Source organism: Glycine soja, chromosome 7, assembly GCF_004193775.1.
Source record: "Glycine soja cultivar W05 chromosome 7, ASM419377v2, whole genome shotgun sequence".
NCBI classification, from domain to species: domain Eukaryota; kingdom Viridiplantae; phylum Streptophyta; class Magnoliopsida; order Fabales; family Fabaceae; genus Glycine; species Glycine soja.
Window position 1 is genome coordinate 11329771 of NC_041008.1, and position 142714 is coordinate 11472484.

At 34.1% G+C, this 142714-nt stretch overlaps 9 protein-coding genes, 2 long non-coding RNA genes and 1 pseudogene across 11 annotated transcripts; 5 read left to right on the top strand and 7 right to left on the bottom strand.

Annotated features, from left to right (window-relative positions):
- The first annotated feature begins 14288 nt into the window (after positions 1 to 14288).
- On the top strand, positions 14289 to 14750 carry LOC114420353. Its single transcript, XM_028386270.1, has one exon. The coding sequence runs from the start codon at positions 14289 to 14291 to the stop codon at positions 14748 to 14750; it is 462 nt and encodes a 153-aa protein (XP_028242071.1).
- Positions 14751 to 27180: 12430 nt separating this feature from the next.
- LOC114418742 (hydroquinone glucosyltransferase-like) lies at positions 27181 to 28974 on the bottom strand. Its single transcript, XM_028384231.1, has one exon. The coding sequence runs from the start codon at positions 28859 to 28861 to the stop codon at positions 27383 to 27385; it is 1479 nt and encodes a 492-aa protein (XP_028240032.1). The 5' UTR covers positions 28862 to 28974; the 3' UTR covers positions 27181 to 27382.
- Positions 28975 to 41762: 12788 nt separating this feature from the next.
- Positions 41763 to 42083, bottom strand: LOC114420354. Its single transcript, XM_028386271.1, has one exon. It carries the CDS (start codon positions 42081 to 42083, stop codon positions 41763 to 41765), a length of 321 nt encoding a protein of 106 aa, XP_028242072.1.
- A 22075-nt stretch (positions 42084 to 64158) lies between these two features.
- On the top strand, positions 64159 to 68783 carry LOC114417768. The gene is made up of 4 exons (XR_003667911.1): positions 64159 to 64370; positions 65409 to 65509; positions 68100 to 68227; positions 68500 to 68783. It is a non-coding gene; the product is annotated as an uncharacterized LOC114417768 (long non-coding RNA).
- Positions 68784 to 81553: 12770 nt separating this feature from the next.
- Positions 81554 to 82117, bottom strand: LOC114420356 (protein MAIN-LIKE 2-like). Its single transcript, XM_028386273.1, has 2 exons — positions 81869 to 82117; positions 81554 to 81784 (listed from the first exon to the last, which is right to left on the bottom strand). The coding sequence occupies exons 1-2, from the start codon at positions 82115 to 82117 to the stop codon at positions 81554 to 81556; spliced, it is 480 nt and encodes a 159-aa protein (XP_028242074.1).
- A 3425-nt stretch (positions 82118 to 85542) lies between these two features.
- Positions 85543 to 87293, bottom strand: LOC114420357 (hydroquinone glucosyltransferase-like). Its single transcript, XM_028386274.1, has 2 exons — positions 86702 to 87293; positions 85543 to 86378 (listed from the first exon to the last, which is right to left on the bottom strand). The coding sequence occupies exons 1-2, from the start codon at positions 87291 to 87293 to the stop codon at positions 85543 to 85545; spliced, it is 1428 nt and encodes a 475-aa protein (XP_028242075.1).
- Positions 87294 to 92553: 5260 nt separating this feature from the next.
- Positions 92554 to 96158, top strand: LOC114418743. The gene is made up of 4 exons (XM_028384232.1): positions 92554 to 92979; positions 94958 to 95116; positions 95233 to 95344; positions 95596 to 96158. Exons 1-4 carry the CDS (start codon positions 92632 to 92634, stop codon positions 95775 to 95777), a joined length of 801 nt encoding a protein of 266 aa, XP_028240033.1. The 5' UTR covers positions 92554 to 92631; the 3' UTR covers positions 95778 to 96158.
- Positions 96159 to 97367: 1209 nt separating this feature from the next.
- On the bottom strand, positions 97368 to 99521 carry LOC114417836 (transcription factor DUO1). Its single transcript, XM_028382870.1, has 3 exons — positions 99325 to 99521; positions 98461 to 98695; positions 97368 to 98008 (listed from the first exon to the last, which is right to left on the bottom strand). The coding sequence occupies exons 1-3, from the start codon at positions 99519 to 99521 to the stop codon at positions 97508 to 97510; spliced, it is 933 nt and encodes a 310-aa protein (XP_028238671.1). The 3' UTR covers positions 97368 to 97507.
- A 3087-nt stretch (positions 99522 to 102608) lies between these two features.
- Positions 102609 to 103637, top strand: LOC114420358 (annotated as a pseudogene).
- Positions 103638 to 110660: 7023 nt separating this feature from the next.
- On the bottom strand, positions 110661 to 111083 carry LOC114417803. The gene is made up of 3 exons (XR_003667929.1): positions 110993 to 111083; positions 110806 to 110898; positions 110661 to 110734 (listed from the first exon to the last, which is right to left on the bottom strand). It is a non-coding gene; the product is annotated as an uncharacterized LOC114417803 (long non-coding RNA).
- A 16868-nt stretch (positions 111084 to 127951) lies between these two features.
- LOC114418744 (obtusifoliol 14-alpha demethylase-like) lies at positions 127952 to 131130 on the top strand. The gene is made up of 2 exons (XM_028384233.1): positions 127952 to 128737; positions 129884 to 131130. The coding sequence occupies exons 1-2, from the start codon at positions 128276 to 128278 to the stop codon at positions 130883 to 130885; spliced, it is 1464 nt and encodes a 487-aa protein (XP_028240034.1). The 5' UTR covers positions 127952 to 128275; the 3' UTR covers positions 130886 to 131130.
- Positions 131131 to 131285: 155 nt separating this feature from the next.
- LOC114418745 (UPF0481 protein At3g47200-like) lies at positions 131286 to 134198 on the bottom strand. Its single transcript, XM_028384234.1, has 2 exons — positions 133905 to 134198; positions 131286 to 132980 (listed from the first exon to the last, which is right to left on the bottom strand). The coding sequence occupies exon 2, from the start codon at positions 132959 to 132961 to the stop codon at positions 131624 to 131626; it is 1338 nt and encodes a 445-aa protein (XP_028240035.1). The 5' UTR covers positions 132962 to 132980; positions 133905 to 134198; the 3' UTR covers positions 131286 to 131623.
- Positions 134199 to 142714: the final 8516 nt, after the last annotated feature.

Consider the following 142714-nt stretch of genomic DNA (forward strand, 5'->3'; position numbering starts at 1 on the left):
ATTTTATGAAAAACAGGATGTTACATAAGTCATGCTGCATCGATGCTGGCATATTATCAGCTTAGGAATCATGATTGATATCAATATATTTTGGCTCAATGTTTAGCTCTTGGTCAATGTTATCATTGTAGATGATTATAAACAATGAAATATCAAGGTAGATAATAATAAACAATGAAATAGGTTCTTGCATTTAACTTATTGCGAAAAACTAACAAATTAGTTTCCCTGCCCAAAATCCAAAGCCATGTTTGGCATCAAATTTCAAAAGTGAAATATGTATTTAACAAACACAACCTAATCTTCTACCATGGAAATTTTAGATACAAATTCAATCTTTAACAATCTTTATAAACCCAAATGTGTGAAATCTACCTCTATGTTGTCGTGGTCAACGTCCTGTTATGGAATTTTGATCTTGATCACAGATCGCACTCGAACTCGAATGGCACGAGAGCACAATGTTACAAATCACCATCGAAAAAATTATGGGTATTCCTATAAATTTAATATTATTATATTTGTGTTGTACATGTTTCATCAAACAACATAAAAGTTGTCTTGTGACTTGAGTAATTTTCCTATCCAATTCTTCTTATCTTGTGCTACAGCGGAAATCAAATGGAGCCATAGAAACATTCACGCATTCACAAAACACTCTCAATGTATCACTTCATTCACAAATCATAATTATATAAATGCATCACAGTATGATTATTGCAATATCAATATTGATACTTACTTTTCCTCTTACGTTACTATGACCTTAATACAGTATAATATCCATATCTACAGTTGTAGTAACCCTATTGAGTTGGTTCTTATCTAGTTTTTAATCTAAGAAAATTATCTAAAACTTCTATGTTAACCTCAAAATCTAGTTCAATCAATTACTAAGCCTAAAATTAGGAAACATATAAATAGATCTCATACTCCTGATAATTTAACCTTTACTCACTAAAATTAAAGTATCTTGAGTTATGGACATCATTTTTTAGTGAAATCAAAGCCGTTAGTTAGCTAATATTTAGGGATATAACTTTCATGACCACTTTTCCTAATTCCATATTTATTCTACTCATTTTGGCATCCAAAGTTGATGAACATTGTCAAGAAAATCAACACGATATTCGCATGTAAGCATCAATTAACACATCCAACAACAAATCACATAATTCATTTTTAAGGGTATCAAAGAGAGAAAAACACCAAACCCAAATAATCAATTCGTGGCAACAATTAAAGTATTTTGGGGTATTGACATCTTGTCCAACAACTTATAAACATAAACGTAAGATCATACAATCTACCCATGACACATTATCATTCATGCAAAGGAAGAAATATATAGAACCCACCCCCCTAACCTCAAAAGAAGTAATCCCTCAGCAAGGAAAAAGAAGACAATATCATGACCACCCCCAAGAACACATTGATCCAATGACGTCATCCACCATGATCTCCATGAAAACTTTTTCTATGGAAATAACTTGGGTGTGATTTAAAACTCAATCCCAAGTTGCCTAATGCCCCGAGATTGGAAACTCAAAGGAAAATATACAAATATTAACTACAAGGGTCTTCATGCCTAATGTTAAGCCCAATTATTTTTTTTTGTGCTCCTAAGACTTGGTGGTCTCCTCTATATATATATAGGAATAAAGGGATTCATAAAGTTATTTTGTCTAATGTGAGACTTAAACATATTTTTCTTAATCACGTGGCCTACTTTTTAATGTCAATTTTCACTAAGATAGGGATCAATTTTGGTTTCTAAGGTGTAAGGATTAATTGTAAATTTCATAACAAGTTTTCCAACAACATAAACGACACGTTGAATGGACAAGTACAACTCAAACTATGACAATCTTTTTAGGATTTTCATCATGAAACTCAATGTTGGAGTTAGACAATTAACACTCTAGCATCAAATGCAATTATAATGACAATAACACTATCAACAAGAAATATAATACTATAACAAATAATAATAATAATAATAATAATAATAATAATAATAATACAATTATTAATAAATACAATGCACAAGATGTACAAATATACACGAACATATGAACAAACAAAACACGTAACGGATAATCTAACATAATGAAAATAACAATAGTAATAATTAAATTAAAAACAATATACCAAGATCCTAATAAGGATTCTTTTTAAGGTTATACCTAGTACTCAAAACTTAGGGTGTTATAGCGACATATTTCGTCGTAAGGGTTTGGAAGTAGCCACAACAGAGAGAAAAATGTACTCCGACATTGGAAAGGATGGTAATGAAGGCATTTAGTTTTTTGTTTTTGGATAGGAAAATAAAGACTTTAATAAAATGGTACAAGAAGTACCTCATGATAACATAATTTATTTGATTCCGTGAATACAGGTTGGGCATTTAATAACATTTTCTTCCATTGATTCATAAATTTTCCAAAGATTCTTTGCATGATTTGTTGGAAATGCTTTTTCTTTTTATAGTTCCTTATCCAATGTCCTAAAGGCACTAGTTAATAAGATCATTTTTTTATCAATGAAAAACTTGTAATATTAACAAGAAACTCTCTTCGAACTCATATATAACCAAAAATAACTAACTTTACACTAATTAAGAAAATTAGTTGACATCATTTAATTTCCTTAATTTCAAGTAAAAAAATAAAGTTATTTCTAAAATGTTCTTCATTAGAATTTATTATCATGAATAAAAAAGAGTTATTAAAAATAAGATTAAAATTAAATAAAGAATTTTTTAGATGAGTTAGAATAAATTTCTTTTTTAGATAAGATACTTATTTTGAGAAGTGAGTAATTAATTTCTACACAAAATTGCCATCAACCAATAAATTCATTTACAAGCAAAGATCCACAAGGGATGTATCCTCCCTTGTTCTCTTTGAAACCCTAGTGGATGTACCCTCCACTAGAACTGATCCACAAGAGATGTACCCTCTCTTGTTCTCAGTCAAACCCAAGTAGATGTATCCTTTACTTGTACCCTCCAATGTGTTAAGACAAAGATCTCAGGCTGTTAAACCTTTGATACTTTGTGAATGGGGATACAAAAGAATTCTCAGGCGGTTAGTCCTTTGAACACTTTTGTATTAGGGAATGGGAAGAATCAAAAGAATTCTCAGACTGTGTTGTTTTGAATTCTATGACAAGGGAGAAGGGAGACACAAAAGAATTCAGGCGGTTAGTCCTTCGTTCTTTTGGAAAAGGGAGAAGAGAGACACAAAAAGAATTCAGGCGATTAGTCCTTGGCGAATTCTTTTTGGCAAAGGGAGAAGGGAATGAAAAAGATGAATAACACAAGTTTTTGAACAAAGAACTTTTCTTGGAAGAGAAAGTTTTGAACAAAAACTTTTAGAAAGATGAAAAGGAGATGAAACAGAACAACTGTTGAAAGAGATGAAAGAAAATATTGAAAGATGATTGAAAGAAATGATTGAGATGAATTGATAGAAAGATTGCTTAGAAAGATTGATTGAAAATACAAAACAAAGCCTTGCTTTTATAGACTCTTCATGTCTGGTCAAGAGAACCATTTTGAAGAGTGATAACTTTTAGAAAAACTTAAAACCAATTTGAAAAAGTCAAAAACCATTTGAAGAGTTACATCTTTTGATTTATTCAGAAACAACCACTGATAATCGATTACCAAATCAGTGTAATCGATTACACAAATCTTTTAGTGAAAGGATGTGACTCTTCACATTTGAATTTGAATTTTAACGTTCAAAGGCACTGGTAATCGATTACCAAAACATTGTAATCGATTACAGATTTTTTGAAATCAATTGGAACGTTGTAAATTCATTTGAAAACCTTTTCAAATCCATTTTGCTACTGGTAATTGATTACAACAATCTGGTAATCGATTACCAGAGAGTAAAAACTCTTTGGTAAACATGTTTTGAGAAAAATCCATGTGCTACTCAGTTTTTGAAAAAACCTTTTCATACTTATCTTGATTAAGTCTTCTCTTGATTCTTGAATCTTGAGTATTGAATCTTGTTCTTGATTATTCTTGATTCTTGATTCTTGAAAACTTGAAACTTGAAACTTCTCTTGAATCTTTCTCTTGATTCTTGAATTCTTTGGCTTCTCTTGAATCTTTCTCTTGATTCTTGAATTCTTTGGCATCATCAAAATAACCTTTGAAGGCATTGCTTCCACAGGGTTGCTGCTATAACTTTTGTTGTATGGGCTACTTGGGACTCGCAAAACAAACTCATTTTGGAGGGCCTTTCCATTTCGCGATATACTCACATTTGTTTTAGAGAAGCTACAAAAAACCATGATGCTTCAACCATGATCAAACACCCAAACCTTTGCTGCGAGATTCAACAACAACAATGTCCACTAAAGGCTTTTCGGGAGTGTGACCTTATTTGGAACAATGTCACAAAAACCAACTTCTTTTGGTTATTATGGAGTGTGATAGGAAGAAGGGCTTACAAAGAGGAAGAGGTAGGCCTATTAAGGCCCAAGAGGAAAATAGCTCCACCAAAACACTTAAAGGATTATGTGTAGCAAATAACAGAAAGTGTTAAGTTGGCTTAAAGGTAGTGGTTGTACCAGAATTACTGTTTGCAATCACTTTCAGTTATTCTCTCTGTTCCCTTTACCCTTACATTCTATTATTTGGGCCTGGTAGAATTTTTTTATCGGGAGAATTGAGTGTCATAGCACCTCAATTGTTGCCTATAAATAACTAATAGTCATTATAATAAGGCAGACAAGATTAATGAAATACTCTCTTCTTTCCTTCTTGCTTCTGAAGGTAGCCTAGACCTCGAATGCTAGTACTTTTTGTGCCTATTTCTGGTTTTTGCTCATAACAATATGGTGTTTTCATTGAGAGCATCAATGGTTGACTCTGGTATGGACCACATCGAAGCAGCCATCATGGAACTCACCTCTAGTCAACTAAAACTAGTCGTTGCCGTAGACATCATGACCACCAAATTGGATGACCTTCTTTAGCGACTAAACCTTCGCAATCCCACTCCACACTTTCCATTTTATGCCCTTGCACCGTCACCGACACCAGCCGCCCCCATACCGACTTCGCCTCCCATGCTGATTCCTACTCCATGCCTCGCACTCATGCATTAATATCCCGCATCCTTGCCAGCTCCGCTTACCATTTTTATCATCCATCTCCCCGCTAACAGCAAGCTCTGCGCATCCTTCCCTCGGACCTCCACTGATCCTCTTCTTCCATGTTCGCCGCCAAGGTAAGAGACAAGGAGCTCGACCACCCATTCCTCTTCACCTTCTACGCCACTATCGACACCGCCAAATGGCTCTGCTTCCACAACACTAACCTTCATTCACTCATTCCTTCACCCATTTTAATTTAGGATCCCTATTCAATTTTTGAAGCCCCAATACCTTGAGGACAAGGTGTTTCTAGATTGCGTGGGGAGTGATAGGAAGAAGGACTTACAGGAGGAATAGTTAGGCCTGTTAAGGCTCAAGAGGAAAACAACTCCACCAAAGCACTTCAAGGATTATGTGTAGCAGATAACAAAAAGTACTGAGTTGGCATGGGGTTAGTGGTTGTACCATAATGTTGTCTGCCATCACTTTCAATTACTCTCTTTACCCTTGCATTATGTTATTTGGGTAGAATCCAGTCAGAATTCTGTTATCGGGAGAATTGAGTGTCATAGCATCTCAGTTGCTGCTTATAAATAGCTAATAGTCATTGTAATAAGGTAGACAAGATTAATGAAATACTCTCTTCTTTCCTTCTTGCTTCTGGAGGTAGCCTAGACCTCGAATACTAGTGCTTTTTGTGCCTATTTTTGTGTTTTGCTTATAACAATTTTCTGCTTGCTTATTTTCTTCTCATTCATGAGTTATTTATACAAGCTAATAACTATTTGAAGCAATCATAAAGCACAATTATCCTAACAGAATTGTCCCTTACAACTTTCTAACAAAATCTGTTATGGCCTATATGCCATCATGTCCCCTAGTGTAGTGCTATTCTGTTATAACTTGTCCCCTAGTGCTGAGTAATCATTCAAGTAATTGGGTTTTGAGATGTTCCATTTGGGCCTTTGGTTTTTTTCTTCTCCTTTGTCTGGTTGCTGCTCTGTATCATTTTTCTTGTTAATTCCTGTCATAAAATCTTGTTTCCTAACATTCCTTGGCCCATCAAAAACACCTTGTCCTCAAGGTGTTGGGGCTGCAAACCTTGGCTTCCAAAACTAATGTTAGGGTCCCAAGGTCTGTCTCAGAGAAATGCACCTTGTTTAGCAACTGTCCATAGTGCAAAGTTAGCTGGTTGGCACTTGCATGAGACCATGGCAGTCCCATAGAACTCAGGTCCCATCACAAGCAACGCTATGTCTCTATTTTCCCAAGGCTTGGCATGAGGAGCTATTGCATGTCCATAACAAAGAACAATGCTGAAGAGGTTGTCAAAAATGGGAATAACGGTGTGAACTTGACCGGGATCAAGAAGATGAGGAGCGAGCATAGGAAGCGGAGCTGGCAAGGGTGCATGGCTTGGTTGCACGGGTATAGGGCATAGAGACGCAGGTGGCATGGGAAGCGGAGCCAGTAATGGTGCAAGTCTTGGTTGCTTGGGTGTAGAGCATGGAGGCAGAGTCGACATAGAAAGCGAAGGCAGTGGTGGTGACTGTTTGGGGGAAGAAGATGAGAAGTGTTGGCTGGTTATTGGGATATGCAGTTTTAGGAGAATAACATCGAGTTTAGAGACCATGGAGGCTAGCGTCACGACGAAATGAAGTTAAGTGATAACTGATGTGCATAAGTAGATTATGTAATTAAAATATATAAGAATTATCAATATTCTCCGATTTTATTGCTTCTTTTTGAGTGAATCATTGGAATTTCGAAATCTCTGAGTTTTTGTGCAGTAGGTGCCTTAAACTGCTAATTCATACTATTTTAGTGATTTTTATTTTGTAGAAATGCAGGCGAGGGATAGGAAGAGAAGTTGAAGCCTGAGGATTCACGCTTAGCGTGCCAGGTTCGCTTAGTGAGCTATTGTTGCTTAGCGAGAAGGTGTCATCTTAGCATGAATAAGCAACTTGGAAAATCTGAAGTCATGCGAAGGGGCACTTAGTGCACATTGCGCGCTTAACGCCCAACCACTTACTTGCACTTAGCGCAAAGGCATGCTCAGCGCAGAATCACGAAATCTCAACTCACGATGGTTTTTAAGTGAAATACATAGTGAAGAAAAAGGATGTTCGTGTTTAGACATGAAAGAGCCTTGAAGCTTGAGCTAGAAGAAGAAGACAACCATTGGGAGCCAATCCTCTTCCACTGATTCAGCTTTATTCATTTTCCCTTCATATTTTACACCCTTTTTGTATAGTTAAGCCCTTCATGACCATGAAGGGCTAAATAACCCATTGTTAGGAAGCTTTCTACCAAACTCTCTTGATGTAATGAGTCTCACTATCTATTTAATATCATTACTAGTTTCATTGTCTCTTTTTGTGTTTATTTCCATGTATTTGGTCTGATCATCCATTTATATGCTATGTTAGGGTTTAGGTATGGGAAAATGTGGTTAATTCTTAGAACTAGGAAGAACATCTAAATTGCTTCATCTCTAGGGATAGTGTGAGGTGGTTTAGCCAATTTATACATCTCTATTAGTCATGTAGTTCAACTACTTTAGTTCTTGAGGGATTAAGAAAGGAACTAAGGGAATTAGGTTCTCTCATGTGAGGAATCACAGTTAGAGTACTTTAATAGATGTAGGTAATAACTAGAGTACTATTAAATAGAGAAAAATTAATTATCTTACGTCAAGAGAAGTCTTGGTAGGAAGCCCCCAACATAATCAACTCCTGCATTCACATTTCTTTGCCATTCCTAGTGTTTGTTTTCTTTGCTCAGTCTTAGTCTAAAATCACATAAATATCTACTTTACAAACAAAATGACTCAAATCACATTTCTTAAATTCATTCATTAATTGTACACAAATTGGGTATACATTATCTTGAGTACAAACAAAATCCCTGCGGAAATGATACTCAATCTTACTCTTTTAAAATACTACTTGGATGAATTGGTGCACTTGCCAAGGAGTTAACAAGTTTTTGGCGCCGTTGCCAAGGATTTTGCATTTTTTTGTACTTAGTTGTTACATATTTCAATTTGGAAGCAATTATTCTTTATTCTTTGATTTTTTTAATTCCATTCTCATTGTTAATTTAATCCTTTGTCTTGGTGAACTACTCCATAGTTGCTTGCTTCTTGTATGCAAGGTAAAACTCCAGTGGAGGACTTAGCCCCACAAAACTTGGAGATTGAAGCGGCTTGTAGAAGGAACAACACGGCCAGAAGAAGAAGAGAGCTACAGGAGGGGCCAACTGACCAAGGTGATAAAGGAATTCCATCCTCTGAATCATCTTTCTTCATTCCCAGTCAACTTGGAGGAGCTAGTGTTGTCTACCTTTCAGGCAACTATCACGACAGAAGACAGACTGCCGAGGGTGACCCTTGAGGACTACTTAAGCTTCTCTACACCTCTGTTCTTTACTAGTATTGCATGACCGGATGTTCAAGCGGCCAATATCTCATATCCACACTTCCTGATTTAGCTTATTCAAGGCAACCTCTTCCATGCCCTACCGAGCGAAGACCCCTATGCTCACCTAGACACCTACATCAAAATATGTAATACAGTGAAAATAACAGGAGTCCCAGAAGACGCCATAAGACTCAACCTATTCTCCTTCTCGCTAGCCAATAAAGCCAAAAGATGGCTACATTCCTTCAAGGGGAATAGTTTGAGGACTTGGGAAGAGGTAGTCAAATTTTTTTTTAAAGAAATATTTCCCGAAGTCAAAGACAACTGAAGGGAAGGTAAAGATTTCCTCATTCCATCAGTTCCTTGATGAATATTTAAGTGAGACCTTGGACCGTTTCTATGGGCTACTCCGAAAGACCCTTACCCATGGGTTTAGTGAGCCTATTCAACTCAACATTTTCATTGATGGACTGCGCCTCCACTCTAAAAAGTTGCTTGATGCTTTAGTTGGGGGAAAAAATCAAGTTGAAAACCCCTGATGAGGCTATGGAATTAATTGAAAATATGGCAGCTAGTGACCATGCCATACTCCGTGATAGAGCCTACACACCTACAAAGAGAAGCCTCTTAGAGCTTACATCGCAAGATGCCTTATTGGCACAAAACAATCTATTGGCCAAACAAATTGAGACTCTTACAGAAACCTTGAATAAACTTCCACAACAACTACATGCAGTTCAACCTATTTCTTCGAAAGTCATGAAATTTGGGGAGGGGGGGGAGGGTGTAGTGTATGTGGTGGAACTCATGAGTCAGGTGCTTGTATGACTCATGATGATGCTTATGTGGTGGAACTCATGAGTCAGGTGCTTGTATGACTCATGATGATGCTTCCAAGGAAGTTAATTATATGGCCAACCCTAGCAGACAAGGGTTCCATCAAGGTGACTATTCAAGATACCAGCAAGGGGGCAACTTCTCTCATAACCAGGGACAAGGCTGTAGGTCCCATCCTGGGAATCAATTCAATAAGGATCAAGGAAGTCCATCCAATCGACTTCCTAATCAAGGGCCTAACTTGTATGAGAGGACCACTAAGTTGGAAGATATATTGACTTAATTTATGCAGATATCTATGTCTAACCATAAAAGCACGTGTGAATGTATGAATACATGGTTCTGATGATGCCAAAGAATAATCAATACAAGGTTGCTTCAACAAACAAGCATTGCTTCAAGATTAATTCAAGATCAAGCTTTTGCCACAAAACAAGTGTTTCCAAAAGATCAAGGCTTTGGTAATCGATTACTAGGCAGTGTAATCGATTACCAGAAGACAGTTTTGAAAAAAACTTTTAAAAATGGTTTTGAATTTGAATTTTGAATCATGTAATCGATTACCTGATGTTTGTAATCGATTACCAGAAACCTGTAATCGATTACCAATGAAGAATTTCAGAAGAACCTTTTTGAAAAGACACATCTCTTAAAACCATTTTGAAAAGGCACGAAGGGCCTATATATACGTGTCTTACTTCAAAAAGCAAGGGAGAGATATTCTAAGAGAACTTAATTGCCAAATGCTCTCTCAACAACTCTTGGGCAAACACTTGCAAATCTATTGAGAATTCATTTAGGAACTTCAAATTGTATTATCATCTCTAAAAGAGGGAAATTCCTCTAGGATCTTCAATTTGTATCATCCACTCTAAAGGAGAGAAATCTTTTTGTTCATCTCAGAAAGCCAGTTGTAATCAAGAGGCTGGTTGTCTATTGGATTGTGAGAATTGTAATCAAGAGACTGGTTGTCTCATGGAGAATCTTGAACACAAGGGTGAGGGATCCCAAGGTGTATTCAAAGTCTATAAAGGATTTACAGAGATAGTGCAAAATCTCAAGTGTGTTGCTTGAGGATTAGACGTAGGCATGGGAAGTGGCCAAACCAATATAAATCGAATTTGCAATTCTCTCTTCCCTTATCTTATTTATTTTATTGCAATCAATTTTGTCTTGCACGTTTAAAGAACATTATTAAATTGATTGTTGCTTTTTCTTCTTCTGCATTTTGAGCCTATCTTTTAAAAGGGGGTTAAAATTTTGTTAATGGGAAATTATGTGAGACTTAATCCACCCCCTCCCTCTTAAGTTATTGAAGCCACATGTCCTATAGCACAGAGTCAACAATTAAAAATCTAGAGGTTCAAGTGGGGCAACTGGCCAAACAACTAGCTGAAAAGTTCATAGGCAATTTTGTGGAAAATACTGAGAAAAACCCAAAGGAGGAGTGTAAAGCAGTTGTCACTAGGATTCAGGGGAGAGAGAGAGTGGAGAAGAAGGAAGAGAAAAATGAGGGAGAGGTAGAAAGCAAAGAAGAAAAGAGGGAGAAAATGAGTAGAGTAAGGGAGAAATGAATAAAAAGAAAAACATGATGAGTTAAGAGAAAAATGAAAAAAAGAAAAAAGAAATATAAGAGGTAAGAGAGTGAGGAAATGGTCTTTGAGTAGAAGACCAATAGTCAATTGGCGAGGGAGAATAGGAGAGAAACATCCACCATGCAGGTGAAGAAAGTCTCTTATCCTCTCATACCTTCAAGGAAAGAAAAAGAGCGATACTTTGCTCGATTCCTTGACATTTCCAAGAAGTTAGAAATCACATTTCCTTTTAGGGAAACCTTGCAATAGATGTCTTTGTACACCAAATTCCTGAAGGACCTCCTCACCAAGAAAGGGAAATACATCAATAATGAGAGCATAGTGGTAGAAGGGAACTACAGTGCCGTTATTCAGAGAATCCTGCCCAAAAAATTCAAGGATCCTTGAAGTGTGACCATTCCATTTTCTATAGGGGTTGTATTAGTGGGAATGACTCTCATTGATTTGTAAGCGAGCATTAATCTGATGCCACTCTCAATGTGTCGACGGATAAGAAACTTAAGGATTGCTCCCACTAGGATGACAATTCAACTAGAAAACCGCTCTATCACGAGGCCTTATGGTGTAGTTGAAGATGTTCTAGTCAAAATCCATCAATTCACATTCCTAGTGGATTTTGTGATTATGGATATTGAGGAGGATGCTAACATCTCGTTGATTCTGGGTCGCCCATTTATGTTGACAGCTAAGTGTGTAGTTGATATGGGCAATGGAAATCTGGAAATGAGTGTGGAGGACCAAAAGGTGATCTTCAACTTATTTGAAGCTATCAAGCATCCTAGCGACAACAAAACCTGCTTCAAGGTGGAAACAGTTGAGCAAGTGGCTAACCTGGTTGTGCAAAGCTTGACTATTCACTCTCCATTGGAAAGGGCATTAATGAACGCTATTGATTGTCTGACAAAGGAAGAGGAGAAAGATCTCAGGGCTTGCCTAGAGGACCTAGATAGACTGAAGGAGATCTCTTCAGGGGAATATGCTTTTGAAGAGCTGAAGAAGGATGACACAACAAAGAAGCCTAAAGTGTACTAGAAAGTCTTGCTAACCCACTTGAAGTATGTGTTCTTGTAAGAGAGTGATGCAAAACCTGTGGTCATTAGCAATGATTTATCTTCTAATGAAGAGTCCATGTTGCTCGAAGTGCTCAAAAAGCACAAGGCGGCCATTGGGTGGCATATTTTGGACCTCAAGGGAATTGGCCCTTCTTATTGCATGCATAAAGTTATGATGGAAGCTAATTAGAAGCCGGTGAGACAACCACAAAAAAGGCTTAATCCTTCAATGAAAGAAGAGGTGCGCAAGGAATTCCTTAAACTCTTGGAAGCAGGGCTCATCTATCCTATCTCAGACAATGCTTAGGTGAACCTAATGCAGGTGGTTCCCAAGAAGGGTGGGATGATTGTGGTGAGAAATGAAAAAAATGACCTCATTCCAACCCAAACTGCATTTACATGTGGATGGATATTCTGGATATAATCAGATTGTTGTAGATCCCAAGGACCAAGAGAAGACTGCATTTACATGCCCATTTGGTGTCTTTGCCTATAGAAGGATGCCATTTGGACTATGTGATGCTCAAGCTACCTTTCAGAGGTGTATGCTAGCCATATTCACTGACATGGTGGAGAAATACATTGAAGTGTTCATAGATGATTTTTCGGTGTTTGGTCCATCCTTTGTGATTGTTGTTTGACCAATTTAGAGCTAGTGTTGTAGTGTTGTGAGGAGACAAATTTAGTATTAAATTGGGAGAAATGTCATTTCATGGTCCAGGAAGGAATTGTGTTGGGCCATAAAATTTATGCTAGGGGTATTATGGTAGACAAGGCCAAAATTGATGTTATTGAAAAGATGCCTCCACCAGTCAATGTAAAAGGCATCAGGAGTTTTCTTGGACACGCTGATTTTTACAAGCATTTCATCAAGGAATTCTCCAAGATTTCAAAGCCATTGAGTAATTTACTCAATAAAGATGTTGTGTTCAAATTTGATGAAGAGTGTTTGGCGGCCTTTCAAACTTTGAAGGACATATTGGTGTCAGCTCCAGTGATTACAACTCCTGTTGGAGCATGGAATTTGAGCTCATGTGCAATGCAAGCGATTATGTCGTTGGTGCAGTTTTCAGGCAACAAAAGGAGAAAGTATTTCATTCCATATACTATGCCATCAAGGTCCTGAATGGTGCGCAGCTGAATTATGAAACTATAGAAAAAAAGTTGCTTGTTATTGAGTATGCACTGGAAAAATTCAAATCCTATCTGGTGGGATCTCGAGTGGTTGTGTTCACTGATCATGCAACCATAACATATCTGCTCACAAATGCAAACTCGAAACTAAGGCTCATTAGATGGGTCATCCTGCTCCAAGAGTTTGACCTTATGATTAAAGACAAGAAAGGGTTAGAGAACTTAGTGGCTGACCACTTATCAAGGCTAATTAATGAAGAAGTGACCCATGAGGAACTGGAAATTCATGATGAATTCCCTGATGAGTCACTACTAGTTGTGAACGAGAGACCATGGTTTGCAGATTTTGCCAATTACAAGGCAACATGGATCATTCCTAAGGATCTGAATTGGCATCAAAGAAAAAAATTCCTTCATGATGCACGCTTTTATGTTTGGGATGACCCTTATCTGTTTAAGATTGGAGCGGACAATCTGTTAAGGAGTTGTGTGACTATAGAAGAAGCTAGGAGTATATTGTGGCACTATCATAATTCTCCCCTATGGAGGTCATTACAGTGGGGACAAGATGACTACGAAGGTTCTGCAATTTGGGTTCTTCTGACCCTCAATTTTTAGAGATGTTGGATTGGAGTCATATCTCGCAGAAATGAGATGCCCCTTCAAAATATAATTGAAGTGGAGGTCTTTGACTATCGGGGGATTGACTTTGTGGGCCCTCTTCCATCATCTTATGGGAACGAGTGTATATTGGTGGTTGTGGATTATGTCTCTAAATGGGTGGAGGTTGTAGCTGCTTCTAAGAATGATGCCAAGATAGTCATCAAATTCTTGAAAAGGAATATATTTGCCCGATTTGGGGTTTCGAGAGTTCTGATAAGTGATGGGTTTCACACTTCTGTAATGCCAAACTGTAGAAGGTACTGGGGCATTACAATGTCACTCATAAGGTGGCTTCACCTTATCATCCCTAAACCAATGGACAGGTTGAGGTATGCAACAAGGAACCAAAGAAAATCTTAGAGAAAACTGTGGCATCCTCAAGGAAGGACCGGGCAGCCAAACTGGATGATGCCTTGTGGGCTTACAGGACCGCTTTCAAGAATCTCATAGGAATGCCACCTTTTTAGATGGTTTGTGGGAAGGCTTGTCATCTGTCGGTAGAGATAGAGCATAGGGCCTATTGGGCTTTGAAATTCCTAAATTTTGATGAATCTCTATCTGGTGAGAAGAGGAAATTACAGCTCCTAGAGCTAGAAGCGATGAGGCTTAATGCCTATGAATCATCTAAGTTATATAAACAAAAGATGAAGGCATATCATGACAAGAAGTTGTTGAAGAAGAGTTTCCAACCAGGACAACAAGTGTTACTCTTCAATTCCAGACTTAAGTTGTTCTCAGGGAAGCTCAAGTCTAAATGGTCTGGTCCCTTCACTATCAAAGACGTGAAGCCTTATGGAGTTGTGAAATTGATGAACCCTTCCTCAGATGATCCGGAGAGAAGCTGGGTGGTGAATGACCAAAGGTTGAAGTTGTATCATGGTGGGAACATTGAGAGGCTAACCACCATTCTCAATCTGCAAGACCCTTAGGGGTGTCCTATGTCAAGCTAGTGACGTTAAAAAAGCGCTTATTGGGAGGCAATCCAGCTTTCTAACCTTATTCTCATTCTCTGTGCATTTTATCTTTGATGTAGTGTTGTGTAGGATAATGCAGTAGCACTTAAATTAAAGAAGATTACTTTTAAGTAGAATAAATGGTGAAGTTTGTTGAATGTATCATTTTATGCTTAAATGTTAGGGCTAGGGTTGGTTGTATGGTGTCCAGAGAGACTTGGCAACTGGCCATGCTGAATGATGAGGACAACTTTATTTTGGTCATGTCGTGCTAAGCGCGAGTTGTCGCGCTAAGCGTTTTTGTTATATTCTGTCAGTGGCGCTAAGTGAGATTAGTCTTGCCAAGGGCCCAATCTTAGCCATTGAGCGTAACCTTAAAGCCCCAAAATGCATCTATCTAGCCATATTCTATATTGGGCTTAGCGCACCACTTTGCGCAAAGCTCCAATCCCTCTCGCTAAGTGCATATTTCGCGCTAAGCCCAGAAATGTCTCTGGAAGAAATCAATTGTTGATTGGGCTTAGCAAAACCAACAAGCTAAGTACGCAGAACCAGGCCGCTAAGTGTTATCCAGGCGTTGAGCCACACTACGCCCCTACAGCTTCCACCAGTTAATTCGCTAACCGTGGCCCCAATGGCTTAGCGCGTCACTTAGTCTCGCTAAGCGTGCAGGTGGTCACTAAGCGAAAGTTACAAACCAATCCCAGTTGCAGAACTTGCTAAGCCTACCAATCTAGCACTAAGCTCAAAACCCTCTCGGGTTAGGTATTTCACAAATTAGGCTTAGCGAGCATGCCGCACTAAGTGCTAGTTCAAAAACAAAAACAATATATATATATATATATATATATATATATATATATATATATATATATATATATATATATATATATATATTATTTCAAATGAATGTTGGGAGGGAAGACCAAAGGACTTTGTCCTCAGGTCGCTAAGTGAGTGGGACTTTAATGCAACTGTTGTTGTCAGACTACGCGCTAAGCGAAATGGCGCGCTAAGTGCGCAATTCATAACTACAGGAAGTTTAAAAAATTTCCCTAAACCCTTAACCCTCCCCCATTCCCCTTACTCTCTTCTGTCACCACCATTTCTTCCTTTCTTTCTCTCTCACCCACTCTGCCTCCTCTTTGTGCATCTCTTTCTCTCTTCTCCCCTTTTGTGCACTGTGTTCACGTAAGCATAGTTTTTTTTGCTTTTCCTTTTCTGTTGTGTTTGTGACTTTCTTGAGTTCTGCATATTTTTCATTTTTTTTTCCTTTCTGTGCTTCCCTTTCTCTTTTCTTCTTGTTCATCCTTAGTTATCCTAAGGTTTTGCCTAGGTTTTGTTGTTTTATGTTGTTTCCATAATGGGGTTTATGCTCTTTGGCTTGTGTTCAAACCGTTAAGCCTACCCTTATGGCTTAGTGAGCTTGTGCATTTCGAGCCTCACAAGAAATTTTTCTGGGTTTTTGATGAACTCGCTAAGCCTGACCTATGCGCTTAGCGAGTTCATGCTTTTCTTCATATTTTTTATGGGTTTTTAATGAACTCGTTAAGCCAAACCTTTTGCGCTTAGCAATTTCCTACTGTTCATCATATTTTTCTGGGTTTCTGATGAACTCACTAAGCTTGACCTTCATGCTTAGCGAGTTCATGTATTTCTTCATAATTTTTTCTAGGTTTCTGACTCACTCGCTAAGCCTGCTCTTTGTGCTTATCGAGTACCTTAAGTCAAGCATAAGTTTCTAGGTCTTTGATGAACTCGCTAAGCCAACCACTTTCTCACCCCAAGGCTTAGTGCGCCTTATGCGCTAAGCCCAATTCCTTCTTTGTTTACTACCTAGGCTTAGCACGCCCCTGCGCTATGCCCAATTGCTTCTCTGTTTAATATTTAGGCTCAGCGCATGACGTGCGCTAATCCCAAATACCTCTCTACCTTGATTTGGGCTTAGCACGCTAAGCCCACCCTTCTCCTGATTGCTATTTGCACTAAGTCCGACCCTCGCAGCTTAACACCCTTGTTATTTATGTACGCGTGCCCATGGTGGCTTAGCGTGCCTTTTGTGTTTTAGTTGTTTCATTCCACTTTCCTACTCTTCTTTTATGGTTTCTTCTAGAGTTGAGTTGTCGTGAGTTTGGCAATGGCGGCCTCGAGGCAGTCCAGGCGGTCTGAGGAAGGTTCGCCGTCCGCCATTAAAGCTCAATGAAAGCACCAATGTTATGAACGCAAGAACAAAGGAGAGAAAATAGCCTAGCTTTAAGGGCTAGGAACCTCCACAAGAGAAAAAGGTGAGAAAGAAAACTTGATATTATTTTCTGCTTGCTTATTTTCTTCTCATTCATGAGTTATTTATACAAGCTAACAACTGTTTGAAGGAATCATAAAGCAGAATTATCCTAACAGAATTCTCCCCTACAACTTTCTAACAAAATCTGTGATGGCCTATATGTCGTCCCCCCGGTGTAGTACTATTATGTTATAACTTGTCCCCTAGTATTGAGTGTCATAATCCTTCATCCTTCAAGTATTGGGTTTGGAGATGTTCCTTTTGGGCCTTTGGTTCTTTTCTTCTCGTTTGTCTGGTTGCTGCTCTGTATCATTTTGCTTGTCAATTCCTGTCATAACACCTTGCTTCCTAACAGACTGTCACTTTAACTGAAACAAAACCAGCAGAAAGGGGGCATTGTAGGGAATGAAAGGATGCTGTCATTTTACAAATAACAAAATTAGGTGGTAAAAAGTTAAAATTTTGTTTTGGGGCACTTAATATACCAAGTTAAAAACGACTTGTAGGCTGTCATAAAAGTCCCTCACTGGTGTGGCACTCAAGTGGAAACTTTTCCTCAGACTCGTTTACTTTTTTAAGGTAAGAAAAGGAACAACATGGTACCCGTGGTACTAGTACAAGCAAAAAGGCCGCCACTAGAGTTACATAGCAAAAAGGGAACAAGGTGCCTCCAAATCCATTCCCAACATAACTCACGGACAAGCCAAATCCGAAACAAGGCTCAAAACATATATGCCTTCCTATCAAAACAACCCCGGCTAGGAATCCCGATCCCTACACTTCATAGTTTAACCAGGCTCTTGAACCATAATGGTGTAATTGTTTTTTTTTTAAATATACTATACTGGATATATTTAAAAAAAAAATCAAAATAGGTAAATTGTGCTTTGAAGTATGATTTCATTATGAAGAGATCCTGCTTCAAAATGTGATTTTATTTTTCAAAAAATTATTACATTAAAATTGTATATGTATGTACAATTTTTGTTTTTTAATTTTTTTATTATTAAAAATTGAAAACATACAAGAAAAAAATTAAAATTGTATTTTAACATATGATTTCAATTCTTAAAGGAAAAAATATTTTAAATAATAAAAAGTGAAATGATGCTTTGATATATGATTTTTTCATTGTGAAATCGAATATCAAAATATGATTTATTTATTTACATAATATTTAAAAAATATCTATTATGATAATTTTTTAAAAATTCTACTCATTTTTGTAATTAACCCGTTGGACCACAAAAGATAACCTAGAACTATACTAAGTTATCCTTAAAACATGTGTATGAATCACACAACCATGCCTGCCATGAAGAAAAAAAGGCCCCATCTTGCAGCTCACTCGAATTGAACCCTTGATGATGTACTCCTTCTATATTGATTAATTTTTAAAATTATTTTCCACACATTTAAAAAAAATAGATCGATGACTTAATTAGTGGAATAATTTTATTAGAGCATCTACAATGGTTTTCATAAAAGCATCTCAATTTATACTACTTCTATTTTAAGCAACTCAATCATTTTTTTTCTCCAGCTAGAGTTTCTATTAATAAGTTGCTTAAGTCACAAATATCTTTTTCTTCTCTCCAAAATTTCATATTCTCTTTCCAATATTTAATACAAATATTAAGCAACTCATAAGGACTAATTGCTTATATAAGTACTTTTATCTAATTTTAAGTAATTTAAAATTACATGTGACACACTAAAGTAAGATTTTTTTTTATAAACAACCTATTAAGCCACCACTAAAAAAAGTAATTTAAAATTGCATGTGACCCATCCGTTTTGGGAAATTTTTAATTTTCCCCAACAACAAAACCAAAGTATAAGATTTCGAAGGAGTTGCTGGGGTTTACCCTCTTTTTTAATAGAGAACATATCAATGATAGTATTCTCTACGGAGGCCTTGCCGCTGCACCAACATTTTGTAGGGCGATTCCTTCGACTTGTGTGGCTCTGGTGATTGTTCCTCTTCCTCTACACCACTTATTGATCCCTCTTCAATCTCACCGTCTTCCATTGATTCCCTTCTATGTGACAAGCTTGACCTAAACTCCTTTTTTCTTCCGTTTCGAGGGAAAATGAAAAGTTGAAAATGAGTGTACGGAACCACAAAAATAAAGACTCACTCAAAGATGGTTCTTTGTAAAACTGATGTTGAGTATCTAATTTCAAGAATGATTTTGACAAAAATCGTCTTTGAAAATATGTTTTAAAGATTGTTTTGTAAGAATCGTCTTTGAAAAGTTACAAATATTTACAAAAATGTAACCACTACTGAAACGATGAAGATTTTTCGACAATCGTCTTTAAATACATGTCATAAAAAAATACGTTTTTTAGTAGTGAGCAATTCTCATTGTACTCTTACAATATCTTTGCTCACCTTTTCAATTTCGACAAATATATTATTAAGTACTCTAATGTTTAATTGGGAGATAAAATTGGAATAAAAACTTTAATATTTATTGAAAATTAAAAACCTCAATGAACTTGATTTTTTTTTTAGATTGCTAAAACGTCTATGAATATGAAATGGAGGGAGCAAAGTTTAAGTCATAGATGTGCAACAGAGCATGGCATAGAATATGGATGACTAAGATAGGGTTAACCATGAAAATTGTAACTAGTTTTTGAAAATTATATATCTATAAAATGATAATTTTTACAAGTGATCCTACTAACAAATAAATGTTTAAATGTGAGACTTAAAATCTATATCAATTGTAAGTTCTTTTTAATGAAACAAGTAATTATAATTTTTAACTTAAGATAATTCCCTAAGTATTAATAAAAATATTAATAACAATTCCGATTGTAATATCCATTATCATAGTTTATGTATAAATAGTTTCTAGTGATTTCAATAATAATAATTTTGATAGAAATGGTTTTTCGATAATAATAATAATGTTGATGATAAATTCAATCATGCATGTTATAATAGTTCTAGTAATAATTTCGATAATGATAAACAGTGGAGATTAATTGGATAAAGAAAAGTTTAGAGAATAAATATGGATTGGATAAAAGTAGAGTTTAGATAAGAAATAAGGATTGGGTAAAAGATAATTAAAGGTTAAGAGAAATACAGAAAAATACACCAAAACAAATTTTATTATAAGTGAGATAAATACATACACGGTGATCTTCAAACCGCTAGCCATTTTCATGTGAGCCACTTAAGTGGTGTTTGAAGATTTGAGTGATAATGATGTAATGTACCTAAATGGTTGTTGGAGGTCTTTATTTATATACTTTTACTAATAACGATTGAATTATAAAATTTTGACATGTGTACAATAAATTACTAACTTCTTACTTGTATTTTCCGCTTGTTTTGTTTGGTTCTTTGCGAAAAACTACTAAAGCTGCTCCTTTTGAATTCAGATTCAAATTTCTTTCTAATGGCTTCTGAATGCACATGCAGAATTAACCATCGAAACTAACTTTTGTCGAAAAAAAACTTTTGAAGATAACAATAAAATTTTCAACTCTATCATTTTCAAAAAAATCCAAGCCAAACTAGTTTTTGTCAAAATTAGTGATTTAAACAACTTTATTTTTCAATGAGATCTTTGCCTTGTAACCATTTTTTATCAAAAGATTCTTTCTGAAAGTAATTCTTAATAAAATTTTCTAGTATTTATTTTTGGCAAACTTCTATTAAAAACATGTTTCGATAAACCTCTATCGAAGATTAATTTCGACAAACTCCAATAAAAAAATGTATTCCGACAAACATTTATCGAAAATGTATTTCAATAAAATTCATATAATAAATGATTCTCATACTATTTTTGACGGAATTCTTCCTGGGAGCTAACATTTTGTATTGAAATTGACTTTATGGCAAAATAACACTTTTACCCTTAGAAAATTTTACTTAAAAGAAATAACACATAGTCATTAATCAATCCAATTACTAAAGCAAGCCACATTATGTAAAATAATAAAACAAAACAAAGAAACAATAAAAACATTTCCGGAGGATGCTGTACGTGTTCAATCTTCTACAGGTTTTTCCGGTCCCAAACTTTTCCACTATAATTAGTGCCAACTGAAGAGCGCGTCTTTGTGGAGATTCCAGAGTGGATAGACCCATGAATACAACTCATGCAGTAAAAATTATATTTTGTAGTTCTTTTGTTCCCCTGTGAATGTCTTCAACCTAATCCTCCATTAGATCTTTAAGATTTGCAATTTCCTCTTTCACGACTATGCCATTGCGATACTAAATTTTGGCTTGTCATTATTTGGAAACATGATTTTAAAATCTCACTGATTTTGGAGGGTACCCACTACCTAATTTCTTTGGGACAGTAGACTGATTTTCCTTGTAGTTAGTGTTGTAGTCAATTGCTTTTACAGTTTCTATTTTTATTTGATTTATTATTCTGCTATATAGGAACATGTAAATAGAAGTTAGTTTCTTTTTATCAATTAGTCACCCACGTTATAGGCCATGTAAAATGTGGAGCAGTTATTTGTTTTCTGTTTTATATATATTGTAAGGCTAACTGCATTAGTTTAATTTTAAGATTGAAGAAAGAGCATTCTCTTTGAAAACCTATATGTCATTGCTCTCTTTTAACAATTGATATCAGAGCTCCATTATAGGGCCTGATATTGAGTGCATGTGAGGAAAACAGTGACTATGTGAGGAAAACAGTGAGTGTGAGAGTTAAGAAAGAAATTGTAAATTTTTTCTCAAGTAGAAGGAGTTGAGAAGAATGGGAGAAGGTGGTAGTAGCAGTTTTGTGCAACCTGCAATTCCAAGGTTTGATGGTCATTATGATCATTGGACAATGTTGATGGAGAATTTTTTCCGCTCCAAAGAATATTGGGATCTCATTGAGAATGGAATATTGGTGGTGGCAGATGGAATAAAGCCTACGGAGGCACAACACAAATTGATCGAGGAGCAGAAGTTGAAGGACTTAAAGGTAAAGAATTATCTTTTTCAAGCAATAGATCGTGAAGTCCTTGAAATCAAAGATTTTGAGATTCTTCAAATGAAGGAAGGAGAGACAGTGAATGCATATTTTTCTCATACTCTAGCCATAGCCAACAAAATGAAGGCTCATGGTGAAAGTATATGAGTGAAACAGTCATTAATGCAAAGATTTTGAGATCAATGGTCTCAAAATATAATTATGTGGTATGCTCAATTGAAGAATCCAACAACTTAGACATGATTATGAGTTGCAAAGTAGTCTTCTTGTTCATGAGCAGAGGATGAGAAGTCGTGGAAAAGAAGATCGAGCAGGTTCTGAAGATCTCCCACGAAGACAAAGCAGGTAGAGGTAGAGGTAACGACTCATCCAGAGGAGGTCGAGGTAGAGGAAGGAGAAGACAATCCTTCAATAAAGCTGCTATTGAATGTTTCAAATGTCACAAGTTAGGACACTATCAATATGAGTGTCCTGATTGGGAGAAAAATGCCAATTATGCTGAATTAGAAAAGGAAAAAGATGAAGAATTGTTATTAATGTCTTATGTTGAACTGGAGCAAGCCAAGATGGAAGAAGTGTGGTTCCTTGACTCCTGTTGCAGCAATCATATGACTGGAAACAAGGAGTGGTTCTCTGAACTGGATGAAAGCTTTAGCCAAACTGTAAAACTTGGCAATAACACTAGAATGGATGTTGTGGGAAAAGTTATCATTTGTATGCAAGTGAATGGATTTACTCAGGCAATTTCTGGTGTCTATTATGTTCCTGAACTTAAGAATAATCTATTGAGCATAAGGCAACTTCAAGAAAAAGGCTTGACTATTTTGATTCAACATGGGAAGTGTAGGGTATATCACCCTGAGAAAGGATTAATTATGCAGACAGATATGAGTGGAAATAGAATGTTTTCCTTGTTGGTTACCATGATACCAAAAGCTTCTTCATGTTTCCAAATTGTATCAGAAAATGAATCTCATCTTTGGTATTGCCAGTTCGGTCACTTAGGCTACAACGGATTGAGGATACTTTTTTATAAGATGGTAAATGGGTTGCCTTCAATCAAGATTTCGAAGAAGATATGCATAAAATGTTTAACTGGCAAGCAACACAGAGACTTTATGCCTAAGAAAAGTTTATGGAGAGCATCAAACAAGCTACAACTTGTGCATGCAGACATATGCAGGCCTATTAAACCAGAATCAAACAGCAACAAGAGGTACATCCTAAGTTTTATTGATGATTTCATTCGTAAAACTTGAATTTATTTCTTACATGAAAAATCATAAGTTTTTTCCATGTTTAGAAATTTTAAAACTCGTGTTGAAAAGGAGATTGATGCATATATTGCTTCTTTGAGGACAGATAGAGGTGGTGAATTTACCTCAAATGAGTTTGTAGAATTTTTCAAAGATCAAGGCATTAGAAGACAATTGGCTACAGCCTATACTCCTCAACAAAACGGAGTTACAGAGAGGAAAAATAGAACGATAATGAACATGGTGCGTTCTATGTTAGCTGAGAAGCAGGTTCCTAAAAATGTTTTGGCCCGAAGCTGTAAAATGGAGTGTGCATATCCTCAATAGATGTCTTACTATGGTTGTGCAGAACAAAACCCCAAAAGAGGCATGGAGCAATATGAAGCCAATGGTTGATTACTTTCGAGTTTTTGGGTGTGTAGCTCATGCACATGTCCTAGACCAGAAGATAAGCAAATTAGATGACAAAAGCAAGAAGTGTGTTTTCTTGGGAGTAAGTGATGAATCAAAGGCATATAGATTATATGATCTAGTTTCCAAGAAAATCATCATTAGCAAGGATGTGATTTGTCAAGAAGATGAATGCTGGAATTGGGGAAAAAGCAATGAAGAATGCAGATAAAATGTTTTAAAGTGGAACAATGATGATGATGAGAATAACATGGAAGAGGGAATAGAAAACAATGAAGAAGAAGGCAACATTGAAGGAGAAGGCAGTGATGTTGATACAAGAAACTCAATTGAAACTGGTGCTTCTTCTAGTGAATCAACTAAAGATGATTCACTAATTCTGAATGAAGGGAGGGTAAGAGGACCACCGTCTTGGGCAATAGACTATGTAACAGGTGAAGGTTTGTCAGATGAAGATGGTCTGAATGCTATGATAATGCTCGCTGAAGGTGATCCACTTACATTTGAACAAGCTGTCAAGAGTAAGAAGTGAAGGGATGCAATGATGGCAGAGATTAAGTCAATAGAAAAGAACAAGACTTGGGAGTTAACTATTTTACCAAAAGGGGTGAAGTCAATTAGAGTTAAGTGGGTTTCAAGACCAAACTTAATGAGAATGGAGAGGTAGACAAGTACAAAGCAAGGCTAGTGGCGAAGGGGTATGCATAGCAGTATGGAGTTGATTATATTGAAGTTTTTGCTCCAATTGCCAGACTTGACACCATTCGATTAATACTTGCTTTGGCAGCACAAAACAATTGGGATGTTTTTCAGCTAGATGTAAAGAGTGCATTTCTTCACGGTGAACTCAATGAAGAAATCTTTGTGTAACAACCATTGGGATATGAGAAGAAAGGTGAAGAAGGAAAAGTTTACAAGCTAAGAAAGGCATTGTATGGCTTGAAGCAAGCACCAAGGGCGTGATATAGCAAGATAAAGACTTACTTTATTCGAGAAGGATTTGAAAGGTGTTTATGTGAACACACACTATTCACAAAGTCGAAGGAAGTAGGTAAAATTTTAATAGTAAGTCTTTATGTTGATGATTTAATATATACTGGAAATGATAAAAATATGTATGATGATTTTAAGAATTCCATGATGTTGGAATTTGACATGACTGATTTGGGGAGGATGAGATGCTTTCTCGAGATTGAAGTAGTACAAAGTTTAGATGGGATTTTTGTGTGTCAGAGAAAGTATGCTCATGAAATGTTGGGAAGGTTTGGAATGGATAAAAGCAATTCAGTGAAGAATCATATTGTTCCAGGCACGAAATTGTCAAAGGATGAAGGTGGAACCAAAGTTGATGAAACTTTGTTCAAACAGGTAGTTGGCAGTCTGATGTACTTGACTGCAACTTGACCTGATTTGATGTATGGAGTGAGTCTTATTAGTAGATTCATGTCTTGCCCAACTGAATCTTATTGGCTTGCAGCAAAAAGAATATTAAGGTATTTGAAAGGTACAACTGAGCTTGGAATTTTCTACAAAAAGGGTGGTTGCACAAATCTGGTGGCTTACACTGGTAGTGATTTTGCTGTTGATTTGGATGATCGCAGGAGCACTTCCGACTTTGCATTCTTACTTGATTCTGGAGCAGTTTCATGATCTTCTAAAGAACAGCCTGTAGTGACATTGTCTACTACTGAGGCTGAGTACATAGCTGTTGCATTTTGTGTCTGTCAGTGTGTTTGACTGAGAAGGGTTTTAGAGAAACTTGGTCATCAGGAGGAAAAGAGTACTTTGATTCAGTGTGACAACAATTCTACTATACAGCTATCAAAGAATTCTATTTTTCACGGCAGAAGCAAACATATTGATATAAGATTTCATTTTCTTAGAAATTTGATCAAAGACAAAGTTGTGGAGTTGAGCTACTGTAATTCTCAAGAATAGGTTGCAGACATAATGGCAAAGCCTCTCAAGTTAAAACAATTCTTAAAATTACGGAATATGCTAGAAATGATTGATGCGTCAGTGATAAACTAAATGTTTGTTTTTTTATTGCATATAGTTTAAGAAAAGAGTCAATTGCTTTTACTGTTTCTGGTTTTATTTGATTTATTATTCTGCTACATAAGAACGTGTAAATAAGAACGTGTAAATAGAAGTTAGTTTCTTTTTATCAATTAGTCACTCACATTATAGGCCATGTAAAACGTGGAGCAGTCATTTATTTTCTGTTTTATATATATTGTAAGGCTAATTGCATTAGCTTAATTTTAAGATTGAAAAAAGAACATTCTCTCTAACAGTTAATACTTAGTACACTCAACATATTTTTTTATTGAAAAATTACACATATTTTTCTTCATATCTTATTCAAATATATTAACCCCGGCCCTATTATTTTAAAAAAAAATTACGCATAGCTCATTTGCGTTTACGCATGAACCATGTGCATACAATACAACAATGGTGGAAAGGATGTAAGGATGTAATGTCAGTACGTAATTTTTGTAATCGCAACTTACAAGTCAACAGCTATTAAAAGTCATGTTGAGAAAATGTACGAATAAGAAAAGAAAAAGCTTTCAAATGGGAATGTGGTCCACCAAATTAATGTGTCTTTAATATATAGGAACACGCGAAGCATTCAATGGTGGAAAGGTAATGCAGTTCAATACAAATTTATGAGATGCTTAACGGCTAGATGATGCCTTAAAGAAAAGCAACTCCAGAAGAATTTAATGGAAAGCAGTTAACAAGTTTTGTCCAATTCAATTTTGTTTTTGGTGCAGTACATGAAAGCAAAGTTCAATTTGATATATATAGCTTTGTTTGAATATTCAAAGTCAGCAAGTAGGACGCAAAGAGTAAGATGAACATAGATAAAAAATTATTTAAATATTCATCATGAGTAGAAAGCTTTTATTTTATTATTTAAAGACTTACGTTATATTTTTTATATAATAGGATTATGTGAAAAAATAGTTTTATTTATTAAATTCATTAAATAGATTTATTATATTAAACTTAGCAAAAAAATTATTAAAGTATGTAAAAACAAATACAAATTTATGTAAAATAACATTATACTTCTTTCGTCTCTAATTATAAGATTCTTTAAATTAATTTACGTTTTTTTTAATAAAAATAGTTAATTTAATTAATCAAATCAAATTTGTTAATTATTTATATTATAATTTTAAAATCATTATTTTATATCTTTTTATAGACTTAATTGTTTCTTATTAATATTTTTGAGAGAAAATAGTTAAATAAAGATAGGTAAGAAAAAAATAATTAATACATTTAAAAAATAAAAGACAATCTTAAAAAAGGAATAAATAATTTTTTTAAAAAGAATCTTATGAATGAATAAAGTATATAAAAATTAAATATAAAAAAATCTATTAGATGATGACAAAACTAATACATAATAGTTGACTTTATCTCATACAAATTTAAGATTAAGAAGATAATTAGACATATAAACTAGAATTAGATAAAATGAACTTAATTATCATATGTTATTTCAATCAATATAAAACACCATATACCTACCTAAGAAATTGCAAAACGAAATATTTAATACATTAATGCATTCCAAACAAACAACCACGTTAATTAATATGAAATAATAAAACAAAACACAATAGTTGAAACTTAATTATAAGGGGATTACCACATTCAATCTTCTAGTAGTTAAGGTCTTCCCAAACTTTTCCACTTGTGTGCCAACTTGCATATTGTCCTTGTTGACGACCCATCTTTCATCACAGCACATTCAGCAAACTTTTGCAGTTCCTTCATTCTCCTACGAATTTCTTCACCCACCAACCCCTCCATGAGGCTCTTTATGAGCTTAACAATTTCCTCCTTCACCACCACACTATTGCCACTAGTGTCAACGTTTGGTCTCACAGCAACTTTCAATCCATCGGTTACCAAAGCCGCATTGGTTCTTTGTTCAGCAAACAAAGGCCAAGCCATCATTGGCACTCCATGCACCACACTCTCCAAAACCGAATTCCAACCACAATGAGTCAAAAATGCACCAATTGACTTGTGACCTAGGACCTCAACTTGTGGGGCCCAGCCACACATAACCAAACCCTGCCCTTTGGTTCTCTCTATGAACCCTAATGGTAGAAAATGCAAAGGATCATCCACCAAACCGCCATCACTAAAATAAGTGGCACTTGCTCTATCATTTGGTGCCCTCAAATTAACCCACAAAAACTTGTGCCTACTCAATTCCAACCCTAAAGCAAGTTCATTGATCTGCTCTTGGCAGAGTGTGCCACCACTTCCAAATGACACATAAAGAACTGAATTAGGTGGTTGTTTATCCAACCACAATAAACATTCACACCCACTTTTTGGATCACTAGGCCCAGTTTGTGTAATAGGCCCAATTGGATACACAGGAGGGTAGCTACAATTCCCATTCCCTTTAGCATGTTGGGTTATTGCTTTTGTTGCTTCTTCTTCCAATTCCATGAAGCTATTGACCAATATACCATCATGAGCACTACGGTATCTTTGGCAACGTTGAAGGAACAACTTGTACTCCAAACTAGACCTATTTTGGACACTATTTGGAAGATCCCTGCCATAAATAGAGATGCAACCTGGAATCTCTATTAGGTTTGGGTGATCTCTATACTCACAAGAAACTTGTTCATCCAAATTTGAAGAATGAAGGCATAGGGATAGCAACATTGTGGAACAAGGGAAGTAGATGTAGGATAAGATGCCGAGTTCCTTACCAAAATCGAGCGCCTCCGGGACCATGGCATCGGCAACGATGGCGACGACGTTGTTGGTGGCATCAAAGAGTGATCTTAGGGTTTCCCTAACGGAGGGCATGGCGCGAGAAACCGAGAGCTGGATTTGGATCTCCACAGAGACTCCATTGTTGTTTAGGTCCTCGAAGTACACTGAGGGGAGGAAAATGCAGTGAATGTTCGGAGGGAGGGAATCAAAGAAGGGTTTGGTGGCAATGTTATTGTAAGAGGAGTTAAGTGTTGGAATGATGCATGTGATGTTGAAGGTGTTGTTGTGGAGATTAAGGAGACGTTTTGCGAACTCGAGGATTGAGACTTGGTGGCTGAAAGCTGGGATAGAAACAAGGGCTATATGAGTTGTTGTTGTTGTTGTTGTTCTTGCCGCTGATTCCATGGTTAAAACCTGCTGCAGAGACCGATTTTTTGCAATGGTGGTAAGAAACAAAGTAATATAATATAAAAAAAGTGCAACTGTATAACTTAGAACTTCGTCAAAGGTACTGCTGCATGTGTTCGCTTTCAAGAGCGGTAGATGGTTGTACATATTCATTTATTATTAATGTATGTATGACTGTAACAACAAAAAATTACTAACTGGTCCACTAATAAATGAGTTTGTTTAAATTTTTTTAAAATTAACTTTAATATAAATATTTTTATAAAATTATTTTTTAACAAGAAATAATTTAGATAAACACATTAAAAAAATTGTTTACCTTATTAAAATAAGCAGTATTTTAACAAATAAATTTAAATAAACTGACCCAATTTCTATATATGTGAAAGTTTTGTCTGTTCCATTTGATCCGTGTTCTAGTAGTTCGTATAGCTTTTTAGGGGAAAAAAAACACTATACTAGAATGTATCTCAAATATTGATATTTAGATCCTGGTGGTGCTGCAGATCTTAGTGTTAGCAGCTATGTTGCTAGTTCTAAATTTTGCAATGGCAAAAGGGTGGGCTCTTTAGCAGATATGGTTTTAAGACTAGTGGTGTTTTGGTTTGTAATTTGCCTACCTGATGTAAGTGGTGTTAGTGAGGAAATTTCTTATGACCTCACTGCCCAGTTTTTGCTATCAATATAGTGTACTTCTTATTTGCTTATTAAAAAACAGAAAATGATTAATGTTTTTAGTTAGTTTTCAATAAAATATAAAAACGTTTACTTTGATTTTACTCTTTAATAAACTATTTAATAACCTGCTTAATTTTAGAAATTAAGTAAAAAAAATAAGAAAACTTTAATAAAATTAGATCCTAATAAATAGTTACGGTTTTAAAATAACTATTTTTAATAAAAAAAAAATCATATCCTAATAGGAAACATGAATATACCCATTAAACAATAACTTAAAATTTAATGATATTTACGTTACTTTTCACGGCAATACACCAAAAGATGAGGCGTACATTTAGATTTTTCCTTAATAAAATTACGGGGCTTTGGTTTTTTTAGGGTAAATGTTATTTTGGTCTTTTATATTGTAGTATTTTATTTATTTATTTTGGTATATGAAGTTTTAAAAGTTTTATTTTGATTTTTTATAATTTCAAAAGATTTTGTTTTGGTCCTCTTTGTGGCTAAAATGTTAAATGTGTTAATTAACAGGAAAGTGTGACGTGCTCTTTAGCGTTTATTGTGATAATGACGTATATTTTACATAATTTCATTTTGATCCTTATATTAAAAGAATATTACATTTTATAATATTGATAATTTAAGTTTATTGATAATTTAAGTTTATTAAATGGATTCATTTTATTCCATCAAGTGTGCAAAATATTACATGTTGATCCTAACAAATTATATATGATAACATAGTCTAGTAAATTGAATTGGAGACATTATTCCAAAATTATTTTTAGTTGAATATTGTAATGTATTTTCTGTTTACAATTTTTTTAACATTACTAATTGACTTGTGCCGGTGTGCATGTGAAAATTATTTTATAAATACATTATTTATGTGCATACTTATACATATGTGTCAATTAGTGATGCTAGAAGAATACAAAAATATTAAATATATTACAACACCCAACATAGAAAAAACCTAGTACAGTAAATCAATATTGGGTCGCAATAGATTCAATCTTCAATCTCGTGTTTATCCCAGGTGACACGTTACCTTCCCAAGTAGATAGATGGCTTTGACATCCCTCCACAATATTTTCTTAGGGAAATACTTATTGAAGTTATTGTAGAGGTATCTAAGACAAAACATTGTGATAGTTTTACTAGAATACCATCAATTACATTTACTAGATGTTGATATCATATATAATTTTTAAGATCAAAATGTATCATTTCACAAATCTGATGGATTAAAATAAAACCTTTTAAAAAAATATAAAATACTAAAATAAAACCATTTAAAAAACATAGAAAATCAAATGAAATCAATTAAAATGATGTGATTTCAATTAATATATCACATCATTGTGTTAATCAATGTTAATAAATATATCACACTTTTCTATTAACATAATTAATGTTTTAGTCAAAATAAAATTCTTAAAAAATATAAAAAAAATAAAATGAAACTTTTAGAACTTAATACAATAAAATAAAAAAATATTAAAACATAAAAGAACAAAAATAATATTTCATATAATCACTTTCATCTTCCTTCACGTTTAAGTACTCTCTTCCCAACTATTAAAAACAACCTTATATATTGAGGGCATCTGTTGTGTAAATGATATCCAAATCATCTTTGGTTGATCTGTTACGTAAGTTGGGTATGTTTTGTGGTTCAATCGCAAGACTCCTTTAGGAAGGGATTTTCTCCACTGAAATTCTAACATGAGAGCATAAAGTGAATTTATCCCATTTTTCTATAATTTTTATACACAAGTTTACAATATTTCTTTATCAAGTAATTAAATAATTTTAATTAATAATCAAGATCACATGTCATCATTAAAATGTTACCGGAGAAGATTTGAGCCTGATTCTCTCAGTCTCTCTTTAATGTTTTTTGGCTTTAATTTGTCGTTTTTGACAAGTGAAAATGAGCTGTAATTCGCATCATGATGTACATTCACTTTGTATGGAAAGTGAACATTCTAAAATGCGAAATACTTATAAAACCATTTGATTTATTAATTAACAGACAGTCAATTCCTACCTAATATTTTAAAATAAAATAATAAATAATTTTTAAAATAAAATTATGTAATACATTAAAAATACAGATTTTAAATATTTATATTTTAAAAATAATTAGGATATTTTTATGCAAAAACATAATTAGAATATTTGATCAAATAATTATGATGCTTTCCATACTTTTACGTTATTACTATATATGTATATATGTAAGGACAGAGTCAGAGACAACTCAAGATTAGGTTAACTAGGACCCTTAATATTATTGTTATTATTATTGATTACTCGTGTTCTTTTGCCAACCACTTTTTGTTTCGTCTACTGCGCACGTTTTTCATATGTATTTAGGAGATATTATTATTATTGAAAGGCATTTAGGGGATATTATTTCGCTACGGAAAAGCAAGAGGAATGCACCTTAAAAAGATAATTTCATATTTTATATATATATATATATATATATATATAATATGAAATTTGATGATTTTTTTATAAATCAATATTTTTTTATAGGAAATAATTATGTTTGAATCAAGTAGAATCATTAGGAATGATGAAACTTTTTTTTAGTTATTTAACATAATTACATACCTATATTTAAATTTGAAATTACAAGTTAAGTTAAAATAATTTTTTGTCAGTTGATTTATATATTTAATGGTAAATTTTATGACTATTAACATGATTTAGCTCACAAAAAGAAGAAGAGAGAATTAGTATAATGGAGTAGAAATCTAATAGGAGGAAAAAGGGCAACATTGTGTGTAACATTTTATTTTTTTAAACTAATTTAAAAAGGATTGTTAATTGTAAATAAATAGAGTTTTAAAAAAATGATGAGGTTTTTATAATTAAATAAACAAATAGAAATAGTTGTATTAAAATAATGGTTTGAAGAAAAAAAATTGATTCATTTATTTGATAAAAAATAAAATAAAGTTCCTTTTTATAAGATAATAAAAATAAATAAATAGAGTAAATAATAGGCTATGAGTATCCTATCTATAAATAGAGACGTGTTAAGGTGAATTTTCATACCAACAATATCTCTCTTTCTCTCAATTTCGTTTTCCCCTCTTCTCTTCCCAAAACTCTCTCTTTTCCCGTATACCACTAAACTTGTCTTAGAAAAATGATGATCTCGCGACTCGTTCACCGTTGGAACGTTGTGATATTTTAGCACCAGGTTCTCAACTCAATTCCGAACACTCTCACCGTTGGTAATTATCAAAAGATATCGGAGCTGAGAGAAAAATCCTTTTTATCGCAACTTTTTCTTTTTCCACAGAAATCGAAAACTGTCTCAGTAAAACTATGATCCCAAACTTTTCAACTGTTGGATTGTTGTGAAATTTTGATATGTGGTTCAAGATTCATTTCCTCACTTCTTCACCGTTGGGATTTGCAAAATATCATTTGTAGAGGGAGAAATACTCATTGCAAGAAATTGTGGAGGGAGAAATACTCATTGCAAAATATTGACAGTGGGATGAAGGCTTCAATCCTTTCTTCTTCTCTCTAACGTTTGAGAACTCTATCAGAGCAATCAGAGGAAAAACTTGAGGAATCTAAAGAAATTTCTAGAGATGCCGCTATCGCTGCGGGAACACACGTGAGCCCGCTTAGAGGTAAGGGATGAGTTTATCGCAATTGAGGGTGCGAATGAACATGTGTAGAGATCCTTAGAGGATTAAATTGAGGTTTATTTTGAGATGTTTATTGAATTATAATTTTTTCTTTATGATTATAAATACAATATTGTTATGTGTTACGTACCAGTTGATGTTATGATGATAATTAATTGATAAACTTGAGTGCTCTTGATATTTTTATGTTTTGACCTATGATTTTGATATAATTGTGTGAAATTATTTGAGGGATTTTACTCCCCATGTTGTGATAAACCTTTTGTATGCATTTTTATATTGAGATTATGAAATTGTGATTCAAATAGTGAGTATGTGATAAATTGAACCTGTGATGAAATGTAAAATACATGTGTATTAAGATGTGTGTATTGAGTTATGAGTTATGAATTGTGCAATCAGACAATTGTAAGACCCTTTAAGGGTGACGAGTATTGTGATGTGATCCATTGTGGGAATTCGACGAGTTTAATCTCAAACGCGACAAGTTAAAATGATTTTGAAAACAATTGAGTAATTATGTGTATTGCAAAGTTCATAGGTAAAGTGTATATGATTCATGAAGTGTGATAACATACTACTTTGAGATTATACCATTGTGATTGAGACCGAATATATGTGATAAACTGACTATATATTGACTTGTAATATATATATGTGTGCATTGAGATGTTGTGTGCATTGAGTTATGAGCTATGAATTATATAACCACACGACTATAAGACCCTTTAAGGGCGGTGAGTTAATGATAAGACCCTTTAAGGGTGACGAGTTAATGCTAAGACTCTTAAGAGCGACGAGTTAACGCGCGACGAGTATTGTGATAGGAACCACTGTGGGGACCCGACGAGTTTAATCACAAGCGCAACGAGATAAAATTATTTTGAGAAAAATTGAGAAGTCATGTGTTTTGTATAGTTCATAGATAGAGTCTATATGCTAAAATGTTTTATGGGTTAGACTTGAATCAGGAGGGAGAGACCTTGACAGACTCTTTGGAGTGTAGGCCTTGGGGGTAAATACACTCAGTTTGAGTACTCCTTTAAGCCTATGTTGATCCCTTATGGTTGGAGCATTCTCGCAAAACAACGTGACCCTGACTGGTAAAAAAGTAAATGCAAGTGAGTAAAAGTTGACAGCAATAGTTAAAAAGCATTGGGTCTTTCTAGCAAACATGTTGATGCATGTGAGGATATTTCTCTAACCAATCATGCTTTTGTGTTCTATGTTGTAGCCTAAAATACTAAACCTCGATCCCTCGTAAGTTTTGACTTAAATAGCATAATCAGAAAACCAAAACCCCAACAATCCATCCCTGGTAATGTGGTTATTCAGTCCTACTTCTATCAAGTTCTAAAGCAACAGTACATTTCCCAATGCTAAAGTCACCTAACTGTACATACAAATGGGTGATCAGACCAAGAGCATGCAGAAATTAAGCATTGAAAGAATCACTGAACACATAAAACACAATTAATTAGATATTAAAGTAATTACATCAGTTGTTCCTTAGAATTCCCCAAAAAGGGTGTTTAGCCAGCCATTACAGAAAAACCCTAACACAAATGAGATTGAGAGTACAGAATAATTGTTCCTCACACAAGAAGGGGGATCCCTCCTCCTCTACTCAGCACCTCACAATCACTCTACAACTCACTAATCTCTCTCTAATTGAAGAACCCTAGGCTTCTCCGCAAAGTTGCTCCTCTTGCTGCCTCTAGAGCTTCTATCTTGAAATTAGCACTATGGTGTACTTGCTCTGGAATTCTGTATTGCTTGCTAAAATCCTCTACCCTAATTCTGCACAAGACAAGCTTTAAATAGGCTCTGAATCTACGACGTTGTGCTTAGCGCCACCCTCGCGCTTAGCGCGAGTAAGTGGATTTGGGGTTGGCAGCAGCTGTGCGCTAAGCCTAGCATGGGACAAACGTCTCGCTTAGCAAGCTGATCTCGCGCTTAGCGCGCAACCTTGATCCTTGTGCTCTTCCAGATTCCTTTGTCACGCTAAGCGCGCTGAAGCTGCACTTAGCGGTGGATGCACGCTGAGACCACAGGGTCTGCTTAGCGCGACTGCTCCTTTTAGCACTTCAAGATTTTAGCCTCTTTTGACCTGAAATTGAACAGATTTAATCATTAAATCAAATGGAAAATATTCTAGAGACAATTATAACAATAAAACAAGATTTATCTACAAATCCCTACGAAATAATTATAAATTAAGGAAACTATACAAGTTTTGGAAAATGTTTTCTATACAAAAGTTAGTCGTATAAGACGACTAACAAACTCCCCCAAATTTACAGTTTTGCTTGTCCTCAAGCAAAGAAAGAACAGTTCCCTTGTCCTCAAGTGATAAAATACAATGGTCAATTCAAATGGTGTTTGCTTCATAGAGAAATTCAATCATATGAAATGAATATCATGGAATGCTTCAATCAATTGCTTTTTACAAACATGTAGCTTTTCAAAGATAGGAACATATGCATTAGAGTCACAACTGAAATAAGCTAGTGAGAATGGCAAATATTAAGGAAAGAATCATCAACCAAAGCCTCACAGTCATTGTTTTACTCAAGCTCAAGTGTTTAGGCTCATTCCATTATAAACAACTAACACAAGTCCCAAGTTTTGCATATCATCTCATACCATACAGAAATAAACACACAAAATGAATCCGAAGGAATTTCTAAGCTTGTAATGAGGTTAGGATGCCAACAAATCATGGTTTTTCTAGGATTCAAAAGCTTAGATTCTAGGAGAGCATTCATCCATCGATAAACCTTTACTTTTTTTTCTCATTCCTACCCCATACTTGCCTTTAAGCACTTAGCTTTATTTCATTACTTTGCAGCATACACACTTATTAAATTCATTTGTACTTACAGTTTTTTTTTGAACATATATACAAAAACAATATGTGTATATATAGAAATAGTGTGTGTATTCTATTTACTTTGACCATTTCAATTCTTACCCAGTATTTCCCCAAATTTGGAACAAATTTACCTTGGCAATTACTCCCCCAAATTTGGGACAAATTTACTTTGAACCAAGCTTTTTGTGGATGATGCTCTCCTACAACCTAAGACAAGGTAGCAGTAGATAACACTGTATAGGCTCAAGGTTCAATCAATCAATAATTCATTCAGCTCAAACTGGGTGCAAGGGATAAATCATTCAAGCACAAGGTCAGCTTTTTGGCTAAATAGCTATCACAATCAAAACATGGCCTTTATCATCCTCAATTCATGCATTCAGTCCACACTTTAGAGATTCATGCAAAAATCAGTACTAAATGATAGTCGTTTCTCTCAAAATTTAAGGATGACACTCTCACCGGGATATGGTCAATGCATTCCTTCACAATCAATCTGACAAACTGACTAACATTTTTAGTCATACTTCTAATCACATGTTCTTTTTCTTCTAATGGCTGCAAGCTTGATCAAAACAAACATCTAATCATTCCAGTCCACTCAATTCATACATTTGCTCATTCAAGTCGTTCACAAACACTCATTTCATATCAAACAAACCACTAAAACATGATTCAATCATTTCACTGTTTAAACATGATTTTTGTACAAGCAATCAACACTAAAATAACTGGAATTTAAATGATTGAAACATAAAGCAACTAAATAACTAACAACTAAATTGTTCACGATTTGCAGAAATTAAAAAAAAAACAAAATTTAAACATCTTGCTCATCCTATGGCTGATCTTCATTTAAATCCAGCACTAGAGCAGCTGCTACATCCTGAAGAATGGGCTGCTCTGGCTCCATGGCTGGTGCTGATGGCTTGGTGTCCTCAGATATGGGTGCTGGAGATATAGGAACTGAAGAAGTAGGCTCCTGAACTGCTGCTTCCTCCTGAGCAACTGGATCAGTCTCAAAAATAAATGGCCCAGGAGGAACAAGCTCATCCTCTACATCTGGTACAAGGCTCCTCTGCTGGCACAGGCTCTTGGGCTGCGGAGGCCTCACCCCCTCCAAAAGGAGAAGGCTGGACTCCTGGCCAAGCCACCTGTGCAAGAAACTCATCCATACTCATAGCTGGCTGCTGGCCAGAGCTCTGTAATCTATGTATGATGATGATCTGGCCTCTGTGCAGGCTTTGCAGCATGGCAAATAATGTCTCAGATGTGAAAGAAGATGGTTTTGTAGGAGGAGCTGGAGCAGGAATTGGAGCTGGTAAGGGAGTGTTAGTTGAAGCTAGTAACTATGGAAGATGTGGAGTCGAAGTGGATGGTGCTGAAGGATCTGGTAAAGTAGATGAAGAAGGAGCAGAAGAATCTGGTGCTGCTAAAGTAGGGGGAGCCTCAGATCTCTTACCCCTAGCCTTCCTTGGCCCTTTGAATGTCACTGTTGGATCATCTAGATTGCAACAATTCTTCTTTATATATGCCAAGTTAATGGCAGGGCTAAGGCTCTACAAAGATCTGGAATCTGATGTGACTCCTCTAGCTTTACACAAAGCTGTGATTAAGGCTAGAAATCCAAGCCTAGAGGAGTCATGCTAGGCAATGATAGAAATCTGGTGGGATATGAGGTAGCCCAGATTCATGTCCATCTTCATGATAATGCCATAAATCAACTTGGCCCGATCCAGTGTGATGTCAGAAGTGTGGGAGGTAGGGACCAAGTTGGAGTAAGAAAGAACACTCTAAGTCTGAACGAGTGTGGTCATATTCTTCCTAAGGATCTTCAGTGGCAAGCCGTCAGCATTAAGCTCAAATCCCCTCCCTAGGATGCAAAGCTTAGCAGCCAACTCTTAAGGATCAGGCCTCAAGAGTGCAAATCTAGAGTAGGCAGGTAGTTCTTCCCCTTCCTCAATTATCACAGGGGTTTTTAAGAAAGTGTTTAGAGTGTTTGCATCAAACTTCACCAAATGGCCTCTCACCCTCACTTGCTTAGGTGATTTATCCTTGGGATCATAAAGGTTAGCATAAAACTCTTTGACAATGGCAACATCAATGCTGCCTTCATCAAAACTGGTCAATTCCTCATTCCATTTTCTTCTATATAGTTCTTTCTTGAACTCATCAAACTCAGTGTGGTAGATTACCACATTTCACTTAGGGAGTATCTTTCTGGGACCACAATATCAATGTACCTTTCCCAAGCCTCAAGAGAAGTGAACTTGGATCGGTCATATCAGACCTGGGAAGGTGTGGTAGGTGCCTTTCTCTTCTTTGATGCCATCTGAAAATATAAGATCAAACATGATTAATCAGGGTTATTTTCAACAGAACAGAAAAATAAAACTAAAAATTTGACTGGGCACTTAGCTCAGAAGGCTGGGCTTAGTGCGCCTTTATAAAATTTTACTCATGGGCTAAGCGCAGCAGACTCGCGCTTAGCCTAAAGACACATAAAATATTTTTTTGTAGATTAGGCTTAGCGTAGCATGCTGGGCTTAGCCTAAATTTACAATTTTTAAAACAGAAGAGGATCTGAGCTTAGCGCAACATGGCGTGCTTAGCTCAGCCTCACCAGAATGACTCTTAGGCTTAGCACACAGGGCGCGCTTAGTGATGTGTCATTATTTTCTCCTATTTCTTAACCCTTTTTGTCACCATTTTAATTACTGATTAGCCTTAATTGTCAAATTAATTATGCAGTTTTATCATTTGGGCCTACTCGACTAATTTTGTGTTTTTAATTTAATTTCAGGAGAATTATAAGCAATTGGGCTTGAATCTGGAATTTGGCTTGGACTTGAAGAGAGCAGACAATTTTATTTTATCAAATCTTATCTTATCCAGATTTTATTTCATCTAGATTTTATTTCGTCCAGATTTTATTTCATCCAATCTTATCTTATCTTGTCCAGATTTTATTTTATTCCATTTATGGGCTTGGACTTAAAACAAATTTGTAAGCTTTGGGGCTGAGGATCTATATAACAGTATCGAGGTTTTAGTATAGGAGAAGTTTTGGAGAGGAGAATAATTTTAGGGTTTTGCAATTCCAGTTTTTTACTGTTTATGCGCATTGTTCACGTAGCAATAAAATTCATTTTCTGCTTCAATCTACAATTTCGTTTTCTACTTCCAATTGCAATTTCATTTTCTGCTGATTAATGGAAGGCTAAGTATCCAGGGTTGTTTTCTCTCGAGGATCAAGCATAGCTCTCTTTGAGGTTTTGCTATTACTATTGAATTCTGATAAGTTTTTCCTCTTCACCAATTGCTCTGTATTTGTTGCTATTAATCCATGCATGCTTAGTGCTTGATTAATTGTCTCTGTGCTTAATTTACGTTCATGCTTAATGATTAGTTTCATTCATGATCAATTGGTGTATGTGTTGCTTAATCACATAATGACAACCTTATGTTAATTTTCGCTTAGTAATTTAATTTAGGGTTGAATTAAGTGGTTGAACAGATTACGAATAAATTCTCATAACCTAGGATAAGAGACTTGCTTGTGAATCAAGGGGAAACAACATGTTTTAATTATGTTATTTTCTAATTAAAATTTGCTTGTTGTTTAAATTACAAAAACAAACAAGCCCCCCCCCCCCCAATTCGTTACTGTTTTATTACTATCTGTTATGAACGTTTGGTTGACCATTGCTCGTTGGGAAACGACCTATGATCACTTCCTAGATACTGCATTTTTAATGTTTATTTGATTCGGGTACGGCCTCGATCACTTAGCCTAACCACAAAAACTCAAAAGCAGAGAGAGAGTTGAGCTTAGCACAGCAGGGCACGCTTTGCCCTACCTCCTTGACACACAACAAGGGCTTAGCGCAGCAGTTGCGCTTAGCCTTATTCAAAGGACTGAAAAACAGAAGCATATTGTCACTTAGCCTGACAGGTTAGGCTTACGCTAAGACAAAATTTTTAAAAATCAGAAGTGTCTAAACACTGGTGATGCTTAGCGCCCAGGCGTGCTTAGCGTCTTCCTCGTTCGTGTTCATCAGAAGTGATGAACGCGCTTAGCACGACATGGTTGGCTTAGTGCAATCAACTGAAAATCCAAAAATTTTCTCAGATGCGATAAACAGGCTAAGTGCAGCAGGCGCGCTTAGCGCGTTCATCGCGATTCTCAACAGAACGAAGGGGTCTTGGCCCTTTTTAGCCACATTGCCCCTAATGGGCTTCTAAGTTACCTAAAATCCTAAAATGACTAACCCTCAAACTAAAAACCCTAACATAACACACTACTAACTAAGAAAGTATGAAATCATCTACCCTATGGTTTGAAAGATGAAAATGAAATTGAAAATGTACTCACTTACTTGGATTATGATTGCAATGTAGAATGAAGCAAGAACAATGCAGACAAGTAGGTTTCAACACACAATAGAAAGCGCAAGAGCTCAGGGTTAGCAAAGGCAAAAGCTTTGGTGTAAAGGTAATTGCCATTGGCAGTTCTATATAATTTTAACATTTTCGTTTGGCACACTTAGCACAGAGCTGCGCTTAGTGTGCCAACATGACGTTTGAGTTTAAAACCCATGCGCTTAGCCTAACCTCTCGTTAAGCCCAACTTGAAGTTTCAAATTCCAGTGAGTATCTGGGGCTTAGCGCAGCAGGTGGCGCTTAGCGCTTTCTGCAACACAAAAATTTCTGCAATATGCGCTTAGCCTGAGATGTAAGGCTTAGCGCGCAATCAAGCTTCAACTTATAGAGAGTAGATCAGGCTTAGTGCAACAGGCGCACTAAGTGCACTTCCAAGAATTCAAAAACAGTAAGGGATTGGCGCTTAGCGCATCTTGCGGCTAAGCCCAACTATGAAAACTTAATTCCAAAATGGATTTGGGGCTTTGCTCAGGACAACGCGCTTAGCGCTGCTACAATAAATTTTTTCAGAGAAGAAGTGGTGCTTAGCGCATCATCTTCGCTAAGCCCACTGCTCTAAGTTTACTTCCAGTGAAGATGTTGGGCTTAGCGCAGTGATGTGCGCTTAGCTGAAATATTCAGCCAACTAGCCAAGGGTCTAAGCACTTAGCGTGAGCAAGCTCAGGCTTAGCGCGTGAAGACATGGCGCTTAGCGCAAGGGTTGCGCTTAGCGGATGGATAACTGAAATTTTTTTTCTAAGTCTTTTCTATCCATCTCTTCACCTAGGCTTAAAAACCCCCTTGTTCGCTACTAAACAAGCTGAAAATTAATCGCAATCACAAGCAACTATCCTAACTACATGCAAGAGACACAAAATGAAAAAGAGAAAAGGGAAAGAAAAGTTGGGTTGCCCCCCAGTAAGCACTCTTTTAACATCACTAGCTTGACGCATCATCCTGTCATCCTGGGTCCAACAAGGTTCCAACTTCTAGAACCTTCTTCTCTAGTCTCTTTTCCTCCATCACATTCACCTTCAAACAAACATTTTGGTCAGGCAAGGCTTTCTCTTCATGAAACATATCAAAACTGATTTGCTGGTCTTCTATGGCCATTTGTAGTTTCCTCTTCCCTATGTCTACCACACAGCTTGCGGTAGACATAAAAGGTCTTCCAAGAATTAAAGGAATGTCAGCATCTTCTTCAATGTCTATCACTACAAAATCAGCTGGAAAGATCAAATTAATGTTTGACCTTAACCAAAACGTCTTCGATCACTCCATATGGTCTTGTGATGGAGCGATCAGCCAACTGAAGGGTCATGCATGTGGGCATTATCTCTATCTCTCTAAGTCGTTGGCACATGGAGAGAGGCCTTAAATTGATACTAGCTCCCAAGTCTATGAGAGCTTTACCCACAACAACCTCACCAATGGAACACGGTATAGTGACACTTCTGGGATCCTTATGCTTCGGGGGAAGGATGCGTTGAATGAAAGCACTACAATTTCCTTCCATAACTATTGTGTCACTGTGTATGTACCGGTTCTTCTTTGTCAGCATGTCTTTTAAAAATTTGGCATAGAGTGGCATCTGTTGGAGAGCTTCTCCAAAAGGCAAAGTGATCTCTAGCTTCTTGAAGATGTCAAGAAATCTGGCTAAGTGTCGCTCTTTATCCTTCTTGGAAGGTACCAATGGATATGGTACTTCCTTGCCTTCAGCTGAAGTAATCTCTCTCTTTTTCTCTCTTTAAACCTCACTCTTGCTCTTCTTTTTCTCCTCATCAACCTTTTCTTTTTCTTTTTCATTTTTCTGATTTTTTTCTTTTTCTATTTCTTCTTTTTCCTTTTCTTTTTCTCGTTCTTCCTTCATCTTTATTCCTATTTCACTCTCTTTTATTGGTGTCTCTCTCTCCTGTTGGTCATCTTCGTCTTCCAGAACTTCCTCAAGTTCAATAAGATCAGAAACTGGTTCCAGTGCCGGCTCAGCTGCCGACTATTGTTTATATCCCTCCACCTTCTCTTCAGCTCTACCTTCATCAGCCTGAATTGCCATTTTGCTCCTTGTCATTACAGCTTTGCATTCTTCCTTCGGATTCTTCTCAGTGTTAGCACTAAAGCTGCTTGATGGCCTATCCGACAACTGTTTTGCCAGCTGTCCCACTTAGACTTCCAAATTCTATATAGCTGACTTTGTGCTCTTATGGTTAGACATTGAAACCTACATAAACTGAGCTAGAGTCTCTTCGAGCTTCATTGTTCAATCATAGAGACTAGGCCCTTGTTGTTTTGGTATTGTAGATGGACCACCCTGGTCTATGCTGAATTGGTTACCAAGGTGATTCCTCCACTGTCCCTGCTGTGAATTATATGGTTGGCCATGTTGAAACCTGAAATATCGACCTGCATTGAAATTTTGCCTTGGCTGGTTCCCCATATAATTGACTTCATGAGCTGTTTCTTCATTGGAGATACAACAGCCAGAATTGTGAGCTCCACCACATATGGCACACCCTACAACCTGCAAAATAGTAGATGGTAAAGATTGCACAGAATGTATTTGAGTTGGCAACTTACTTAGTGTTTCGGTCAATGCTTCCAATTGCTTGGACAACAACTTGTTCTGTGCCAACAATGCATCTTGTGATGTAAGTTCCAGAAGACTTTTCTTTGTTGGTACGTGGGCTCTATCTTTGAGAATAGCAATGTCACTTGCAGCCATATTTTCAATAAGATCCATGGCTTCTTCGGGAGTCTTCAACTTTATTTTTCCCCCAGCAGAAGCGTCTAATAGCTGCTTGGACTGTGGCCTTAACCCATCAATAAAAATGTTGAGCTGAGTTGGTTCTGAGAATCCGTGAGTGGGTGTCTTTCTCAATAGACCACGAAATCTTTTTAAGGCCTCACTCAGGGATTCATCTGAAAATTGGTGAAAAAAAGAGATGATTGCTTTTCCTTCTACATTCTTAGACTCCGGGAAATACTTCTTTAGAAATTTCTCAACCACTTCATCCCAAGTCTTAAGACTATTGCCTTTGAACGAGTGAAGCCACCTTTTAGGTTCTCCAGACAATGAGAATGAAAACAAACTCAATCGAATTGCATCTTCAGGCACACCAGCCAATCGAATAGTATTGCATATTTCAATGTAAGTGGCTAGGTGTGCGTTTGGGTCTTCATTTGGTAGACCATGAAATAGATTATTTTGAATCAGTTGTATCAAAGAAGGAGGATATGTGATTGTTTGTGCCTGAACCTCTGGTTTGTGCCTGAACCTCTAGTTGTGCAATGCCTTACTTCATAAATACTTTGTTTCTTTTTCCCATACGGAGTGATCTGAGTATTAAATTCAGGGAACTTGCTTATTAGACAGAGTTTTATTCAGAAGTAAGGCATTGTTGGAACAACATTGATAATCGATGGTTAAAAATAGAAATAAACTACTTCTATGGTAAAAATAGTAAATGCAAGTGAGTAAAAGTTGACAGCAATAGGTAAAAAGCATTGGGTCTTTCTAACAAACAAGTTGATGCATGTGAGGATATTTCTCTAACCAATCATGCTTTTGTGTTCTATGTTGTAGCCTAAAATACTAAACCTTGATCCCTCATAAGTTTAGACTTAAACAACATTATCGTAACAACATAATCTGAAAACCAAAACCCCAACAATCCATCCCTGGTAATGTGGTTATTCAGTCCTGCTTCTATCAAGTTCTAAGGCAACAATACATTTCTCAATACTAAAGTCACCTAACTGTACACACAAATGGGTGATCAAACTAAGAGCATGACGAAATTAAGCATTGAAAGAAGCACTAAACACATCAAACACAATTAATTAGATATTAAAATAATTACATCAGTTGTTCCTTAGAAATCCCCAACAAGGGTGTTTAGCCAGCCATTACAGAAAAACCCTAACACAAATGAGATTAACAGTACAAAATAATTGTTCCTTACACAAGAAGGGGGATCCCTCCTCTTCTCAGCACCTCACAATCACTCTATAGCTCACTAATCTCTCTCTAATTGAAGAACCCTAGGCTTCTCCGCAAAATTGCTCCTCTTGCTGCCTCCAGAGCTTTTATCTCAAAATTAGCACTATGGTATACTTGCTCTGGAATTCTGTATTGCTTGCTAAAATCCTCTACCCTAATTCTGCACAAGACAAGCTTTAAATAGGCTCTGAATCCGTGATGTTGTGCCTAGTGCCACCCTCGCGCTTAGCGCGAGTAAGTGGATTTAGGTTAGGCGCCAGTTGTGCGCTGAGCCTGGCAAGAGACAAACGTCTCGCTTAGCAAGCTAATCTCGTGCTTAGCGTGCAACCTTGATCCTTGTGCTCTTCCAGATTCCCTTGTCACGCTAAGCGCGCTGAACCCACAGGGTCCGCTTAGCGCGACTGCTTCTTTTAGCACTTCAAGATTTTAGCCTCTTTTGACCTGAAATTGAACAAATTTCATCATTAAATCAAATGGAAAATATTCTAGAGACAGTTATAACAATAAAACAAGAATTATTTACAAATCCCTACAAAATAACTATAAATTGGGGGAACTATACAAGTTTTGGAAAATGTTTTCTATACAAAAGTTAGTCGTATAAGACGACTAACAAACTCTTCCAAATTTACAGTTTTGCTTGTCCTTAAGCAAAGAAAGAACAGTTCCCTTGTCCTCAAGTGACAAAATATAGTGGTCAATCCAAATGGTGTTTGCTTCACAAAGAAATTCAATCATATGAAATGAATATCATGGAATGCTTCAATCAATTGCTTTTTACAAACATGCAGCTTTTCAAAGATAGGAACATATGCATTAGAGTCACAACTGAAATAAGCTAGTGAGAATGACAGATATCAAGGAAAGAATCATCAGCCAAAGCCTCATAGTCATTGTTTCACTCAAGCTCAAGTGTTTAGGCTCATTCCATTATAAACAACTAACACAAGTCCCAACTTTTGCATATCATCTCATACCATACAGAAATAAACACACAAAATGAATCCGAAGGACTTTCTAAGCTTGTAATGAGGTTAGGCTGCCAAAAAATCAAGGTTTTTCTAGGATTCAAAAGCTTAGATTCTAGGAGAGCATTCATCCATCGATAAACCTTTACTTTTTTTTTCTCATTCCTACCCCATACTTGCCTTTTATTTAAGCATTTAGTTTCATTTCATTACTTTGCAGCATACACACTTATTAAATTCATTTGTACTTACAGTTTTTTTTTTGAACATATATACATAAACAATATGTGTATATACAGAAATAGTGTGTGTATGCTATTTACTTTGACCATTTCAATTCTTACCCAGTATTTTCCCCAAATTTGGAACAAATCTCAAGTGGGTTGCTTGGGGATTGGACGTAGGCGTAGGGCATGGACGAACCAGTATAAAAACTGAGTTTGCATTCTCTCTTCCCTTAAACTTCTTTTATTTATTATTATTTATATTTTTCTTTAAAGAAGTTTGTTTTTGAATTGTTCTTAGAGTAATTCATAATAAGGATTGAATTGTTATTCATTAAGAGAGTTAAATTTTAATTGGGGGATTGTTTTGTGGAAGCAATGACTTCCAAGATTAATTTAATGATGCCAAAGAATTAAGAGTTAAACAAGTTCCAAAGAATCAGGCTTCAAGAATCAAGTCTCAAAGAATCAAGATTTAAGAACAATTAAGTTTCAAGATTCAAGATTCAAGAATAATCAAGATCAAGATTCAAGACTCAAGATTCAAGATTCAAGAGAAGAAATCGAGAAGCAACAATCAAGACTTCACAAGGGAAGTATTTTTCAAAAATCCAAACATAGCACAATTTTGTTTTACAAAAGAGTTTTTAAAAAAATTTCGATGTTACCAGAGTATTTACTCTCTGGTAATCAATTACATGAAGATATAATCGATTACCAGTTTCTTGTAATCGATTACCAGTGACCAAATTTGATTTCAAAATGTTTTTAATTGATTTGCAACGTTCCAAAATATTTTTTAAATGCTGTAATCGATTACACTATATTGGTAATCGATTACCAGTGTATCTGAACGTTGGAATTCAAATCCAATTGTGAAGAGTCACAACTTTTCATAAAATGCATTGTGTAATTGATTACCAGTGATAACTTTTGAATAAAAGGTCAAAAGTTGTAACTCTTGACATGATTTTCTCAAGGTTATAACTCTTCCAATGGTTTTCTTGACCAAACATGAAGAGTTTATAAAAGTAAGACCTTGACTTGCATTCAAAAGAACTTTTACAACTCTTTAACAATTTTTTGAGAACTTCTAAGAATTCCTTTCTACCCATCTCTCTTCTTGTTCTTCCTTTGCCAAAAAGCTTTCTAAGTTTTGTTTTTCCAAACCTTGTTTTTCTGCAAGTGAAAATTCTGTAGAAAACAAAAGTGTGTTATCTTTTCTCCTCTTCTCCCTTTGCCAAAAGAATAGAAGGACTAACCGTCTGAATTCTTTTGTGTCTCCCTTCTCTCTTTCCAAGAGAATTCAAAGGACTAATCGCCTGAGAATTCTTTTGATTCTTCCCTTCCCCTTAAACAAAAGATTTCAAAGGACTAACCGCCTGAGATATCTTTTGTTTCCCCTTACAAAGATTCAAAGGACTAACCGCCTGAGAATCCTTTATCCTAACACATTTGATGATGCATCCTTTGTGGCACAAGTAGAGGGTACATCTACTTGGGTTGTTGTGCTGGGAATAAGAGAGGGTACATCTTTTGTGGATCAGTTCAAGTAAAGGGTACATCCACTTGGTTGTTCAAAGAGAACAAGGGAGGGTACATCCCTTGTGAATCTTTGGCTTGTAAAGGATTTTATAAGGTTGAAAGAAATCTCAAGAACCGTTGGTTGCTTGGGGACTGGATGTAGGCACGGGTTGTTGCCGAACAAGTATAAATCTTGTGTTTGTCTTCTTCTTCCCTATACTTTTTAATTTCTGCTGTGTACTTTTAACTGTCACTTTTACTTTTGGTTAAGTTTTTGTTTCTGTTCTTTACTTTCTTAACTTAGTAGTAAAAGCCTAGTTGAATCTAGTAATATTAAGAAGGATAAATTTTTAATTAGTCAAGACACATTAATAATTAATTCAACCCCCCCTTCTTAATTATTCCGAGGCCACTTGATCTAACAAGTTTAAGTATCTTAATTCAATCCCCCTTCTTAAGATATCTGAGACCACTTGTCTAACACATTGATGCTATCTCCTCTTGAGATTCTTGTAGATCTTCTTGACTGTTTTTTCCCTAGAGTCCAAGAATTGTAATAGTAAGGTACCAATTATATATAATTGTTAACATTAGTACACTTCACTTTCTAAAGTATTAGTATAAATACCCCTTTGGAGGAGTTACGCCCTAATTTAAATAAGATATCATAATTCACCATTCAATTTTACCAATAGTAAAAACTTGGGCACTTTACTCACTAAAGTGCGAGCTGTATATATTAGAGAAAACTACATATTTGATGCAGTTAATTACCTTTCAAATGGCAATTTTTTGGTCTTATTGAGCTTCAACAAGTGTTTTCTTAAACTTCTTTGAAGATATTTAAACTTGTCTCTCTCTAACAAAAACTATCCACAAAATCATAGAAAACATAAATGCTGTTGAGATAAACACCAAGCCAATGAAGATTTGATTGCTATATCACCTGAACGTTGGACAATCATCCTTACTGATTTGATCAAAGGTGTCTGCAACAAAGGAACAATCTACTAAAAGAGCCAATAGTGGACCATGTCGGCGCAGTGTGTCACTCATGTTTTTAAAGATTTGTATAGGAAATGAAACAATAAAAAAAATAATTTTTTTCTCCTTTTCTTGTATAAATCTTCAAAAACAAGAATAGATCCAAAACATGACGATTTTGTAAGTTAAAAGTCAAAACAGAAGTAAACAAGCCCTACAAGGCCCATTTACTTGTGTTTTTATTTTTTTTATACTTTTTAATTACAAAATTATCACATTATTTTTAATATATTTCTCATTTTTTAAAACTTTTTTTGTCTTTTATTTTTGAAGAAAGTCTTCTTTTTTCTTGTACAAAATTTTCAAAAACAAAATAAATTAAAAATAAGATCATAATTTTATAATTAAAAAATAAAAAAATTGAAAAACGGGCCTAGATTCCCATGTAGACATATTGTAACCAAAAGCCTACAAATTAAAATAAAGCATGGTTGATTTGTGAATTAAATTAATTGATGAAACTTACTTGTGAACAACTAAAGATATGCTGCTTAATATAAAAGTGCATGTGAGAAGGATCCACCCAAAGAAAAGTAAGCTGCAATAATTTATTTGGAAAAGAATTAAAATAAGTCACAAAAGAAAAAGAAAAAATTTGGAAGAAATTCAAAACTTGGAAAATCAGACAATTAATTTAAAAACAAAATTAAGAAACAAAGGAACTGAGTCACCTACATATAAACAATCATTTTCACCTCAAAATTGAGGTTATTGCAACAAATTTTAAGACAATATTGTGAGCCAAATCCATTATTTGTTAAGAGGAAATAATCATGTATGTAAGAGGAAACAATCATTTTGAAGAAAGTCTTCTTTTTTCTTGTACAAATTTTTCAAAAACAAAATAAATTAAAAATAAGATCATAATTTTATAATTAAAAAATAAAAAAATTGAAAAACGGGCCTAAGATTCCCATGTAGACATACTGTAACCAAAAGCCTACAAATTAAAATAAAGCATGGTTGATTTGTGAATTAAATTAATTGATGAAACTTACTTGTGAACAACTAAAGATATGCTGCTTAATATAAAAGTGCATGTGAGAAGGATCCACCCAAAGAAAAGTAAGCTGCAATAATTTATTTGGAAAAGAATTAAAATAAGTCACAAAAGAAAAAGAAAAAATTTGGAAGAAATTCAAAACTTGGAAAATCAGACAATTAATTTTAAAAAAAAATTAAAAAACAAAGGAACTGAGTCACCTACATATAAACAATCATTTTCACCTCAAAATTGAGGTTATTGCAACAAATTTTAAGACAATATTGTGAGCCAAATCCATTATTTGTTAAGAGGAAATAATCATGTACGTAGGACCTTATATACTTACCGAAGCCAACCACAACCAAGATAAGCATCATAGTGCCCACAATGATAGGACTTTAACTTTTGGAATTGACAAACATTAATTTAGTAAGATTAATCCAATTCCTTAACCCATGCTTCACAAGAAATAGATAAGAGAAGTACTAATGATGCACTTTCTAACATATGATTTTTTAAATTTCGATCAAATAACAGAAAGTGTGTTACTAATATTTTTCAAAAAATAAAGTAGGATACACTCATATAGCCCCCAGGAAATCCATTGAGATTCTTGTTGTTTCCTTTGGTTGGTTCTTAATATAATAAGTTTGAGTGGAAAATTTTGTAACAGATTATAAGTTAAGTCAAATATTTTCATTGACATTAATATATTGGTAACCAACAAACATTTTGAAATCATCACTTGCATCCTCTCAGGTATGTCCGTATCATTTACACAACTATCCTCTCTAGCTATGTGCATGTCAGTAGGGATGAATGATTTATATTTGTTAGGATCATCAGACTTAGTAGCCTGAATTTGAACTTTCCCAATGTGGTTTTCCAGCTGACCTTCCTTGCCAAAACTATGTTTGCCTTTTGAAAATGCAGGCAAATATTTCACGGCTTTAAGCTTTTTTTGTCTATAGGCAAAGTTGACAACAAAATCACATATTAAAGAGGTAATAACTTATTTTTCATAGGTTATGACATAAGAATAGTGAGCCACTAAAAAAATTGAGTATATGGAAATACATGAGAGAACCCACCTTCCCGTAGATGATATCTTCATCGTCCACTATAAAATCTTCCATGCCATCCTCCACATCATCGTTAGTCTCATCTTCAGCAATATCACCAAAAGTGATACTAGAAATCTAGAATTTTTTAATCAATTTACAAACAATATCATGCCAAGAAACCAAATTGAAAACACATGAATCAAGCATTATTGTTCCTAACACAATGTGGATTAGGCATTATTGTTCCAAACTATAAGATGATTATCAGATCACACTGCAAGCTATCATAGGAAATTTTAAGAAGCAACAGAAAGAAAATGAAGATGATAAAACCATAAGCAGATACAAATCACCTCTATCGTCAGGTGAGTATTCCATCAGCTCGTAGTCTACACCAACTTTTCTAAGCCTCTTGAATTTTCCTTTAATCTAGAAAAAATAAATGAAGATGAAAGAAAGAAGCATGATAAATGAAGTCATTTTTCACCAGCCATGTGGAAATTTGTCAAATGTTTTATTTCCTTGGTGCCTGTGTAATTATACTATGTCACTTCAATATGTTATATTACCACGCTTAGTTTAGTTTAGTTAATATCATGATTCTTATTGTAGTCTATGGACATTGTAGGCATCAATGATATTGAGATTCATAATTATCAGATAAACCTGGAAGGAAGTGGTTCCTCTAGAATAACTCGACTATCTCCAAACACAAAAAAAAATTATCGTTATAAAAAAATTGAAGCATGAACCAAGATCGAAACTATTAGGTGATATTTTTCAGTTGGAACTTGAAAGTAAACTGAGCAAGTTAAATGTTACTAAATAAAGCAATTTAAATCTATTGCTTTAAAATAATATTGGTCTGTGGTATAACAAATGTTTCAATTATTAGAAAGCACTGACAGTTCTCCACTGGGGTGGTGTCTAAAGCAATTTGGTTTATCAAAATTACTAAGGCTATATACATTCGAAATTTGTGTGATTTTGCAGTTCTCCACTGGGGTGGTGTCTAAAGCAATTTGGTTTATCAAAATTTTCTATATTAAGAAATCAATAGTGTAAGTGCTCCTAGTTTCTAGATCACCACATCAAGAACAGGAAAAATCTACGCTTGACACAAAAAATAAAAGAACGAAAAAAGAGAAAACATTAACAAGCAGAAATATGAAGGTAGCTTTAATGTGCTTCTTGAATGTGCTAAGTTTGCTGCAATTTTGTTCTTTAATGCACATCAAAATTCAGGCCATATTATTTGAATGATTTTGTTGAAGTTGTAATATATCACTCTGTTTATCTACAAAACAATCTTTTGTTTATACTCATGTATCAAATTTTTTATTCTTTCAATTTAAAACCTTTTGATATAAAATATTATTTGAATAATACCCAAAAGCAAACATTAGTCATTTTATTGCATCAAGTTAGAATACTAAGAGCTAAAAATCTATTTATCTAGAAAGCATATGCTTATATGGGATGTAATTGCACTTAATTGCAGTTTTATAAGAAAAAATAATGTTAAGAGTTAAAAGCTTACCTAGGATCAATAACTCAACAACCATGACCCCAATTAAATCAAACAAGAGTGGGACATAGTATATAATCATGTTTCTACCCTCCACAAGGACACTGCAAAGCTAGTGAAATGTCACAAAATCAGAGAACAAATTTTCAACCATATTGGAAAGGGACATGAAAGGGTATCTATCTACACCAAAATTCTTAATAGATGAGGTCTTAAGTGTAAACACAAAGTATCAAGTTTGGATGAAATATATGGCAATGAGTAAACACTAAAAAATATACCAATATGAATAAGCAACACATAATAATGTCATTTATCAGGAGCTAGGAGCAACTGTTGAACACAAAAAAATACAACAAACAATTACTTTCCACGACACATGATCACTTTCAGGTTAGTATTTGACCTCACCAAAGCATCATATCATATGAATTACAAGAATTGATCCCATATGCAATGTATGGTATTGAGAGTATAAGAAATAATGGATTGCAATCAAAATCAGCAACAATTCATATGTAGCATATAGTAAATTAACAAACTAGGGACTCTTTGCCTTCTCCCTCCACAGGCTCTGCTAGAAGAGACACAATGTTAGCCACGTGCTTTTGCAGATACGACAATTGATGCACCTCTTCATCAGCCTGGGATGACATAAACCACTGATTGTTGTTGTATGCGAGTTGCAAAGCATTCAGTATCAAAATCAACATTTCTAGTTTAGTATCAAATCAACAATAAAATCACTCAAAATGAAATTGCAGCAATTTAATACAGAAATCAAATACTAATAGCATCATCACGAACAAAAAAGCACCAAACACCAACTAAAAAATAAAGAATACCAAATCCAAGGGTTCAAGTGTGAAAGTAAACACAAGAAATAAATCCAAGATTTAGCAATTAAGTAATGCATTAGTCCAAAACAACACCTCAATGCTTAATAGTGCATAATAACGCATCAAATTCCATCATGAAAAAAGCTAGGATGGAAGGAAAATGAAGAATTCACATGAAACGGTGAGAGAGAGAATAAGTAGCCATCAAAGGCGGAGGTGGAAGGCTAGACATCAACTATGGTTGGGGAGTCCTTGTGCTTGCGTAGGAGAAACCTCTAGTAGGATTGAATGTAGAGGAACCAAACCAGATCATGGATGTCGACACTGATGGAATTAATTTCCCCAAGCTTCAAGACGACAAGAGGTTCAGAGTTAGACTGCAAAATCAAGGCAATGGTATTGAGGATAAGCCTGGCATGCTCAATGGAGATCTATAGTTACTCGAAGATTTTCACAAGTTGACTCGCTGGTTGGAGGATAACTCGAGAAGCTTGTGCTTCAACAAAATTAGGGTTTGTGTCAGGTTGGAGAAGATGAGGCATAAGATTGGCAAGAAGTTGTGCTCGAAGGCCTCGTGCCTTGGGTGAATCATGGTGGTTGGGTTCCTCGCCAATGAAGATGACATGGATGTCTCTGTTGGTTCTTTCATGGCAACGCCGAGTGAAAAATCATGACAAAATGAGAGAGAGGGAGAGAGAGGGGAAAAAAAAAGAAAGAAAGAGTTGTAGATCTTTGATTCAGGAACAAGTAGAGGAAGAAGAGAGAGATACAAGTGCGTTCTCGTGGAGTTTACTGAGAGAACAATGACCAAGGCACGACAACGAGGAAAGGAAGGAGATAAGAAGCTTATGTGTGAGTGAGAGGAGAAGGTTCGTGTGAGAGAAAACTGCGTGAGACACAAGTTTTCAAAGTCACGGGTCTACTACAACGGTTTTCAAAAACCCATCGTTGTAGTCACTCTTCAATGATGGTTTTTTGAATAACCTTCCTTAAAATAGAAATTCCATGATGGTTATTTGAAAATCATCTTCATTGTCAATCCATCTAATTACTAGATTGCCACAACATTGTATTTAATGATGGTTTCTGAAAATTGTCATTGATGGTGCATTGTAAAAAAACATTTTTTGGAGTAGTGCTTAGAACTTCTATTATTAGAGAACCAAGTACAAATACTATGCACATGCAACTCCTTCAAGTTCTTCCTCTCCCTTGAACCCTACAAGAGAAAGAACCAGAGTTGAAACCCCATTAACTCAGAAAAGCCTTGGTAACCATAACCAAGATTTAGAAAGTAGAAAAAAAATAGAATTGGACTGAATGCACCTTGATGTGTAGATCATAACATTGGTAATTGCCAAATTTCAATTATTTTTGGGATTAAATTGTTAGCACTTATCTTTTAACTATAATAGTTTTCTTATAAACTACCCTTAAATCTAGTTGTTCTATATATTGTACATTTACTAATGTTGTTTAAATATGAAAGATTCATCTATGATTTTGTAAGTTTTGATGGTTGTTTGTTAGATTCAGACACAAAGCCAAAAGGAAGGGATAAAAGGTCTTTTCACAAAGATGTATGACTCCAAATTTTCCTAGGCTAGCAACCAGTTTGCCTGTGCTAAAGATCTTACTTCAACCCTAAGCAAGCAACTTGCCTGGGCGAGCCACAACTCGCTTGCGCAAGTGGATGCCTTCAACAGTAAGCCACAAATTCGCCTGGGCGAGCTACAACTTGCCTGGGAAAATTTGTCTGCTCTCCTAGACTGTTTTCTATAAATAGCCATGCATGTTGAGGAAGAAAGGATCCTAGTAGCCTTCAGTAGATAAAAAAATGCAGAGAGAGCCAGGAAGAAGAAAGAAAAAAAAGGATAAGTGGAGCCGAGGTGCTGTAGAGTTATGACCGTGGATCACATCCTTTGTCATTTCTCTTATTAGTCTTGTGCTTTGTGCAATGATCGGTTAGTTTTTTTAAAGGATTGGATGTAATCTTTGTACCCATATGTATCTCTTTTGATATTTATCAAATTTTGATTAATGAGTTGAGAAAGTCAATCCCTTCCCCATTGACTCTAGTAGTCTAGGGTTGACTTTGTAGCCTTTGTTGACTTTTATCATTTTTAGTAGAAAATGAGTATTTTCCTCATTTATCCCATTTTCTCCACTTAATTTTACTCTGTTATTATTCTAATAATTTATTTAATTATTTTTCTATACTATTATTGTTGTTATTTCTAATATTAATACAATTTAATATTTATAGTCTAATTTTTGGGATGCTACAATTTGTTGGGTAGAATGCGTGACTAGATTAATGGTTTTTCTCCTAAGGTGGCACAAAGGGATCGGTGGTTGTAGATATTCAATTTTGTCCAACCAGACTAAAAAATGCTTATTTTTTTTTAAAAATGATTAAATAAAAATTTAAGAAAATGCATGAAAATATTTTAAAAAAGAAAATAAATGAAAAGCAAAATTATAAAATATATAAAAAGACAAAAAATACAAAATAACATTTTAGATAAAAAAAAAATAAAGGAAAGAAAGCAAAATACATGCACTTATTCAAAATGCAAGGGCTATTTTCAGAATGCTTCTAAGCTTCCTTTTTCTTGTCTCGCACCATAACAACAAAACAAAATGCATCAAAAAAAGGGAAAAAGAATTTTGGAAAAAGAAGAAAGAAAGTTGTAAGTATAAAAAGAGGGGAAAGATCACCAACGTGAACAACAATAATGTGGTTCATAGGAAGCAACCAATTTTCTTTCTTGGTTTTCTTTTATATAATTTCCTTTTGCTTGCAAATCATAAAACTGCTTGTGCATGCATTATGCTTTATACAATGTGTTATTTTGACTGGTTTTGTTTGGTCTCTTTCACCCATAAAAAACACTCAACGTCACACAATTTGGGGGGCTCATGACACTTTCTATTCCTCACCCGTCACAAGTTTCACATTGTATCATTGCGATCGAATCACACAAAAATTAGAGAGATCGAGAGGCTGTGCAAGTATGGAACTATACAATTGATGATGACATAAAGAAATTAATTGGTACTACCTATACCAACAAGATGCATCTACTTTTCGGTAGCCCATCACTTAAGAACTTCATAGTTAAGAGTGTTTAGCTTGGAGTAGTTATGAGATGGGTCACCTTCTAGAAGTTTTTGTTAAGTCTGGTTGCATCCAAGTCACATTGGATTGTTCCAAATAATTAAATCCCTAAGGTTTTCATGTTAACAAAGTATAAATTTTATGTGTAAACCTTTCATACTTAAGTTATAGGTTTATCTATCTCTGTGAGATACAAGTAGAAAGCATGAGTATAAAAGGCTCTAGACGATAGCTAAAGTATTAGTCATTGGATGATATTGTCTCAACGTCTAGTCCTGAGAAGACAAGTGCCTTAGCACTTGGCTCATAGCACAAAGGCAATGGAACAATTACTCAATCCTTAAGTACTACAAAGTTATCATCAGAAAGTAACTTCCATAGGTTTAGTAAACACTCGTTCCATAGCGCACAAAAGGGAAGATTTAAATTATCTTGTCTTGACATTTTTAATTCCTTTTGTCTTGTGTTTTTGAAGTTATATTTGATTTGTACACTGAAATTTAGCTCTAAGCACTAGGAAACACTAGCAAATTGTATTCCTCTAAAGATATGTTGCAGAAAGTGTTTGTGTTCCCTACTTTCTGTGAACAATAACAACCTCATGTAAAGTGCCAAAGCTATTAGACAATGGCTAACTGGGATCTCTAAAGTCTATATAAAGCCTAAAAATCTTCATGTTAAGGTTGTTGAAACACAAGAGAATAATCTAAACAAAATGAACAAAGTGTTGTAACAAATCCATTGATATTTGTTTGAGAAAAGCTTTCAAAGTTTTCAAATTTTTTTTATCCATTACACTATTCAACCCCCCCCCCCTTCCTCTTTCTAGTGTGTTTCATGTACTTCAGCTAGTATTAGAGCTTGGCCTCTGGTTTGAGCTTTTGATAGAGTAGAGGAAAGTAAATTCCTGAAATAATGGAAGAAGGATTTTCTCTGAACAATCCCCCCATGTTCAATAGAGCCAACTATGACTATTGGAAGGAAAGAATGATTGCCTTCTTTTAATCCATTCACATTGATATGTGGGATGCTATAGAAAAGGGCAATCATATTCCCTTAGATGCTTAGAAGGATAAGATCCCCAAGAACAAATGGATGGATGAACATAAGTCTAGATTTCTTCTCAACTCAAGTGCAAGAAATGCTTTGTTGTGTGCTCTGTCACAAGAAGAATATTCCAAGGTTCACAGCTTTAGAAGTGCCAAACAAATGTTGGACACCTTAGCCATTACCTACGAGGGGTCCTCTGAGGTAAAACATAACAAGTTTAGTCTTTTGACACATAAGTATGAACTCTTTCGTATGGAAAAGGGAGAAGATATCCAAACCATTATGAATGAGCTTCGCTATCTAGGTAGACATTATGATAATTATGATCATGTTGATAAAATCTTACAAAGTTTATCTAGAAAGTTGAGATCACATGTTATATCATTAAGAGCCACCAAGAATCTTGATTCAATGACTCTTGAAGAGCTTATTGGGATTCTTAAAGTCTATGAGCAAGAGCTTGCTCAAGATGAAGGAACAAAGAAAAGGAAGTCGCTAGCCCTTACGGTTCAAAGACCAAAACGTAACTCAACGTCCAAAGAGTCATCATCCAAGGTCTATGTTGTTAATGATGCTTCAAAGGAAGAATCTAATGATGATGACTCAAATGAAGAAGATGACGAGTTGAGTATGATCACCAGAAGGATCATAAAGATGTGGAAAAACAATAACTCCTCCAGGTTCAACAATTTATCTAAAAGATCCTTCCACAAGAAGGAGAAAATTCCAGTCATCTACTATGAGTGCAAGAAGCCAAGACACTTCAAGTCAAAATGTCTTGATCTTGAAAAGTCAAAAGATAAGAAGAAGAATTTCTTCAAGTAAAAAAAGAAAAGCCCCATGAGCATATGGGAGGACCTGGATGATTCATCGTCTAATGAGGATAGTGAAGAAGAAGCCAACTTGTGTCTAATGACACTGCCAACTTTGATGATGAAGAGGTAATATTCGAATCTAAAGAATATTTAATTAAAGGATACAATCAACTTTTATCTACTTCAGCTTGCGTCTCTAAAGCTTATAGGAAACTAAACAAACATTTTCAAAATATTCAAAGAAAGAATGAGGATCTCAAGAAAACTCATCAAGCTTATTTAGTTGATTTTGTCATAGAAACCACTTCACCTAGTGATGTACAAGATACATCTGTTTGTGAGGAGGTCAAAGGATTACTAGATGAAAAGGTATTTAGTTGATGAAAGATTATTCTTAAAGGATTTTCAAGACTTGGAAGAAAGGGTGAAGTCCCTAACGACAACTCTTGAAGATTCAGAAGAAGAGCATAAGTAAATGCTTAAATAAAAGCTCTTACTTCAAAAATAATGCACTCTTGCTAATAATGAGCTTGACAAGTTGAAAAAGAAGAACTCAGATCTTTGAAAAAAATGTCAACATCATAAAAAGATATCTTCTGATTTAAACTATAAGCTTAAAGGATGTGAGGTCTTGAAGGAACTACCTCTTAAGATTGAAAAACTCTATAAGGAGATAGAAACCTTAAGAGATAACCTAGGAAAATTTATTGGTGGTCATGAAACTCTTAATAAAATTATTAAGGTACAAAACCCCAAAGATAAATCTGGCCATGGTTTGAAAGGCAAAAAGGTTGTGGAAAAAAGGGTCATGAAACTCATAAGTGCAAGGACCTCCCTAAAAAGGGCAACCCATCAAAGGATCCATCTAGTGCTTACCAGCACCCACATGCTAATAAGAAAAAATGACCCAAAAAGATTTGGGTACCTAAGAATAAAATAATTCTTGTTGTAGACCTCCTTGATAGTAGGAAAGAAACACCAGGCATGGTACCTAGATAGTGGTTGCTCACGACACATGACAGGTGAAAAGTCTATGTTCCAATCCCTATGCCCTATGCCAGATAGGGTGGTCACTTTCTAAGGGAATAAGAAAGGTCTAATAACCAGTGTAGGTAAGGTTTGTATTCCTCCCTATCTTCCTATTGATAATGTTTTACATGTTAAAGGGTCAAAGCATAATCTGTTGAGCATAAGTCAATTATGTGACATTGGATACAATGTCACCTTTAACAAGGATGTGTGTATCGTCCAGAACAAGGACAAGTCTTTACTCTTCTCCACTAAGACACTAGGAAATCTCTATAAGATTAAACTTATTGATCTATCCAGTTGAAAGGTTTCATGCTTACTCTTAGTCAAAGAGCATCATTGGGTATGGCATAAGAAGCTTGGTCATGCTACCTTGAGGTTAATATCAAAGCTTCAAAAGTATAGCCTCATAAGAGGATTTCCAAAGTTGTCATATCAAAATGATTCCCTTTGTGAAGCTTGCCATAAAAAGGAAACAAGTAAAATGTTCGTTTAAATCCAAACATATTGTTTCCACTTTTAGGCCTTTAGAGCTCCTACACATTGACCTATTTAGACCAATCAGGACTGCATCCCTCTTTGGATGCATATATGGTCTGGTCATAGTGAAAGATTACCCCAGATAGGCATGGGTCAGGTTTCTAACCCACAAGGATGAGTCTATTGATACCTTTTATAAATTCAGAAAAAAGAATCAGAATGAAAAAGGTATTTATATCTCTTCAATCAGAAGTGATCACGGGGGAGAGTTTGAAAAAAATTATGAAGAGAATGATATTCACCCCTATTTTTCCACTCCAAGAACACCACAACAGAATATAGTTGTTGGGAGGAAAAATAGATCTCTTCAAGAAATGTCTAGGACCATGTGATGCAATCTTGCCCCCAAGGGAATTGGATAGAAGACTCCAAGACGATTGGGCCAGAGAGGCAAGAGAAGCCCCTAGGGTTCTCATGAGCCTTATGGTAGATTTTGGGCCCATGGGCTAAGTATGAGCTCACTTATATTTGTACATATTAGATTAGGATTTCATTATTTTTGGGCCTTGTATTTTGGGCTCCATAATGTAGGTAGGGTACCCTAAAAATGTAGGATTTTCATCCCTTGTATTTTAGGGCACCTAAACTAGTTTTTGTATTATGGGTAGTTTTGTAATTTCACATGCATTAAGTGAATATTTGATGTGTGTGTTGGAAAATAAATTTAATTGAATTGGGAGAATCCCAATCCAATTAAATTTTAGAGGGGAAGGTGAGAATTTGCTTGCTACACCCATTGTCACATCATATAATCACACTTTGTGCATGTCCTTCATGCTTTACATGCCTCATGACACCTAAGCACACTTAATGGAGAATCTTGGAATTGATCTTAGATTAGTTGACTGAACCATAGCTAAAATTCACTAATCATAATTAGTGAAATTTTGGCTCAAAAGTTTGGCTTCACAAATTCAATTCAAATTCAAGTGAAATTTGAATAGAAATTCAAATTTCCCTTCAATTTTATGTGACACTTAGGCTATAAATAGAGGTCTTGTGTGTGCATTTTTTTCAACTTTGATCATTTGAGAATTACACTTAAAATTTCATACCTCATTTGAGGCACATAATTTCGTGCTCCTTCTCTCCCTCTTCCTCCACTCATCTTCTCTTACCTTCAAGCTCTTATCCATGGCTTCCTATGGTGGTGAGCTTCTTCTTGACTCATCTTCTCCTTGAAGTGGCATCTCCAATCATCTTTCTTCTTTCTCCATTTTGCTTCCATTGATATTCAAGAATCAAATGACTCCATTGATGAAGAAGATCCAAGGCCTACAAGCTCCACCTGGAGCTACATCATGTGGTATTAGAGCATCTTCATCTAGGTGATGCTCTTTTTCTTCCTCTATCTTTTTGTTCGGTCAATTCACTTTAATTCCTTGTTCTTCATCTTATTCTCCATGTATATACTCCATTTTATCGGGGTTTGGTGTAGTTTAGAGTGGATTCAAAAAAATAAATCGATTAAATCTTAGATCTACACTTGTTCTTGCATTTCAATGGTTCAAATTTTATAGATCTACTCTTGAATCATGTTTTTGTGTTGAGTTTAGGTTGTATCTTTTTTTAGTCATAATCTTCTTGTGCTGAACCTTTGGATTTAAATTTTCTTCCAAAATATTGATTAGAAAAAGAAAACACAAAAAATCTAAGTGTAAATCACTTAATCCATGTTGTCTTAGAGTCATGTTTAGTCATAATAATTGTCACATTGTTCTAAGTTTGTGGTGAATTTTGATTTGGTTGATTGAATTCTAGATACATTTTTTCATGTATTCTTGTCATTCTTAGCCTATCTTTTTAATTTTGAGTCTAATTCATGCATGTTATTTAGTTCATAACATGTTCTAAATCAATTCCTAGAAGTAGTCTTGTTGTTGAATTTTTGTTTTTGTTTTCTAAGTTTCCTACATGATGTCTATGAAGAAATTGAGTTGTGGTTAGATTTGTGAATCAGAATAAGTCTTAAGTTCTCTTTAATTGTGTTATTCAAGACAATTGAGCATAAGCAAACACAAATTGTAATTATCTAAGCCTTAAGCAACATAAACACTACTCTTGATTTCTAGGTTGAAATCGCTGGTGCTGGCAGCTTGAACATACAAACTTGTAAAAATTATTGGGAATTGGTCACTGTGAATTTTGAGCTGAAATTTTTACTGCAATTTCTAGACATCTGAACAAAAATTATAAAAATAAGAACCAAGCGATTTGGATAAAATTAAAAAATATGAAAAATCACACAAATTGGTAGGAAAATCGATGTCCGAGAAAAAAAAGTGAATGAAAAGTGTGCTTGTTGTTTTGGCTCGAAATTTGTTCTATAATTTGTGCCTATTTTATACCAATCATAGTTCTAAAATTTCAATTAAAAATTACTGTGAAAATAAGGGCCAAAACTATAGGTTTCTTGAGTCTTATTTTTTTTTGTTTTTTTACTCTACTCTAAAGCAATTCTAGGTTTCTCTTTGAGTCTTAGCTTGTTTTTATGTATTTTTCATTGCTTTAATTGTTGAATAATCCTTGAAAACATATTGTTAAAACTCCATTGGTTTAGCTTTCATTTCATTTTTTTTTTGTCTTTGGTTATTGCTTGTCACTTTGTTTCCTTGTTTGTGAGTGGCCATATAGGGAATTGGAAAGGAGGATTGGTGTCATCCCTTGAAGAATTTGAGTCAAGAAGCAATGGGCCAACCACCTTAAGAGCTACTGGACTAAGAAGCACTCCAAATTTAGTGAATCACAAAAGAAAGAACAACCACCAAAATTGAGGACCGTTATTGTAATTTTGTAATTGGGAATTTACTTACCTTCATTGCTTTCAAGTTTTGTAATAAAAAGGCATTTCATTGGAAGTGTGTTGGGAGCCTCCAATAGGTTACCAAACTTCCATTTATGTGTAATAATTTTAGGCAATTTTCCCTTAGGATAGTGAGTGTTTTGTTGGGAACCTTAAATGTGGTCATGCAAACACTTTTAGGATTCGCCTAGTTTACATTTCTTGCATTTTATTTCTTGCTTACTTTCATAGCCTATTTTCTTTACCTTGAATTGTCAAACATCCTAGATAACTTGCCTATTACCAATTAGTTTTTACCTTATCTTTCACAACAAGAAAGAACCACAACTTAGGAACCAACATGAGTCTTCATTCTTCATCTAGTGTTAATGGTGAGGGTTCTACTCCTAAGGACCCCTTGTATAAGATATTAGATGAGTTGAGATCCCTTAAGTTGTGGAAAGAAAAACAAGAGAGAAAAGAAAAAGGTAAAAAAAAAGTGGAAGAAATAAGTCAAGATGAAATAGAGAAAATAAGAGATGAAGAAAGAAGAAAAATAATGAAAGAAATGAAAACAGAAAAACGTCTCCTATATTAGTCATGACTCTTGCAATAGTTTAAGTGAAAAACTTAGCAAGTATTATAGAAGGTGTCATAGTTCACATACTAATCATCATTCCCAAAGAAAAGAAAAAGATAGAAGACCTCAAGAGGTTAACATTAGCCTCCTATATTTTCATGGAAAAGATAATGTTGAGGCCTATTTAGATTGGGAAATGAGGGTTGAACAACTTTTTGCTTGCCATCATATTAGCGAAGAGAGAAAAGTTCCATTGGCTACCCTTAGCTTTCAAAGGTGTGCCCTCTATTGTTGGACTTCCCTTGCTAGGGAATGAAGGATTCATGGGGATCCTCCAGTGGAGTATTGGAATGATCTTAAGAGTGCCCTTAATAAGAGGCACATTCCCTCCTACTATGAAAGAGAGCTTATGGACAAGCTCCAAAGGCTTAGACAAAGGATTATGAGTGTTGAAGAATATAGACAATAAATGGAACTAATTCTTTTAAGAGTTGGACTTAGGGAGGAGGAAAGAACAAGCATAGCTAGGTTCCTTAGTGGGCTTAATATGGAAGTGAGGGACAAGGTTGAACTCCTTCCATATAGGGACCTAGATGAGCTAGTCCAACTTTGTATAAGAGTGGAGCAACAACTTAAAAGAAAGTCTTCTTCAAAATCTTATGGCTTTCACTCTTATCCAACGAAGGACCAAGCCCAAGGAATTTTGGGGGCTACACCTTCAAAACCCAAGGATGATAAGGGTAAGATCATAGAGAAATCCACCCCTAAGACTAGTTCCCAAGAAAGGACTAGCAACATTAAATGCTTCAAATGTCTTAGGAGAGATCACATTGTCTCTCAATGCCCCACAAAGAAAACCATGATTATGAGGGGTCAAAACATTTATAGTAGTCATGAGGAGACTACTTCTTTCCCTTCCTCTAGTGGAATTGAAGATGAAGTAAGGGGTGAAGAGTCTAGTGAGGAAGACTACCCCACTACTAAAAAAACCTTTTTTTACGTTGCACATTCTAAGGTGGTTCCTTGGAACCGATGTAGAATGTACATCGGTGACATTTTTGTAATTAATGGAAATATAACTACGATGGTCTTCCACACTCATCTTTGTACGTAGCGTGCGATGGCATTTTTGTAATTTGAAAATTTTATTCAACGACGGGTGCCATCAATTAACCGTCTTTGTTATTTAAAAAAAATATAAAAAAAAGGTTTTCTAATTGGTTTTTTACAAAAAAAAATATGTTGTAACGTGTTCTGCAATCACCTAGCGAAGCACTTGAACCTCGAAGTTGACCGAGAAGGTGACATCTGCCGTGCCCTAGCCTGCCCCGCCGTGGTTGTGTGTGTCGTGGTTGCATGTGCCATGGATGCCTTTGTTTTGTGGTGTGCGCTCCCCGTCGTGCCCTAGCCTGCCCCGCTGTCAAAGGTATGTGTGCTGTTTTAAATTTTTTGCTCAACCCTACTCTTTGTCATGGTTGTTGGAAGAAGAAAAATATATATTTTCCAATTTCCACCCCTCAAATGAATTTTTCAACTTGTCCTTCCCTTTTACTTTTCTAGCAAGTCGCATTAAGCAATTTGTTTGACCATGTTATGAGGAACCGTTCCTTCATTGCCACATCTAACTGTTCTACTTTGTTTCACGTTGTACAGATTTAACTTTCCAGAGTTTAGATTCATTAGTTGTTTTGTGAGTTTTGCAGAGAATATAACTCTTCCTTCGATTCAACGCTTTCTTCCTCTTTTGTCACCTTACATGTACCTTTCTTCTTGAACTTAATTCCTCATACCTTCAAAGTTTCATGTTTTTGTTCGTTTTTTTTTTACTCTTTTCCTTGAGATGAATTAGTTGGTATTATCAGAACTATATTTTTTTTTCTAGTTTGTGAATTTTAATTAATTAAAGTGTATAATGCTCTGTTCACTGGGTCATCGTCGCATATATAAATCTGAGTTTTTTTTCTTTGTTCTTATGGATTCACATGAAATTTGATGTGGATTTGAGAATCTAGCACAATTGTTCTGTTCTTATCCTCGCTGATTTTGTTTTTATCATTGACTATAAGGTTCTGATTTTTATTGAGAAGGGTCAGGCTTCATATCAGAAAGGTTTCCGTTGATAATGGTAAAGATGAAATTGAAGAATCTAATGGAAGTAAAGTAAATGAGTTCGCTTCCATAGATATTTCAACTTCTCGAAGAACAATGGTGGGCAATGAAAATCCTCAAATTTAAAAGTCATAATAATAAAAATTTAATTTAATCAGCTGATATAAGTTGAATTGAATCAGTTTAGGTGAAAAATATAAAAGTCATATCATATGGGAATGGATCCTCTTGTGTGAAATTTTCACATAATCTAGTAACATGAACTGCATTTCTGTGTTCTCGATTTTGGTCGATTAAATTGATGTTTTTATCTCTCTTTCGAAGATATTTATGCTCCCAGTAGTTGTGCATTTTCTATTTCTATTTAATAGTATATCTTCTCAAGGGATATTGTAAAACTTTTGAATGAAAGCCTAGAATAAGTTTATTGCACATTCATATTCCTTGTTACAAAACATGGATGATAGCTTTTAAGGTTTAACAACGACAAAAGTGTGAGAATCATATATAAGGCTAAGAGGTGGATTTGGATGTCCATTATAATGACTCTAATGAGAATCAAATGGACAAAAGACCAATTAGTATTCCTTCCTGCCATTTACAATTTATGCAGAACCTGGATTGCCACTTATAAATCGTAATCTATTTCTTGTTTTGACTAGTCTAATTCATACTTAATTTTGATAGGGAAGCAAAATCATAAGGAGCTGATTTGGTGGGTGGAGAGGATCTGATAGAACAGATAAAAGCAGGGTTCGTGGAGTTTGATTAACTAATTGCTTCTCCAGGTATGATGCCTAAGGTGTTGCTCTGATTTTCTGTATTTTAATTTGTGATCAGATTTTGTCAAATTTAGTGTTTTAATCTGTGTTTTAATTTCTTCTCATTCTACTGATTGATTTTTTTTCTTTTTTTTTTCATTTTCTCATCACATCTAAATAAAATGTTTATTATATATTCATATAATAAAAAATTATATTTAATGATGTAAGATTGATTAGGATTTACATTAGTGGTAAAGTACATAAGATTTTTACAACTAAGAGATCTGGTTGGTTAAGACTTCTACGTTATTTAACAAATCAAATTAATAATTAAATCATCACTACATATCATCTTAATTATTTTTATATATTTAATTTATTTTAAAATAATAAATTAAATTTATCAATTTTTTTCAAGAGTTTTTAAAAAAGGAAACTATTATCACTTGACTTAAGCAACAATAATCAACGAATTATCAATATTTATCATTATTAAAAAGTAGTACTATAATAATATAGTATTGATTTCTAGAACAAGGTATGTGGTCTCAGATTCTGATTTCTCAGCGGTCAAGTTACCGTTTGGAGTGGTGCCTAGTTCTTTAGTTTAGTCAAAAGAACAAAACCCCGCATTTACCTCCAAATTACAGCTAAGCTAAGCATACCATTTTAATCCCCTCTCATAAATCATAATCGCGTGCCCTGGCCACATCACTTTTCTCGAGTCAACCCTCCATCTTCCTCTTCTCTCTTCTTCACCCCAAACTTTTTTTAAAAAAATTATTCATGTTTAATTCTGTTAATACTTTTTGATAAAATTATTATGATATATACTTAAAGCAAAATACATCAATAAAAAATATACACTAATACTAATTTAAACTAAAAAGTTCGTATATTTTATGCATTTTTTTTATAATTCATCGCATTAAAATACTTGGTCTGACTCTTCCTTATGAAAACTGCATAGTATTTTTTCCCTACAAATTAAATAAATTTCTTTACGTTGTTAAAAATATTAGCTATGATTTTAATTCCATTAAATTCAAAGGGAATTCATGATTGAAATAAATAAGTATAAATTATTTATTTATTTAAAAAAGTCTATCATCTCTCTCTCATTATTTTTTTATAGTAAAAACAATAATTATTTTCCACAAAAAGAAAATCTAGTTCAAACTAAATAGTTGTTAAAATAATAAAACATACAACATCAGTACAAAATAACATTTTTGTCTCTAGGTATGAATTTTTTTCAATCATTAGTACGAATTATACAAGAAACACAGTGACTAATCTTTCAAAATAATTTATTTTATATCTAAAATCAAGATTTAAATTTTGAATCATTTAATTAAAACACAGGTGTTCAGGTGTTGTACCCCTCCTGCTTCCATGATAGGCTATCCATAGGTTAGTTGCCCTTGTAAAGATGCTGTGCCATTGTGCCAAGAGGCAACAAGTCATAAACCAGGCACATGTCATCATTTTCCACACATTTGTTAATGCAATGTTTGACCCAAAAAATTAAAACAAGAATTACATTATAAAAGAACACAACAGTCCCACTTGTAACCAAAAAATAAGAAATGAAGCTTTTGAATTAGATTATTCAATTTATATCCATTTAATTTAAAAAAAAATAAATGAAGTTAGCAAGAAGAAACTAAAAGATATATCATTGCGAAGTGACTTCAGAGGATCTGTTGTAGGATCAATAGAAACTAAAGTAGTCTTTTTTAGGGTACAACATTGCCTTATAGCCAAATTCTTTTTAGGGTACAACATTGTCTTGTTGTTGATGTTGATGATGAGGAATTCAAGAAACTGTAAAAATTGTTGTTGTTGTCTAGCTGTTGTTGCATTGCCATCAAATCTTGTTGGGGATGATGAGGGTAGAAACCAGATAATTGCCAATGATGATTGTAAGATTCATTGGTCCTTTCCCTGCTTCTCATCTGGCTCATAGACTCCAACACCATGTAATGGCTTCCACTACCTTTGAAACCCAACCCAATGGAAAAAATGTTAGTTAACACTTAACAACATTGGAGCTAGTAATTAATTACTACAACAACATGCTCATATCATTTGTGTCTGTTAAGAAAATTTAAGGCAACACAAAGATATATATGACTTGCATCAAAGGTTTATGAAAAGAATACATGAAACTTGATTGGAATTAAAAGAAAGAAAACAACAATTAATGCTTGAGAATTAAGAAAGTGAGAGACCTATATGGTAGCAGCTTGAAGGAACAAAAGGGTTTCTGATTAGAAAGTACAATGATTCCTTGTACTTCCTGGCCATTTTAACATGGCAGTGATTCTTCACTGCATTATTTGTTGTTCAAATTGCTCTTGTGCCTCCAGATTGCATTCAAATTCTGTGTTAAGAAGAGAACTAGGTTTTCAATGTTCAACAATGTTTTAATGTTTGTATTGTTTGTGTGCAATTTATGCTAGTTGTATGCTTCTTATAAATGTTGAGAGTTCATCTCCACATGGTCAATATCACCAATGAAAAGTTTGAAATGTTAGGTATAAATAGTTTGTGTTGATGATACTACCTAAATCTTACAGTGACTAATGTGCATTTCTACTCATGTTGTCAGGAGAAAAAACTCATGGTTCTTGGCACAACAAGTGAAGTAGATTTCTTGTAAATGAATTTCTTCACGAGCATCACTATAGTGTTACTCATCAATTTGATGTCTCTCATGACATTCAAAACAGTGTTGAGGTTAGTACCTATCGTATAAATGTTAGCATTGACTTAATGGCTAATCTTGGATACACCTTTGGTTTCATGTTGTTTCTCTGGCCTTTGATGTTGATCTACTCATGTATATTATCCCACCAAGTATGAAATGTATGCCTAATCTAGAATCTTTTCCAGTTATTTCCAATATTAAGTATTACTATAGAAAGCAGTAACATGCATTAAATTTACTGACAGCTGATGACATGCTAATTTTAGTTCTGACTTCTGATTCCCATGTTTTTATGTTGCAGGGGAAAATAAAGAAGACAATGGACAAGGCCTTTTGGGATGGTATCATGGAAAATGAAGCAGGTGAAAAAAGGCCTGCATCATATTCTTCCAAAGACATGGGTGGTCAATTATGAAATTTATCCCTTATGGTACGATATATGCAGGAATATGTGTTGTATAACTTGATTTGTAATATTGGAGTAGGGAATTAAGTATATATAGATGCGGACAAAGGTAATAAAATCATTGAATGTAACTATTAAATCATAACTACATATATGTATATATACCTTGTATGTGTGAAATGACAAATTGTTATTTAATTATAATTTTTTTTGTATTGTACTGCTAGCTACTAAAACATATATATATATATATATATATATAAGCAAGGTAGCTTCTTGTACTTATTCATTAACTATTTTGATAACTGAAATTTGACCTTGGTTTATAAATTAAGTCTCATATGAGACATTAGCTAGGTACATCATATTTGCATTCTGTTACTGGCTAAATTTTGCAAAAAAAAAAAAAAAAAAAGCACCATTCTACATCGGTTGACCGAAAACTGATGTAGAATTCCACAAAAACTACGACGGTCATCAAGGAGAACCGATGTAGAAGTCATTCTTTTAATAAAAAAAGGCACCAATCTACATCGATTGACTGAAAATTAATGTAGAACCCCACAAATACTATGATGGTCCTTCGAAAGAACCAATGTAGAATGGCCACCATTCTACATCGGTTGTACCTTCAGAACCGATGTAGAACCCTCCTGATTCTAAGACGGGTCTGACACCATGCCCGTCTTTGTACTCATGCCCTTCTAAGACGGTCATTCAACCGATGTTGTAGGATCTCGGGTTTTCAACGATTATGGCTACAATCACGCGTCGTAACCGATGTAGAAAGGCCTTCAAAATCGATGTAGAAGGCCTATTTTCTAGTAGTGCCCCTATGAAGAAGGTGACCTCCAAATGGTTAGAAGACTCCATGGAGGTCAATCTTGTGATCTATCTCAATCCTAAAGAGAGAACATCTTTCATACCATATCATCCCCATAAACCTTGTAAAGGTAGAAGTCATCCTAGAAATATTGCTTGGTCTCCGCCATCAGTCTCTTCCTTTCCTAGAACTTGAATTCCAAAGGGAACACCTTATATGCTAAATAATTTACAATGTTTGCATACAAAGGTGCTATTGGAAAAGCAGCCACAACCAGCAAGTGCTCATCAAGGAATGTCTCATGTATTGCTGCATCATCAACAGGCTACATAACAAAGAGGTAAAGGCAAGACAAGTGTTATGCCACTAAATTATTTGATCCCTTCTTATCATTTATCTCCATGTCAAATTCTTAAAGTAGCGGTATCTACTTGATAAGCTTAGGCTTGGGATCCTGTTAACTATGTAAAAACTTAATAGCATAATGGTCAATGTAAACAATGACTTTAGACAAAACCATGTAATGTCTAAACTTATCGAACACAAAAACAACTACTAAAAGCTTTGTTTTAGTATTGTTGTAATTTTTCTAGGCCTTATCTAGTTTCCTACTGGCATAGTAGATGGCATGAAACACCTTCTCCTTTCTTTGGCCCAAAATTGCCCCCACGGCTATGTTACTAGCATCACACATCAATTCAAACGGTAATGGCCATCGGGGGCAACTACCATAGGAGCACTAGTCAAGTGCTCTTTCAACAAATTAAAAGCACTCAAACACACATCCGAGAAAACAAAAGTGGCCTCTTTGGCAAGGTGGCCGTTCATTGGTTTAACAATTTTAGAAATATCCCTCACAAACCTCCTGTAGAATCTAGCATGGCCTAGAAAACTCCTTACCGCCTTAACACAATTGGGAGAAGGCAATTTTGCAATCACCGCCACCTTGGTGGCGTCAACGACAATGGCAGTAGATGACACTTTACATCCAAGCACAATGCACTCTTGCACCATGAACTAGAAAATTTTCCAATTCAAAACTAGTGTCTTTTTGCATATTTTCAAAACAACATTTAAAATTTTCACATAGGCATCAAAAGATTGACCAAAAACAAAAAAGTCATCCATAAAAATTTCAATGTTGTTTTCAATCAAGTTAGAGAAAATTGCTATCATGAATCTTTGAAAAGTTGCAGGAGCATTACACAAACCAAAGGGCATCCATATATATGCAAATGTCTTGTAAGGACATGTAAAAATGGTTTTGTGCTAATCCTTGTCAGCCAAAGGCACTTGTAGATAGCTAAAATACCCATCAAGACAACAATAGAATGCACGACCAAACAAATTTTTCAAGTACTTAATCAATAAATGGAAGAAGGAAATTGTCCTTCTGGGTGGCTTTATTTAGTTTCCTATAGTCATACACACTCGTCACCCGGTAGTCTTTCTTACTGCTATGAGCTCTTTTTACTCATTCTCCATGACAATAGTGCCCCTTTCTTAGGGACACATTGGACTGGACTTACCCATTCACTGTCAGAGATGGGGTTGATGATGTCTGCATCTAACAACTTTAGTACCTTTCCCTTCACAACCTCTATCATGTTGGGGTTGAGCCTCCTTTAAGGCAACCGTTTGGGTTCCTGGCCCTCCTCCATGTGAATCCTATGAGGGGCACACTATAGGGTCAATACATTTGATGTCATGGATGGTCCACCCAAAGGCCTTCTTGTTGTCTCGTAAGACTCTAAAAAGTTTCTCCTATTTTGTTTCTTGCAAACCTGTAGCAATAACAACTGAAAAAAAGGGTCAATAAAAACATATTGAGTAAAAAAGAAAGGGACTTCAACTCCAACACAAGAGGTTACTCTATTTAGGATTTAGGCTTTGACCCACTATTCCTTTACAACTCTTCAAGCCTTTGATTTCTTGTTGTTTTGGCATTACCTTGAGCTTAGAGGAACATTAGCATTTCCTCATCATCATTGCTCAAATCCCTATCCAAGTCCTCATCAGTAAGAACTCTTTCCAGGGGTCCTCCATCCCTATACTTGGGAATGAGGCTTCCACCAAAGCATCAGTGGGTCTCTTGCCTGAATGAAATTACAAGTCGAAGAAAAGGCATGCTTTTTTACAATATCAGACAATTTAAAAACAACTTGCTCCTTACCCATCCTTAGAGTGAGATTTCCTTGCCTAACCTCTATAACCATGTCACGAGTATTCATGAATAGATGTCCCAATATGATTAGGATATCCTCATCTTCCTCCATGTCTAGCACCAAAAAACCAGCTAGAAAAACAATAAACCCTTGGGATAAACAAAAGACCTATTAGTAAGCTATAGGGTGATGTTTGTGGGTTGTGTTTCTCTTATGCCTATTTCCATAAAAATTGAGTAAGACATTAAATTGATGCTTGCCCCCAAATCACATAGGTATTTCTCAAAGTGAGAACTTCCTATAGTACAAGGGAGGGTAAAACTCTAAGGGCCCTTAAGCTTAGGGGATAACTTTCTTAGCACAATAGCATAACAGTCCTCAGTAAGGCCTATTGTCTCAAATTTTGTCAATTTTGTAGAAGCAAAGCTTCATGGTGAGTCAAAGGTGATTCAAAGGTGTGTTGATGATAACAATGATGATAACAAAAGATGATGACAAAGGTGATGACAAAAAGCTCAAAGACCAATCAAAGAACAACTCAAGTGAACCAAAGATCAATCAAAGAACAACTCAAGTAAATCAAGAAGAATTCAAGACTCAAGAAGAAAGTTTAGAGTCAAGATTCAAGGTTCAAGATCTCAAGAATCAAGATTCAAGGTTCAAGATCTCAAGAATCAAGATCAAGATTCAAGACTCAAGATTCAAGAATCAAGAGAAGGTTCAATCAAGATAAGTATGAAAAGTTTTTCTCAAAAATTGAATAACACATATTTTTCTCAAAACATGTTTACCAAAGAGTTTTTACTCTCTGGTAATCGATTACCAGATTGTTGTAATCGATTACCAGTAGCAAAATTGTTTTGAAAAAGTTTTCAAATTGAATTTACAACGTTCCAATTAATTTCAAAAAGCTGTAATCGATTACAATGTTTTGGTAATCGATTACCAGTCCCTTTGAACGTTGAAATTCAAATTCAAATGTGAAGAGTCACATCCTTTCACATAAAAGCTTTGTGTAATCGATTACACTGATTTTGTAATCGATTACCAGTGTTTGTTTCTGAATAAATCAAAAGATGTAACTCTTCAAAAGGTTTTTGACTTTTTCAAATTGGTTTTAAGTTTTTCTAAAAGTTATAACTCTTCTAAATGGTTGTCTTGACCAGACATGAAGAGTCTATAAAAGCAAGGCTTTGATTTTCTTTTCAATACACTTATTCATTCATTCATTCAATCTTGAACACTTATCCAATCAATCTTTTACAAGCCCTAAATCTCTTTGAACTTCTTCTTCTTCTTTGTACCAAAAGCTTTCTAAAGTTTCCTGGTTTTCTAAACCTTGAAAACTTGTGCTATTCATCTTTTCATTCTCTTCTCCCTTTGCCAAAAATAATTTGCCAAGGACTAACCGCCTGAATTCTTTTTGTGTCTCTCTTCTCCCTTTACCAAAAGAACAAAGGACTAACCGCCTGAATTCTTTTGTGTCTCCCTTCTCCCTTGTCAAAGAATTCAAAACGACACAGTCTGAGAATTCTTTTGATTCTTCCCTTCCCCTAATACAAAAGTGTTCAAAGGACTAACCGCCTGAGAATTCTTTTGTATCCCTATTCACAAAGTATCAAAGGTTTAACAGCCTGAGATCTTTGTCTTAACACATTGGAGGGTACATCCTTTGTGGTACAAGTAGAGGGTACATCTACTTGGGTTTGACTGGGAACAAGAGAGGGTACATCTCTTGTGGATCAGTTTCAGTAGAGGGTACATCCACTAGGTTCAAAGAGAACAAGGGAAGGTACATCCCTTGTGGACCTTTGCTTGTAAAAGGATTTTTACAAGGTTGAAAGAAATCTCAAGGACCGCAAGTCGCTTGGGGACTGGATGTAGGCACGGGTTGTTGCCGAACCAGTATAAAAACTCTTGTGTATTTGTTTCTTTCTTCCCTACTCTTTTACTTTCCGCTGTGCATTTAATTTTCGCTTTTACTTTCTGTTAAGTTTCTCTTCTACTTCTCATTCTCTTAACAATTTAGTAAAAGCCTTAAAAGAGTAATTTTTTTTAATTAGTAAAGGTTTAGGAATAATTAATTCAACCCCCCCTTCTTAATTATTCTGAGGCCACTTGATCCAACAAATTTCTTTTTGTTGGAAATAATTTCCTTAAAATATTTGCATATTTGGACATTTGAGAAATAGCCTCAGTAAAGGAAATGTTGTTATGAAATTTTTAAAACATTCTTAAAAATGTAGAAAATTACTTATCATGTTGTTCATTTGTCACTCTCTTGGGTAAATGAATATTTACCTAATTAAGGGGGTGTTTGTACCTCTTTTTCTTTCCTTGTCTCTGAACTTCTCTCGGTATCCTTTTTTTTTTTTTTTGCTGGACTTTCTTCACTGAGAGCCTCATTTAGGGATTCTAGTCTTTAATGTACATTCTGCATTTCCCATGGTTTCTAACTTTCCATGCATGTTGTTCTTGGCTAGCAAACATGGACTCATTTTGGAGCATCTCAGTTCGTGGTTTTTTGAGATTGAAGATAAAAATGTTTCCTTTTTTACTTTTATATGATCTAGGTTTATGCTATTTTCTCTGTTGTAACATTGAGTATTCTTCTTGTTCTCAAAATGTTAACCCGTCAGAACCCACCCACCGTAACCGTAACCCGTTTAACCTCAAACCTGACTAAGAATGTTGTTGGAAATGGGTTAAAATATAAAGGGCTCAGTTTGTTGCAGATTGGGCTTTCTTGGCCCGAATATGATCGAACCCAACCCATGCTAAGGCCTACCATCTAAAACCCCATTAGTCTCTTGGGAAATGCTAGGTGCACCCAGCAATTAGGTGAATGGGCAAAATTGCCCTTGTGCCAGAGTTTGTAAATAAACGTGAGAACCTTCTCCCGGAAGAAGTTCTTCCGTATGAACTTTCGGAAGAAGTTCTTCCATAAAAGTATTTCTGAAAAAATTAATGGCCCAAGCAAGACTCAAACCTATGACTTTCAGGTTATTATCACAACGCTCTAACCAACTTAGTTAATGAGTCAATTACATTTAAAAATAAATAATATTACTATACATAAATTATTACAATACATAATTATCACTAACATTTCTAATGCATATCTAATGCGCATGTAAATTTAAATAATAAATTTTGTGGCAATTAATTTTAATTTAAATGATACAAATTATTTAATTCGTATATTTTTTTAAAAATAAAAAATATTTATTATGACAACATTTTATTTGTACTACAAAATATAATATATATTGAATAAATATTTTTTATTTTATAAAATTAATGTGAATTAGATATGCATTAAATTTTGTAATAGTAACCTGAATTAAATAAAAAAATATTTAATGCATATTTAATGACTATTTTGCCCCTATCTTGTTTTTCTTTAAATTTACTGTGCCTGCCTAATGTTTTTCGGTTTTACGCTTCCTTTCTTTCAATTTCGTCCCATTTGTGCTGGGTGGTTTTTGCAAGTTTGTTAGAAGTAGTCATTCGGTGAAAGTTAAATATTGGTGGATTTTGTCGTCGTTGTTGTTATTCTTATTTCGTCGGAGGTACGCATTTTATCCCTTTTTTGGTTTTTTTGGTGTAGATTTGTTATAGAAGAAGTTGTTATTCAGTAAAATTTTGACGGAAGAAATTCTTCTGGAAGAAGTTCTTCTGGAAACTACTTCCGAAAGTGCAGACTGCTTCTTCTGGAAACATCTTCTGGAAGAACTTCTTCCGTAAGAAGCAGTATGCACTTCCGAAAGTAGTTTTCGGAAGAACTTCTTCCGGTAGTGCACACTGCTTCTTCCAGAAGAAGTTCTTTCGTAATCTGTATTGTTTATATTTTTTTAGAATTTTATTTTTAAATTTGTGAAAAAAATTAATATATATGAATTTATAATTTATAATATTTGTATTTCATATTTTTGAAATTGTGGATAATAGGTTTAATTAGGTATAATATTAAATGATTTAGGTACATTAATTGTATTTTGTTGTAGTAGTAAAATGTTTAATTAGTTTTTAGTTATAGTGTTAAATTTAGTTTGTGTAAATAATTTAGTTTTACATTTTGAATGTAGTTGTATTAGTTGTTAATATGTATGTTAGTTATTATTTAGTCAATTTTTAGTTGTGGTAATATGGTAATTTGTATGTACTTGTGTATGATGCATAATTTATTAATATGTTGTTAAGATAGACGAAGATCAATGGACGTATGACTATATGATGTCACAAGAAGTTCATATGGATTATGATAATGAAGAAGAATGTGGTGTGAATCAACCACATGTTGATTGTTCGAATGCTTTTAATACCTGTCAGGTAATCATGTTCATTAGTTTGAGTCATTTGGTTGAACATATGTTTCGTATGAAAATTAATATGTTGGGGTTGCATTGTAGGTCTTTGGTACTTGAGATGATGTTTTGCAATGGGCTCAAACAGTTGCCCCTGAAAACAGATTTGTTGCAGTGATTATGAGTTCTGACACAGATACTGGTAGCAGAGGAAGAAGTTCATTTGTGTTAATTGGGTGTGAAAGGAGTGATATGTACAAGTGTAGGAATAAAGAATTTGGTAGAAGAGACACTGAGAGTAGGAAATGTGGTTGTCCCTTCAGGCTTCGTGGGAAACCAGTGCATGGAGGGGAAGGTTGGATGGTGAAGTTGATCTGTGAGATTCACTATAATGAATTGGCCAAGTCCTTAGTTGGACATCCATACGTTGGGCGATTGACTAAGGATGAAAACAAAATTATTTCTGATATGACAAAGTCAATGGTGAAACCAAAAAACATCTTGCTAACGTTAAAGGAGCACAATGCCAACAATTGCACGACAATCAAACAAATTTACAATGCAAAAAGTGCATATCGTTCTTCCATTAGAGGAGCTAATACTGAAATGCAACATCTAATGAAGCTTCTTGAACGTGATCAATACATTCATTGGCATAGATTGAAGGATGAAGTTATGGTGCGTGATCTGTTTTGGTGTCACCCAGATGCAGTAAAGTTATGCAATGCATGACATCTGGTGTTTTTTTTATAGATAATGCCTACAAAACAAACAGGTACAGACTCCCACTACTTGACTTTGTTGGGGTGACACCAACGACGATGACATTCTTTGTTGTGTTTGCATATCTGGAGGGTGAGTGTGTTAATAATATTATATGGGCTTTGGAACGGGTTCGAGGTCTATTTTTAAGAAACGATCGCCTCCCTGTTGTTATTTTCACTGACAGAGACCTAGCACCAATGAATGCAGTGAAAACTGTGTTCCCAGAGTGTACAAACTTGTTGTGCAAGTTTCACATCGATAAGAATGTGAAGACCAAGTGCAAATCTTTAATCGGTCAAAAAAAATATCTGAGACTATGTGCTGGATAACTGGGATAGTTTGGTTGATTGTCCGTCCGAACAACAATTCACTGAGTCCCTTCACAAGTTTCAAATTGCTTGTTCACCTTGGCCAATGTTTGTTGACTATGTTAACGAGACATGGATTATCCCACACGAGGAAAAATTTATTATAACCTGAACGAATAAGGTCATGCACCTAGGGACCACAACAACAAACAGGTATTAAAATCTTATTTTTTTTCTAGTAATAATTATTAATAAATGGTATTTAATTGTTGTATATTTTTCATGTTTGTTGTGTATTTAAATGTAGGGTTGAATTTACTCATTAGGCTCTAAAAAGAGTATTACAAAATAGCCTTGGAGACCTGTGTAGTGTTTGGGATGCCATAATCACACTACAGCACGTTGAAATTAAAGCATCCTTCGAAACCAGTACGCATGTGGTTAGATATGTATTTAAAAAAACCTTATACAAGAGGCTCCTTGGAATGGTTTCAAGGAACACTTTAAATGAGATTGCTACTGAGGTTGAGCGTCTACATTATCTCGGCAACAATCCCTCTTCTTGTGGTTGTGTGATGAGAAGCACGCACAATCTTCCTTGTGCATGTGAGCTTTCTAGGTATGTGAGGCCGAAGTGAGCATCAAGGAAGATATTGAGACCATATCTAAAAGATTTGAGGAACTTGATGTGTGTGGCAAAGTAACTCTCAAGAGTAAACTTCGAGATATTGCATACCCTGATCAAAACTCTATGTGCCCTCCTTCATCAAAGGTCAACACTAAAGGTGCATCAAAGAAATTGATGAAAAGAAGCCAAAGATCCACAAAGCATGATCCGTCTTACTAGGAGTATGTTTATGTTTTTCATTCTGTTCAAAGCAGCAACTCTTCAGTGAAACGTAGTGCATCATCTTCTTAACCGCCGAAGCAAACAAGGATCATCCCGATGTCGGATCAATTTGCGCCATTTATATAGGGTTTCATTCACAACGTTGTGGATGTGAAAGTGGACGGTAACTGTAGATATCGGTCCATTGCCGCTTTATTAGGTATGGGGGAAGATTCTTGGCCGTTGGTGCGCAACAAATTGATTAAAGAACTTGGCAGATGGTCGCGTGACTACACCAACCTCTTCGGTGGCACAGAGAGATTTGAACAATTAAGGTTGTCCTTACTTGTTGATGGGTTTTCCAAGGCATGTTTTTAGGTTATTTTTTTTAAGAACAAACTTTAAATAACTTAGATGTGTATGTTTGCTTGATAAAGGTTAGTGTGGACAAGTGGATGGATATAACGGAGATGGGATATGTCATTGCATCACAGTATAACGTAATCTTTGTATCGTTGTCCCGACAACAAAGCATGACATTTTTTCCTCTTAGAAGTCAACCACCACCCAATTCTTTTGTGCACCGCATGATATGTGTCGGTCACGTGTTTGAAAATCATTTTGTTCAGGTACATTGAAGGTAGTTAGTCTAAGAATTATGCAATCACTTTCCTAGTTCATTTGAGTTAATAATGTTTGTTCACGCACAACAGGTTTATTTGAAAGACCGTTGTCCTTTACCGCCTCTAGCGTTGTTGTGGTCAACCAATTGTTATTCTCAAGCAAAGCAGTGGCCAACTCCATATATTAGTAGAATGCAACAGTACACAAGCTTGATGTCATTCAAAAGAGACTATGTCAACCTAAATGAAGACTGAACATGCATTGTTTATCTAATTGTATTCATTATGCGATATAATTTGTTGTAAGCCATTAAAGGATAATTATTAAGTACTCGTTGCGTTAAGAAAAAAATTAGTTGGTGCAACCAAAATCAATTACGCATGTACGATACATCATTGTCATAATTGACAACATATAATGATATGCATGCATATTAAATTTTGAGCGTGACACGACATTGACTGACTTGACAACACATTCTGATGCACGACATTGGTTGAGTAGGAAACATAAACATGAAACATGTTCACGCGTGTTCTTTTGTAAAAAAAAAGTGAAGCAATCTGTCGGTGAGAACCATGTATATATATGAGACACGGAAAACGCTAATAAATCACACACTATCTTGCTTTCACATACTCTCCCAATTGATACACAAAGTATGGCAATTTTAGGATAAACTAGCAGTCAGACGATTGTCAACTCAAGGTTGGGTTTCATTTTCAAATGGATCGATTATTCACAATGATGGTGAGGTTTACTTCCAAACTTCTACTCCGGTGCCCATTCAAGTACCAAACAGTTGTGATTTTGCAAGCCTAAAAACCAGAATACACAATACCCTTCAACTAACCGACAAACAATTTTTGGATGAAATTCACTACCGCCAGCCATTCACCCATACAGGTAACCAAATTCGCTTTCAATGTATGCAATTGATAAATGATGACGATGTCAACACAATGTTAATGTGTAATGATCAATTTTCGTGTGTTGGTCCGATTGAGTTATTATGCACCGTTGGAAGAACACCAGATGAAGTAATAAACTTACTTGAACGCACTATGACCCCTACTCATGACGCGCTCTTGTATTACAATGGGAGATGGAAAATGCCACCCCAAAACAAATTTGTAGGATGCACATTCACAAGAAAAAATCCAAAGAAATTTGAAATTCCTTCAGGATGTACCATTGATGAACTGAAAGATTTGATAAAGCAAGTTGCACCTAAAGGGATTCCCCCTCACGGAATTCAAGAATCAAAAACGGTAAGACGATTGTTTTTTCGGCAACCAGAATGTTTTGAGTATTCAGATAAAGTTATAAAATATGAAATTAATGAGTTGAAAATCAACGATGAAGTGTTGAAGGTGCTAGTACAGTCTAACTACTGGAAAAAATATGGGCCAATAGAAACTTTAGCTGTTTTTACTAAACATGGTATGGAAATCGAAGACGATGTGGCTGCTACGTCGCTAAACGACTGAATGCAACGTTTCTTTTTTTGTTTTTCATGTAACTTTTATCTGTTTACAGCGTGTTTGAATACCATAATAAAATTGAATGTGTTGTTTGAATGGTCCAAATATAATTTATTTTAGTTGTTTCACCTTTAGACCTTAGGCCTACTTTGAAGGGTCCAAATCTTTTTTTTTTTTTTAAATTTTGTGCTTGTTTTTTTAGGTGTTATTCGATGGAACCGGCTCACGATATTTTTTTTTTTTGAGTTCTTTGACTTCCAAACATGAGAAATAGTGCCCCTTGAATGTCTTAGGTGACTTGTGCATAATTTTAAAAAACCCCTGAACATGGGTACTTGAACATGTTTGAAGGGTCCAAATCCTATTTTTTTTTTAAATTTTGTGCTTGTTTTTTTAGGTGTTATTTGGTGGAACCGGCTCATGATATTATTTTTTTAGTTCTTTGAAGTCCAAACATGAGAAATAGTGCCCCTTGAATGTCTTAGGCGACTTACGCATAATTTTTAAAAAAACATCGAACATGGGTACTTGAACATGTTTGAAGGGTCCAAATCCTATTTTTTAAAATTTTGTGCTTGTTTTTTGAGGTGTTATTTGGTGGAACCGGCTCATGATATTATTTGTTTTTTATTTCTTTGACGTCCAAACATGAGAAATAGCTCCCCTCGAATGTCTTAGGCGACTCGCGCATAATTTAAAAAAAAAACGCCGAACATGGGTACTTGAATATGTTTGAAGGGTCCAAATCTTTTTTTTTTTAATTTTGATCTTTTTACTTTAAAACATAAACTTTTAGTTATCTTATTTTTAAAAATTTATAATTTTAATCTTATTCTTATGAAGGAAAGTCATGATTTTTGGAATCAGAATCGTCACGTCAGTTAATCGGAATCGAGATCAGAATCGGGATCAGAATCATAATCGGTGTGTCATATAGAATGCATAATAAGTAAACTATATTAAAGAAAAAAGTGTAACAAATACAAAAAATGATGTCAACTACAAAACATAAAAAACATCATCAATGCTCTGTGTGACGTCTTTGTCGAGCCCTAACACTTCCATCTGCGCTGGCACCCCCCTGGCGATCCTGAGGCAATCTTGCATGATATCATGTAACTTTGTGCCTGCAGTGACCATCCTAAGGTTGAGCACACGCTCCAACCTTTCTACGATCGTCTCATAGCCTTCATAATCATCCTGTGACAGTCATAAAAAAACATTTATTACAAAATTTAAAATAAATAACAATTCAAAAAACATTAAACGCGCAACTTATCTTACCACTGCATGTCGAGGGGGGTCAAATGCCACTGGAACCTCTGGGATGTCCGACTGGATGCAGTCCTCATGGTCTGTGGCAGGTGGATGTCTTGGATGATCACCTTCCTGGGTCGATATCATGAATGGGTGAGATATCTGGAAAAACCACTCCATGTAATCCACAGATACCTGCCCAGGCACTACACAAATGTCACCCACAGCTGCTACGTGGTCTGAGAAATGCATCCACCTGTCATCTATATCATCATATGACAACAAAGTGTTAATAGGCGGTGGAGGGATGCTTTGAATGTACCCAAACTGGCGTAGCACCCTCTCCGGTCGAACTGTGACCACCATAGGACCCTATCTCAGCTGACCCTAGAACAATGAAATCAGCTCAAACCCCCTAACCCCTCGATGGTCACTGTAAGGCAACCAGCACACGTTTGTGACCATCAAAGCATCACAACATGCCTGGTACGGCGCTCCTGTAATTCCCTTCATACGCACCTTCATCATTAGCCACCGGGAGGCACGTGGGGACGTCTCCTCGTACGCATCATCAGTGATGCACTGATGCACACTCAGAAAGTGCTCATAGATCCAGCACTACAAAAGAAAATTAGGTTAACATAACATAAAAACATGTTTACATCATAATCTAATGTAACATATTACGAACACAAAATTTACCTGTAATAAAGTAAGGTACCCCCCAATCTGTCGTGTCGTGGTCCTAGAAGCTTCATCTAACTGGTCATACATATGAACCAGGGCGGCAGCTCCCCAGGCATAGCCCCCACTCTGACCTAGGTCGTGAAAAGCCGCTAGATGCACCACATGAACATTTGCTGCACTCTTGTTAGAAAAAAGAGTGCAACCGACCAGGTGCAAGAGATAAGCACGAACTGCTACAATCCATCGTCGTGCCTGGCATCTCATCTCATAGATCTCCCGAACCCAAGAGAGGCGTACATATGGCCCGCCTGCTCATATTGTCTCGGCTCTAGCCTCCTCACCGGACACCTCAAGCAATTCCATCAACAAAAATACCGCCTCGTCCATAGAAAGAGCCTCGAAGCTGTGGAAGGCGCCACTAATAGGCAAATGGAGGAGTGACGACACATCATCTAGTGTGATCATCAACTCTCCTACTAGAAGGTGGAAGGTGCTGGTCTCCCTGTGCCTCCTCTCCACAAATGCGAATATAAGTCCAGGATCGCCGGTTACAACTTAACACCCGATCAATGGACTTAATCTTGTGGCGGCAACCAACTTCAATCTTAGGCACTGGCCTCCCAATTAATGCCACCTTCCTCCCGTGCGACACCAACTTCAGCTCAGGACGCTCCTGAATTGAAGTACAAATCATTCCAAATATACAAATTTCAAACAAATCAAGAAGAAGAAAAAATTAATAAATTATAATACCTGCCCAGTCCAAATGGCATCTGCAACATGCTCCGCAAATGAAGTCAGCACTGATGGGTCACGTGGACCACCAGGGAATCCCTCATCAGCATGTGACCCCTTAGCACCATCACGACCTAAGTCCTCTGCAACAGTCGCATCTACATCCGCGGTCATCTGAGGCGCATCTTCACTCATCTGAGGAACATCGTCAGCCATATGAGGGACATCCTCAGTCATCTGAGGAACATCCTTCGCCATATGAGGTACTTCCTCAGTCACCTGAGAAACACCTTCATCAACTGCAATATGTACCCGTTGCCTACGGACTGATGCAGTAGGCCTACGCCTCCAGGGAACATCAACTACATCATGCTCATCCTGTCTACCTCTGCCTATAACCCTAGCTAAAGCACAACCTAAACCTCGTGTTCTAACCATGATCTACAAATCATGAAGAACACATATTTTTTTGGGTCAAATAAACTATTCATATAATTAAAAACCTACATATATTTACATAAATCTTCAGCCTTACGTTATAAACCCTAATCACACTACCCTAAGCATTGTTGACTACCCTAAACTAAACCCTACACACTCAACCACTAAACATATATCTTACACTCAACTAGGTCCTAACCCTAATACCAAATTTTTTATGCAAATATAAAAAAACAAAAATTTAACCTAATATATAATATTTAATTAATTTTTTTTACTTACCACCATGAAAGCATAAATATTTCAATTATTACAAAACAAAACGTACACAAATTAATTTATAAAAAAAATAACTTCATTTATAAAAAAAAAAACAAAACTAATTTTAAAAAAAAAAATAATTCCCTCTTCCGGAGAAGCTACCGGAAGAACTTCTTCTGGGGCGCACAAAACGTTTCAGGTTCGCTTTTTTCAGACGATTTCGAAGTCTTCTATCCTAAAGCCAGCTTCTCCTAAACTAAATAAATAGTGAACCTACGAGGGGAGGGGAGATAGGGGATACTAACCTTGACGGCAGAAACACAGCAATGGCACCACAAAAGCTTCACAAACAAACGGAAATGGCAGCTTGGACGCGCGGAGGAAGAAGGAAGGAAGAAAAGAAAGAAAGTAGAAAGATGGGGGGAGCCTGTGGGTGCGCGTTTACTTTAAAATTTTAAGCTAAGGACAATTTTGCCCATTCACATAATTGTTGGGTGCACCTAGCATGTCCCTAGTCTCTTTTTTCCTTCTGTTTAATCGGGTGCGAGTTGGATAATGGTTTTGTGTGCTCAGCCCTATGTTTCACTGTGATCCATGTTAAAACAAATCTTGATACAGCTTGTCTGAAAAATTGAAACTCTACTTTTACACCCTTATGCAAAAGTTATATCAACTAACATTGGAAAAAAAAACACACACACACACACCTACTGCTTAGGAATCAAAGAATTAGGGACACAAGCTTTCACAAAAAGATTTATCAGTCTCAACATTATTCACTTTCAAGTTCTTCACGTGTTCTTGTTATTTAGGACTTGAATATTTCATGAAGTTTGAAAGTTATCAATGTCTGTGGTTAACTAATTTAATTAAGTCATGTTTTGATGTTCTTAAGTATTTTTTTTTTATTGTCAAACGTAATGTATAAAAGAAGTTTTTCAAAACTTAAAATAGGTCAGATATTTGCAACCACTTCTCTAAATTTTATGTTTCATAACTCTTAAATAATATGTGATGAAAATAAATTGAAATAACAATTTCAGAAATTAAAATATAACAATATTTTCATGCATTGCACATGTCACCATTATAATTTAAATTATGGGAAGGACTGATAATACTACATCCATTTTAGTAGCTATAATATTTAAAAAACAAAATGTTAATTATTTTTTTTTAGCAAAAGACAGATTGACAAATTAAAGACATAAGTACTGTAAGCAAAATATATATGTGATGTGACATGATAAAAAATAATTTACAAGTGCCAATAAAATATATAATATGTAGATATAGTTTAGAATGGATAGAGATATAAAAGCTGACATTTTGGGTCCACATATGGGTGCAAATTCTTGTATTATTTATCTTTATTTATTATTTCATTTTTATTATAGGCTCAATTAAGTTAAATGGGTTGAACTATTCTTTATTCATAACAATTTTTTTAGTCATTTAAAAAAAAGAATAAAAGGATGAGTTTTGACATTTAATAAATATGTAACAAAATGAAATTTGTTAACGGACTCTTTGTAAAACATGTAGAAAATATTTTAGGACAAAAGCATAACCTCCAAAAACTTATGTATTTGTTTAATTTATATATCTATTGTTTCACTCTATGATATTTAATGGTCCCTATTTTTTAAAATAGTTTTATCTTTTAATTTTAATTCTTAGTATTTATTTCAATTCTAAACCTCACACATAATTGATAAAAAAAGAAAAGCAAATCCAAATTAATTATATAAGAAACAATTTCAATTCCTTAAAATAAAAAATACCAACAGACAAATTATGCAAGTGCCTGTCTTTCGGCCAGTAGAATATAAGTGAATTTGTTTAACTTACCCTATTTTTTAAAATAGTTTTATCTTTTAATTTTTATTCTTACTATTTATTTCAATTCTTAACCTCACACATAATTGATTAAAAAAAAAAGCAAATCCAAATTAATTATATAAGAAACAATTTCAATTCCTTAAAATAAAAAAAGAGTAACAACAGACATATTATGCAAGTGCCTGTCTTTTGGCCAGTAGTATATAAGTGAATTTGTTTAACTTACCCAAGAAAAAAAAGAGTTCAACTCTATAAAATATTATTGGTGCAATTAGTTATGTTCTTCAACATTATTATGCAATTTTCTTAATTGCATCAATAATTTTCTCTGATTTTGTTTAATTCCATTTTTTGTTGAAATATATTTTTCAATCACAATATAAGTTGTATTAATTGTGCAAAAGTTTAAGTTACATTATGCAACCCCCCAAGCTTAAGTTTTTCCACTTTAATGCCAACTGTGTTAGGGTCATTGTTGAGGAGGATCCATCATCCTTCAATGCATCAGCAGCAGCACCTTTCAACTTTTTCATTCTCTGGCGAATTCCCTCACCTTCTTGCCCCACCAGTAGATTCTTTATGACCCTACCTATCTCTTCCCTTTCCACAATCCCCTTCTCATTTACCTTAGCCCTAAGAGCCACTTTCAAACCATCAGTTAACAAAACAGCATTCATCTTTTGCTCGGCAAAGAGTGGCCATGCTATTAGTGGAATCCCATACACAACACTTTCAAGTGTGGAGTTCCAACCACAGTGGCATAGGAACCCACCAATTGCACCATGAGCAAGGATTTGAACCTGAGATGCCCAATAAGGTACCACCAAACCACGCCCTTGTGTTCTCTTCAAAAACCCATTTGGTAAAAATTCTGAAGGGTCCTCATTTTTAGCACCAATGTCCGCAATAATGCCAAACTTGTTTGGTGGTCTTAACACCCACAAGAATCTTTGACCACTCAATTCCAAACCCCAAGCAAGCTCGTTTATTTGATCTTGAGAAAGTGTGCCACCACTTCCAAAGGAAACATATAAGACAGAATTGTGTTGTTGCTTGTCCAACCATCTCAAACATTCTGTGTCACTTCCTTGATCATTGCATGACTCCTTTTGCACAAGGGGTCCTATTGCATATACAGAAGGGATTCCTCTTCCCTCTTCTTGTTGCAAGGCCCTTATGGTCTCTTCTTCCATCTCAAAAAAGTTGTTAACCAATATACCATCAGCTAAATAGAATCTTTCATTACCTTCAAAAAAATTATTATGTATCATTAACTAAATATATTTTAAATTATTCTCGTAGTGGACCCAAAGATTGAAACTTTTGAAAATATCTAAAAAGTCTCACCACGAAAAAATTATTGCATGGTTGGAACTAACATAACCCAATTAATCTCTACATGATACATAATATAGTGAAATCAGTTATTTTTTTGTAAATTGAAAGGCTTAACTAACCATAGACATGTAGTTTTAGGAAATAATCTAATAATTTGTTTTATATTAGAGAGTGAGAAACCCTAATTAAACTAGTTATCAAAGAGAAAATAAATATAGAACCTATCATTACCTTCAAGAAATTGCTTGTATGCTACACCTGATCGATCTTGAAGAGGGTCAGGTAGATCAGTCCCACGAATTGGTATGCAACCAGGAATCTCTATAGGTTCTGATAGGTCTCTGTACTCACCAGTAATTGTCTTGTCTAGCATGGAAGAATACAAGCACAGTGATAGTAACATAGCCGTGGATGGGAAATATGTGTAGGACAAGATATTGAGTTCCTTGCCAAAGGGTAACACTTGTGTTACCAAACCGTCAGAAATGATTGCAACGAGGTTTGAGCTAGAATGTAGTGTCTTCAATGCATCATGGATTAGTGGTAGAGAACGAGAGATGGTGACTTGAACTAGGATTGCGGGGTGAGTATCATGTGGAAGGTCCTCCATGTTAATTGGTGGTAGGAACGTGTAGCTTATGTTTGAGGGAAGAGAATGAAAAAGGGCTTTGGTGTTGTTGCAAGGTGAACCAAATGTAGGGTTGATGCATGTGACATGAATGTCACGGTGGAGATGAACTAGTCGCTTAGAGAACTCAAGAATTGAGCGTAGATGGCTGTATACTGGGACTGAAACAATGGCTATGTGAGTTGTGACCTCCATTAGTTCAAATGTAATTTGATCACATAATGTGGACATGGTTTATAGAAACATTGATGAATTTATAGAAAGAGTTATTCACTCCCTTTCTCTCTTGGTTTGAATGAAATATATACTATACGCAAATACAAACTGAAGGATTTGAGGATTGTACCGTAAAGCCACCATAAATTGTTGCAAATTAAAGTGAACTGGAGTTATCGGTCTGTGGAAATTCATTGAACTGATTCTACAGATTATGTTACATTTTCATTTGAGTTCATGTTTCATGAAGACATAACATAATTAATAATTGCACGCATATCTTTGTTTTGAGTTTTGAAAATGTGAGAGTTACGTGAAAAATCTTTGATAAACTAGTGACTTCGATAAAAAAAAAATACTGAAACTGACAAGCTTTTAGAAATTAGAAGGGTCTCTTTATAAAAAAAAAGAAGAACATATTAGTTGAAAAAATAACGCTAACTAATATTTTTAGAACATTAATTAAAAAATATAATAAATATAATTTATCTTAGGTGAAATTGATTACATGAATTACCTAAATAAAATTTTGACAAAATAGTATTTAATATTATCTGGAAAGTTAAAACTGTGAAGGCTGAAGAAGGTTGATAGTAATGGCTGGAGGTAGGTACCCCTGAAAATTATTTTTCTTTGCTTCTGCTGATTGATCTGAATGTGTTGTTTATGGTTGTTAATGTGTTTAGACTAGTACGTTGATGTTTTTTATTTTTTGATATCAGAGCCTTATTTGTCTTTGTCTTGCTTCTTTTGACACTCATATGTTGTTTTTTTAGATATGGGCACTCTATTTTTGAACATTTTAATCCATATTAAGACTGAAATCATATTGGAATCGATTTCCTTTTTTATCTGTGATTTAAAATGATAATTTTGGCTTTGTATATGGCTGAAACCATTAGGTTTCCATTCAGGTCCATGGGTCACAATCGGTCAAAAGCGACCTAGCTCAAGGTTGAAGACAATGATACACTATTATTGTACGCTATTATTGCATTGACATTTGTAAACACCAGTTGATTTCAATGCGGGCCATGGTTGGCTAATATTTTGGAATTTTCCGTGAAGGCCCATTGAGTTTTGGCTGGCCCACAGTTTTTCAAAATTCACTATTTGTTTGTAAAAAAAAAAAAAAAAAAAGGAACTTCTACGTTGCCAGCCATATACATGCATTACAATTAAAGGTTTTTGTGAAATACCTTAACATCTTTAATTAATAATTAATAATATCATGTTGCTCATAATTTATTTATTTATGTACTAAATTGATTTAGTTATGAATTATATGTTTAAACTATTTATTTATTTAGTTTAATTGTATGTTTAATTTTTTATATTTATTTAAGCATGCAATATTGAGTTATAAAAAAAATTATGCACGTTAAAATTAATGATTAAAGAGCTTGCGTGGTTTCTTTTATTGAATATGATATGCATATATTATTTATTTATTTCTTGAATTTTGTATGTATGATTTTATGATTATTGTACATGCAAAATTATGTTAAATAATATTTATGTAATGTTATTCAATTATTTGCATTATTAAAAATGTTATGCAAATATTTAACTCTTTATTAAGAATTAATTAATGTTAATTGATTAAAGAATAGTCACAACATCTTTAATTGATTAGGTTTATATATATTAAGTGTTAAAATCACATATAAAATAATAGTTATGATGAATCATATGTAATATAATATAATCTGCCCACATGAATTTTATTATATTTGTATGACTAATTAAGATAAAATATCAGGTTATATTTTTTAATTTACCCACAAAAATTAGGAAAAAAAAGGAACTTTATTTGATAGTTTCATCATAAATTTGAATCTAATTGAGTAGGACTTTAGCCCACAAGCAAGTTTTATGTCACTAGGTTCATAAACTAATGCATATTTTACATGGTAAAACATAATATTTTATTTAGTCTTAAATTATGAATAATGAGAATGTATGTTTGAACTCTACAGTTCATCAATCTGCGAGCATTCCTAGTATTAAGTGTGATATTCCTGAATTGAAAGGGGACAATTATAAGGTTTGGAGGGAAAAAATTCTCCTTCATCTAGGCTGGATGGATATTGACTATGCCATTAGAAAAAATGAACCATCAGGTATATATTACTGAAACTAGCACTCTTGATGTTATTGATCTTTATGAAAAATGAGACAGATCTAATTGCTTCTCTGTGATGTTCATAAAAACCAATATATCTGCTAGTATTCGTAGTTTTGTCGATCAACATGAAAAGGTCAAGGATCTTTTGAAGGCCATTGATGATCAATTTGTTACATTTGATAAGGCCCTTGCTAGCACCCTTATAATGAAATTCTAATCCTTAAAGCTCCATGGGATAAGAGGAACGCATGATCACATTATGCACATGAAGGATATAGTGGCTCAATTGAAAACCTTGAAAGTTACCATGTTAGATTCTTTCCTAGTACACTACATTTTATGTACTCTACCTGTGCAATATGCCCCTTTCAAAATCTCTTATAACACACATAAGGATAAGTGGTCAATTAATGAGCTATTAACTATGTGTGTTTAAGAAGAGGAAAGGTTAATAATGAAATATGGTGAAAGTGCATATTTGACTGCTCAGGAAAAGAAGAAAAGGGATCAAGCCAAGAATAAAGGCAAGATTCATGCTCAGCTAGTCATAAAGAAAGAGTCAAAGTATTTCTTTTGCAAGAAAAAAGGGCACGTGAAGAAAGAATGCTCAAAATTTAAGACCTGACTCGACAAGAAAGGCACTCCATTTACTTTTATTTGTTATGAATCTAATATGATTAGTGTTAATCATAACACATGATGGATTGATTCTGGTTCTACAATCCATGTTTCTAATACCTTGTAAGGTATGGAAAACCTAAGGAGGTCAATGGTAAGCGAGCAGTACATCTATTTAGGAGGCAAGATAAGCTTACATGTGGAAGCCATTGGGACATGTAGTTTAGTTTTAAGCAGCGGTTTTATTTTGTATTGAGAAAAGACATTTTATGTTCCAAGTTTTTCTAAGAATTTTATTTTTGTATCAAAACTTGCACCATTGGGTTTTTCCTTTAATTTTTCGGATTCTGGTTTTTCTTTAATTAATAAATTTGGAATTATTGGTTCTGGTGCTCTCAGTTTTGATCACGAAGCCTACTCCTCTCTTTAGATAAAACACACCATCCAGTTTGAGTGAGTGAGGGTCTAGAAAGCTAAAATTGTGAAGGCTGAAGGTCGATAACAATGGCTAGAGATAGGTACCTCTGAAATTATTTTTTTTTCTGCATCCGCTGTTTGATCTGAATGTGTTGTTTATGGTTGTTAACGTGTTTAGACCAATACATTTATGTTTTTTATATTTGATTATCTACCATACTACTACGAGAAACAACAACAACAACAACAAGAACACATGTTCTCTTCATTGCAAGAGCGCTTACTACACCAACACTAGCATCCAATTTCCTAGATAAGTTTGTTGTGCCTTATCATAATTACTTCTCCTTCCAAGTAGAGGAACTCCAACAACAACTCTATGAGGTTCCACAATGTGGTAGTACTTGTGTGGATCTTCAATGTGAGAAGAAAGGTTGCGAGAGAATCGTATCTCCCCAGATCATAGCAATGAGAGAAAGGACAAGAAATATCACTGAGAAGACTCAACAACTTGGGAAGTTAATTCCTGGTGGACCAAAGATGAACATGGCTGAGATGCTTAATGCATCTACGAAGTATGTTAAGTTCCTTCAAGCCCAAGTTGGAATGCTTGAACTCGTGAACACAGTCGAGGTATGTAATGTTAACTTCTTGCCATAAGTTTTAATAAGTTTTAATCATGTGGGTCATAAAATGATGTTATGTCATGGAACTTCTTAATTTTACTTAATTTTAATTGCTTTTTAATATTGTCAATCTTTTCTTTCTTTTAATGATTTTAATTTTCTTTTGCAGACAAATGCTTAATAGAGTCTCTTGGTTTTGTGTGTGAATTAGTTCTTGTGTGTTGCTACATCAATATTTACTTTAAGAATCCAAATGCATGTGTTTGCTCATTGCCTATTTGGTCATTCAGTGAGTGTGGACACTTTGCTTAGAATGAGAGTATGTTACATTGTTCACACAGCTTGATATCTAAAAGGTCGGTTTCGCTTAATCATCCACACTATTTCCGCATCTGATTAAGAGTATGTATAATGAGGTTTGTCTAATGTGTTGTTTAATTAAAAAATATTATTTTAATGTGCTACATGTAATTTTTATAATCAGAGAGAATCGATTATATTAACAATTATATATTGTTCATGAATTATTTAACTTTAGGAGAGAAAAATATAATATTTATAAATTAAACAACTTGTTAATAAAAAATACCTATTAAAAAAATTAATTCAATCGTTTAAAATTAAAGTAATAAAAATTGTGTTGGTTATATCAACACAACTAGAGATGATGCTCTAAAATTACGCAATGATCGGAATATACTCCGCAGATATTCTCGGCATAAGCCTCTCGAAAAGCTAATCTCCAAGATTTATCAATTATATATTCAAGTAATTTATTTTTTAAATAAATATGTTTTTGTTTCTCATAGATTAATGAATATTTTTTAGCACTATTAATTTTTTTTTTCTGTTGCTAATAAAACAAAAAAAAATATTTTTTATCTTTATAATTTTATTTTAGCCATTATAATAGATATTTTTATTTTTAATCCTAAAGTATGTATCGGTCTCTATCAAATATTTTTTTAAAATAAATTAATACAAAATAAACAAAATATGATAAGGATTAAAATGAAATGATTAAAACAAAATAATAAAAATAAAAAATAATTTATTATAAACTCAATTTAAAAAATATAAAACTATTAAAAACTCATCACAAAATTCATTAAAACCATGTTTGGATTTTGCACTGTAAAAGTATTTTTAATTTTATCAAATAGGACCCTTGCTTTTCCTTTTATTAGTTGGATTTACATTAGAACGTGTGCCACATAATTTCTAAGTACAAATCAATCATACATTATTTCATCATCAATAAAGTGTGTTAGGATAAATATTAAAAAAATTATTTTTGAAAGGAATTAATTTTGGTTAAAATTAATTTTAAAATGATATAATTTATGTTTAAATATTTTATTATAAAATCAATTTAAAAATAAAAATTTTAAATTATTCTACAATATAATATCAAACATATGAACCAAACCAAATAAATACCCCCAAAAACACAAGTAACCATGAACCATTCTTCCTCGCAACTTGTTCCATTTTTCTTCCTTCCTCATTCCTCACTTCCGTCCCGAAAATGGCTTCAAGTGGCGTTGCGGGAACTTCCACACCCGAATTCTACCAGAACGTCGTCGTAATGCGTCACGGCGATCGCATCGACAACTTCGAACCCATGTGGGTGTCCACCGCTACCCGACCCTGGGACCCACCCCTTATCCAACAGGGTCGGGTCCGAGCCTTCGCCACGGGTCGCAAGTTCCGCAACAACCTCCCTTTCACTCTCCACCGCGTCTTCGTCTCTCCCTTCCTCCGATGCATCCAAACCGCCGCCGAAGTCGTCGTTGCACTCTCTGCCATCGCCGCCGGCGACGACCCCAACGTCATCGTCGGCGATGACGTCCCAATCGATCCCTCCAAACTCAAGGTCAAAATCGTGTTTTCCTTCCTCCTTTTGTTTTTTTTTTTTTGCAGAATATATGGATGTCAGAGTTTAATTGGGATTATAGATTTGATTTTCTAAACTCTGTTTTGATGCGGGGTTTATTTTACTCACTAACTAATGCGGTACTAGATTTTTAAACTTTTAGTGATGGCAATTTTTTTTTTTTGAGTTGTTTCTGTTTTGTAAAATAAAATAAGTCGAATTTTAAAAGAATCAATTTCACAATCATTAGATCATGTCTTTCACGAAACAAGTCAATAATCAACCGACGAATCTGAATTCAATAGAGATCACTTTAACTATGAATTTTAAAATGATTATTATTAGAGTAAATAGTGTATGCACTGTACTCTAGTGTTATCTAATGAATAAACCATCAATTCGGCCCCTCAAGTATTACCCTATCTCCTAAGTAGTCCTTAAATTCAATGAAAACAGATAAAAAAATTTATCCGGACTACAGACCAAAAATTTTGCTGGAACGAAATTCGAACATTTCGATATCTATTGAGATGAAAAACATATGTGAACATTTCGATATTTATTGGAAACATTTCAATATTTACAGAGATGAAAAATATATTTTAGCTTGCTAGTTGCTTAACAAATTGCTTATTTTTAAACAACATTGCTTAATCTTTTTTTACCACCGGAGATGATTTACATATCATATTAAGTTGCTTAAAATTAATCTATGGCTGTTTTTACAAGCACTTGTTGCTTATGAGTAAAAAAATAATATATTTTGTCATTTAAGGATTATTTAAGGGGATAATTTAAGAGTTACTTAAAATTATACCAAGAGTAAAATATATGAGTTGGTTAATTATGATGTGACATTGTAGGAACTAATTAACATAAGGTAAAGAACTCAAAATAATTTGCTTAAATTACACCTATTGGAGATGCTATAAGTAGTCCCTAAGTATCGAATATCCGTCAAATTAGTTCTTATATTGGTATATTTTATCAACGTTGAGAGACTGATTTGGAGGATTCTTTTCAATACTTAAGGGACTATGTAGCACGGTTTAAGAACTTATAAAATTTCATTTTTTAAAGACTATTTAAAAGAGAAGGTAATACTTTAAGGGCAAAATTAATAGTTTATTCGTTATCTAATCATATGAACAGTTATGAAAAATTATTTGACTTTTACAATAACTATTTTACTCTAAGCTAATGATGATCTCTGATTGGTTCTCAAAGTAAAATATTTTACTTTTACACTGACTATACATAAAAATTAAACTCATACATTCTAATGAAATTTATGGAATGTTTACCTTAAAAAAAAGAAGAGGAAAAGCAGTTAGGCATTTTTATGTTGTGTATAATATAGTACTATCTGGATATGATTTGGATCATGCTCTTGAATAATGTGGTCTTGTTGGAAAGGGATCCCGGAAAAATTCACTATGATTAGTTAATGGATTCAAAAAAAGAAAAATGAGTCTTTCTCTTTTTGACTATATCGTAACTTGTTATTCAAAAGAAATCAACAATAGGACGTTCTTATTTTCTCACATGTTTAACAGAATAACATTAAGTCCTGAACAACCTTTGATTTTCGGAGGTGGTTCTTGCAGTGTACCAACTACCAAGGTCAAGCATTAATTTGTCTTACATTAAAATAAAATTATGTATAAATAGATTTTCCAGTAACATTGCTGCACGATTATGTTTGATTTGTCCATTTGAGATGCTTACCTTTGAGGGATACATGTCGAAATTTAAACCTTGGCCTAGTGGTGAAGACTGCATGCATACACACTGCACACATTGTATCATAGAGATTCATTTTCATCTGCAGAAGTAGAATTGTATAGTTTTGTGAGAGAAAGAATGACATGGTGTTTCATATTTCTCTTTAATAAAATATTACATTACTTACAAATCCTGAGTAGATACATCAGCTATTGAGTTTATAAAATTCTATCCCTCACTTCCACAACTGCAGGTCTCTGTTGAATATGGGTTATGTGAAATGATGAGCAGGGACGCTATCAGACTTGAGGTGGCTCCTAAAGATGGAAATTGGGGCTTTGATGTATCAGAGCGTGAGGCCATGCTTCCGGCTGGGACAGTGGATAAGAATGTGGAACGGGTCTATAAAGAGGTATAGAGGACTTTATCTTCATTTTCAACTGTGAATTTTTGGCACACTTGACAATTGTATATAAGTATGCAAACATTGTTGGTGCTGATGAAACTTTTTTGCTTGAGAAACTTTAGTTGCCCAAGTGGGAAGAAGATCCCAATTTGCACACAAGGCCTAGATATAAGCAAATAGTTAAAGACCTTGCAGACAAATATCATACTGAGAACTTGCTGCTTGTCACACACGGTATAATATTCAATTTCTTGTCCATCATTCTATCTAGAAAGGCACCTTTTTATTTGTGAATGCAATCTTTCTGTAGTTACTCCCCATGTTATATTAATGAGCAAGAATGGAATTTACTACTATAAAGCAAGAAAGTGCTTGAACCTAAACCTGTTGATCAATGAATGAAGAAGGTGCTCAATGCTCCTCTATTTTGAAGTGTGCAAGTGATTTTTACAAACTGAATTCTAATTGCATTGCACCTTTTGTAGGGGAAGGTGTTGGGGTGGCTCTTTCTTCATTCAAAAAGGATGTTACAGTGTACGAAGTTGATTACTGTGGATACGTCCAACTTAGACGCCCAATTTTCAAGAAAGACCAGTCATTTACTGCAGGAGAATTTGAAGTTCTTAATCACAATGGTCAAACTGGCGTAAATTTCATCCCAAATTAATGGCCATCTTCATGTCTTAGGCCTGATTCTCACTACTACTCTACTCTGGCTACTTCATATTTGAGTCCTCCAAAGTCCAAATGACTCCTCTATTGTGAATGCTTGATTGAGTAGGAAAATTTAAACACCATTATTCTTCAATCATAGGATATTTGATTTTCCTTGATTAAATAGTAAACATAGGAGGAAAATAAATAGTACTATAGCTTTATTCTTCTGCTTAATTCAGAATAAGTTAAAAGATACATTACTCTATGCATTTACTGAAATTTTGGTATATGATAGAACTCAATGGTGAAGAATGATCTGTGTAGGCAATTCTACTTATGAGAAAAGGCTTGGTTTGTTATTGTTATAATGTTATATTTAGTATGTTAATCATACACTTTGTTTATTGCTGTGTTGCAAATGTAAAACTAGTCTGTTGGAAAGAAAGGAAGAAAATGCTTGTAAAGATATTAGTTGTGTGTTTGTGCGTGCATTTGAAAGGAATAACCCTTTCTGTTAAAAGCTGTTTGTCGACCTAATTCCAACTTTCTTCCATCTCTATCAAGTCTTAAAATTATGTTATGTTCAATTTGCTATGGAAAGAATTAGCCTCCTTATTTATTTATTTTTATTGAATGGTAAGAATTAGTCTCCGCAAAACTGCACAATCATGGTAATCTTTATGAAAAGCACACCAATATTGGGGCGGCTTATTTGTTTAATTTTGAATGATTTCAAATGATTGAAGTTTTTTTTTTTTTTTTCAATTGAACTGATTAAGTTTTTATTTGATTGGTTACATATGAACCTTTTAGTGTTGGGATCGGTTACAACCCTAAGTCGTAATGTGCTGCTGAATAGCAGTTTCTTTGCTATAGGGAAAATGGCATTATTTTCTATACGCAAATGTTGGAAGCTTAAAGATTTTAAACCGAGAAATCTCAGTATGGGAGTTCAAAAGCGATCTCATTTAGTAATATGAAAATGTGGTTCTATACCAGCTTTACAAAACAGAAATTAAAACTCAAAAGATAACAACAACGTTTACATCTAAAGACGTGGTAAATCTGATAAGATATAACTGAATATATAAAAGCTAAACTAACCTCTAATAATGAGGACTTTATTAACAGAACAGCAACTAACATGATCTAAATGTGACAAGTCTTGTTGACTTACATGTCCATAAATGTTGGCACGTCTTCAGTGAATTTCTCCAAATTATTTACCAAAATTTTATATATAAAAAAATATAAGACAATTTACTTTGGTTTAATACTATATATAAGACATAATCGTGTGATATTTGGCTGCAATATAAATGCTAGTTGAATGAACGAAAGATGTTGAAAATAATTATTTGGACTGCTTTAACATCTAGTAAAATATTATCTGCATACTCTTCTACTAATATATATGTAACTCGTTAAGTGAATATATCATTGCAGAATGCGTTGATACCTTGAATAATCGATGATAAATTAATTAAGATGCAACATATTTTTGAAAGATCATATGACTAGTAGCTATTACTTGAAACAACTCAAAAGTCCAACGATAGGACAATTTAGCCATCAGAAAGATCAGCAATATGGACAAATGCAAATGTCTGTTTTTGGTTATCCTACAAATGACATCAGTATCAATGAATGGCAAAATTCTAAGTATGACAATTTTTGGTCTACAATTACAAGACTGCAACACACAACAACACAAGGAGTAAACGACAATGATAACAAAAGTCAGAGGTTTGAAGGGCTTGCAGGTGGGTCCATGTGATCAAACATGTCCACAGGGAAATCATCGAAGAAGCTGTCACTGATTTTGGAGTTATCAATTGCATCCCCTGTTCCTAATCTGCAACTTCCTGGTGGCTGAAAGAAAGGGAACCCAATGGGGTGTTGTGGACCTATTCCAAACTCAGATGCATCAAGAGGACACAATTCTTCAATGAAACATGGCTCATCAATTGTGGGCAAGAGATCTTGGTTTTCCATTGAGAATGTGAGGCCATTTTGGAGTTCTGGAATCTGAGGAAATGCAATCTGTTCAGTGCTTTTGTAGTTCTCAAAAAGGGTAAACTCTTGTTCAACATGGATTGTGTCAGAACTAGGCAACTCAGACTTTATGAGATCTGGCAAAGACACCATTTTGATAACCTCAGAATTATCAATGTAGGGCAGTGAGCATGACTGAGGCTTTGATGATGGTTCTCCCTCTGATGGTGAACTGAACTTAGGAGGCTATACAAGTCAACAAAATTAATGTTATGCCTATGCAAAATAAGTTGCAGTTGTGAAAAGAACATTGCCACATAAACCATGTTACTCATTTTCAAGTCTACTACTACATTCTCTGGGAATGGAATTCTTAAGAATAAATAGCAACATAGAGGAACAGTACAAATACAAAAAGAGGAGCGTCCATAGAGGAACATTAATAAATAGAAACTGTTTACAACTAGTTCTTAAAACTTGCTTTAATCTTGTCAAATTTTCAGCTATGTCTTGTTTAAGGAAATTTGTATTTTAGTGAAGGCATAAAAATCTTATTCTGTTCAGCAAAACTGGTTTAGTGCCTCAAATTTTCAATTTCGTTTTACTTTTCTATTGAACAATACCGAATTCAGAAGAAAGAAACAAAATGGTATAACTATAAAAAGTCCGGAATAAAGGAACCTTTCAAATCCAATTACCTGCAAAATTGGAACATCATGAAGGGAAGGAACTCTAGTTTTATTTTTCTGCGATTTAGGAGTTGCTGATGTTTGCAGAATCCTAGCCAACCTCTTTTGCCTACTGCTCCAGAAATTTTTGACATCATTGTCTGTTCTCCCTGGCAAATAGGATGCAATCTTAGCCCACCTGTTCCCTAATTGTGCCTGCAACTCTATTACAACCCTCTCTTCCTCAAGTGAAAACTTGCAACCACTTTGACAAGGCCAGGGAGAGACACCAAAAGACAACAATCAGATAAAAAGAAGCATCAAATTATTTCCTTCATAGACTTAAAATAATAGCTTTTCGACCATGTATTCTTGAAACCCTAAAACTTAATTATTAGACCCTAAAACCATAAATTTTCGTCCCTTGCAGTGTTAGCTTTAAGAGCTAAAGTTTTGATAAAATACATCAACAAAATTGTGGTTTTAAAAGTCATTGACTAAAGCAAAAAATGGCTTTTCAGGAACGAAAAGCACCATTAACCAAAAAATAGAATCATTCAAGCCACCCCATCATTGTAAAATCGTCAAACACAAATGCAAGTAACAACCATAAACCATTCATGGATAATTGGACACACTAACATGGACCAACTTCTAGTAAAAACTTGAACTTGAGACAAATTAAACCCCAAAAGGCTAAGACAAACTATACAAACCCCATCAAAAAAAGTGATATATAATCCAAGACCAGGATCAATGTGAAGCAACCTCCTCAATTTTGTAACTTTTCAACAAACAAACACCAGTGCAAGTAAGTAATAACAAGCATACATGCATGGTTATATGTATGCACATTCACAATTAGAGGAGAAAATGAAGAAAACATTGACTCACTTCTTGAGGTTTGGTCGAAGCTTATTGACCCAACGAAGACGACACGACTTGCCAGTCCTTTGAAGAAGACCTTTGGATCGAATGGAGCTCCAATCTCTGGGACCATACTTCTTCACATGGTTCAGTAGCATCTCATCTTCTTCTGCTTTCCATGGTCCTTTCCTTATGTATTCTTCTTGCTCCTTTTTCCCGTGCATTTTTCCACTCATGCAATAAAAGACAAGATCAACACAACATAACAACACAATGTTTTCTCTAATTTTCTACCTTAACCACCTTTTGTTGTGCCCGTTAAACTATTTCTTCTCACACGTACACTAATATAGTACTACTACTATGTTGTTCGATTGTGAATTTCTTTAGTGATTTTACGGTTATTCATGGCAGTTATTGCCTCGTTCCCACTAACTTGCCCACGTTCTCTCTCTCATTATTATTTTTACTATATCTATAATATATAACCATTAATAATGTGGAAATTACCCCTACATATTTCATTAGATAATTTTATCCTTAAATCACTTTTTAAATTTTAAAATTATTCTTCTAACTTATACTAAGTTTTCACCACTTTTATATTATTAGTTTTTTTTATTCTGTAATTTTTTATTAACTATATTTTTACTATATTATTAAATAATTTTAATTATTACTACTATTATTAGTCAATTAATAATGGAGAATATGTTTTACGTTCTAATGTGAATTTCTTTAGTGATTTTTTTCTTATATTTAAATGATATTTTTAATTTTATAATTTAAATTTTTTACCACCCAACTTCATTATACTTTAAAAAAATAGAAATTTATAAACTTAAGTACAATTTGTATAGATATTTTGTGGAATCCCTCATTTTGATTAAAATAAAGATATTTGATTCATATTTTATAGAATATCTACAATTTTTTGTCCCATCTCCTTAATTTTTCCTAAATTTGTTTCTTATGATTTTTTTCTACATTTTAATTAATTAAACTATTTTTTATGATATTTTAAATGAATATATTAGGTAAAAAATAGTCAATAAAAAAGATTAAAAAAATTATAATTTTTTTTGAAAAAGATAAGAGACCAAATATCTGTATTTAAAATAAAAGGATTAAAATTACATATTAAATAAAATAGGAGACAATTGTATTTATGACTAAATTACATTAGTTAAGATTTGACTCTTGTAAGAACAACTTTATTCTTGAAATATTTACTTATTCACTCGCATTCTCCACCTTAATCGAACAAATAGTAACTATTTTAGGATCCAGTTTTTATCTTAATTCTTAAGTACCAAATTAAAATTAGAAAATAAATCAGTGTACAGGTAACATGGCCAAAAATTAGGATAGATTTAAGTACGAAATTAAAATTAGAAAATAAATTATCCACAACACAACAAATGAAACAATTAAATATTGATTAAGTTAATCAACCATGTGTATGAATTATTATAAATTGTTAAAGTTTAATTTAATACTTAACAAATAAAAAATATTTTTTAATTGAATCTATAAACTCGGATTTATTTTCTACTACGTCTCTGTTAGGACCTAATAAAAAAAATTAAAAAAAAGTCCAAAAACTTATTTAAATGAAAGTATGAGTGAAGGACAAATTCCAATGAATGTCCGTGAACGATCTAATAGACTAATAATGTTATCACGCAAGACAGCAACTTGATCCATGGTTTGTTATGCTCTCTTGCACTAACGACCAAACATAGTAGTATTATCAATGGCGCCACAAACTCCTTAATATTTTGTATGAGTAGTTTTAACATAACATATAAATAGTAAATAAGTCTCCCAGGGGATTCTAGAATATTGATAAAAAAAATTCATACAATAAAATTATGAAGACAAATACAAAAGACAACATCAATTCATATTGTTAAATTATTTAATTAATAATAATATTTAATAAATTAATAGTAATATTGTTATACATTAAAAAGAATAATAATACTAATAACATTTAAAAATAACAACATGAAGATTTTTTTTAAAACAAAATTATAGGTTGCAATGTTAGATATACATTAGTAGTTGTGTAATATTAATATAACCACTATTAAAAAATGATTTTTTACGACACACATTCTAAGACGGTTACGTAAAACCGCCTTATAATGTCACACGGTGACAATTTTGTAAATAATAAAAGTTATATGATAACGGTTATATAAAAATCGTCCTAGAAATATAGTATTCAAAATATTCAAAAACGGTTTTATTGGAAAACTGTCTTTGAAATTTGCACACCTTCGTAATTACTTTGACGCTCAGAATTCCATTCTTTTGTACGCCCTATCTAGAAGCTTCCTCCCTCCACACCCATGCCGCCAAGTCCTCCTTCCTCCCTAACCCTTTCGTCTCCTTCGCCTTCCTCCAGCTCTACGACACCCGGCTCTCCCTCCCCTTCGGCCACCAACTCTTCCTCCAAACCCCACCGCCGCACTGAAACGCCATAGTTTGGAACACCATTATCTCCCTCCACGCGCACAAGAGGATCAGTTACCACACCGCGTCATAACACTTCCACAATGACACTCCGGTGCTCCTCCTCATCACCAACTAGCTCTGCAAGGACCTCTCCTCCAACGACTTCGAGGTAAGCCTCGCCCTTAATTTGCTCTGGCGGATCGCCACTCTCGACCTCGCTCGCGATCTGACCTTGTTTGTTTTTCAAATTGCTCTCCATCGCTAGGGTTTTCGTTAGGAAGAAGGCAATTGCCATTGTTTTGAGGGTTTTCGATAAGTACCCCGACACGATTAGGTTTTGCTTCAAGCGTTTGGTTGACAATCTTGAAAGTTTTGATCCTCAGGTTGTGACTGTCGTGGGTTGGAGAAAGAGTTCCTCTTGTTTCTTTATGTGAAAGCACAAGGGAAGATGTCATCTCCGGGATTGACAATTTTACAAGTCCCAAAAGCAATTTACAGGTGAAATGAATTTTCTAACCATTCTTCTACGGATTAAATAGTGTGAACTACATATGTACTATGTTAATATTCCCTTGCAGGTGCTCATTGTTTCATATGAGACATTTGGAATGCATTCGTCAAGGTTTAGCTTTACTAACTCATGTGACCTTCTCATATGTGATGAGGCTCACAGACTGAAAAATTATCAAACGATAACAAATCGAGTATTGTATTTTGTTGGAGTTTTTTCCTCTCCCTCCTTTACTAGCATGTTTCTCACTAAACTTCTTAGATTAGGCATTGGCAGCTCTCCCCTGCAAACGTAGAATTTTGTTGTTAGGAACTCCCTTGCAAGTGAGGATCTATGCATGATTATCCGTCTGTCTTGTCAATTACAATCCAAAATCCTTTATGGGATTGTACATGATGAACTTGTACAATTGATGGTGGAGAGGTTTCTGAACTGGTTTTTGCCAAATTTGGGCCCACTATCATTTTATTGGCTGGACTTCAGGGAGTTAGGAAGACAACTGTTTGTGCAAAGTTGGCAAATTATCTCAAGAAACAGGTGCATTTCCATCTTCTTCCCACTTACTCTACTCCTTTGTTGTAGTTTGTAGTTCTTGCACCTTATTGAAAGTTTGAAGCAAATCATATTAATTTATCTCAGGGAAAAAGTTGCATGCTAGTTGCTGGGGATGTTTACAAACCTGTTGCTATTGACCAGCTTGCTATTTTGGGAAAACAGGTACTGGAAGTATGGAGTTTTACATCATTGAAGTTGATCATTGTACTTTTTTGAGAAATATGCATCCTTTAAATATAACCATCAATGTCATTTTAAATTTTGAATTGAAACTTTTGTATGGAGCCCTCTGATTTCTATTGTTACTATTACAAAACGAATGAAGAGTATATTACAGAAGAAGTGATGTGTTTTATGGGTTGTTATGCATTTGTTGTTAGGCAGTGCTTTAGCATCTAGCTATATTTTCTCCTCCTAGGCATTTTCAGTGTACTTAATGATCTATATCAGGCTCTTAAAATATGGATATTTTGTAACCAAGTGATTCAGACATTAGAGACCCCAACAACTAATTAACACTACTTGACTTGTCTCTTTTTCTCTTCTCATTCTTACATCTAGTCATATTTATTATTAGTTGTAGCTTGTATTAGGTGGATGTGCCTGTCTATACAACAGGTACTGATGTTAAACCTTCAGAAATTGCCAAACAAGGTTTAGAAGAGGCAAAAAAGAAGAAAATTGATGTTGTTATTGTTGATACTGCTGGTAGGCTGTAGGTGATTCTTTATGGGATTAGAAACATTATAATGAATAATTATTTCATTTTCTGTTTATTCTTGAATCATTTTTATTTCAGAAGTATTGCTAGTTGTGGATGCAATGACAGGGCAAGAAGCCACATGTATTTAGAAGTGTATTTTACTCTTTTACATGCATAGAGATATTTTCTATAAATAATACAATGAAAAGAAATCATTCATAATTGTAAAATGATTATAAATTAATGATTATCATATTATTGATCTGTTTCTTTTGGCTTTGGTATAATTTTGTGCCTTATGTAGCTTATTAGTTATTATAAACCATTCCAAAATTCTGACACTACTCTTTTCTTTGTACAACGTTGGTGACTACTTTCAATCTCGTGATTGGAATAACATGTGCCATCTTGACAAAGCTTGATGGTGATTCAAGAGGTGGAGCAGCTTTGAGTGTCAAAGAGGTTTGTTTGCATAATCTTAGCTTTCGTATTATGTTTTTATTTTTTATTTAATTTTCAAACATTTCTGCAACCCTGCAATTTGTTCTTGTCTTAAGAAAAGTTTACCATTCTATACAGAATTTTTAACATTAAAAACTTTTGAAAGCTAGTTCCCTTAATTTACAAGATATGATTAATAGATGCATGATGATAAGAGATCCTATCATCTTTGTTGTTTTTGTCTTTGTGTGATGTGTTGTGTCAATGATGCTGACACAAGGCTAGAGATCATTAAGAACCCCATTTGATGGTGTTAAAATCCCACATCAGCTAGGAATATAGCTATAATAATTCTTATAAGACCTGGAAAATCTCCACATTTGGGTTAAGTATCAAAGTGTATACAATTAGCTTATTTTGATAAGCTTTTCAATGAAGATCATTGAAATAAGGTTAAAAAAGTTTAGAAAGGTCATAAGCTACTTCCATAAGCCCATATAAGCTCTTCCAAACACCCATCTAGTCTATTTCTCTTAGTTTCTATATCCAATCAGCTTATTTTGATAAGCTTTTCGATGAAGACCATTGAAATAAGGTTTAAAAAAGTTTAGAAAGGTCATAAGCCACTTCCATAAGCCCAAATAAACTCTTCCAAACACCCATGTAGTCTATTTCTCTTAGTTGCTCAACCTTCATCAACTTTTATATGTTTTATATCTGAAATAACAAACAATTTTTATGGTATCCTAGTTAGTGTTAACCTAGTAGGTCTGCCTGGAATGTATTTCAAAATACATAACATCTTGACAATGGAATGTTGATGAACTCTTCTAGGGTAAACAAATTGTGTCTAGTGCATCCTACCTCATATGACTCCTGGATTTCAATGCCAAAATATACTACTGATGTTGCATTTAATTTGTGAATATATAGATTTTGGTTTGCCCTCAGCTATGGGAGGTTTTTCTATATTTAATTGATTTTTTGAAGTGATAACTTTTGCACTTTGTTTGGCTAGAGGTAATATTATTGAACCCAAAATGCAAAGTTTACTGCATAATTGATCTTCATTCTGCATTATTATTATTATTATTATTATTATTATTATTATTATTATTATTATTATTATTATTATTATTATCAACCTTGTGGCTAGCACTTATGATACCACCTCTGGTTACATTGTTGAAACACTTGATCTTCATTCTGCATAAGACATATTACCGATGCTTTATGCTATAGTGGCCTGTAGTACTCACCAAGGAATTCAGAATTATGAAATTAAGAATTGAATGAGAAAGATTAGGAATAAAGTAATTTTTAATAAAATATTAAATTAAAAAAAATAAAAATATAAAATTTGTTATAAAATCCTCATATTTAAATTACAAAAAAATAAATTAAATTTGATTGATTGCTATGATTATATAATTCAAGTCATATTTTATGATGAACTTTATATAATATACGTGGAACTTATTCTTTCTTGCCGAAATTGCATTGAAAAAAAAGCTGGAATTTAACGATTCCACGCTAAAAGAGTTATATAGCACTAAAATTATAAAAAAAAAAGAACTTTTAATTCTATTCTATTAATTAATTATCAATTTTTGTATCACGTCAGTCTTTGTAAATTAGTTATTAGTAAGCAGGAACTTTTAATTAGTATCTTTTTGTGTCTTGAATTGTGGTGGTATAATAGGAATTTCATCCAACGATGCTGCTACATTTGGAGTTGGAGCCATGTAGGTCAAAATCTACACACGTTCTAGAATAATAGATATTGCCTTCATGTGAGTATCAAATTGTCAAACTTATACTTGTCATTGCTAATTAATTTTCTTAATCTTAAATATATGCATGTTGCAATGATTGGGATTGCTACTTTGTTGGTAGACAGAAGTGGAAGAAGGATGCTTCTAATAGTGAGTATTAAGATAATTTTGCTTCTCAACAATAAATATCCACCATGCATCACCTACTTCATCTCTGAAAAAATTGAAAAAGTTTAATTATTATTAATTCTTATGCAGCTATCCTCCTCTATAATGACACTTAGCCTCCTCCTTGCACATAGTGAGAGACTTACCCCTTTTGCTAAACCCAACTCCCATTAATCATATATAACACAATTTATATATCCAAAATGGATTGTCCCCAGATGATGGAAACCGGTAATCCTTGAGATTTTAAAATTAAGTTGTGTAATATATTTTAAAATTCTGGTCATGGTTGCAATCACATTAAAAATACGGCTTACTATTACTCATGATAAAATGACAAAATTTTGAAGGCATTGATACAAACATTTTTGGCCTAGCTTCCAGCACTTACTTGATAGCCTTAATTAGTATTTACTTGCCTTAATTGCAATTTTGGTAAAAAATGCTTTATTTTGATGTGTTTCACTCATGCTTGATAGCCTTAGTATTTACTTTGTATACAAAAATGACCTCAATAAAAACAAATGAGATTTAAAAAAAACAAATTTTTTAAAAAATTATATTCTAAGATGATTGTATGGATAACCGCCTTAGAATGTATTATATTCTAAGGCGGTTATTTGTACAACCGTCTTAGAATGTACTACATTCTAAGACGATTGTACAGATAACCGTCTTAGAATGCGCAGTACATTCTAAGACGGTCGTGCTTAACCGTTGTCGTAGATGCATTAGTTTTTTACGACATGGGCTACAATGACGTCGCGTAACTGACATAGTATGTTTAAAATAACCGATGTATATTGTGCTTTTTGTAGTAATGAACGATGAATGTGATAGATTAACTTTTATATATACCAAATCATACATCCGTGCACAATCAACAATGCAACAAAAATAATATATAATCATAAGACAAACTATGTATTAGAAGTAAAATAACATCAACACTCATAAACAAAATGATTTATAATGATAATAAAAATTTTACTTGTCTTATATGAGATTCAAACAACTACATGTTAGTTTATGAGTTGTCCTTGACAATTGGAAGTCTATCGAACAAGCTTTTTGGTTAATTTTCTTTCTTATAACTCATCTAATGAAGGAGCAGACCCTTATGATATTAAAAAAACACTAATTGCATTGATTCAAAAGGTGAAGAATCCCACCCATGCCGGTGAACGGAGACCAATCATCCTTTTTAATGTTTTCAAGTTGGTGACGAAGACAATGGCTAATAGGCTAAAGATAATACTCGCTAACATTGTAGGGGAGGAGCAAAGTGATTTTGTATCGAACAAATTTATCATTGACAATGCACCTGTGGCCTTTGAGTGTTTTCACTATATGAAGAAGAGAATAACATGAAGAAGAGGAGCCATGGCTTTGAAGTTAGATATATCTAAATCCTATAATAGAGTGGAGTGGAAGTTTCTAGAGAAGGTGTTGACACACATGAGATTCCCCCATCATTGGGTAGATTTGATTATAGATGTGTATCTACAGTTACTTTCTCTCTCATTTTTTTGTAAATTGCCAAGCACACATTGAATTCAAAATCTCATAGGGGTCTATGTCAAGGTGACCCACCCTATTTCCCTTTATCTGTTTATCTTATGTGCTGAGGTGTTCTCTACCATGATACATAGAGCAGTAACAAATAGAACCCTTCATGGCATTAAGATACGCCATTTTGCTCTATCTATGACTCCCCTCTTGTTTGCAGATAACAATATTCTATTTTCTAGAGCCACAATTATCTAAAGTATCCTCCACCAATATGAGTTGGCTTCTAGCCAGAAAGTAAACTTGAACAAATCATAATTGTCTTATAGTCGAAATGTGCCTAGTACAAGATTTGACAACTTACTTTGCTTTTTGGAGTAAAGGTAGTGACAGTTCATAAGAAATATTTAGGATTACCTATTTTGGTAGGTAGATCAAAATCTCAAATATTCAATTTTGTTTGAGAAAGGGTTTGGTAGAAAATGAAAGGCTAGATGGAAAAAAGCTTTATCCAAAGCAAGTAAGGAAGTTATGATAAAAGTTGTAATCCAGTCGATCCCTACCTATATGATGAGTTGTTTTGAGTTATCAAATTCTTTGTGTAATGATATAGAAAGTCTTATAGCAAAGTTTTTCTGAGGAGGTGATGTTGAGGGGAGGAAAATTCATTGGTTGAGTTGGAGGAAATTAACAAAGAATAAAAAGCAAGGAGGGATGGGCTTCAGACAGATCAAAGCTTTTAACTTAATTAGCCCTTTTAGCAAAACAATGGTGTATGATTTTATTGATGATGATTCTTTTCTTTCCAAAGTCTATAAAGCTCGCTATTATCCAAACAATGGTGCAATTGAAATTGAAAAAGGTCACAATCCAACTTTTCTTTGGACTAGTATTCAGAAATTGAAGTGGATTGTGAAAACTAGTAGCTTTTGGAGGATAGGGAATAGAGTTAATGTTGAGGATTGTGGAGATCAATGACTGCCTAACCTCCCTAGTTTCATGATCCTACAGCACAAATGTAACAATATCGATCAAGACCTTCGAGTGAGTGACCTAATTGATCACAATGTTGGTTGTTGGAGAACCCATGTAATTAGAAATATGTTTAATTTGAATATTGTGGATAACATTATGAGTAATCCCATCACCCATATGCAAATGACAGACTTTCTCATATGGAAGCATACCCCACATGGTAACTATTATATATGTGAAATCTGGCTATTTGGTGGTAAAGTCTTAAAATAATGTAGGTGATGCTTTCCCTAGCACTTCAATGGATAATCTCTAGGGAAGTTTGTGGAAAGTACATGCAATACCAAAATACAAAAATATGGTTTGGAGATCAGGCTTGAATATTCTACCAATTGGTGATAATGTGACTAAAATGCATATAAACATTGATCCCATTTGTGCAAGGTGTGGTGAAGAGGTTGAATTGGTGGTTCACATTCTCTTAACATGCCCGAAATTGAAGATTTGGTTTGCTTCTCCTCTCAATTTGTATTCATGATAATGTGATCTCTTTCAGAGATTGGTTGAAAGATGTTTTGCTGCTGGCACTACAACAAATTTGTTAAATAATGAAGGTTATTTTTTCGTTTAGTAGAGGTTTTTACCCTCCGCAAAATAAATTACGGAGGTTTTCAAAAACCTCCGCAGTTAGATTCGCCACAAGCAATTAGCGGCGGTTTTCGAAAACCTCTGGTATTGAGAACATTTTGCAGAGGTTTTTTTGTAGAGGTTTTAAACCTACGCTAACTGCGGAGGTTTTTTAAAGGAGGTTTTAAACCTACGCTAACTGTGGAGGTTTTTTAAAGGAGGTTTTAAACCTACGCTAACTGTGGAGGTTTATTGGAAGAGGTTTTTATACCTACACTAAATATGGAAGTTTTTTGTAGGAGGTTTATTAAAAGAGGTTTTAAAACTATACTATGGAGGGGTTTTTTTTTTTTAAATCATGCTAGCAATAGATGTTTTACAATTGGTTTTCTAATTCTCCTTATTTTCTTGTATATAATGATTTTGTATACTCATTTTAGTTTCATAATCTACATGTATTATAATTTTTCATTTTCTTATGATATCGATAAAAAAATGTAATAAAAAAACTCATAATGAGGACATAAAATTTATATTTCAATAACCAAAATAATAGGATATAGTTCAAAGATTTATAATTCAAATTTCTATTGTAAATCAAAGTATGACATAAAATTCATAACAAAGTAATATTAGTATTGTACTAAACTTTAAATCCAAAATACATTATAAGCAAACTAAGGGTTGCTAGCACCAGAAGATCCTCTTGCATCCAAAGGTGTATTAGGAACACTTGAAGCATCATTTAGCTGAAATAAGAAAAGTAAAAACACTTAGTCACATATACTATATACAAGGGTGTATCACACATACTAAATCATAATGACCATCAATAAAAATAATCAATTCTAAACAATTGTTTTAATATTCTAAACTTATGCATGGTTATTACCTTGGTCATGTATGTTTATTTAAAGACCTAACTTGAGATAAAGAGTATTAAGAGCTAGCCAAAATGAATAAAATTCTACCTTAATATTGTTGATTAACTATAAAATCTACCTACAAAACTATAAATTAATTAGCTTAATAAACACACGTACCAATTACAAAATATATTTTCTAACTAATATGCGTGAATAAATTAATAAACTATAGACATATGTAAAACAGTTTTAAGAGTACATTGTGTATTATACTAACAAGTTTTAGGATACCTCACATATACATAATGATGTATGCATATTAATTACTTACATGTGTTTGATCAGGAGTGAAATAACTAGCTAATTCTTCAGGGATCCTTCCTTCCTTCATTATCATGTAGGCCTTAAAAGCTGATTCTAAATTGTTGTATTTCTCTTGCCATTGGTTTGAAGATGGAAAGCCAACACCAGATGAAGAAGAGCTCAGACTAGAAGCTCGAAGTCTTGTGTTCCTGAATGTATTAGAAGGAACAGCTCCTAATCCCATGCATCGCACTCTCCCAGAGTGCTCTAACCCAAACACTCTACCAACAACATCAAGAGGAGAAACTTCAGATTCATCAACTATGCTTTGAGTCAATCCTACTTCAATTTGTTCCTGCAAACATGTAATAAAAGGAATTACAAAAGTTTTAAGATTAAGCACAATCCTTGAAAACAATGTCACTAAAGAAAAACATACCGCTATAGTCTTTGATGCTTCATTTACGAATGATCCATCTTTCCTTTTATGAGTTTCAATATATAATTGTCCACGACTTGGTAGCTTCCCAGTTTCTAACAACTAAGATAAATAAAGAGTAAGTAAACATTGAACTTTTTTAATTAGTAAAAGTTAACATTTAGTGTCATTACCAACTCATTTCTTCTTCTAGGATTAGCTTTGGATCCACCAGTGTGTGGAATAACTTGCTTGCTTCGAATTTCTTTATTTCTCCTACAAAGTTCCTATATGCAAAGCAATTTCAAGTTTACAACTTGTAATAGTAATCATATAATTAGCTATAAAAACAATTCAATAATTAAAACAATCTAATTGTACCAATGTGGATGGTTTATGACGATAATGAACAAAACGAGCCCATTGATCTTTATCTATGCCTATCGGCACATTTTTTATGATTTCATCTCTTGTTTTGGTTGGATTGTTGAATTCATTCCATAAGCTTTGCCTATTTGCAGCCCATTTTCTTCCCATACTCAATTTGCAATACCGTTTTGCACCAGCTTCATTAATCTTAAAATAAAATTGAGGCTAAAAAAAAGACAAATTTATCAAATATCATATGCAAAATAATATATATATATATATATATATATATATATGAAAAATAGTAAAGATAAGGTTTCTAAGTGGTGTAGATATAAAAAGTTATATATAACTAATTGACATACCTTTAAAATTGTTTCAAAGCAATCATCAAAATAAGCTTTAGGTACGCCTGAAGGTCCAGACCATCTATCATAATCCATAGGAAATAATTTGCAATCAGCTGCTAGTGTTCCAAGAAATCCTGCAAGCAAGGCTTGTGCTTCACCAATTGCTTGGCCTTGGTCATCAAAATTCACAATGATGCGTAACTCCCTAGGTAAGCTATTGACTCCCTTAACTTTCACCTTAATCTTCTTGATCGTTTCTTCAGAGTCTTTAACAATAAAATAATTTCTTAATAAGAAAATGTAATATACTTCATATGATGATAATTACAAAACTAAAAATAAAATACAATACTTGTATACCTATTGCCTCAACAGTCCAACAGTGTGTAGACTCACGCCCAACATGACGTCTAGTTGTTTCATCTTCTTGTGGAACTTCAGATGTTGATACATGAGAGAGAGGGACATTACCAGTTGGGACTTCAGGAGCTTGTGTGGAATCACTTGGTGGGGAAGAAATTTCAGGATTCATTGCTGGAACTTCAGATGTTGATTCATGAGAAAGAGGGACATTACCAGTTGGGATTTCAGGAGCTTGTGTGGAATCACTTGGTGAGGGACATTGTGGTTGAGGTGCTGATTTTTGTGGATTTCTAAAACGCTTCACCTTTGGCATGACTACATATTCATGACAACAATATTAAGAGAAAAATAAATAAAGAATAATAAAATTTAAGATGACATACTATCAAAATTAAAACAAGATTAAAATAATTAACAAATGAAATAATAACAACATTTATAAGTCAATCAACTATATCATATTTAGGCAAATGTGAATTTCTTACTATTTTAGGAGTTACAATTCAATCAACTATATCATCTTTTAGATGGTTTGTCGCCAATTGTACATATTGATCATCAAGCCTAGAAAATTGTTCAAGTTGTTGCTCTTGGTATGGCTCATTTTCATATGCATTTTCTTCTACTTCTTCTCCCATGTCATATAAATCTCTTGGCTTTATGTGTACAACAACACTCCATCCTTCATTGACTACATCGTCTACATAATACACCATTTGTGCTTAAGATGCTTCAATGTATGGTTCATGTTCTTCACGATCACCAATATGAATCAATCTATCAAAGTTAACACAATTAAAATTCCAACAATCCTTTTTATATCCTCTATCTCGTGTAGTATCAGCCCATTTACATTTAAAAAGAATAACAGAGAATCGACCATAGTAGTTAATCTCAATGATATCTTCCAACTTCCCATAATAAGGTAAATCTGCTTGCCTTAAGTTGCCATCAACGCTACTTGAAACACATGATGTGTTAGATGTTAAGAAAACACCATTGTTTTGTGTTTTTAGAGGGAATTTTTTAATAGGGATTGAAGGTTGGGGACAACCAGTATATATTGGGATTTTGTAATTTTTTTAGAGGGAATTTTTTTTTTGCCGGGAAAAAATATGATTTTTTTTAAAGAGAAAAGTGGAGAAATAATATTTAATTAGCAGAGGTTATAACCAACCTCCGCAAATTAAGTACAAAAAATTCTAGTTTTTAATAAATTAAGGAGGTTTCTAAAACCTCCGCAAAATAACCTCCATTATTTAACATTTTTTTTGTAGTGTGGGAGATGAAGAATTTGTGATTTAAGTGTATCACATTCTGTGCGTGATCTGGCTAAGTTGTAACTAGTGGCTTTTTAGTGGAAAGAGATGGGATATTCATCAGGTTCTTGTTAAAGTGGCATCCTTGATGCTACCAAAGCATCAACAAATAGCATGAGCCAATGAAAGTTGCCTAGAAAACGCCAGACCATGGAAAAATTAAGATAAACTTTGACGACTCATTTCGTGAATCTAAAGTTCACGAACTTTTTTTCTAAATTCCAAAAGTTGTAAAATCCCATTTCATGCAAATTTTATATCAAAACCAATGTTTTCAAATATGAGGAACTCAATTCCATGGTCAAAATCTACATAAATCAAGCTCATATGTATAGTTCATTCTAAACAATGCAGGATTTACCAAAAAAGCACAAAACTTGAAATTATGGTTCCATAGGCTAGACTAACTCAAATGGGGTGTATTTTATGTCTAACCCTAGGTTATTGCTCAATAAGTTCAATTTTTAGGTCCATATCAACATATTCCAACTCAAATTTCAAAAGTTTCAAAAATACAACATGATAAGCACATATTTGGCCCTAACTTGAAAATTAAATTCCCAAGGCTACACAACTCCAAATGAGACATATCATATATGCTTTCCTAGGTTTTTGGGATCAAGAAACTCAATTATGAACATAGAGTTCACAAATTCCATTCATAGAATTTACATCACCACAGTTACAAAATACGGGATTTGTGTCAAACATGCAAAAATCATCATATAAATGAAGTTCAAGTGCCTAACAACATATATAGCATGAGTCCTAAGAAATTAGATATTCCTCCCTTACCTCTTTGTTGACTCAAGGAAGTAAATAAATTAATGTGGGTTTAGCTAGAATCTTGAGGTCCTCCTAAACATGAACATGGAGAATGAAAGAAAGAAGAATGAGGACTCTAACTTCAAGAAGAGAAGAAAATGAAGATGAGCATGTGAAGAGGTTGAGAAAAACTCACCTAAACCTCCAAGAACCTTGAGCTCTCAACAATGGAGGAAGAGAAAAGCAATGAGCTCCCCTCTCTCTCTTGGTCGACGTAAAACACAAGGGGTTTGGGGTTGAGTTGCTCACTCTTTTATAGGGGGAGAGATAGGTTAAGTGGGGACCCCACATGTGGTCCCTTAAGTTTTTCCCTCTCTTTTGTCTATCCAAACTAACTACACTTAAGGACTTAAGCTCTCAATTAGTCCCTAATTAATTCTAACTTCTAAATTAATTCTAGAGTTATAGGTTCATTTATTAATCAGTTCTATTAATCTTGACTAAAAATAATTAAAGTGAATGAGAAATTAATTCTCCTCCTCCTTAATTATTTAAACTAATAGTCACTACTATAAAAACAACATACTACGATGGTCCTTAAGCATATTTAAAGATGATTTTGAACCGTCTTTAAAGCCAACGTCATTGAAAGTGTTGACTTTCGACGACGGTTTTCAAAAAATCGTCTTAGAAAAATATATCTTTCTAAGATGGTTGTTAGCTAAGAACCGTCTTAGAAGGGTACTCTTCTAAGACGGTTTTTAGCTAACAACCGTCTTAGAAGAACCTTTCTAAGATGACTTTTTAAACAACTGTCTTAGAATGATTTTTTTAAAATAAAAAATAAATAAAAATAGAGAATTCTAAGACGGTTTTTACAAGAACTGTCTTAAAATGTCATTCTAAGACGATTTTTCAAAAAACCGTCTTAGAATGTCTTATTTTTATAAAAAAAAAATTGAGGATTCTAAAAGCATCATTAACAACAAGGGCCTTGGATGATGACTCTTTCGACGCAAGTTACGTTTTGGTCATTGGACTGTAAGGGCTAGCGACTTCCTTTTCTTTGTTCCTTCATCTTGAGCAAGCTCTTGCTTATGGAATTTAAGAATACCAACAAGCTCTTCAAGAGTCATTGAATCAAGATTCTTGATGGCTCTTAACGTTGTAACCTGTGTTCTCCGCTTTCTAGATAAACTTTGTAAGATTTTATCAAAGTGATCATAATTATCATAATGTCTACCTAGAGAGCGAAGCTTGTTCAGAATGGTTTGGAAGCGTCCAAACATGGTTTGGATATCTTCTCCCTCTTCCATGCTGAAGAGTTCATACTTATGTGTCAGAAAACTCAACTTGTTACATTTTACCTACATATGTTTGGCCTTATTGAAGCTATGAACCTTGGAATATTCATATTGTGATAGAGCGCACAACATAGTGTTTCTTGCACGTGAGTTGAGAAGAAATTTGGATTTATGATCATCCATCCATTTGTCCCTAAGGATCTCATTCTTCTAATCGTCTAGGAGAATATGATTGTCTTTTTCTACAACATCCCACATATCAATGTGAGCGGATTCAAAGAAGGCAATCATCATTTCCTTCCAATAGTCATAGTTGGCTCTCTTAAACATAGGAGTCTTGTTCACATCAAATCCTTCTTCCATCATTTCAGGAATTTTTTTTCCTCTACTTTGTCAAGACCTCAACCTAGAGTCCAAGCTCCAATACCAACTGAAGTACCTGAAACACACTAGGTTGAATGGTGTGATGGATAAAAATTTGGTCTATCGTAAACTTTGAAAGCTTTTCTCAAACAAATATCAATGGACAATGGGTTTCGTCCAAGGTGTTCGAAATCACTTTGTGCTTAAAAAACCAATTCTCAAAACTTGGACATAGTAGTATAGAAGTAACTTATAGAAAAAGAAACTAGTTGTATAAAAGCAGTAAAGAAAACGCAAAAGGTTTTATACTGGTTCACCCCAATTCTTGGGCTACGTATAGTTCTCCTTCAAACCTTAAAGGGTTACACTAATCAAATCTTTGATTATAACCAAGTATTCTCTATGCCACTTTTGGCTACAGTTAGTACTCTCTAGGTCACTCCTGGAACCACCCTAAATCTCCCCTTAAGATTAAGACTCAAGAATTCTTTGTCTCTAGGCCACTCCTGACTTTCACAAACAATAAATGTTAGATAGAAAATTTATTATAATCACTCAAAGAGTGTTTACACAATAAGCTCGAATATAATAAAACTTGTTAACTTAGCAGAGCTAAGATTTACTCAATTCACTCAAGTTTCTTTCGTCCAACTAAACTGATAGTGTTACAACACTTTATTTGTTTTGTCTTGGATGATTCTCTTGTGATTCGACAACCTTAACACAAACATCTTCAAGTTTTATATGGACTTCAGAGCTTCGATTAGCTGAGAGATTCCAACTAGTTGTTGTCTAATAACTTGGGCACTTTACACAAGGCTATTACTGTGCAGAGAGAGAGTGTGGGGACCTCAAACATTTTCTACAATATATCTTAAGAGAAGTACAACTTGTCACTGTCGCCTTGTGCTTAGAGCTAACTTTCAGCGTACAAATCAAATATAACATTAACAACATAAGACAAAAGGAATTAAGAATGTCAAGACAACACAATTTAAATCTTCCATTTTTGTGCTATGGCATAAATTGCTTACTAAATCTATGGACGTTACTTTCTTATGATTACTTTTAGTACTTAAGGATTGAGTAACTATTCCATTTCCTTTGTACTATGAGCCAAGTACTAAAGCACTTGTCTTCTTAGGACTGGATGTTGAGGCAGTATCGTCCAGTGACTGATATTGTGGCTATCGTCTTCAACATTTATATTCATGCTTTTTGCTTGTATCTCATAGGGATAGATGAAACTATTGCTTAAACATGAAAGGTTAACACATAAAATTTATACTTTGTTAACATGAAACCTTAGGAATTTAATTGTTTGGTATAGTCCAATATGAATTGGGCGCAGCCAGACTTAACAATTTGCTCACCTTCACATCAAGAGCCTTCATCACCACATTCATCTCCTCATAACTGAGTAAGCGATGATGTCATATCCTATCATTTCTCACCTTAGCATCATCGTCCATCCACATCATTCCAATCGTGTCCACCTCCATCTCCAATCAATACTTCCAAGTTTGCATACTCGCATCCCATCCTTGCATTAAGAGCTACCTAGAGACCATAAACTTCTCTTCCAGCTAAGGAAATTGAGTTTGATGAAGTAAAAATCAAAAAGAAATTTCCAACTGTCTTTTTCAATAGGAACAAACAAAACTATAGCAAGAGGATAGAAATCACATACAGAGAGAAGCAAAAACCCATCCAGATACAATCCATATATGTGTCCTTACCCCATGGATGAGGTGTGATTATTAGCACAATCCATCTTCTATTTTCCAAGCTTTTTTACATGATGCAATAGTCTCTATGGAGACTCCCTCTTGGATGATACTAGTGTATCCTAACCTGATCAAGATGCAACCACATTAGGTTTCCTTTGGAACTGGAAAATCATGCATCCATTACCAGAGGATGAGGAAATTGCTCAGGCTACAAGGTCTAAAGGCGAAAAAGCACTTTCACCTATTCCAAGGAGCAACTTGGATCCATCCATGGGCAGTCAAACTCCAATAATTAGATAAGAGAAGGATATTCATTTGTGGATGCATGTTACCAAATAATTTCCTATTAACCCTACAACTTCATATTTGAAGCTAAGGATAGAAGATTTACATGATCTGGGCAAGTCTGTGCCTTAGATGTATGTAACAAATCTAGGAGAAGCTTATCCTCCAAGTTTTCACATTAGTAGAGCCACTAACATACAAATTCAACATGATAGAGTCAACCCTTGGTAGCCCATGTATGACTTAGGCAGGAAAAAAAGGTTCTAATTGTACTATAATGGAGAGATGTCGAGTAGAGAACAAAAACTGGAGATTGTTAATCACCCTCACAACTAGAGCTTTGTCTTTAACAAGGCCGAAAAGCCCACAAAGAAGCTAGACAAATATGATTTCAGGACTTTCTAGAATCAAACTATTTGGTTTGATACAACCAAGGCCTCAATCTCTGACTTCAATGGAACCGATCTTGCTAAACATCCAGACTCCATACAAGTGTTGCATCCAAAAAAGGTGTATCACTTTGATGACGCGTGTGCTTGCTTTGTCAAGAGTGATGATGACTTCATCACTCGATTGAAGACACTTCCAATCATCAACACAAATGTAACATCTCATTTTTCGTAAAATAAATTAAAAATAATTTTATTTAAAAATAAAGATTTTTAAGAAAATAATGAAATTTTTTAATTCAATAAATAGGAATAAATAGTTTTATTAATTAAAATAATGATTTTAAGGTAAATAAAATTAATATATGTTCTTAGAAAATAAAAATGATGTTTTATTTATCCATTTGATAAAAAGTATAATAAAATTCCTTTTTATAATAAAATAGTTTGAGAGTGCACTAGTTATAAATAAAGATATATTAGGTTAATTTTTACATTTACGATACGTCTCTACGCTCTCTCTTATCTCAAATTCGTTTTCTCTCCCCTCTCTCTTAAAACCCTTTCTTTTTCCCGCATACAGATAAACTTGTCCTAGTAAAACTACAATCCCTGACTTGTTCACCGTTGGATTGTTGTGAAATTTAAATACCAGGTTTAGTACTCATTTTCGCACTTGGGATTTGCATAATAATTTTTGTGGTGAGAGAAATGTCCCTCGCACGTAGTTCTCTTTTTCCCACATACACCCAAATTTGTCTTAGTAAGACTACGATCCGGGATTTGTTAACCATTAGATCATCGTGAAATTCGAGCACCAAGTTTGGAACTCATTTCTGCACATTCTCATTGTTGGGGTTTGCAAAATAATATTTGTGGTGATAGAAATGTCTCTCATATAGAGACAGTGAAATGCAGACTAATTCTTTCTCCTTCTCTCTAACGCTTGGAAACCCTAGCAAAGCAAACAAAGAAAAAGCTTGAGGAATCTTAGGGAATCGCTAGAGACACCGTTATCACTACCCGACTACACACATGAGCCTTCTTAGAGGTAAGTTGATGAGAATCCTAAAACTGCTCAAATACAGGGGCCTATGACTAGGAGTAGGACCAAACAGTCAATGGATATACCCTCCAATGAATGGTAGCAGACATACTTAACAAAGCCCAAGTGGAGAAGGATGAAGGCCTAGAGGAAGAGACACTACTAAGAATATTAATTGTTGCTGAAGGCCCAAATTAATTTGAAGGCCCATGCCAAATGTGTTCTTTTTTTATATTTTTATTTCTTTTGTCGTCATTTTAGCCCAAACTGATTTGAAGACTCATGTCTATTTCTATTTTTTGTTCAGATACACTATATGTATTGATTTCATTTTCAATAGAAGGACTTTTGGCATTTTGCGAATATTTTGTGAGATCTTATCTTTGGGTTCCTTGTTGAACCAATCTCAGACTTATCAAGGTAATCCTGATGGCATCTACCCTGACTTATCTTCCATCTGTGGAAGTGGCGTCATCCAAACTTTGTGACATGTATCAAGCGATCCGCTCCTAGTAAGGATCATATCATCTGGTATTAGAGCTATGGCTCTTGTTACAAGTTCTATCCTATCCAATTTTTTTTTCTCTTTGTAATTTGTCTCAGTTTCATGTTTTGTTCTGTTATTTGCATTCTTGTTCGCATTCTTGTTTGCGTCTTGTTGCATTCTTGTTTTTGTTTCTTTTAGATTTTGTGTCAAAAATTCTATTTGAATTCTGTTACGAATTCTGTTTGGGAACAATTTGACTTACCGGAAGAATTTAGGGCTTTAGGGTTTAGTAGGCTCTTGAATCTATTTGCCTATTGAACGAATTGCCTGATTGCCTCTTGAATTTGGACCGGTGAGATGGATTGATTGAAGAACAGTCTATTATCCTAGAAGAATTTTAAAAAAAGAAAGCATTATATAAACAAAAGAAAAAAATGAAAAAAAAAAGTTGCAAAAACTTTGAAAAAAAGTGGGTGTTTGATCTTTGAACACAGATTTGAGGCAGTTATAGGCATTTTTTTGGAAAATTTGTTATCCAAATCTGTTATTTAAATATGTTATCCAAATCTGCTATCCAAACCTGTTATTCAAATCTGTTATCCAAATCTATTATTGAGTCCATGGTAATTAAGTTGTTTTTCCTGTTCTATTACCTTGTGTGCCCAATTTGATTCATCCAGGAACTTAAGAGGGAGTGAGTGTGGTAAAAGGAAAGAGTAAAAAAAAATATCACACAAAAACCTATATTTAGATCATCAAACACGTGTGTGCTTCCATCAAAGAGAGAAATATGTGAGTAGAGTGTGGTGAGGTATTGAAACCTTTGTTTAAATTACTACAAATTTTTTTGTTCCTTAATTATGGCAGAACCTGGTGACGATGGTGGTGAATATCATCAATTGGACAGATCTCAATGTTTGTTATTGTATGTGATGACTACACAGATGCAATGTTTGCTTAACTGTAACAATGAAGGGCTCTATAGACGAATCGATGAATTGGAGAACCAACTGAATCAAAATGCTGGAAGACATTATGGTGGGAATAGAAGGGGCAATGATGGACCCAGGAAAAACAGAATTGAGGGGTAGAACAGAATTGAGGGAGTAAAACTCAATGTACATCCTTTTAAAGGCAGGAGTGACCCAGATGCCGACCTTGACTAGGAGATGAAGATTGAACATGTATTCTCCTGCAATGATTATACTGAAGAGTAGAAGGTGAAGTTAGTAGCAGTTGAATTCTCAAACTATGCCCTTGTTTGGTGGAATAAAAATCAAAGAAAGATGATGAGAGAAAGGAAGGGCTTGAGATAGATACATGGAATGAGATGAGAAGGGTTATGCAAAAGAGGTATATTCCAACTAGCTACAGCAAAACCATGTGATAGAAACTCCAGAGGTTGTCAAAGGGAAGTTTGACTGTGGAGGAGTACTACAAAGAGATGAAGATGGCACTAGTGAAGGCAAACATTGAAGAGGAAACCAAGGACACAATGGCTCGTTTTCTGAGTGGCCTAAATCTTGACGTTAGAGATGTTGTTGAATTATAGGAGTACGTGGAATTGGATTACTTGCTACATAAGGCAGTCTGGCTTGAACAATAGCTGAAGAGGAAAAGAACAGCAAGAAGGAACTCATCCAACACCTTCAACCAGAACTGGACCAACAGATCCAAGAAGGAGGGAGGCAACTCGTCCAGCCCATCAACACACTCTCCACATGGAAATTCAGCAACGCCCAGTGCTGGAACCAAGCATAATTTTTTCTTATCATCCAACATTGGTACCAAAAACATAAAATGCTTCAAATGCTTAGGCTGAGGACGTATTGCTTCTGACTATCCAACCAAGAGGACCATGATCATGAAGGCAGATGGAGAAATCACCAGTGAATCTGAAATCAATGAAGAAGAAGAAGTGGAAGAAAAGCTTGAGGAGGAAGCTATGCAGGGTGACATGCTAATTGTGAGGAAGCTCTTGGGAAGTTAGATGCAGCCACTAGACGACATCCAAAGAGAAAATATTTTCCACAGCATATGCATAATTAATGGTAAGCTTTGCTCTTTAATTGCTGATGGAGGAAGTTGTACCAATGTTGTCAGTTCTAGGTTAGTATCCAAACTGACTTTGGATACTAAGCCCCATCCTAGGCTATACATACTTCAGTGGCTTAGTGAAGATGAAGAGGTAAAAATAACTCAACTAGTTGAGGTGTGTCTCACCATTGAAAGATACAATGATAAGATGTTGTGTGATGTGGTTCCAATGGAGGCGACTCATATAATGTTAGGAAGACCATGGTAGTATGACACCAAAGGAGTGCATGATAGCTTCACCAACAAGATTTCTTTCCAGCACCATGACCAGAAGATTATTCTTAAACCTTTATCCCCTAGAGAAGTGTGTGATGACCAAATCAGAATGAGAGAAAATAGAGAACAAGAGAAAGAAAGGAGTGAAGCACCAAAGAGGAATAGGAAAAAGAAGAGTGATACACATGAGAGAAAATTTAATTGTTTAGCAAAGGCGAGTGTAGAAGGATGAAGGCATACTTAACAAGGCCCAAGTGGAAAAGGATGAAGGCCCAGAGGCAGAGACACTACTAACAATATTAATTGTTGTTGAAGACCTAGACTAATTTGAAGGCCCATGCCAAATATATTCTTTTTTTATATTTCTATTTTTTTTTCGTTGTCACTTTGGCCCAAACTGATTTGAAGGCCCATGTTTATTTCTATTTTTTTTTCAGATACACTATATATATTGATTTCATTTTCAATAGAAGGACTTTTGACATTTTGCGAATATTTTGTGAGAGCTTCTCTCTGGTTTCCTTATTGAACCAATCTCAGATTTATCAAGGTAATCCTTGTGGCGTCTACCCTGACTTATCTTTTATCTCTAGAAGTGGCGTCATCTGAACTATGTGACCTGTATCAAGCGATCCTTTCCTAGTAAGGATCACATCATAAGTGATGAGTTTATCAAGCAATCCACTCCTAGTTTATTGTATTGTGATTATTCCTTTATGATTACAATTATGAGATTATTGTGTTTGACAGGCCAATTGATGCCTTGATGCGAATTGGTTGATAAAATTGAGTGTTTTCATGTTTTTGACCTTTGATTTTGATATGATTATGTGAAATTGTTTAAGGGGTTTAATCATATAAACATAACATATTAATATTATTATTGTTTGACATGTATGTAATGCATGAGGTGTGATAACATGTTGTCTTGGAATTATGGAAGTGTAATGAACTATGTGTAAGTGACAAGTTGAGTATGTGTTAAATTGTGAGATCACACATGTGTATTGAGATGTTGTGTGCACTGAGTTATGAGCTATGAATCGTATAATCACACGACTGCAAGACCCTTTAAGGGCGACGAGTTAATACGCGACAAGTATTATGATGGGATCCACTATGAGAACTCAACAAGTTTAATCACTTTGAGGCGTGATGAGTTAAAATTATTTTGAAAACAATTGAGGAATCGTGTATTTTGTACAATTCATAGATAGATTTTGTGTGTTAAAATATTTTCTCGGTTGGATCTAAATTAGGAGGGAGAGGTCCCAAGGACTCTTTAGAGTGTAGGCCTTGGGGGTAAATACACTCGGTTTGAATGTTCCTTGAAGTCTATGTTGATCCCATATAGTTGGAGCGTTCTCACAAAATAGAGTGATCCTGACTGGTCTTCCTATGATTTTACCTAGTGAGAGTGACTTGACTTACCAGTGTGTTGTCTTTCTTGTCATGTACCCCTGGTCGTCCAATGAGGTTTTTCACTGACATGGTACCACATTGCATATAGGATTGAGTCTTAGTATATTTGTTGCATAACGCTTATATGTTGATTGATATTGATTGGTTGAGTGATATTGTGTTTTGATCCTTGAGTATGTGAATGACGTGAAAATGTGTGAGATGTGTGGTGTTGAGATGTGATGTTACGCAGTAAGTGGTGGAATGACATGAGTTGTGTTAAAGTAAGTTGTATTTCATTTATAGGATATGTATATCTATGTTGTCTCGTTTCTCTCTATTAGTTAGGAATGTGATAACTCACTCATTGTGTGTTGTTTGTGTTTGGATCTTGTGATGATATCGAACTTTATGTTCGTGAAAGCAGATGGCTATGGAAAACCTCATGCTAGAGGACACTGGAACACAATGCTCTAATAGGATGTGACATTGGGATATGGGGTTCTATATTAATTTCATGAAGTTCCGGGCATGTAGTTTTTATCTTTTTGTTTCACTTACTAAGTCTTTAATTCATTCTTTGGAGTTTTGGACGACTTTGTTTTGAGTCGGAGATGTTTTTTAATAAGTTTTATTTGGTAACAATGAAGTGAATGTGACCCTTTTACCCACGTGAATTTTTTAAGTGATTTGAATAAAATTGATTTAATTATATTTTGGATTTTTATATGTTTTTCTTAAGTATATGTATATTTAGCATCCAATGCGTTGTAATAGGACATTCTTATATTTGAATTCTTCTCTTTGTATTACGATATAATTATTCTAACATTTAAATTTCAAGTATGTGAAGGCAGAGACAAACAAAATGTTATCAACGACAACATCATTCATACAAGTAGTGGGGTAAAGAGTCGCAAAAGCACTATAGATTTGTCCCCTCTTTCTCCCCTTAACAAGCTGCCATGTAGCAAAAAGGACAAGTTGTTGATAATGGAATTATTTAAGGAAGGCACATATCGCACAATGGATAGTTTTGTTGAAGTCTATAAAAGCAACATCAAGAAGAAATACACACAAAAAAAGAATTAATCAAAATTACATGTGTCATATATCTATCAAAAGTTTTGGACACTCGAGAAAAGAACTTAAAAAGTCTCATTCTTTGCTTAGCAAAGTTATCTACTGTATTCGAACTTAATTGCATGCCTTCTCTTTGAGAGATTTGAATATTGTATTCATTCAAAGAATTGTTTGGAAAGCTAGGAGTGACTAAGTGAACAAAGAATACTTTGGTGTTCTTAATCTCAAGGAAAGATTAAGTGTGTGCCAGAAGTGACCTAGAGAATATTTGTTGCATTTAAGAGTGGCAAATCATAATACTTATTTTGTAATCAATTTGATTAAGTGAAACCATTTACATGTATTAAAGGAAAATAAGACAGCTCAGATTGAGTGAACTAGTATAAACCAAATGTTTTTACTTAAGCTCTTGTCTTTACACTTATATTCTCTTGTGCAAACTACCATACACTTGGACACACAAGTCTTTATTAAAAACTTGTATTTACATCTGTTGGACGCTCTTTAAAAATCGCTTTTGAACTTATACATTGCAAAAAAAGATTCATATTTCATATAATACACTATTCTACTCCCCTTTCCCCCCTTCTTTCTAGTGTGATTTTTGTTATTAAAAAAATTAGTGATTTGATTATACTCAAAATCTAGAAAGAAAAATAGCAAAAGAAGAAATAGAACTGTTAATTGTAGTAACTTATTCAATGTTAAAAAAGACAGATCCTTAATAGTCACTATTGAATAAGAAGAAGCATGTGTTGCAAATCCAGCTTAACATAAATATAAAATAATGAAAACAAAAAATAAAAATAAAAAAGTCTCACCCAAACATGCATTTCATATAAAACAGGGTGAACAAATAATAAAAACATAGACACACACATGTGAATGAAATTTTAACTTAAAAAAAATTCATGCTATATAGTGTTTTGTTGGCTTACCTTATGGTGTGGTGTAGACCACCAAAGGCTGGCTTTCATCTTCAAATAACACAACCAAAATACTTTGTCATGATGGCTATGGAGGTTGTCAAAGTGATTGTTTTTACTAATATTTTGTGGAATCAAAGAAAGCAAAAAGAGGAAATGACAAAAGGCATTATGTGTTACTGAATTAGTAAAAAGTAACTGTGTTTACAGTTATTTTGTGGAATCCCACCTTCAAAAATGAAAATCATGTCATTAATAAAGATGTCCCTTGGACACTCACACATTAACGATAATAGAAGTCTTTTAGCGACATAATAAATTGGTCATACTTTTTTCATATTTAGAGATTAAATAATACTTTTTTTTATCTTTTAGGGATTTAACTATCATCGATCTATACTTTTAAATCGAAATAGTCATTTACCTAGTAAGAAATATAGAAATAGAAAAAAAGAATAGAAAAATAATATATTATTTAGATGAATAGAAATAGATATAAAGGTGAACAAATTTCTTTTAACTTATTTGGATGAGTGAAAAAGAAAATGAATATAAATAAATAAATTATATAAACATATTTTATAATAATTATAAAAGTTATATAATATTTTTCTTAGCATAAATTTATTTATGATTTTTAAATTTATAATATTGAAAATAAAACAAAAAATAAATAAGAGAGAAATATATACTTTCCTCCCATTTCATTTATAATTTGGAAAGTGTTTTTATAATGAGTCATACGAAAATAATTTTCTTTCCTCTTACTTCCCTTCTTTAACGAATGATAAGAATTTAATATCTGCATCATCTTTCTTCTTATTATTTATTTCCACTTTATTTCTAAATGTTTTCAATTCCCTCCTATTCACCTCCAAACAAATTCACTGTTAATGTCATTGTCAATTTTATTTCATAATTTTTTATCAATAAATATTAATTAATAATTTGTTAGTTTTTTTATCAACATAAAATATCTATTGAACTTGTGACATTTTTCTCATTTCCTTTTTTTTTAAGTTAAATTACTCATTTGGTCTTTACAATTTCACGATTCTTATATTTTTGGTCCTTATGGTTTAAAGTGGTTTTTTTAGTTCCTACAGTTTACATTTTAATTCTCTTTTAGTCCCTATAGTTTTGAAAATGATTTTTTTAGTCCTACATTTTAATTCTCTTTTAGTCCCTATAGTTTGAAAGTAATTTTTTTAGTCCCTATCCTTTATATTTTAATTTCCTTTTAGTCTTTACCATCAAAATATGAGTAATATTATCAATTACAATTAATTATAAAAATATTAGCAAATAATTCATAACTAATTTATCTTAAGATAATTTGTAATAAAAAAATAATTGATAATTTATAATTAATTTGTAACTAATTATTTTTATATTTTTTGTAGTAAGGACTAAAAGGTGATTAAAATACAAATTATACGGACTAAAATGACTTTCAAACTATAGAGACTAAAAGAGAATTAAAATACAAATTGTAAGGACTAAAAATAATACTTTTAAACTATAGACTAAAAGAGAATTAATATATAAATTATAGGGACTAAAAAAATCACTTTCAAACTATAGGGACTAAAAAAGTAAGAATCATGAAACTATAATGAGTAATTTAACATTTTTTTTAATATTCTACCGATATTTTATCTTCTAATTTTATTTCATAACTTAAATTAGTATATAAACAATGATGTTATATTTTATTTTATCAAATTTTATTAGAGAATATTAATATCGTATTTTTAAAATATTTCCTCTAATACTCAAACAAAGAAAAATTTAAAATAATAATAATATTTTTTTTCCGCAATTTCCTTAAAACTTTTCAAACATTAATGTGAGAAATTCAAGTGAATAAGCAATTTAGTCCCTGAGATTGTACCTATTTTGCATATTAGTCTCTAACTTAATGTTAAATTCAAAATAATCTCTATCTTTACATAAGTGTTGCAAAATAGTCATTCCGTTAAATTTTAAAGTAACACCGTTAGTGAGATCAATTTTAGTGCCACGTGAACTATCCAATATAGCACTAAAGGATGACGTGACATGACACGTGGACGTGTCTCCTAAAAGATGTCACGTCATTTTGAAAGTCCACGAGACATTTCACAACTTTTGCAATGCATGGACACTTTAAGCACGATTTTTGACATCTTTTAAGTTAGGGACTATTTTGCAATACTTATGCAAAAGATATGAACTATTTTGAATTTTTCATTAAGTTAGGGACTAATATGCAACAGGGGTACAAAGTCAAGGACTAAATTGCCTATTTACTCGTCTTGTTATCATCAAAAGACGTGACATCTTTTAAGAAGCGAGTTCACGTATCATGTCACGTCATCCTTTAGTGTCACGTTGGATAGTTCACGTGACACTAAAATTGACCTCGCTAACAGCGTTACTTTAAAATTTAATGGAATGACTATTTTGCAACACTTATGCAAAGATATTGACTATTTTGAATTTAATATTAAGTTAGGGACTAATATGCAAAATAGATACAATCTCAGGGACTAAATTGCCTATTCACTCGAGAAATTCTCAAAATGGCATTCCTCTATGTATTTCAGAAATATCTCCTTAGACAATTCAAACCCCTCTTGCATAGATTAACTCAATGAAATGAGTCAATAATTTTTTACTATAAATGTTTTCCAAATTTTCAAATCAATTCTAAAAATCTCCAAAATTTCTTCTACACCTTTTTTCTTTTTCATTAATGCCAAATTGCCCCTAAATAAACACATATAAAATTAACCCCCTTATATTCGGCCCGTGAATAGAACAGAACAGACATCCCCCAGTCATATCCATCCAAAGACCAAAGCCTAACCCACAGTTTTATTTCCCAAACCCAGTGATTACTGTGAGCCCAGCTAAGCCAAATCCTCCTTATAAATTTGCATTTGCGCATTAACACTCCTTAGTGGCCACACACACAACTTCATAAAGTGTAACAATCAAAATCACGCCACAGATCTACACACACCACATCATGACACAATAGATCTGTGTTAGTCCTTTGGTTTTATCAAACCACACTTGCACCAATCAAAACCACAAAACACAACTCGTCACATCACATCACATCACATCTATTTTCATTACTTCATCATTTTCACTGCAATTTTCACACCACACACACACCACAATCATGGAAGTTGATAGTAGGTTTCTGAACACTGGCCTCCTCCTTGTGGCCACAATCCTTGTGGTCAAGCTCATCTCAGCCTTCATAGTGCCCAAATCCAGAAAGAGGGTACCCCCAATTGTGAAGGGGTGGCCCTTAATTGGAGGACTCATCCGTTTCCTCAAAGGTCCAATCTTTATGCTCCGTGACGAGTACCCTAAGCTTGGAAGTGTCTTCACTCTCAAACTCTTCCACAAGAACATCACCTTCCTCATTGGCCCTGAGGTTTCTGCACACTTCTTCAAGGCCTCAGAGACTGATCTCAGCCAGCAAGAGGTGTATCAGTTCAATGTGCCAACTTTTGGACCTGGGGTGGTCTTTGATGTTGATTACTCTGTGAGGCAAGAACAGTTCAGGTTCTTCACTGAGGCTCTTAGGGCCAACAAGCTCAAGGGTTATGTCAATCAGATGGTTGCAGAAGCTGAGGTACGAATTACGTTTTTTGGTGTTTTTGTTTGTTTGGTTATTGATTGATCTATTGTGGTGGAATCTCACGTTGATGAGTAATCTATTGGTCTTGGAATTAATCATTGAAACCAATAATTTGTTTTGGATTAGTGGTGTTGTCCTTCCAATAAAATTGGCATTCTTTGGCTTTTGCCCTTAATTTTTAAAACCCTTACTTTTCAACCTTATGTTTTGTAAATGCCTAATTTTTTTCATTAAGTGAGGGTTTTAAAGGATAGGAGTATAAACTGAAGATTTTCAATTTTACAGCGATGATAAAACTCCATTGACCTTTTATTTTATTTGATTTTTATGGGGCACAATTATAGATTGGGGGACATGGGGGAACATTTTGTCACCTCCCCTTGTTAGAAACTCCTCATAGGCTTAGATCCATTGTTTTTGTTATTGCTTTTTTGTGCTTTAATTGACCCTTTTGTTGTTACTTGATGTGTTACATGTTTGTGCAATCAATTCAATGCTTTGGTGGATTTGGTCAATGGGGTGATGGTCTCTGTATTGTACTGGCTGCAGTTTATTGCAGCTTTTATTCAACAATAACAGTAACTAAGCAGCCTCATCCAAGTTTGAGGGACCAGATACAGATCATTTTGCTTTGGAGTGAAAAGTGTGGCATTATAATTCTTATAAAATTGAATAAAATTTAACAATTTAATGATTTATAACAAATGCACATACTTCATATCACCAGAATAGCCCATTGAATTGTCAACAATGATTATAAGTTTAACTCTCATCTTAGTGTAGTGAAAAGTGTGGCATTATAATTCTTATAAAATTGAATAAAATTTAACATTTTAATGATTTATAACAAATGCACATACTTCATATCACCGGAATAGCCCATTGAATTGTCAACAATGATTATAAGTTTAACTCTCATCTTAGTGTAGTGTGATTCTTAGTTTAATTGAAAACAAAGTTTTATGCTGCTACTTGAATTCAGTTCCATTTGGACTTGACCGTGGTGAAATGGCATCAAACCCGGCAGTTCATTGTTTCTTTATGTTGTTAATAGTAAACTCTTCCCTTGTAATTTTCCTTGGTTGTATACCAAATTGTCATTGAAGTCTGTTCTTTCCCAAACACAAACTCAATTTGCAGGACTATTTCTCAAAGTGGGGACCAAGTGGTGAGGTTGATTTGAAGTATGAGCTTGAGCATCTGATCATCTTGACAGCCAGTAGATGTCTCTTGGGGCGTGAAGTTCGTGACAAGCTCTTTGATGATGTCTCTGCATTGTTCCACGACCTTGATAATGGGATGCTTCCAATCAGTGTTCTCTTCCCATACCTGCCAATCCCAGCTCACAAGCGCCGTGACCAGGCACGCAAGAAGCTTGCTGAAATCTTTGCAAGCATCATAACATCTCGCAAAAGTGCAAGCAAATCAGAAGAAGACATGCTGCAGTGCTTCATTGACTCAAAATACAAAGATGGTCGCTCAACAACAGAAGCTGAAGTGACTGGGCTTCTCATTGCTGCACTTTTTGCCGGTCAACACACAAGCTCGATTACCTCCACTTGGACTGGGGCATATCTGCTGTCTAACAACCAGTACCTTTCAGCTGTGCAGGAGGAGCAGAAGATGTTGATAGAAAAGCATGGGGACAGAGTTGATCATGATGTTTTGGCTGAAATGGATGTGCTGTATAGGTGCATCAAAGAAGCTTTGAGACTCCATCCTCCTCTAATCATGCTGATGAGAAGCTCACACACTGATTTTAGTGTCACAACACGAGAGGGGAAAGAGTATGACATTCCCAAGGGTCATATAATTGCCACATCACCTGCTTTTGCAAACAGGCTAGGTCATGTTTTCAAAGACCCTGATAGGTATGATCCCGATCGATTTGCTGTGGGGAGGGAAGAGGACAAGGTGGCAGGTGCATTCTCATACATTTCATTTGGAGGGGGCAGACATGGATGCCTTGGGGAGCCATTTGCATATCTGCAGATAAAAGCAATATGGACTCATCTGCTTAGGAATTTTGAGCTGGAGTTGGTGTCACCTTTTCCAGAGATCGATTGGAATGCCATGGTTGTGGGAGTGAAGGGGAAAGTGATGGTCCGATATAAGCGGAAGGAGCTTTCAGTTAATCAATAGGACCACATAATTCAGTGTCTGGCATGATTTTATTTTAAGCAGTTATTGTTAGTCTTTTCTGGTTCAGCTTCTGTCAAAGTTCGTTGTTTATTTGGCAATGAATATCTAGAATCTTGATTTTGATTTTTTTTTCTTCTAATTCTATTAAGTGATTTTAACTTATTTTTGTTTGTGTATTAGATGCTACTATGATGCAATTAGTTACTTGGGTTGAAGTGAAATGGTCAGAGTAAAATGCTGCATGGGATATTTGAACAAACTGGGTCCATTTAAAAGCTGGGGAATCTTTTTCCCTCTAAACAACTTTTAATTCGATATTCTTATTTCTTAGAGGATATATCAATTCATAACAAGAAATTAGAGGACTTTATTCAGAATTCAACCAACTAAAGTAGCCTGATTTAAAAAGATAGTTTCTCATTTTAGCACCTTTCCAAGAGTTCAGGATGCACATGTATCATCATCTCACACATGTGCAACTATTATTAATACATATGTTCAAAAATAAACTAGCCACTTTTATTACAAGTAATGGGAAATGAAATAGTTATGGTACAATCATTGACAATGATGTAAGACTGCAAAGGTGATTCAATAATCAGTATACAATTCTCAATTTACAGCGTGTTTCAAAGGATGTCTGCAGACTTTATCAACCACCAAAAGTGCTTCCAACAGCCCAAAAGACGCATAAACTACAACAACTAACTTATGAATGATGTGCAAGCAAAGGTGCACTTACCAAAAGAGTAGATCAGTTACGCGGTAAAAGTTGAAGATGGTGAACACAAGGACAGCAACCCCAACTAAAGTAGAACTGCTTCTCCAAGGGTCACGGAAGTAAACCCACCTTAATGTACCCATTGCCCACTTCCAATCATTGTTATAGTGTTCATTGACAGCTTTCATAATTTGGTGGTAGCATGTTGAATTTGTCACCACATGTTTGCAAAGACCATTAACCAGAGTTGCCAAATCTTGATCACTTCCCAGTTCATGGACAATAGCTTCTTTCTCAACCAGCAACTCTGCATCATCTTTGGTGTGAATAAGAGAGTCAATTAGAGAAACATAGTTGCAAACGTAAGGCTCCTTGGGATAGTGACACTGCTCAAAGGCTATTAAGTTCCTAAGAACGCATTCTGTTGTGTGGTCTACTTTCAACTGGGGGATTTGAAACCGGGCTTTGAACAACTTGCAGCATGGTAAGCAACCCAAGCAAAGAAACCAGCTGAAGAATCGCTTCTTCTCAAACTTCACATCTAGTAAGCATCTGTCATGAACCTTCTCAAAGCTTATCCCGGCCTCATTCAACTTAGTTGCAGTCCTTAGCACACACTCCTGCTGAGAATATTTCATCTGACTGCTCAGTTTCTTAGGAAGATAGGCATTTCTAATTAGATCAGTGAAATGTAGTGATTTCTCCCACTTTCTCAGCTCAAACTTGTTTTCTGAAGAATGCTGATGAGGGTAATAAGATCTGAAGTACTCATGGGCAAGGTTAATAAATCTGGTGTGATTTTTGGCATTGCTTGGGACAACTCTATCATATAGTTTTTCCAACACTAACATTGGAAGCTGATTCTCAAGCAACATCAAGTCACACTGGATACTTTTGCTAACACATCCTTGAGTCATTAGATAGTCATCCTTATGTTCCCATTTTTTCGCTTCTCTCAGAAACAGCTCCATGATGAACACAGCATCCAGTAGCATCATCTCCACAAATTGCTCCTTGCTGATTTCAGGGAATTTCTTTTGGTAACAACAGCGTAGGTTTCGCTCTTCTAGTTCAAGGAATGCTTTGTATTGCACCAAATCAAGCTTGTTCACTAGGCTTAGGCGTGCCCAAAAGAAATGAAAATATCTGTGTTTCTGCTCTTGCATTTCCATTAGCTGTTCTTTGTTATGGTGAACAGGGCCAATTGAGATCAATAGAGGAGTGTAGGCCACCTCTTTCACCTTCAAAAGACTAGTAGGTACCTTGTAGATACAACATTCTGGCCACAATGCAGGCTCAATCTGTTCTGGGATGTTAATTATATGTTGGATGTGATATTCAACAGTAGACCCCATGAAATATCTTTTTATGGCCCTGATGAGAAAGCACATGAACCATCAAACAAATGAATCACTTGTGATATATACAAATCAGGAGTCAGAAAAAAAATTCTGTTTTTATTTTCAAATTTTTAAGATTTAAAAAACATGTTTGTTTGGACTTCTGTTTCCTAAATCAGAGGCCACTTCCTTATTCGTGTGATCTTTGACCAAAAGGATAGTAGAATCTTCTAGAGACAACCTAGCTACGTAGAAAAGGATTATGGTTTCAACAAGCTACAGTTGTTCATAGTTTTTATTTCTTTAGAACGCTTGCAATGTAATGAGAGATGACTCATTTTAAAGTCAAGCCAATTTTCAGTATTCTTGTGGAGTAAATATGAAAATACATGCTCTCATGTATACTAAAGATTTATTTTAATACAAAGAAGTGAAAAGACATCCATAGTCCAGATATGCCTCTTCAAAGTAAGATAAGGCAGATTCCACTGATATACACTTAGGAACCATCCATCTTCATGTACGAACATAAAGTGAAGGTACTTTCAACAAAAATGGCTTTGCCACTTTGGCTAAAGGCATTCTTGCTTTGCATAAAGATAAAATTAAAAATTTTAAATATCAACTACAAACAGAAGAAGGACCAGAACACAAAGGGGAAAAAGAATCACTTGTAAAGTAACCAATGGCAACATCTCAAAACAAATAAAACAAAAGAAACAACAAAACCAAAATGAAAAACCAGAAGCATAACACAATTTGGGGGAAGGGGATAGAAGCTAGAATAGACTTTTCCTGATAAAAGATCATGGCATAGTTTTAGTCTTTTAGAGTGAAGATTGATGGCTCCATAAACAGTGGCCTAAGCCACAATTAGTGATAAACAAAATTAACTACTACAAGGATCTAATAGGCATTATCACAAATTAGTGTTAGCTACAATGCACATTGTATGAACCTGAAAGACTGTTTCCTCCAACAATTTCTCAGTTCCAAAAGCTCTGGATCTTCAGTTCTAAACTCTATTTTTCTCAGTCTCTTTCTGTGGGTTGTACTTGAACTATGGAGTGTCCTTTGTAGATTTAGTAAGTGAAAAAAATCAACAAGTCAAACAAAATACAGTGTCAAAGAAGAAAAATATACTAGAGCCAAATTGATTATTGATGTTCTAATTTTGTGATGAAACCCTAATTTAGGGATCCAATTTTTAGCATTAGAAAAAGAGAAGAGAAGTTGGGGACTGTTTGAAATTGAGAAAAATAAAAAAGAAAAAACAAAATTAGAAAAAGGAGATGAAAACAATAAGTCACAATCTTTAAAGACACATGAGGATGATTCGAAAAAAAATAAGAACTTAAAATTTCGCACAATAACCAATCAAGAGACACTCTTAAGTATGTCTAATATGAAATTCATTAAAAAAAAACTATCAACAAAAATCTATTTATAACTTCTACTAATCACCCTAAATTAGGTTCAAGGTCCAATAACTAATCTAATAAGTAAAAGAATTGAAAATAATAATAAAAAGGTAGTAGCACATCACAAACAATAGGCTCAAGATATAATTGTAAACAAAAACAAATCTTATTTTAGAAGTTGACTAAAATTTATGAGTTTCATTTCTTCTCTTTTTCCTTAATGAGAGAATTTAATCTCTCGTTAAATTCTTCTTAAAAAATTTTTTATCCTTGTTGAAGTGATTGATTCATTAAGGTCCAGTTCAGTACCAAACTCTTTTTAGTTGAATAGTCATTTATCATTTTGTTTGTTAATGCTCGGCAGATTTAATAAAAAGATGAATTATTGGAAGATTGGAAATTATTTGGCATTCTAGAAATACGTACTATTTTTACTATTTTGTCAGTTTATGATGAACAGTGTTTTAATGACCAATGATTCAAAGGAGATTCAATGACCCATAAATTGATTGCATGAAAATATTGGTAGCTCTGATTTTAAATTTTTCATTTATGGAGGTTTTTCATAACACTTAGGTGAGTAATAATTCTTGACACGTCTAAATCACCCATGTGACTAATCAACAGGAGGTGTAATTGTGAGATGTGTAAATATTTGTTTGCTTTTGCTTTAGCTTTATAATGCTATATCAGTAATATCTATATCTTGCATTATTTTCAAAACTAAAGACCTAGTTTTTTTTTTTTTTTTGCTACGTAGCATTTTTTGGTACATACTAAAGTAGCTAGTTAATTCAATTAGTTTAATTAATTATGTTTTAGTATTACTTTTTGCAATATGTAATTTAATATAATTAAATTGATTAAACTAATTAAACTGTAATCTAAAAGTTCCAATGATTTGAATTTTAATTTAATGTTTAAGAAATGTAATCCTGCTTAGGTTAGTTTTGCTATTCTTAGCCGGTCCCAAGCTCGGATAAAAGGAGAGGGTTGTGTTAGGCTTTCGACAGCCAACGTAAAACTTTGTCGAATCTCTATGACATGGATCAATTACGTAATAATGTGAATGCTAGGTCGTTGCCCAGAAGCAACGCGCTGTATGGCTCGAGTACAGTGTCAAAAGAGCAAGGGCCGCTGCATCGCCGCCCGGATGTAGTGAAAAGTAAGCAAGGGTTCCCACATTTTCGTGAACGGGTGTGGGTAAAGAAGCTAGTTCATGACAGGAGGATTCGCTTTGGTACATGGAATATAGGCACACTTACTGGAAAATCTATGGAAATAGTGGATGTTATGGTGAGGAGGAAGATCAATTTTATGTGCCTACAAGAAACTAAGTGGACAGGTGAAAAAGCGAAAGAATTAGACAACTCGGGATTTAAGCTGTGGTATACGGGAAAAATCAGATCAAGAAATGGGGTAGGGATTATTGTGGACAAGGAGTGGAAGAAGGATGTCGTAGATGTAAGAAGAGTAGGAGATCGTATCATAGCCTTAAAATTGGTAGTGGGACAGGACACCTTTAATGTTATTAGTGGGTACGCACCTCAGGTTGGGTTAGCAGAACACTTTAAGGTAAAATTTTGGGAGGATCTAGAAGGGGTACTTCAGGATATACCCCAAGGAGAGAAAGTTTTCCTAGGAGGGGATCTCAATGGACATGTAGGTAGCGTGGATAGAGGTTTTGAGGGGGTGCATGGGGGTTTTGGCCTAGGGGAGATGAATGGGGAGGGTAAATCCATCTTAGAGTTTTCGGAGGCTTTGGATCTTTCTATAGCCAATACATGGTTTCAGAAAAGAGAGGAACATCTTATCACTTACACAAGTGGAGGGACATGTTCTCAGATAGATTTCTTCCTTATCAGGAAGTCTGATAGGAAGTATTGCTTGAACTGTAAAGTTATCCCGGGAGAGAGCTTGACTACCCAACATAGAGTTTTGGTTATGGATGTAAGAATTAGAGATAGGGCAAAGAGAAGAAGTCCTATGGTAGCACCAAGGATCAAATGGTGGCACTTGAAGGGTGAGAAACAAGGAATCTTCCAACAAAAGATATGGGAGGGATGGTGTGGACAATCACAAGGAAGTGCAAATGATATGTGGAACAAGACGTCCCAAGAGATTATTAAAGTGGCTAAAGAGACGTTGGGTGAATCTAGAGGTTTTGGACCTAGGGGTAAAGAATCGTGGTGGTGGAATGAAAGTGTTCAGAGCAAAGTTAGAGTAAAAAAGGAGTGTTTCAAGGAGTGGTCTAGGTGTAGAAATTCTGAAACTTGGGATAAGTATAAGATAGCTAGAAATGAAACCAAAAAGGCGGTGAGTGAGGCAAGAGCCCAAGCTTTTGACGGACTATACCAAGCTCTAGGAACCAGGGACGGAGAAAGATCTATATATAGGCTTGCTAAGGGTAGAGAGAGGAAGACTAGAGATTTGGATCACGTAAAGTGTGTTAAGGATGAAGAAGGCAAAGTCTTAGTGCATGAAAAAGATATCAAGGAAAGGTGGAAGGTGTATTTCCACAACTTATTTAATGATGGATATGGATACGACTCTAGCAGTCTAGACACAAGAGAAGAGGACCGGAACTATAAGTATCATCGTCGGATTCAGAAACAGGAAGTAAAGGAAGCGTTGAAAAGAATGAGTAACGGTAAGGCGGTGGGGCCAGACAACATACCTATTGAAGTGTGGAAAACTCTTGGAGATAGAGGTCTTGAGTGGCTCACCAAACTCTTTAATGAAATTATGAGGTCAAAACGCATGCCGGGGGAATGGAGGAGAAGCACGTTAGTGCCAATCTATAAGAACAAGGGGGATATACAAAATTGTGCAAATTATAGGGGAATCAAGCTCATGAGTCATACCATGAAATTATGGGAAAGAGTGATCGAACGGAGATTAAGAAAGGAGAATCAAGTTACTGAGAATCAATTTGGTTTCATGCTGGGAAGGTCGACCATGGAAGCGATTTATTTATTACGACGGGTGATGGAGCAATATCGCATGGACCAACAAGACTTGCACTTGATTTTTATTGACTTGGAGAAAGCGTATGATAGAGTGCCTAGAGAGATTTTGTGGAAAGCTCTAGAGAAGAAAGGGGTTAGGGTTGCATATATTCGAGCTATCCAAGATATGTATGATAGGGTATCGACTAGTGTTAGGACACAGGGTGGAGAGTCAGACGATTTTCCCATCACAATTGGTTTGCATCAAGGGTCAATCCTTAGCCCCTACCTTTTTACCTTAATTCTGGATGTCCTCACGGAACAAATCCAAGAGATAGCGCCGAGATGCATGCTTTTTGCAGATGACATAGTCCTCCTTGGAGAGTCGAGGGAGGAGTTGAATGAGAGGTTGGAAACTTGGAGACGAGCTCTAGAAACACACGGCTTTCCCCTAAGCAGAAGCAAATTGGAGTATATGGAATGTAAGTTCAACAAAAGTAGGAGGATATCTAACTCAGAGGTGAAAATAGGAGACCATATTATCCCTCAAGTCACACGGTTTAAATATCTTGGGTCTGTAATACAGGATGATGGAGAAATTGAAGGGGATGTGAATCATCGCATTCAAGCAGGATGGATGAAATGGAGAAAAGCATCGGGGGTGTTATGTGATGCAAAGGTACCGATCAAGCTAAAGGGAAAGTTTTATCGGACTGCGGTAAGACCGGCGATTTTGTACGGAACAGAATGTTGGGCGGTCAAGAGCCAACATGAGACTAAAGTAGGTGTAGCGGAGATGAGGATGTTGCGGTGGATGTGTGGTAAGACTCGACAGGATAAAATTAAAAACGGAGCTATTAGAGAGAGGGTTGGAGTAGCGCCTATTGTAGAGAAGATGGTGGAAAATAGACTTAGGTGGTTTGGGCATGTAGAGAGAAGACCAGTAGACTCTGTAGTGAGGAGAGTAGACCAGATGAAGAGAAGACAAACAATTCGAGGCAGAGGAAGACCCAAAAAGACTATAAGAGAGGTTATCAAGAAGGATCTCGAACTTAATGATTTGGATAGAAGTATGGTACTTGATAGAACATTATGGCAGAAGTTGATCCATGTAGCCGACCCCACCTAATGGGATAAGGCGTTGTTGTTGTTGTTGTTGTTTAAGAAATGTTTAACATTCTCAAACGTGGATTTTCATTTGAAGGGCTTACTTTGAATTGTTGTTTTGTTGTGCCTCGATCACAATCTTCAAAATTCTATTGGATGCCAAACTCCATCGTGGATATGTGTGGTCTTTGCTTAATTTTTTTTTTCCTATTGTCTTCATCAATCACTTCAGCTGACACTTATATTCGAAACCGTGTTGGTCCTCTTCCCCTGCTTCAAATGAAAAATTTAAATCACAAAACTAAACATAATTTTAGTGAAGTTATATAATCATTCAATCATTATCTTTTGTTAATATTTATAGTAACTATTTTTTTAATAGTTTAATAGGTATCTTAAAACTTATATTAGTTATAATTTCTGGTTAATTGATAATATTTTACATCGACTAAATTTCGAAAATTATAAATTACAATATTTTTTAAATCTTGAAAATTTTAAAAAGAAAATTACTTCCTTCATCCTTAATTATAAGATCTTTTATAATATTTTATTTCGTTCTTTTTATAAGATATTTTTTAATTTCTAAATGCATTAATTATTTTATCCTCCATATTCTTACTAAATTATTTTCTCTCCATACATTTATAAGAAGTAACTAAGTGATAGTGAAATAAGAAAATAATTTTTTTGAAATAATAATACAAATAATTAACAAATTTAATGTGATTAATTAAATTAACTATTTTTTAAGGGACATAAATTAATAAAAAAAGGTCCTATAATTAGGAATAAAGGGAGTATTGATTTGAAATAAAAATAAAAGGAAAGTAAAAAAGTTTGCCTTTGAAAAAAATGGTCAACTAAAAGATGACACCTTAATCTTATACTCCCTTAAAACTCATATATAAGTAAAAGACTAAAAAATGTTTTTTATTCTTATAAATATCAAAATATTTGGAATATTTTTTAACAAAATTTCAAATATATGTTTTGTCCTCGCAAAATGTAAATGTGTGATATTTTGATTTAGAGTTAGATTTAAAAGATTCAATCCTACACATTAATATCAGGTCTTTGCCATGTGTCAACTAAAAACTTTACATGTTAGATTGGTTGACATTGGTTGACATTGACATGTTGAGTCGAATTTCTCAATTTTTACTCTGAGTCAAAATATCACATATTTATATTTTTTTTAGATTGAAAAACATACTCAAAATTTCACGAGAAAGAATTTCAAATATTTTGATATTTAAAAAAATGAAAAACATATTTTAGACTGAACTAAAATAACTAATTTTACGCTACCTAAGAAAGTTAGTTAATACTATTTAATTTTACTAATTTTAAGTTAAAAATAAAATTATTCTTAAAATGTTGTTTATTGGTATGTTATCATAAATAAAAAAATCATTAAAAATAAAATAATAATTAAGTGAAGAGTGTTTGAGGAATGATATTATTAAATAGGAGTAACCTTAGTTAGATTTACTTATATTGAAAATTTAATTTTTTTACAATAGATGGATGCAGTATAATACAAACAATAGAAAAGGTTTGTCTTTGAAAAAGTTGTGAAAAAAGGTTATTTAGAAGTATGGAAAATTTATCAATATATATGTGAATGAATGAATTTTTTATTGTGTAGTCAAATTTATTAATATAAATTATAGATAAATTTAATAAATATAATTTAATAGTATTATTTAAATCATTTACATAATAATTATATTTAATAAATGTATACAACATTTGATATTATCGTGCACTATTAAATTTTGTATTTGGTAAATTCCGCCGCGGTGTCAACATCAGGAACTTCTCTTGAATCCTTGAAGTCATCCTCTCATTACCCCTATTTCTTTTAATCAATGTGTATACATGATGACAACTATTTCCATCACATGTTATCTAAAATATATAGAGTTTAGTTTTAAAAATTATTTTTTTCACTCTCCAAAAATTAATTATTTAAGTAAAAAATAATTAGTTCCAATTTTTTTTTTAAAAATATTAAAATGATAAACAAATTTATAAATATTAACTAAATTAACATTTTTTTAATGTGTGTGAATTAGAAGGTATAATTCAAAAGATGATAATTAAATTTTTAATTTATAAATTAGCCATAGTTGAGTTCTTGGAATAATATTCAAAAGTATATATAGACTTATTTAAAAATAAATAACTAAAAGACTATAAACGTGTTTCTTTTATGCTACACTCAATTTTCTACACCATATACATATTTTAATGTTAAATTTATAGCTGGAATCAATTTAGGCATTCGTCCCAATAAACTACAATTAAATGCTAATTTAAAATTAATTTTTATCAAAATTAATTTTATATTTAAAAATAAATGAACACTAGATAACTATATTAAAAAAAATAGTAACTATTAGAGAATTTTTAAATATATTTCTATAATTTTAAAAATTTAATTAGAATTAATAATTTTAATATTATTTAGAAAAAAAATTAATTTTAAATTTGAAAAAAAAATCAGCTTTAATAATTTGTAAGAAAAATTATAACTCTAGTAGAACAATTTTGGTTATTAATATCCTATAATCATTTTGAAAAATATTTTTTAAAAAATATACACATGTACGCATATATACAATAGATATATTATTAAAGGAATAATTTAAAATAATTCCGTAAATTGTTTTTATTAATCACTCTATTTAGTAGTTTAAAAATTTCTATTTTGTTTATATATTTTTAATATATGAAATATATTTATATTTCATTGCTGAATAATTTATTTATAAAAAATTATAAAAATAATAAAAGAATACAACTTCAAAATTTTATTTATCAACTTTATCAATTTTTTTTTATATTTTTATCATTTTACAATTCTTTAATAATATTAATTAATAATTTTCACTATATACTTCTTAATAAAATAAATAAATAATAATAATAATAATAAATAAAATGGTTCAATAATAAATGAAAAAGATAAAACATATTGAAAATTATATATAATTTTAGTATTAACAAAATTATTTTTTTGTAATTTCTGTTCATCAATCATTAACGATATTTAAAAAACAAAGAAACATCATTGCACCTGTGAAATAGAAAATGAATTATAGATATTTGATTTCTTATTTTAAAAATTTATTTTTTTTATCTGAATAATAATGAAACATTATAATTTTTTAATATGGTTTTAGAACATGTTTTTGTTATTAAATTTTGTAATAATTTTTTAAATAATTCCTTATTCTAATGAATATAAGACATAATATTAATCTACATGTGTCATTAATATAAGTTATAGATAAATTTAATAAATACAAGAATAAAAGAGACGTTCTATATTTTTTAAAATGAAAATAAAATAAAGGAGAGATAATAGAACCTAAGTAATAGTGAATGGTTTTGCACTCTATGTTTTGCAATTGGAGGGTGTGTGTGAGTGATTTGAGAAGTGTAATTATTTATTGGAGTAAGAGAATTCATAATTCGGGTTGCATAATTAATAATGGGTTGCTTATAAAAAAAAGTATTATTTTATGTATGATTTTGAATTGTTTAAAATTGAAGAAAGTTGCTTATATAAATAATTATCATTTATGAGTTATTTAATTTTTTTTATTAAATATGAAAGAGAGAAAAGTAAATATTTGTGAGTTAAATAACTTGTTAATAAAAAATTTCATTAAAGAGAAAATTAATTGAATTATTTAAGATTGAGGTGATATAAATTTAATTGTTTATGTAAACATCATACAAAAATGATATACAAATGTAGTTATAAAAGTAAATTAGGATATATATATATATATATATATATATATATATATATATAATATACATTATACAACAAAATGTAATAAGGAGTTAGTTGAAGTAACATTAGATATAGTTGTTTTAAAAAACTTAATTGAATGAAAAAATATCACTAAAATGATGAATTAGATTTTCTAAAAAATATTAATCACTAACATCGTGGTATTCCAAAAAGAAATTGTTTACCTATTATATTTAATAAATATTGTATTTAATATTTCTTCTCAGTACTACTAAATTTTATTTAGTTTTAATCGTTTTTACGTACCAATCGATTCCAATGAATTTCATGCATTTAAAGAGAGGTAAAACTTGTAAACCCCACCGTGATGTACGTGTCCATAATCCATATCATGATTCAGGAACTTCTTTTTTAGCCCATATTTCCATTAGTGCATACCTGACAGCTATTCCCATCACATATTGTCTAGACTATATAGTTTTCGAATTATTTACAACATGTATACTTTTACATTAGCGCC

Excerpts from the sequence above, each read along its gene's own strand:
- LOC114420353 (XM_028386270.1), top strand. The coding sequence starts at position 14,289 with ATGGTTTGTGGGAAGGCTTGTCATCTGTCGGTAGAGATAGAGCATAGG.
- LOC114418742 (XM_028384231.1), bottom strand. The coding sequence starts at position 28,861 with ATGGAATCAGCGGCAAGAACAACAACAACAACAACAACTCATATAGCC.
- LOC114420354 (XM_028386271.1), bottom strand. The coding sequence starts at position 42,083 with ATGCTGACAAAGAAGAACCGGTACATACACAGTGACACAATAGTTATG.
- LOC114420356 (XM_028386273.1), bottom strand. The coding sequence starts at position 82,117 with ATGAGATGCCAGGCACGACGATGGATTGTAGCAGTTCGTGCTTATCTC. Across the intron at positions 81,785-81,868 it reads GGTACCTTACTTTATTACAG|TGCTGGATCTATGAGCACTT; the intron begins GTAAATTTTGTG and ends TTTCTTTTGTAG.
- LOC114420357 (XM_028386274.1), bottom strand. The coding sequence starts at position 87,293 with ATGGAGGTCACAACTCACATAGCCATTGTTTCAGTCCCAGTATACAGC. Across the intron at positions 86,379-86,701 it reads ATACAAGCAATTTCTTGAAG|GTAATGAAAGATTCTATTTA; the intron begins GTAATGATAGGT and ends ATTTTTTTGAAG.
- LOC114418743 (XM_028384232.1), top strand. The coding sequence starts at position 92,632 with ATGGCTTCAAGTGGCGTTGCGGGAACTTCCACACCCGAATTCTACCAG. Across the intron at positions 95,117-95,232 it reads TGGAACGGGTCTATAAAGAG|TTGCCCAAGTGGGAAGAAGA; the intron begins GTATAGAGGACT and ends GAGAAACTTTAG. Across the intron at positions 95,345-95,595 it reads CTTGCTGCTTGTCACACACG|GGGAAGGTGTTGGGGTGGCT; the intron begins GTATAATATTCA and ends CACCTTTTGTAG.
- LOC114417836 (XM_028382870.1), bottom strand. The coding sequence starts at position 99,521 with ATGCACGGGAAAAAGGAGCAAGAAGAATACATAAGGAAAGGACCATGG. Across the intron at positions 98,696-99,324 it reads CTTCGACCAAACCTCAAGAA|TGGTTGCAAGTTTTCACTTG; the intron begins GTGAGTCAATGT and ends GCCTTGTCAAAG. Across the intron at positions 98,009-98,460 it reads ATGATGTTCCAATTTTGCAG|CCTCCTAAGTTCAGTTCACC; the intron begins GTAATTGGATTT and ends TGACTTGTATAG.
- LOC114418744 (XM_028384233.1), top strand. The coding sequence starts at position 128,276 with ATGGAAGTTGATAGTAGGTTTCTGAACACTGGCCTCCTCCTTGTGGCC. Across the intron at positions 128,738-129,883 it reads AGATGGTTGCAGAAGCTGAG|GACTATTTCTCAAAGTGGGG; the intron begins GTACGAATTACG and ends CTCAATTTGCAG.
- LOC114418745 (XM_028384234.1), bottom strand. The coding sequence starts at position 132,961 with ATGGGGTCTACTGTTGAATATCACATCCAACATATAATTAACATCCCA.